The sequence below is a fragment of the Nesoenas mayeri genome, assembly GCF_963082525.1.
Source record: "Nesoenas mayeri genome assembly, chromosome: 6".
NCBI classification, from domain to species: Eukaryota; Metazoa; Chordata; class Aves; order Columbiformes; family Columbidae; genus Nesoenas; species Nesoenas mayeri.
Window position 1 is genome coordinate 26,450,373 of NC_137545.1, and position 144,179 is coordinate 26,594,551.

Here is a 144,179-nt window from a genome sequence, read left to right on the forward strand (position 1 = left end):
TCTCCTCCAGCTCTTAAAAAATATCTTAGCAAACATTTCAATCAGTCATTAAAAACCTTGTTAAAATATGCAATGTGTCATCAAATATGCATAGTGTACTTGTGCAAAATCTGCGGAGTGTAAATCACTGTATTACATTTGATATAGTATTAATGTAAAACATTGTAGAAAGTATTACCAATAAGAATTTTCAATTACTCTCTATGGATCGCCTCTTTCAGAGCTTGATTTTGTGTTATATCAAATACAGCAAATAAAAAAGGCAATTGAATAGCTTATTTTACACAATAGTTAAATTAAAAGCATGCCTAGAATAATAATACAGATTATATTTCAAGCAAAATTCATGCAGTTAGTAGCTGGTCTAACAAATTCATACAAGGCATTCTGCTCCAGCTAAACTGAGCGCACCCCAAGTACATTATCATTTACATACACCGGGTCAAAACCAGCAGGTACGATCCTAGGTAAACGCAAACATTTTAACGTGTCAGTAAACATTTGTTTAACAAATACACAGGTGCACCTCTAATAATAATAATCTAAATATATATATAATAGCAATAATGTGACCTACCGACAGGAAATAGCCTTTCTTATTTCTGCAGTCCCTATCTCTTCCAATCTCTCGCAGAAATAGTTATGGAATTGTAACATCCTGTCGAAATAGTTATGGACTAACATTAACCACTCACGCACAGGAGAGGATTTTGTTCAGACCTGTCACACGTTACGTATTTATTCCAGACCCGCTGGATACTCCCTCACTACATAAAATCTAGCGAAAGCCTTTTGACCAGTGGTCTGTCCGAGGGGGCTGGTGGTCCCGCAGGGGTCCCCTGGCCCCGCAGCGGAGAGACCAGAGGCAGCGGGCTCCCTGGGCGCTGCCGCCCGAGCTCCCCGCCGGGGAACGCCGCTGCGGCAGGCTCTGTTCTCTCTGGCCTTTCGGGGGGCAACGCAGCGGGACGGGCCGCGGCAGGAGGGCGGCAAGGGCCGCTTTTGCTGGCCGAGGGGGCGAGAGCTCGGAAAACATTTAATGTTTCAGACCCTTGTTCCCCCGGGTATGGGAAGCCCTGGGGTGGGCGCCGGGACAGTCCCTCACGGCGCCGTTGAGGGGTCAGCCGTGGCCCGCGGGGGGCGGAGAGGCGTGGGCGATGCGTGGAGGTACGCAGACGGCCCCGCGGCCTCCGCCGCCCGGTACAAGGCGCAGGGGAGGGCGCGCAACCCCGCCGCCCCGGCTGCCCGTTCTCCCCTGAAGGGGCCTCTCCCACCTGTAGGCCTGGGTCGCCCGCCCCTTCCAGAGGACACTGCCCTCTGCGGCCCCGCTCCGGGCAGACGGTCCCTCCACATGAGGGCCGAGGGCGCCCGCGCAGCGCGAACCGCCGCCCCGGGGGCAGCACCGTGAGCCCGACGGCAGCCGCGGGGCGGGCGCCGCTTCCCTCTGCCCCGCGAGGCCGCCGCCACGGCTTCGCGGCTCGCGCTCCCCTCCGCGCCGCCTCGCGCACCCCGCGCGAGGCGCTGCCGCCGGTGAAGGCGCTGGGCGCACAGGGGCCCCGCTCAGGTGGAGTCCCGCACCTGGACGGGGAAAGAAGGTGAGGGGCTGAATGCAGCTGAGCTGCTCAGCTGCCCCGTCAGTACCGCACAGGACGAAATCCCCGCAGCGGCTTCGCACCCACACTTCCCCCACCGAAGAATCAAGAATAAAAGTTGCCATTTACCCCAAGCACCTGCGCAGCCCGGCCCACGCAGGTGCCGTGGTTGACGCCTTTCCCACGGCCTATCGGTAAGTATGTTTTAAAGAGGGGGCAGCATCACTAGAAGGTCGGCAGGGGTGGTGCTGCCACTGTGGGGGCTTCCCTGCCGCTTCCCCGCTCCCGTGGCAACCCGCGCAGCAGGGAAGGCTGCTCCTCCGAAAGGGCATCCGCCCAGGACGCTCGGCTGTGCACCTTGCTGAACGCCGTGGAGACTTCGCCAGCGCAGCCCCCGCCCCGGGGAAGCGAGGGGAGGCTGCGGGCGGCCAGCGCTGCGCTCTTCGGCTCTGCTCCGTCAGCGAAGACGGGACCCCCACCACCGCCAGGCACCACTCCCGCCTGCAAAATGCTTTCAGGGTTTGTAAGTGTCAAAGACAGGGATAATTATAAACCTCTCAAACCCCACGGGATTTCGTGTCCCTCTTTCTCCGACTGCAAACCTCCACGCTCGGCCAGGCGTTGTGTTCACTCTCCCCTGTGCTCACCTCCCCAGAAACTGGGCGGCAGGGCCGGGTGCGGCAGGAGGGGGAGGCGGCAGGTCGCCCGGCAGCGGGGGGAGCTCCCGCCAGCCTTTCCCCTTGGCCTCACCTGATTTCCGCAAAGTGCGTTCCAACACGACGTTAATGTTTTGCCAGGTTTATTTTACCTTTTATACACAGACGATACAAACGGGCAAAAACCGAAACATTTCTCAATGGAGCATGTACTGGTATAAATTATTCAGTTCCACAGACGTAACAGAACAAATATAAAAATCACAACATTCGATTTACAGAAGAGTCAAAAATATACACACGTTTATGACCCTGAATTTCTATTAGGAAACTTCCCCGTCGAGTGTAATCTAGACTGAATATTTAGCCTGATGCATATTTCAGTTTATAATTGTTCTTTTTTCCCCATATAAAAATGCGTTAATTGTATAGATTTGCTACTCAAAATTCGAAGACTTACTATTCTGCTTCGCCGAGGGGGAATGCCTGGAGGGATATTAGTTCTCCTTCATTAATATAATAAGAGATTTACAGGAAAGATCGCTCTTATTTTCGATGTGCATTTGATTCCCCAGGAAGTCAGATCTCGGATAGCTACTTTATGAAAAAGTCAATTCCAAAACTAAATGCAGTAAAATATACAACTCACAATTCATCTTCACTGGACTACACTATGGTTACCAACAATTCAGTCGTCTATATCTTTTTTTTTTTTTTTTTTTTTAGATTATTCATTACAAAGATTTACAGCAATATAAAGAAGAGGGGAAAACTGCAAAGAAATTTGAACAGAGTTTGTCAGCATATTTGGCACCTGCAGGGACCAGTAATGGATTTGGCACTTGGGGGCTGGGGAGGGGGGGAGGAATACCACAAAAATAATAATATTGCTGATGTCGAGCTATTCCTTTTAAAGAAAAATACAGAGGCAGTTAATTTCGCTTTTGGAAGGCGTCATGCTACTTTAATCGACTTTCCTACGAGACGTATTTCTGTTCTTTTGAAGGGAAAGCTCAGCTACTCCTTAGCTGTGTTAGCCCAGGGCACAGCGTAATTATTTCATGCGAAGAATTGCAGAGAAAGTGAGAAACCCATTACTCGCTGCTACAGCTATGGACCACTCTACATTTCCAGAGGCATTTAGGAAAAGTGTTTACCTGGGGAGGGGCAGGGGGGAGAGGGAGCAAAAGGGGCAGTGGGGTGTAAAGAAATTTAAACAGGATCTAACTTTTGTGACTTAACAATGAAAACAAAATAAATTCAAACAAATAAGAAAGAGAACCAAAGAAAAGTAATCGGTTACAATAAATTAAATACTATGTACAGGCATTTCACAGGCTCTTTTCCCCCACTATTACTGTTATCCCCTAGTATCCATCCGTGGTAAGAGGAAGGAAGCGCTGTATGGTTTGAGAGAGTCTAAGCATCCTACTTATCAGTGGGTTTCGGAGCGGCGGCGCCCCCGCGCCCCCGGGGCGCCGCTGTGCCGGCCGGGGAGCGGGGCGGGGGCGCGGCGGCAGGCGCAGCTCTGCCTCCCTGCCTGCCGGGCCGGGGGTACGGATGGGGTAGCTAGGGGCGGGGGTCAGTGCGCTAACGCGGAGGAGTTATTGTGCAAAAGGACGGCGGGCCCGGGCGGGCCGCGCCTAGCTGTGCGAGTAGAAGCCGTAGTAGCCGATGTCCTTGGCGCAGGTCTTTTCGCAGTCCCGCTGAGTGAGCACCTCGCTCTTGAGGGGCGAGGAGCTTTCGGACACCGGGGTGTCCGAGGGGGAGATCCGCCTCCTTTTGGCCTGCTCGTAAATCCCAGAATCGGTGGAGTCGATGGACTTAATGGACGACGGCGTCTCGATCCAGCTGGAGTCGGACAAATCTTTGGGCTTGGAGTCCTCGGCGCCCGGCAAGGGGGACCGCTCGGGGGCCAGGCTCTCCGCCTCCTCCCCGAGGTAGGGGTTGCCGGCGGCCATGCGCGCCGCCGCCGCGCTGTTGGGCCAGCAGGAGAGCACGGAGCCCGACTTGCTGCAGTACTGCGGGGGGCTGCGGGCCCCCCAGCCCGAGGGGTCGGCGTAGTAGCCCAGGGGCCGCCCGGCGCAGCCAGCAGCCTGCAGAGGCAGCGCCTTGACGCCGGCGGCCGCGTAGGAAAGCAGCGTGGCCGCGTTGCCGGCGAAGTCGGTGGCCGTGTCGTAGGCGGAGGCGGCGAAGTCGAGGCGGTTGTTGGCGGGGGCGACGAACCAGCGCTGCGGCGAGGGGGCCCCCGGGTCCTCGGCTTGCTGTGGGGAGAGCAGCCCGTTGGTGTGGGGCACGCTGCGGTCGGCGCCGGGCCCCGGGCCGGCTCCTGCCCCGGGGTGGAAGCGGGACTTGGCGTAGTTACTCACGAACTGGTCCTGGAGGAAGGAGCCGGCCATGGCGTAACGGGCCCCGGGCACAATCTGCGAGCGGGGCGAGTCGTTGGGGGAAGGCGTCAGCCGGTCCATGTCGCAGCCCGTATAGATCCTGCCCAAGAGAAAGAGAGAAAGCTGGGTGTCCGCTACGGCCTCTTCAGCGCGGCACCCGGCCGGCCACAGCCCTTGGGAGAGACAGGACAGCGGGACCGCTCCTGCCCTGTCCGGGAGGCTGCGCTCCCTCTCTGGGCTCGGCCTCCGGCGCCAGGAGGGCTGAGGGCCTTAACAAGGGAAAGGGAGGATGGGGTAAGACATGGAGAGCAAATTTTTCGGAACCGCTGGGCTGATCATTGACAGGGCCAAGATTTCTTGCTCCCGTCAGAGCCCGGCATCCCAACGGCGTGAAATCCGTGCGATGACACATCGACCGGTCCCGCCATATGCGCAACAGGCAGCCCGGTCATTTGTCGCGAACAGCATGAATGGCAGACTACGGAATTGTATCGGCTGTTTAACACTTATTATTGGGAGTCACAGACGAACCATCAACATTTTACCGAGTTTAAATTAAGCTAATGTTTAAACACCTACTGTAGGAAATGTAAAGCCAGACACATCCAGTGTTCCCTGCGTGGCCTATATATAATTCTCTCATGCTGGGCTGCAATTTGCGATTATAAAAACTTTAATGGATGAATAACTACTATATGTATTTAATTCAGGCTAAAACTGTGCTTTAATTAACCCTCCACGCCTCCTGGAATTTCTTATCCAAAATAAACTTGGCCCTTAAACAAATTCAACGTGCTAGACAACATTGAAGCTTCCCCCTCCCCCCCATCTCCTTCCAAGTGACGCCCTATAAAGTTTTTTTCCTATTAAAAAGAGAACAAGCACTAGTGGCTGGGGGCAAAGGCCACGCAGTCCTTCTAAAGGCCGCGCATCTTCCTCGCAGAGCTCCCAGAAGCGCGGGTAACCACCGCAGCCGCCCTTTGGGGAACCGGCGACCTCCGTTCCTCCCGTTTGGGCCCGGCTCCCCTAGCACAGCCACCGCGACCCGCGCACGACGGGGAGAGCGGCCACACCACTGGCCTGTTTCCCCGAAGACAGCCGCTGCTCGGCTCCGGGCCGCCTCTCACTAGTTCAGGCCTCGGCGTCGTTTCCACCCTTGGACTGAAATCCTGCCGCTGGGGGATTCTGAACCTCTGTGAGAGCTGAGGGAGGTTTAAGCAGGTGCTGAAGCTACGCACGGGCTTAGGCGCCCTAAGTAACGCCGCTCCCTGCCTATCTGTAGAGAGGAAAAAATTTTCCCCTCTCAAAGCCGGAACCGCGTCCCGCAGACCCGGAGCTTGCAGGAGGCAGGTGAGCTCCAAGGCCGCCCGCCCCCCCGGGGCATGTGGGCCGCCCTGCGCCCGCCACCTCCCTCTGGTCCGGCCCGGGCTGGGCAGGAGGATGCCGGGCGGGCCGTTACCCTGGCAGAGGGAAGCCGTTGCCGTCAGCGCCTGGCGGGACAGGATGTCCCCATTTGAATCCCGAGGGCCAGGAAAAGTGGCGGGCAAGGGGGAACACACGGGTTGGCGCCCCCCGGGATGGCACCAGCCGCAGCCCTCGCAGGGAGCACGGCAGGACCGGTCAAACTGCTGTGCCTGAGAACAGGCGGACTCGAGGCGAATGGGCAGAGGCAGCACGGGGACAAACCGCAATTAAAACTTCGGAGGTTTTAGCTCCACCCCGAAGCAAGAGGAAAAATATTCCAACTCCAGAGAAGCACAAAACGAAACGGAGAAATTTTCCTCCGGACACTGGCTTTGCGGAGCCCGGGATTATTCAAAGCCGGCAGGTTGCTCGGGTGCTTCTTTGGGAGCCCTTGCGCGCAAGTAAAACGGGAACTTGGAAAGGGGCGCAAAGATACGTGCCAGGAAAAAACACCAACAAAACCACCGCAAGTGCCAAAGCAAAGTGTGGGCTCAGCTGCGGACAGCGCGGCCCCCGGGCGCGGAAAAGGCCGCAGGCTGCGCGGAGCCCCACAGCAGGTACAGCCCTCCGAACCCGCGGCGCTGCCAGGGGAGCTTAAGGGTGCCTCACCCCACAGGACTCTGGAAGAGCCCGGCGTCACACATTTCGGTGTGAAATAAAGCTAACCCGCGCCCCAAAGCTTCCCCCAATGACATGTGTGTGCAGACGGCAGAAGGTTAATAAAAATCCGATTTACTTACGTGTCATAATTGTCTCGGAAGCCTTTTGCGAAAGGGTTGTGGTCTATTTTCAGCTGTGTGATCTAGAGAAAGAGAGGATCAGAGCCCACATTATGAAAGCCTGAAAAATAAACCCTACTGCAACCAACACATTTTTTAAAGGATCAAGCTTTACTCTAGTCGAATTGCCATTTAAAACGTGAAAAATAAAGCTTTGGCATGCTTACAGATATCACAGTCTAATATTTAGATTTATTTTATTGTAAAAAGTACGATAAAAAAGAATATTTAACACCGTGTCTGGAGACCTGTCAGTATTCCTACTGCATGGGTATGAATATTTTTAAATTCAAAAATTAGGCAAAACATACCGCAGAACCGTAGCTAAGAGTTTACATTTGCATCGAGCAAAATAATTAAAGCAAGAATGTGGACTGAACATATGTCATTTGAAAAAGGGGGCACCAGTCTGTAGCAAAGCCAGACCACTCCGAAACGTAGCCAGGCGTTAACGAGCTTTTAATTTGAGGAAGTTGCTCCGTCACCCCCGGCGCAATCAATGAGGTTGTTAATTGATCTTTGCAGACTTAAAGCTTACGCTAACAGCTTAACAGCTAACTGAGCTGTTTCCGACTGGAACATAAGCGCCGCGGATGAACGCCCGGCTGCGGCCGGAGCGGCAGGGCCGCCGGCGGGGGTTCCGCCTGGCCCGGCGGGGAGGGCAGCGCGGCGGTGGACGCGGGGCTCCCGGGGCAAACGCAGAGCGCACTCGGGGCTCACAGTTCAGCAGCCTCGGCCCGGGCACAGGTAGAGAGATAAGGAGCCTCATCCCCTGGCGCCGGAGAAACGGGGCGGGAAGGGAGGGCAGGGGCCGGGCCGGTTAAGCCTCAGCGGGGTGCCCTGCAGGGAGCGCGGGCGACCGCGAACGAGATAAACCAGGTAGCTCTTTACATCGGTGTTTTGGTAGGCGGTGACTGCTATGAACTGGGTCTCGGGGAAGGTGAAGGTCTGCACTCTGCCCGGCTGGTTGGTGTCCTCCGTCCCGTCTTCGTTCACCTCCACAACATGCAAGCGGGGCTGGTACTTGTGGAGGGACTGCAAAACCACCATCTGTCAGGCAGAGGAAAAGGAGGGAGGGGGCCGCGGGAAGAGGAGGAAATTAGAGCGAGAAGGACGGGGAAGAGCGATGCCCGCGGGCAGCGAGGCATGGCGCGCCTTCCCGGGACCCCGCCGCCACCTCCCCAGGACGTCTAACGGGCTCTCCCGGCCACACTGGGCAGCGGTGTGAGCCTCGGCAATATGCTCGAGATCGACGAGGCCCACGGTAAAATAAATGGGAGGGTTTTCCCCCATCACCACTTTCTTATATTCACCTAACGACACGGTCTGAAAAAATATTTCCGGTCGGAAATATGAAGATTTTGTCTGAAGCAGGAAAAGTCTGAGAGAGCGACTGCGTTTCTCCAACTGACCTGCCCGTTGTTGTTTGATGCTCCTTTATTGTTTGTAAGTTTTAGTTTCCCAAATGAGATTTCCTGGCGCATCCAGTGGGCTCCCGTGTTGGGGGAGTCGGGGTGCATATACACCCGGTTTCCTAAGCAAAACAACAAAAATAAACCACAACCACATCACAGTTCTCGCATACACCCCGGTTCTGCCACTGCAGCAGCACACGACATGAAAGGAACCCTTTAAAGTTACCAATATTTTACTGCCGAAACTACCTTCATTTTAACCGAGGATTAAAACAGCGTTTTCTGAACACCTTTTCTTATCCTCTCCCCTCTTTCTTTTTTTTAAGCATCATTGGCCCATTCTCGTTTAAGAAGTCGCCAGAGCCAGTCTACAAAAGCTTTAATTAATCATTCTCACCTACATATGTGTCAGGAAAAGTGTTAATTGGAGGAACTTGCCTTGTACATTGGTGTCCGCCTTGCCGCAAGGAACCCACTTGCCTCCCTGAAATCTCCAGTGATTGGGATCCGCCAAAATTACATCCACAAAAATATTGTAGTGAGCCGTGGGGTCGAGACCAGAAATATTAAAACTTAGGAAAGGGAACATGCGCCTATAAAAAATAAAAATAAAAAAAAAAAAAGAAGGAAGGAAAGCAAGCCACAGGCAGCGAGAGACATACGCGGAGGAACCAGCCCGTTGTGCTTTATCCTCACGGCTCCCGGTAGCGACTGGGAAATAAAAATCAAAAGAAACTCCCTCCCCGAAGCGTCGAGCTTTCCGCGGGGAAGGGATGCGGACAGCGGGCGCGGGGATGTGCGGGGAGGCAGGAGCGCTGCCCCGGCGGGGACCGGCACGGCGCGGGCAGGCACCGGCGCAGGGGCCCCGGCGGCGGGCGGGCGGGCGGCTCCCCCGGGGTGGCGGAGGCTCCGGGCGGCTCCGCCGGCGGCTCAGCCCCGGCGAGGGTCCGCGCGGTGGCTTACCTCCCCTGCTTCGTGATGATCATCTCCGTCTGGTGCCGGTGAAATTTCAGCCAGAGTGGCCTGTTGCACAGGTAGACCTGAGCCTTGCCGGGAACGAGCCCCGGCTGGGTGGAGGAGAACTGGTAGAAAGGTGCCCCTTGGTAGGAATGGCCATACTGTTGGGGGTAAGGGTAGCCCGCCGTGGGGTAGCCTTGTGGAGAAGAGTTGGACAGGAGGCTGTTATAAGCTCCGTTGGTGATCACAGGATGGTGAGCCATGTAGCGGCTGGGGCTGGCGATGGAGAAGGCTGGATGAGCAGGTCCATGCTGGCTGGGGTACGGGAACATGGTACTAGGAGCAGAAGCAGCAGACTGGGGCTGGCTGGACTGAGAGAGCAGATAGCGATCTGCAGCAGATCCATCGAAACTGTGACGAAGCTCAGAGACCCCGTCCAAGACGGGAGAGAGTTTATTTCTCTGGACGTCCCCTGGTGTGTCCTTGGAGTCAGGAAAATTGTCTGTATCTGACTGATTCGTCATCCCCCTGGTAATTTTTTTCAAAGGTGAACTTCTCTCCAGGTTGTCAGTGGTCGAGATAATGGGATGATCATGCAAGGCAAGCTCAGATCCGCCTGCATGTGGGTAACTGCTGCTCACATTGAGAAATTTCTTGGAGAGCATGATAGAGGGAGAAAGACAATGCTCCAGCTGCATAGCTCTAGCACCACAGTAATAACCCTTCAGTCCCTGGATCTGAAAGGGCTCCTTCGTATCAGAAGCTAGACATCCTGGGACCCTCACTAGACAGAAAGCACTTCATCCACCAAATGCTTCCCAAACGTTTGATTTACTTTTTTTTTTTTTTTTTTTTCTTTCCTCCCCTTCCCTGGGAGAAGAGATTGGCCAATTGACACTATGCAGCAATCAGGAAAGACTCACTTTTGATCTTGCTGCTTGTGGAGAGGATGAAACGGCTTCTGCCATTGGTTAACCGCTGACAGTAATTTAATTAGATAGACATTAATTAGGATAATCACCTGGCTCCTGGTCGCGACGATCATGGCAAATTGAAGGAGATGATTTTATTGTGAGATAGAAGGGGGAGGGGAAGGGAAGAGTGTGTTTGCTGTAAGAGCTCATTATTATATGACCTTTCCAGAGATTGGTTTTTTTTACTATGGCTGGGAAACAAATCAAAACCCCTGCGATTCCCCAAATATTGCACGGTGTGCCCCGGTTTTGTGTGTTAGGGAGGAGACCGTGTGCTGTGCTGGGGGCCTCGGGGACGGGCGGCGAGGGGCAGCGCTGGGCTGAGCGCCCGCTGCCCCGGGCTCACCTCTGCGACGAGCGTCCTCTTGTGCAGCGCGCAGCCCCTCGCCCCAGCTCCCGTGAGCGACCCCCCTTCCCAGCCGGGCCTGCTTCGCGGGGGAAAATACACTCTCCGTCTCCCTGACAGCGGCCGCGTATCATTTCTTTTAAGTTCTGAAATAATCATAAGCCGCGCAGCCCAAGTGCCCTAATGTATTTGCCGCGATGTTTACGGATTCTTTAGTAAATAAATATTTTATCTGGAAGCCGTAGTGCAGGAGATTATCAGCAGAACAGCGTGGAAGGCATCCATCCACCCAGCCGGCTCTGGATTACTTTCCACCCGATGCCTGCTTTCCCTCAGTGACTCAGTCCCCTCGGCACCGCCAGTAGGGGAGAGAGCTTTTGTGATAGATTTGTCATGAGCCGCGGCTCGGGCGGCAGCTTTCGGACAGGAGCGGAGGAGCCCAAACCACTACGGCGCTGCAGCAGGAGCCGCCGATACCCTCTGCCCGGGGCGTCTCCGCAAGAACCGGAGCCCCGGCCGTGGCGGGAGCGGCGGCCCCACGGGGACTGAGCGCGGGTGGCCGGGGCGGCGCGGCGAGGTGGGGGCCCGTGCACCTCCGGGGAGGGGCTGTGCCCGCTGGGGAGCCCCCTTGGCGGGAGGGACCGGCCGCCGGGTCCCGCAGCGTGTCCACGAGAGCCTCGGGCTAATTGGAAGCGGGACCCTCCAAGGCGTGAAGATGCGCCCGGAGAGCTCGGAGGACTCGCTTGCCACAGCATCAGCCCCAATTTCCCTTCCTAGGCAAGCCCGTGAGTTTTTAAAAGCACCGTGGGATTTTTTTGCCTTTTTAAAGTTTTTTTTAATTTTTTTAAAAATTTTTTTTCCCCGAGGACGAGCTCGCTCCCTTCTCTTTTTCTTAGTGTTTTCCCCTTAGCGGTTTGGAACTTCAGGTATTTTACTGATCGTGTCTCTTTCCAGGTGATACCAGCAGCCAGCTTCAAAGTCCACTATTAATGCAGCCTGGACCACTACATAACAAAACCAAGACCAGCATGTAATCGACTAAAGCCAGACTGAAACTTTGAAAACTAAAAACCAGGGATGACTAGAACCAGGATGACGTATCAGAACGCATATTTCTATGTTTTCCAATCCCACTGCCATTTATCTTTCTGTTACTTAACCGTGAGTTAGTCTGGTTATTTGGTCTTTCCTAGAAGCCAACATCCACACACTCTCTGCAAGGAAATTATTCTAAGGAAATAATTTATGAAGGAAAAAGCAAGCAGTTCACTGTTTTACACAGTTGGGTGGTACAGCGCATACAACTTTCCATACTACGCCTTCTCCTTTCAGTGCTAAGAAAACAGTTTTATTAGTATCAGTTCTAACTACTTTCTGACACTTTTTTTTGCCAGCGTGCTTATCCTCCCCTTTCCCTGCTTGAAACGACAGAAAGGTAATGGACTTATATAGGCAGGAGATGGTTCAAAACGCAGATAAACCCTGGGAAATGCTGCCCTGAGTTACAGAGCTACACCCATCTATCTAGATGCAGAGCCGCAATGAATTCAGTGGTACACTGCCAATCACATGGAAGTGCTAATATATGCCAAAAATCCTCAGTGCACAACTCCTAAACTGGTATAACAGGGGAATATGCAATGGCAGGTGGTGTTATAGAACCATTACAGAAAGAAGGAGAGACGTTTGCTAATACAATGTGCCCATCCTTCATGGTGACAGGTGACGAGGGGTCAAGCTGCTAATGAAGGTCTGCTCCATTGCGGCTGAAGGCTCAGAGGTGGCTGCTTGAAAACCTCTTTCTTCCTCCAAGATGGTGCACAGGCTGCTGCTATTCAGGTTACTGCATGCAAATATTCTCCTTAATCCTCTGTGTAGCTCCTAAAGCACTGGACAAAAATGAGGAAAGATGCTCCAAAAAATAGCCTTTTGATTATGCATTTATTAACGAAACATCATAGTAAATTAAAATTGTGCCTCCAAGTCAAACTGAGGAGTGGATAGAAAGCAGGATACCTTAGCACAAGTTTATACTCCAGGAGATCTGCATCTCCAACAGATTCTCTTCAGCTACCCTCTGCAATATGTACATTTGTCAAAATTCATTTAGAATATGCAAGACTTGCTGGTTTGCCTCCCTGCTTACATCGTCCCTTCCCGCTTGCATACTCTGCAGCACTGCAATAGCTTCTCTCCTGTTCTGCAGTGCCATGTTACCCACGACCTGCCAAACTGTGCCTCTCTCATGGTGTCACACGTGTGTGGGAGCAGAGAGCGGTGGGATGCAGAGCCCTGCTGGCAGACAAGCCCTGGGCCAGGTCCGCACATCTCCTCCTGTCCCATCTCACCCCAGGCTGCAGCCGTGTGTGCAAACATCAGGCAAGGCCCACAGCCAGCCTTCCTCAGCAACACACAGGTTTTCAGTGCAAATCGCCAGAACGCACTTCCATTTAACTATACGCAGGCAAATGTGGTTTGGTATCTCTCCATTTTCCCAGTTTGATATTCTACTGCCTACTGTGGGGGCAGAGGGAAGGCCATAAGGAGGGCAGCTGCAAAAATCTGCATGTTTCCCTCTGAAGTAAGTGCATGCTAAATATACTTTGAGAGTTATTCTATAACAGTAAATTAGAAGGCCTAAATAAGAAATTCCAAACAAAAGACAAACCTTTGAACGGTAATGAATAAGTAAATAGAAAATTACTGGGCATGAAGTGTAAAATAAGACAATTTTATCGGCTGTTTCTTTACTATGCAAGTGAGAAGTCAAATCACTTTAAAAAATAACCTTCAGCACAAAAAGATTTATCTAGTTTCAAAATGTTTGCCTGCTACAATTGTTTCTACTGAAAAAAAAATCCATTAAACAACATACTCTGAGTGACACCGAGAGAGAATAGTTCTGCCCAGACAAAAGAATTGAATAAGACCAAGTACCATACTTAAAAAAATCACAACCCAACCAGCCCCCTGCCCAAAGCCACTCCCCAAACTCAGTTATTTGGCTTTGCCTGCTTAAAACCAAGCAGCAAACCCACCTGCCCTCCTGTGACTGTTTCCCTCTCTAGTCAGTGGAAACAGTTTTCAATGTCATATTTCGGTTGGGACTTTTTCCATATACTCATATATGTGGACATGCATGTACATTCGCTTTTGCAGGAGGGAGGGTTCATGTAACCTAAACCAGCCTCCATCACTTTAATGTTTATTCTCAGAATACTGCTATTTATGACACCACTTGTGAGAGTTGTGTCATTCAGCTATCAGCATAACTGAATTCATTTTCTTAAGGTCAATTGTCTTCCATGGATATTAGGATTTGAATAACATCAAAAGGAAGCTGGCAGGGGAATTGTCAGCATTTTGGTTTTTGTGCATCCCCAGAATTCAGTGATTTTTTTTTAGTCTCAATGAGAGTATCTGGTAATCAATGGAAGCCAAATCTCATAAGATAATTTTTGCTGTCCTGGCAATTAATATCTCAGCAGTTTTACAGTGGGTAGAAATAAACCTTCCCAACACTTTTGCTACACTGTTAATTCTTGCTGTCCTTTCTCAAGAAAGGTTTTCCAGAACTTGAATGGTTTGTAAATGTATTTTTATTATGTTGCAACAATCAAAATATATATGTACTACTGATTATCCCCCCAATATTAAATGAAAATGTAATACATTTTTTCCCACATTGTGTTCTTGAATGCTTTGGAATCTGTGAAGACCCTGACATAAAGAAAATTAAGCAACTGCACAATTAGAGACTGAAAGGTGTTATAGTGCTGCACTTACATTGCAAATGAAGTCAGATGTCTCTGCTTAATCAAATATAGCCTCAACAGTCTCTGTTTTGTGAGTATTAGAAACAATAAACAAATATACACAGAAAGCACCACAAACAGTAAATCAGTTATTTAAATACAACTGTATCCAACATAGCAGCTAAACACTGGACAATGTTTGAGGTCATCAGCACATCCACATGCTCTTCTAAATGACGCTTGGGATCCTGAAATACAAAGGATGCCATGAGAGAAATGATGGAAACACATCTCTGAAGGATTTCATTTACTTCAGGTCTATTTAAGACAATTGTGAGTTAAGGAACACAGGCCAGTAATGCTCCTAAATTTTCCATTCTAACAAGACCTAGCAAATGATTGCATTTCTATGAATAAGATTTTACTAGTCTATACTATCACTCAGATAAGCTGATAGGTTTAAGAAGCAAATTTCTATCCAGCATCTGAAGAGTAACCATGACAGTTGTGAATTCTAAGGACAACACACAATGTGTGGAATTTACCATGCATCTCACTAAGCCTAATATTTTAATCTTAGTTCTGGTACATTACAATTTGTTTGCAGATCTTTGTACAAATGTCTGTTCTAATCCTGTAAAGACTCAAGCATCATCTAAAAAAGTCTTTGAATAGTTGTGCTGGCTGCAAGAAAATTAGCATATTTACACCCATTAAAAATGAATAAAAGCACAACGATACGTTCACATGTTCTGAAAAACTGAATGTTAAGCCTGAGCAGTGCTCTGAAAATATACATTCCCACACACTATTACAAAATTGATGTGGGCATTTGTGGGCATCTGGATAGAACAATAACACTATTTCTGGTTCAAAACCATACTCATGCACTTCAGAATTGAGATTAGGTAATTAATCTCCAAATACTGCAAAATTATCAGGCACCTTTAAAAAAACATCTCAAACTTTACTGTAGTATTATTGTAGCATTCTTGTGTGTAAAGAAATTAAAATATGGAGGACAATAATGTGTGGGAATCATAACTTTTTTAGAAAAGAACTATTGTCAAAAACTAATGCACCCATCTAAGTTTATATAAAAGTGTACTAGAAAATCTGTGCAAGCTGTTCTTCCTAAATACTTCATTTCCAAAGGTCATACAGTTCTCCAATATTCTCTCTGTTCCTAGCAAATTATGCAATCTAATAACATAATATCCCTATTGTGATCACCTGTTTGTTTATAAAGCTTTTTTTAAAGTTGCATAAAAAACCACATGGAAATTACTTAACTGAACCATTTTGTAATGTAAAGAAAACGTAATAATTTTATCAGGATTTTTTTTTCTAAAGAACTGTATCAATTTTTTTTTCATGTATGCATAACAATTTAAACAACTAGTGAAGCTTAAGTTCTTTGAGATGACATCATAACCCTTAAAACACAACCCTTCTTACAACTGTTATTTTCTATATGTATTTATGTATGTGTAGGTGTGCATAAACTCCATTGTTCTGAATGCTACAGAAATACACGAGTGACTGAACAATAGTGCAGATGTGTTATGACATAGCTGCTAGAAGCTGACACATAAGAGCAATCCAGAATCCTTTAAATTCTTCTACTGCTACTAGCAATACAATAAATACTGGTTCTTTAAGGACACACTGAATATTTCTAAATCTATTTCTTGTTTCCATTGCCCTTCTTGAATTTGAATACAACCTTTTACAAACCTGTTTTGCTCTCCTCTCCCTCATCAAAGCACATTTCCTCCACCTTTATGTTGAAATCAAATAGTTTTCTGTCATGTCTTCTATAAAGACATTATATCCTGACATTGCAAAGGGACAGAATGAACTGAGTGGGTGTTTTCAGTTTCAGCTGTGGTCCTAGACAGTTTTCCTTCAACAAAAATACAAAGCAAAGCAGCTCACTTGCATCCGTGTATACTAGAGCTAAGCGCTGGCAGTGTGTGTTCAAGAACTGAGGACAGGGCTGAGCTGGCTCTTTAGCTATGATAATGTATCAAAAACCCACTCCCATCTTTTTTCAGTTGTTGTTTTTTAAAATCTCCAGAGTTTGGCCTTTCTGACACAGACTTGTATATCTTTATGCCTCTTACTGGAAATAAGTTTAAAAAAAACCCAACCAAACAAAACTATCAAATCTCAGCGCTGCTCCTCAGCATGCAATACAAATATTGTAAAACACAAGTTGTAGACACTCTGTCCATTACCTGAAGTCAAAAGCCTCATTCCTTACACAACAATCCTCAACAAAAATAATTTCATTGTTTGGAGTGTTGAGAATATCTTGCACATAGAACTAAAATCACCTACGCACATGTAAAAACCTTAATATTTAGAATGAACGATGCATATCATTCCACCTCACTCTAATTCATCACACCTCACCTGCTTGCCAACATTTTTTATTGCCAGCTGTTCAGGTGTCATCTTATCTTCTTCTTCAACAGCCTGTGAGAGAAACACAGAAAAGGTCAGTGTTTCAGATTCCATTTACTTTTTCCCCAAGCCACAAGATTCTCAAAATATCATTCTCTTAAAAAAAGAAAATCAAATGGTGACACATTTCAGAAAGTCCAAAGGAAAGGTACTTCAGTAATTAAAACTATGTCTGCTGAAAAGCTAAGTGTTAGTGCAAAAGATCAGGGCAAATATTCATGAATGGTTTTATTGTCAGATATTCACAAAACTGGGGGTTTTTTTTAGCAAAAATCTTGAGTGGTATCAAAAGATAGTTGAACTAGTTCAAAAAAACCCTAGTTAAACTAGTAAAGCAGAACCAAAAATAATGTTACCTACAGTGTTTCAACTGCTGGAGGTTTGATCTCAGTACATTTTTATAATGTTTAAAGTCACTTATTTTAATATATTTTTATAATGTTCTGTTGCCTTGAAACACAGTTTCTTTATAAAGTAAATCCACTAACTTAACTAGTGAATGAAATATTGAATTTTGGTTTTAAGGATTTCTAAGAAGCTAAAAAATAGCGCTTACTGAGAATGACTGACATGCTTACTACTCATAGAGTGCTTGTTGAGATCTAGTATTTATAAAAAATATTTCTAAGTGTAAGTGCCAGTATTAAAACAGTATAAGTAACTGTGATTCTTTCTTCTTACAACACCAATAATTTATTTATCTAAAAAAACCCACTGAATTGGGCTCTAAAATGTGTTCTAAATCCTATCTATCTACTGAAATGATACAAGTAAATAACCTCTATTCTGCTATTAATACACTGGTCAGGTAATTCTTGGCTGCAGGAATGAATAATACAATAAACTGTTTATTTCGATCTACAGGAATTTTATAATCTCTTCACTAAGTAAAAAATAAAAAATTGATGTGATTGCTCACAAAACACGTAATTAAATGCTTTTCTAGTTTAGGGCAAAAAGTCAGATGGCAAACCTGAAGATCCAACATGCAACTTCACAGAGAAATGATCCATAGTTGATTAATAAGAAACGAAGTCTCCACAAGGCCATTATAAGCACACTTGTGCCTAATTTAACCAAATCCTAAGAAACTCAATGCTGAAAACAGATTATACAAATCAAATAACCACCAAAGTTCAAAAGAATTCCTGCAACAATTGTTTTTTCTTACAGTCTAGTCCTTTACAAGTCATCCTGAATAAGCCTTCTTACTTCTGAAATTAAGTAAGAAACTTATTTCCTTCATAAATACAAGTAAAGTTATACTATCATTATGTGATACAAATACCTTGTTATAATTCTTAGCTAACTCTAACATCTCCTTCACTACTGTTTCATTGAGTTTGCAATGTTCACTGTAGTCCTGAAGTGTCAAACCTTCCATCCAACTCTTCTTATGCAAATTTAGCAACATCTGCAAAAAAAAACCAACCTCTTTAGAACATTCATTGCAAAATACATTAATAATACTATGAAGATCTCTTTGACAGAAAAACAATTTATACTAGTAAGAATGTAATAAAAATTACTGATCTTACAATGCTTAAACACAGGTAATACAATAATCAACTATTCTGCTAGAGCAAATGATAGATTTTGCCTAAGTTTCTAAAGATCAAAACTCTTGAACCCTAAATATGAAAATCGGGCATGGAAACCAGAGTCACATTTACTTTAACAGGAATATTTATGTTTTTCTTCTGTAATTTTTTATTTTTGCTGTAGGTTGAGAATGCACAAGTGTATTGTATTGTAGGAGAGCTAAGAAAATAACACGATAAAGTGATACAGAGTTTTGATGGTAATAAACACAGGGACCGTTAGAAATATCTGAAATGTTTTACTTGACACCTTGATGTCATGCTTGAAACACTGAAGGAATAGCTATGAAGGCAATTTCTGGATTTTAATGAATAAAGAAAACATATTTCATGGATCTTCTGCACACTTGAGTACTGTAGGGAGGACCTGAATTCAGCAAACAGTTTTAGCTTGCCTTCAATTTGCAAACATTTACGACAGACATCTTTGAGAACCCATATGCCCTGTAATTGCCATCACCTGAGCAAGAGTGCTTGTTTCACCCTGTGTACAGCTTCCAAAGAAACCCAGCTTTGGAACATATGAACTGAGTTGAAAGTTTGTGTCATAATTTGTATTAGCAAGATCTTAGTTACCGACAGAAGGAGTTGTAGGCAAACTGCATATGGACAGTTTAGCTAGGCTATCTGGATTTTAAAAATATGGTTTGGTGTGATGGGCTCCTTATCTAATACAAGAAGCGTGTACTGTTCTTAGTACAGATGGAGATAACAGATCACCACCATCACCACACAAGGGGGGTTTGAGATATGTACAAACCTGCCTTATGAAAGATGTGTGGAGATAGTTGCTGCCTCATAGATTACAGTTTCTCTAACTCAGTCAAGATTATTCTCTTACTTGCAAAGGTAATAACTTATATATGTAAAGCCATTAAAGAGAATACACACGTAAAACTTCAGAAAAAAATGGATTGGTCAAACTGTTGTATTTGAATGGAAACAACCACCTCTGGAAGCTTCTCAGACATTTCCTGAGAGAGACGGTTTTGTTGAATTAGTAGTTCTTCTCAGAAACAGTGGGGTCTTGAAACTGATAGTGTCCTAAAACAGGTTATACATTCCACAGATTCTTTTAAACTCCCTGATTTGCATGTATATTCTTCCATTATTCAAAATTGTGTGTGTTTTTAATTTTGTTTTTTTAATTACTTCTAGCCCTCTAAAAGTCAAAATTAAGTGACAAAACTATTCTAACCATTGCATCGAACTCCAACTCTGAGATTCTGAGATCAATTCATAACCCTAACGAGGCCATGAACATACTTAGCCATAGGACAGAATCTGGCCTTTTGAGAATTAACTTCTGGCGATGATAAATAAGTTTTTTTTATTGTTTTTGTTTTTCCCTTGTTTTCCTGATGGAGACTGTCAAGCTGATTTCACTTGTAACTGAGGATACTTGATACAAAAGTAACTGACAAGATTTGTTGTCGGTAAATGAAAAATATTTTTTCTGTAAATGCGTGAAGTTAAGCAGGACATCACCACTTCCTGATACTCAGTGAAGTCTTGGGGACATCCCTTCACACCAACTGGACGCACCTTCTGTCAAAGTGACTACAGCCAACAAAAACCTGAGATTCCCTGGTTATACAATCCTGCTTTGGAAAATATGGTCTTTTATCTTCAGGAATTCCAGCCTGTGTAAACGTAAGGCAGCTAGTATGTGTTTCACCTTCATCACTGAAAACTTTAAACTTTGCACAAACCTGTTAAGTGCAGAGAACAGCATGAGGACTTTACACAAAATATGTGGACAAAAATGCTGTCAAACTACTTATATGAATATTAAAATGTGATTTGGGAAGGTTTCATCATCACAATTACACACCTAAGTGCTTTCTGGAAGAGAAGACATCTACTCCAGGAGAGTTAAAATAACTGCTGAAAGTATCAGCAGTTGCAATCAGAATATAGCCACAAATCTTCTACAGTTTGTATAGCGCCCTTTGTCCTCTGAGAAAAGGCTAAAACAATTACCTTCTGTTCTAGTTCATTCTTCCTGTAGTTGATGGTGATGGAATAGTAATGTCTGTTTAGTCCATGAATTAGTGCCTGCAAAATTCAGGAAAAAGTTTGTATTAAAATTAACCACTATTGAAATGAAGAAATATTAGAAGGGAAGAGTTCATTTAAATACAGTCATCTTCAACCACCACTTAAATAAAAGAAAAAACACAAAGAAACAAATAAACAGACTATAAGTAGGTATCAAGTAAATATACCTGTTCCTATTTCTCTTTCAGTGTTTGTTAACTGACAGTTAGACTACTTCTAAACCACGGATTTTTTCACACAGTAACAACTATCATCGGAAAAAGTGGTAACTGCCTGCAAACATTTGACCGATACATATGCACAAACATATTTCTCTCAAATCCTTCCTCTCTTTATAAATTCAGTTATCACTTCTTTTAAAATATAAGGTTCTTTCTGTTACAAACAAAAGAATGTTGGCTGTTCATTTACAACCACTGCCAACATTCCCAAGTTCATTCTCTAAGGTTAAATACAGAGAGTAGCTGAAGCAGTGATTAAACACATCAGGTATGGATTAGACCACATGTATCACACCAATCTTGGATATTAAAGCTCATTTTCTAACTCTAAATGAAAAAAACTTCTCTCATTATAATTATGTCCTTTGCAAGTTTGTCCTTAAACTTGTATGTCACAATCTGAGCGACTTAGATTAGGTTAAGTGACACCTTTATGCATCTTCTATCTTGTTCATGTGCACTACATATATATATATATATATTATTTTTTTTTTTTTTTAACATTTATGATGTAAGAGTGAGTTGGATTAATATTTGGGGGGATGGTGGTATAAGAAAATTCTGTGATAAAACCTCATAATGACTAAAATTGTCTATTTTTCAAATAAAATATTACATATTAATTATACATTTAGAAATGATATATGATAAATCATACATAAAATATGCAGAATTAGTGGTAAATATTTCTTATGTTTCAGTCATTCCACCTATTTATGTTTATATATATTCTTTAGAGCTATACAGAATGAATGTGCATTTGTATCTTACACAACTTAATATCTCAGCATTCCAAAATTATCTGTATGAAAGCAGAAAATGTTCTCATACACACATTTTAAACAGATTTCTTTGCAAACACTTCTAAAAAGACACAAAACTACTTGAATGGTTACATTGATGAGAACCAGCAGCTACACATAGCCATTAATTGTGCCACCTACTATAATTTTCATTGTAAAATACAGGTTTTATAATCAAAATAATTTATAGTTGAAACTGTTAGCAATAAGTAGTTTCCACTGCCATTTTCTTATCCCACTCAAAATGATTCCATGTGAGGTTTGGGGCTTTGTGTTTAAACTCAATTGTAGATACATAGGAGTTTTCTAAAGCTCCTAAAATCTGACAAATATCTTTGCCTTCCCCCACTATCCTCTCTCTTTTCTCTCCCCTGCTGAAAGCACTCTTTTGAAAAGTGGACAAATGTAAAAAGTAAACAACTGTTCCACTTCAAACCTTAGCAGTAGTTGTAGTTTAGCCACAGCAACAGTTTAAATCAAAACCCTTAAGACACTTTTGGAGAAGAGCTTGTTCTTTGTGTGTTTTATTTCAAATGGAAACCATCATTCCAACAAGCCTTACAAATTAGATGCACAAAGAGCAAGTAAAAAAGCTGTTGATAAGGGAACACAAAAGAAACCACACACACACACAAAAAGAGAGGAGTGAAGTCAAGCCGCATCCTATTTTTATTCCTGAGATTTTAAGGGATGTCTTAAAATCCCTGCTTCTAGCCCACCCAAAACCAATATTGAATTTGCTGCTGACCTCGCCTGGCTCAGAGTTTAGAATAAAAGCAAAACACCACTGCAAGAGCTCTTGCAGTTTTATGAAGAGTATCATTTTAAACAACGATTTTTAGCTTAACAGTGACATTTGCAACAGCTCACTGTCAACTTGCAGAAAACCAACACAAACAAAAAATACCCACTCAAACAACAGAAACCCCAAACTCCCATGGCCAAAATATGCCATATTGCATGACAGTGACCTTAAAATAACGAAGCTGAACAATACTATGGGGCTTTACAGGGGAGGTCACTACAGGTGGTCCAGAAAGGCCCAGTTTGAATCAGAGTATTAGGTGCTTATCTCATATTCACCACAGTTCGCAGTTTCTACCAATTCAAAAATCACAAGTAAAACACAACAACCTCCTGAAGCAGCCACTCTTCTACTTGTCTGATTTTTTGGCTACTATTTTTATAAATAGTAAAAGGTTTCAATGCATTAGTAATGATAACCAACTGATCTCTTCAAAGATGAGGGCATGGTGATCTAGTAACTCCCATAGGACTCTTTCTTATAGCCGAAGTTCAGCCCTTATTTCGGTTCCACTATGAGTAGTGTACAGTCTTTTCCTTGGATGTTTATTTAGCAAATATTATTTCTACTGTTCAAGTAACAGCTCAAAAGAGCAGAACTTAGGCTTAATGGTTGCAAGCACACATGCCTTTTAGAATGCATAGTAAGGGGAAAAGGGCTTCTGAAGACAAAAAAGGAAAAAACACTGAGGCAGAAGAATGACACAGATAAAAGCATTAATGACTCCAGAGGATACTTGTTTCAGGACAGAAGCTATGTCTTACTAGTGAAAGTCAGCTTCAGAAATCAAACTTCAAATATTTAAGTTTGACAAATGCTTGCAAAGAAGTATAAGACAACAGGCTCAAACATTACAGTTGAAACCGATCAAACATCCTATTTATCCATTGAATCTCCCACTCCACCATTTTTCAGCAAATTGCTATATTATACAAAAATCAGACATTAATTAAGACGCAATACAAGATTAGATCTAGATTACATAATAAGCAAGAACCTATACAAGCATATAGTAGAAAGACAAGGTTATTAATGAAGAAGGAACTTTTTCCATTATTTGCTTCATAATAATTTGTCTTTAGGAAGCTGAGATTATTAACAAGCAGCAGTTTTAAAACTGCAGTACTGAAAACAGTGCCTGTCTTACATCACATGGTATGACATCAATTGTCATTTTTAAAAGTTTGCATTTCCATAAATCTGTACTTGAACCTTTGCAGTATCTACTTACACATGCATTCACATTTAGGTAGCTAATTTAAGTCTCAAATTTAAACCCTTCACATATATAACTCCATTGATGAATTATAAATGCATGCAGAAAAATGCAATAGAAAGAACAATAAACAATTCGTAGTGCACTGGCTCTAGGTACCTTTCCCTAACTTGCTGAATAAATGGTACAATTTATATGACTATCAACACTGGGTTTACCTGGATAGATGGCTTGTTTAAGTGACCCAGATTTGAAGTTGTTTGTCTTGGTTCATGTCCCAAGACCATCATATTAGCATTGATCAATCTGAAGGCATCAATAACAACCTGTAAAAACAAGATGTCAAGTCAATTCTTTTTAGAAAATGCAACTAATAGTGCCAAGCAACAGTGGACAAGGCACAATCAACTCTCATCTGTTTTTGGCCTTTATCCAGAAAATCATTTAATTATAATATTAATAAAAAAGAGTCTCCTGCTGGTTATGCTATCAGCACACTACACTACCTTGTATTGTAAGGTGACACCAATTATTACCTTTTCCATGGAGCTGTGAGTTTTATATATATGACACGACCATATAACATTGAATTTTTATGTACACGTACTCTAAGCTTCAAAGGTATGCATATGTTTGTCACCTAAATCTTATCCAATCAAAATGAATGACAGAGAGAGACTAAAACTGAAAGTGAGCACAAGCTAAGGGACTGAGTCTAAAGCCCAGTCCTGTCACATCAATTATACTATCACAATACTTGAAATGACAACAAAATTATAGCCAGCAAGAAACTTGCCCCATGTATTCCCTTCTAGTCAGATGCTTTTTGCTTCTTGTGACTACGAAAGGGTCTATAAACTGTCTGATGGATTAAAAAGTCCTTGTCAGTGTCATGCTCAGGAGTAAAAAATAGAGTAAAAGAAAACCAAGGTCATTTATGATTTAAAGGTACATGGTAGGTAGTATTCAGTGCTATTTCATTGCAAACAAAGTAAAACCATCACTGATTTTTATTCTGCTCTATGCTGAATTTGTCTATGAAAATCTTTGGAAAGAGGATTTCATGGCCCCATGCAATAAAACCCACAGCCCTATCCAACACCTATGTGAGATGAAACAGAACAGAGAACGTGCCGACAATCCTCACAAACCCACTCTTACTGGGTACTCGCTGCTACAGACTTGTATTTGCAAGATCAGATTTCCCATTTAGGCCCCAGTCTTTTAACTGGATCAGTGCATGTACAGCCTTGTACATCCACACAAATAGTCCCAGGCATCCTTTGCAGACATTTTGTCTGCATATGTTTGAGTATTCTAGTATTCTAGTTTATTAAACTAAATAGTTTAATTTTCCTTTTAACAGTTTTTCTACAAAAATTTTTAATCTCTTCCTCCTTATACTCTTGGTTGGACAAAACCAGATGCATTTATATGTCTGGTTTGACATTTTGAGAAATTAGACCAGAACCAAAATCTTTAATGCTGAGCAAACAAGAAATTAACCACTGTCACTGAAAGTCTGCAGAGAAAGCAACATCAAGTCCCCCAACTTGTTCTAACATTTTCCTCTCCATTTACACAAATATTAATAACTAAGTATATATGGAATTTATTAGGAACACTACATAAATATTTAGCTCATGTGGAAATAAAATTAATTTGCAAGTATTTTTTAACGAAATATCAAAGTGTAAACTGAAAAAAATCATATATTATCACCTGTTGTATTTACTTTTGAGACCAAACTATTTAAGTTGTGTTGAGTGACTCAGTGTCACTAAGGGCTACTTTGCCTGGACTTTCAGCTGAATGGCCAGATCCATCTGCATACATCATGCCTTAAAACTGCACGTGGAAAATGTAAAAAGAAAAAAAAAAAAATCTTCTTTATCAAAAATGTTACGTTGTGACCCAATTAAAGCCACTTAATAGTGACTTTTTTTTATTGAACAATAATAAAAACAAACCACAATTGAGATTTAATATGCAACAGAAGCATGCCATCCGATACTAATGCTACCAAAAAAAAGAATTACATTTAAAAAAACTTAATTGTCAAAAAACACCCAAAACAGCTTATATGTGTCTATACATTTTTTTGTGGCTACACAGAAACCAATAGTATTTTTCCCTTTCTATCACTATCAGATTTTTCTCCATCTCAAAACACTTGTGACAAGCTTTTGCATCCATCTCTGTGTTCTCCTTTAACCAGATGCTCTAATTGATGAACACCTGGAAATGCCCAACAATAACGAAGTGGCAATATAAATTAAAAAGTCAAGCAAAGTAAAAAATTCCACACAATTTCTCCAGAGACGAGCTACATAAGGGGGGGAAAAACCCCAAGCAAATAAAAATGTACCTTGAGAAGCAAGAACCACAAACTTGGCAATACACTGTAATCACTGCTTTATAATTTGATAATGGCCATGCTTCTACATCTAACCAAGACTGTCACTGGACAATGTTGAACTTATCCAAGAATGAAAGGCATTGCCCAGCATGGACTTGTCAGGGGACTTGAGTCATGCGAAATAAAAAGAAAACGCAAAATAAGAAACTGATTTAACTTCCTTTTGATAATAAATTCAACATTTCAGTTGGTGTTCTCAAGGTTATGTTTGGATACATTTCACATTAAAATATGAGAACTAGCTGCTAAAATATTTCGGAGTGATACTGAATAGTGCTCCAGCATCTCCATTATGACCAGAAGTAATTTTCATCATGTTTCAGGTATTACCCGCATGGGAAAGGACTGCCCGCTCTGCCTTCCTGAAGGAATGAAATGCAAGTATTTCCTAAGCAGAATGAATATCAGTCTAACCAAAAGTGCTATGAAATATTAAAATCACAAATATTAAGCATTAAAAAGGGATAAAATAGCAATTTCTACAATCTCGGAAGGTTATAAAAAGTATGTGTGTGAATGATATTCCTTGTCTCAGTTGCACTGTGACGACCAATGGTAACTAAATACTTTAACTACACTAAGATTAAAGGAATTTGCTGCTATCACTATAGCAACCAGCTTAAAGAAACTAACATGCTCAACAACCTGGAGGCTAAATTTAGACCTAATACGCAATACAAACATAAACACAACAATAAATCCTGCATATTCATTTTGGCAAAATGTAATTGCTTTTTTTCCACAGTGAGCACAAATCAGTCCCTCCTTTAGAGGATTATATCAAAATAAATTGACTCATTAATGTCCAGTGTACTAATGAGCAATGGGTGAAGTAGGTGTTAATTATGCCACAGTAAGATCCAAGAAAAAAGCCCCGGTGAGCACTTGGAGGTGCCTACAAGCTGAAGTCTGCTCTCTGCGTTTGTGTATTTTGAAGTACAGCGTGATGCAATCAGATGACAGCAACGTGGTCACCACACATCCTACGATGGAAACTTTAGACACAGTATTTTGAACAAAGAACCTCTAAGGATTAATTAAAAGCAGCACACACCCCCATTTAGTTGCTTCGATTTGTCTTGTAAGAAATCAGCATTTCTCATCCAAAAATGTTAAGCTTTCATTCTACTTAAATTTCCAAATGCAGTGTATGCTGGTTAAGTAAAAACTACAGTTTCCAAGCTTCATACTAAATTCCCTTTCTGTAAAGACTTTAAAAAAGTTAAACAAAAGTCTATTTTCCAGAAATATGAAGGTAGATTTGTCTCTAAGTGCACTTCCATGCTGCAACTCTTCCACCACTCTGACCATTTAATTTTTCCTAGTACCAGTGTCTCCAGACTTTTCAGAGGTCATTTCAACAGCAGACAGCTTATAACAAAACCATTAGCAGTTTGGCTAGCTTAGGGAAACCTCTTACTTTCCTTTTTTGTTTATTATCACTGCATGAATCTGCAGCATATGAGAGTTTATAATTTCTCAGGCTTGTTAAATGCATGTTAAAGGTCTGTTTTCTTGTTGAATAAATTTTGTTCATATAATGCTGCCTATTTCATATACTGAGTCTTTAATAGCACCTTTGGTCTATGCGCAACTCACAGATCAAAACAGAGGACTAAAATAGGGGTTGATGATGCTATTTACATGTGTGATTCCTGCTGTCTTCTTGTTAGTAGCTTTAATATAATAGAAGACCTTGTCTGTTTTGTAATTAACACATCTTTACTGGAGAGATATTTGGAAGTGATTGCTGTGAATATACTGGTTAGTAAAATAAACACAATCACACACCACTTTCTGTTATCAGACAAATTTGTGAATTGTACACATTATACTCCAGATCAACAAACTGTGATATAACAGCCAAGTAGAAGACACATTTATATAACCCTTTATTTTTCTGAAAATATGTATTCAATCTGACCTTGCAAATATAATTAGCTTGTGGGATGTGTGGATTTCAGTACCATGGATGCTTTACTAATTGCAGCTCTTGGAAATAGATACTAAATATTTGGAAGCTGCCAATACAAAATAAAAACTGCATCTTTTTGTACATCTGTCTTAGCTTCAAAAAGCATAATCATCTCAAAAACAATAACTATACGGCATTTTTAAGCATTTCCCTGGGGTCAACAACCCACAGTAGAGCCCGCACAATATATTTTTAGAAACAAATTTTACAATTATCTTCAGTGTACTTAATACATTTCAGGATAGCTATAATTAATATTAATAGCTATTCACAATCTGTGACGAGCACTGGACTCTTCAGCTGCTAACGAGATAAAAATCTGGTCCTTTATAGTCTGAACGTAGTTAGTAAAAATAACGTCTTGGTTAAAATTTAGGATGCTTAGTAGCCAGACACATTTTAGCTTCCTCTGAGTGTGTGAATGCCATATAGAATATTATCACTTTTTCTAAAACAGTCTTCATAACTTTGTAATTTCAGGAATACTTAACATACCTCATTCTGTGAAATCCCTCCAATATCAAACCTACAAACAATACTGAAATAAATAGCCCTGTTTTGCAAGACCCAATACATTTTAATGGTAAACTTCACTTTAAAATGTCAACCTATTTTAAATTAAAAAAAAAAAAAAAATAACATCAGTATTTTTTCCAGTGAAGAATCTATGACATATGGTGACTATCTTTAAAAATGTATTGTGCCCTTGAAATTCAAATAGCTATGTATTGTTTATGCCATATGTTTATGAACAAACATACCAGTGCTTAAAGACAACTCTGCAAAGGATATAATGTGGTTGTGCCAGGTGTGGAAAAAGAAGTAATGTCCCATCTAAAATCTCTTTTATCACCTGCAACTGACCTGTTATCAACTGCTTAGTTTGTTGCTAGATTCTTTAAAAATGAAGTGGAACATGTGACCTGAGAAGTGCAGCTCGGGTTTATGACCATTTCGTTATTTATGCTGCCATGCACTGTTAGACAACTACAAGTGAAGAACATCTTCTGTCCCCTGTAAGCCCACAACATAAAAAATTCAACGAAATTTTACTTTTTATGCCATTTCCAATGAAAAGCACTAAGAACTGAAACTGACTCATGCCAAATGCATATCACTGAATTGCTGTGATTGTGAGTTTGAAGTTTGCAACGTGGAAATTATTTATAAAATGTCAATTTTAGCTCTGGAAAATATATTCCTAGGAGTACGTGCATTTTCCTTCTCTATCCTTAAGAGAATTGCTTACTTGTGGTCAAATACACAGTACAACTTGAATATCCATACTAGGAGGGGAGAGAACTACAGTATAATACATTTATCTTGACAAGCGAGGGCATGCATCCATAACTTTCAAGTAGCAAAGCCACAAGTTTTAAAGCTATATGCCTTAATGATGATAAAAGGACTATTCTACATCCACCACAGCAAAAGGAAATTAAACATTTAATACTTTTCAACAAAAAAAGTCTTCTTGGAACTTTTTTGTTTTAAGGGCATGAACTGAAGTAACCTATGTAAATGGTTTAGGAGGTAAACACATGCCACTTAATTAAATCACAGCAAGTCCAAAGGATGTCACATAATAAATTTTAGAGCTCTAGCATTGATATTAACAGTTTTGGCATCCTATTAAAAAAAATTAGGAATACATGAAATATGTTAGGCTGCATATGTGCAACTACTATTAAAAAAATGCTGTTTTTCAAACAAAACAGTGACAAACCAGTGGTATACTGGCAGTAATAAAACAGTTGAATACTTTGGAGTTTACGTCTACTTTAGAAAAACACATCCTGAACTGAAAACACCAAGTGGCATACACTGCAGTGCAGATGCAATTCATCTCCTACAAATGTGATTCTTCAGGAAAAAGAACATCAATCTTTACCAGATCAACGGTAATCAAACCTAGCACAACATACATACTTCCTTATTCTCCGGATCAGGCTCCTATCAAAACTCAGTTCTTGCCTGGATCAAATTAGGATGTTTCTGTCTCTGATACGCAGGTTACTGCACCAAATGTCAGTCAACGTTCAGTCAATGTTAAGAAATACCACAGTGCTGTAAGAACATCTAAATGTATGAGACATTGTACAAAATGTACAGAAGTGTACCCTTGAAATTTCAACCAAAATTATACACTGTAAAGTTATCCTCTTCATTTTAGAATCTTTCCCTTTACAATAGAGTGTTAGTAAGTCCAGTTGTAATAATGAAAGTTGTTCCAGGTATAAAAGATTCTGATGTAAAATTGTAGGTATCACTTGTTTTAAAATACATTATATTGTAAAATATTATCTGAGCAATAATTCACCATAAATAGACATGTCTCCAAAGCAGTAGTGACCATATAGTCAATTTAATGTTTTGTGTAGTGGTTTTCAATTAATACTTTCAAGCTGTACCCTAACAAGTATTGAATTCACTTGTGTTTAGGGAAGATATATTGAGGTAAAGGTTATTTAGATAAATGCATGAAGTGGTTAGGGGCAGTTGAGTATATAAAGAATCTTGTTAAGTGGCTCAAATCTATTAATCATTCTCACAAACTTAATTCTTAATGGAATAATTTAAACTTCAATTTCAGGCATTACACCAGTCTCTCCACACATCTCATTTTAAGGAATGTTTTTCTCCTGCCTTCTTAAAAAAGTCACCATCTCCTCCAATCCTGTGGTTAATTCAAAGAAACAAGGGAAAAGGACAAGTTCAAAGGAAAAATAATTGCGCTCTGAAAAACGAGTGGAGGTCTGAAGATATGCAGTCTTCCAGAAAACTAATTTAAGATTTATGTTCAGCTGAAGAAAATTCTTGAGGCTACATGGTAATTCCAACATTCAGAAGATTAATTGTTAAATCTCTGTCCACTTTCCGTTTCACTCTTTTAGACTATCAAGTAACTACCAAGTTATGAAACCATTCATGTACGTATTTTGTCTTGATAAATTGGGAGGATTTGCACCACGAAAACTGTCTCAGAAAAGCAGTTCAGCTGCCGTTCTCCACATATGTCACCGAGTTGAGATAATGTAGCATATAAAAAATTTAAACTGGAACATAGAAGTAGCAGAACAGATCAAAACTATTTGCTAATAGTTATTCTTGGGGTCAGCACTCAACAAAATGACCATCTATTATTGTAGAGAGTTACAAACTGAAATCAGGCATTAACAAAACCATATTGCTCGCATACATAACTAATTATACACAGGTCATCACCTAGATATAGGAGTACCAATGGGCAAAAAAAGAGCCATGTTTTATTGAAGAGGTCACCAGAACAGGTCATCCAGCAAATTAAAAATATAGCTCTTTTCAACCATATGATCTACTGGGTTTGTGGTGGCATTTTATCATATGCCCACATACATTTTCTCCATTTTGAAAAAAGCACAAAAATCTCATAAGCACAATAAGAAGGAAAAACATGCTGGAATACTACAACATTTCCAAGTACTGTACTTGAGCCACCACACTTTTGCAATAGTCATAGAATGCTTTATTTTTCTAATTAGAAATCTGAATATTTAAAGATATTGCTTTACCTTGTTAACAGCTCAAAATAAGGTGACCTTGGCTTTGGACAGACACAACTTCGCTATGGACTTCCAGCAGCAACTCAGTTAAAGTGTCTCCTCCTTAGCTCTTCATTTGTATAGGGAGGATAAAACCAGCATCTTTGTCTCTCTCTCTTTCTCCAGATAATAACTATTATAGGACAAACACTTTTTTCTTAAAACATACAGTTTAACTGTCCCTCTTTTGGACTTCTAGGAATATATTCTAGGAAAAATATTTTTTTTTTTTTCCACACATTAAAATGAGTAAAAGAACAAATGATGAAGTTCATATAAGTGTAACACAGTAAGTTAATGCTTGTGGAATTAAAGATACTATGTTACAGTGGGTTTAGTGTAGTTATATTTTCCTTAAGAGGTGAGGAACAGCTGCTAAGTTAAGGTCCAAAAAAAAATTTATTTTAAACATTTGGCAAAGGTATATAGTTCTCCATACAGACATTTCAAAATGTATGTTGGAAATAAATACATAATGTCAATATTTAGCTTTATTCTAGATCTTTAATGAAATTACTGCTTCTGTGGAGTATTCTAAATATATATTACAACTTTCTTTGCACAGACGGGAAAACTGGAGGGGGTAAAAGAAATGTGTACTGGTAAGTACAAGACGAAGCAACAGCTGGCCAGGTTGCTCACTGGCCATATTTTCGCACATTTGCTTTGACTTCATTCATAGAAATAATTTTTTTTAAAAGCCGAAACAAAGCTTTTTCTCTCTGGGTTCAAATAACACTGACCTTCAGTTAAAATTCACTAATCTGTTGTAAGTTTATTTTACAGATAGCTAGAATGTTATTAGCTTAAAAATGGCAATATATGGGTACACAGTCATGAAAAAGCATACTGTGTGTGTAAGAACAGGTATGTAAAGTAATAACAATTACGTGTCCTTCATGTGTCCTAATACATTTATGTAATAATATCCCAGTCCTAAAATGGTCATCAAAGCAGCTGGCATTTAATCCACAGATCTAGATGATGGTTTTATTTTTACATAAAGTTTTTCTATGCCTTTTTATTTTTGCTCATTGGTTTAAGATGAGAATTATATGTATTCTTATCTTTAAATTGCAATCATACACCCCTGACCCACTCAGTGTTTGGAACATGTGCATCCAGACGAGGACAGCTAACAAAGAAGTTAACAAGTTTTTGGTTTCTCCCAGTGACAGGGCAAACTGCCTTTTAATGCTTTAGCTAGTCAAGGTGAACTTGAGGCTCCTCATCAGAATTCATTTCAACTTCCTGACACATGAAAATAACCTCTGCCCTGGTTACTCTTCACTAGCACAACCATGACTGCTTCACTGGCTATAAGCCATAGCAATTTATATGGGCATGGACCTGCCCTGAGGCAGGTTTAAAATTAGCTAATGTGTTATTTAGGACTTTGTTTTTAAATACATCTAATCTCAGTCAAAACACACCATATTAAAATCTTCTATGCCACATGTTCACTGTAATTTTTTGCCAGACAGTTATGCTAGTGAAAGGTATAATGAGTAATGATCTTGGACTCACATAGCTACACACACGAGCAAATCCCATCAGTATAGTGGCTACTACACCAGCAGAATTACCTCTGCAAGCAGTTGTTCTTTTGCTGGTGCTGAGAAAAAGCAGCTATATCCCTGAAATAGGCTTAGCTCAAGTTGTCGAACATAGGAAGAGGCACGAGACACAATACCCAAGGCAGTCACGCACAGAAAGCAGCCAAACCTGTCCTGAGAAACCCCCCTGAGCTCTAATATATTTGTTCTTCTCTCAGTTAATCTAAAAGTCAAAATACATTTTGATGTAAGTAATCTTGCCAATCAGGATCATAAAAGCCATATGCATTCCATAGCCCAATCTTTCCCCCCAAATCAATAAATTAATTAGTGCTATTCATAATTTGGGGGATTCTTTCTATTTCTAAGCTTCTAAGGATGCACTTGCCAGAAACACGACAGATGTAAACTTTTTTTAATGTGAAACCTGAGAATGTAATTTAATCTGACTGTAGCAGCCAGACACATATGAAAAACAAACCTTACAAGACTTCCAGTGATCTCAAGTACTGGCAGCAACGCCATAGGAAGAGCTGTATTTGAGAAATGTTCAGATGGACAAAAATTCCAGAAAGGTTTAGATGGACAAAAATCTACCCACATCCAAAATAAATATGCCAAAGATTATTTTCTTGAAGAGAACAAAGACCCTCAAACACGACATCTGTGTCAAACACCAGTGGCAATTTTTTTTTCTTTTTTTTAAAGCACTTAGTGAGCAAATGTGATATAACAGTAGTGTGACTTACTGGGAGGATTTCTCCTTAATGGGTTTAATAGCTAGTGAGGCCTAAATTAATTTCAAATATAGTCCCCCAAATTATATTTTGACAAAATAAAAAGAACTCCATTTCACTATTTCTGTTGAAGTGGGAAAATAAGAAAAAGCAAAAGAAAAAAGTTCTAGAAAAAATAAATCAAGATTAATTAAATATTCCACTGCATTATTTTTCCACAAACACTACCTACATTTTCTTCTACTCTTTATGCAATTTAAAAGGGAGCAAAATTGATTCAGATGTTTAATAGCTGCCAAATAACCAGAAGTTATTAATTTTTCAATTGCCTGTTACATAAACAATTTTGCTATAAAAATCAGAATTAAAATAACCCTAAAAAACAAACAAACTGAAAATGCAACTGTAACTTCAGAATATTCTATTATAAAATTAAGGGAACCCTCAGCGGAATTCTTTGGTAGCTTTAATATCATCTGTCTTACAGGAAATATGATACTACAGCTTTACAGAAGATGAACACTTTTAAAATATTTATAAATTTACATTAATATCATCCATATATACCATGACGCGTTTCAATAATTATTCTACAATACAATAGGAGTGCATGCTCAAACAAAACACCTCAGCAGTATTTTAAAGCAGTAAACCACCTAGCCAATTTCTGTATGTTCTGTAGTTTTTCTAATCCACTCTCCCTGTGGTTGAGCAAAATCGAATTGCCTCTCACATTTGCAGACAGCTCTGTGAAGGTGATAATAGAGCTGCTCCCTGCTGTCATGAGGCAGGAAATAGGAAAATGGCATATGGGGCTAGAAAGAAATAAAAAGAGAACTAAACAAGAACAAAAGAGATTTCAACAAAGGACAAGTATAACCCAATATGCTTTGCAAGTTAATCTCTTTTCATAATCATTTAACATATGTAATCATTTATGTGCACACTTCTCAAAAACTCAAATTCTTGATACCAGGTCATCTGTAAAGTTCTATTGCCCAAAACATTTGGAATAGAAATTATATTAAAAGCTGTCATATGCAATGCCTATAAATCAATGCCTTCTTAGTACTCACGTTAAGGGGCTGAAGCTATTGTGATCTGTTAGTAATTGATCTTAGATTTTGTGGCTAAAATGTAATATCTGAAACAATGTATACTTGGATTATTAGTTGTAAACAGGTTGAGTGGCACCTGAATAGCAAAATAGTAAGGGAGGATTACGATTGGTTATGTGTAATGACAATATCAAAGACTTCCAGTCTGTTTAACGACTACTGATGCAAGATGCAGAATAAACTAAAAGTGATCTTTTCATTTACAATGATACATTTTTTTTTTTAATTTTATTTTTTAAGGCAAAATGGGCCTCCAAAGAATCAAGAACTTACACATATTTACAGTGCTTTTATATTTTATCTTGCTGAAGTACTTTAAGGAAAAAAAAGGGTGAGCCTACTATACCTTTCCTTTTACACTCTGAATGGGATCCACCACCACAGCAACAGCTCTTTCTGATAAGGCTTCAAAGCTCTGCTGAGTATTGATATCTACACCAGACAACCAACAGCCAAAGCCAGGGTGACTGTGATACCAACCAACTACCATCTCAGGTCTGAAACAAAGAGGACATTTTGATTCTTAACAATAAACAGACATAACACAGGAAGAAATAGTAATGTATCAGGGCATAAATTAGGATGAGCTGTGAAAAAAACACCATTAGAAATATTTAAATTGCTCACCATGGTATGGTGAAAACATGGACATGAATAAATGTGACAAAAGAGGGCTATCATTAAGGGATGCACATTAGCAGTGGTAGATCACGCTTTCGGTTTTTCACCCTGTTACCACACCTTCCCTGAACCAGTTTTTACCCTTTCAGCACTTGAGTAAATATCTACTCTTTAACTCCTTGGCGTCGAGGGTTGAATTTTCACGGCAGAAAGTCCATTTCAGACATGGACAACGGGAACCAACGGTGGGAAAGGATTAAATATCAATTAAACCAGCAGTAGAACTAGGAACTCAGTCAAAAAGCAATTTGCACTGTTCTGTTCAGCTGCTGAGCCTTTTGCTAACATTAATTTTGAAGTTTTTCCTACACTAAAAGAATTTGAGCAAGCAGACGACAACTGTTGAGAGGTAGGAGTGAAAGAAAAATTTGTTTAAATACTAGGATCTTTTACAAAACTATTTTCCCTTTCCTTTCATCAAAATTGCTCACAAATGAGCTACAACTTCGCAAATTTTTTATCTTAATTAAAATAAATATATTTATATATATATTTTTAAGAATCAATCTTTTAATCAGGTACTGTCTAGTAACTGCCTATACTAAATTGAGCAGCATTCTAATCTTTCTGTGCAATACAGAAAGCCATAGGTTTAACATGAGTAACAACCTCCTGACAACTGAAACGCGTGAGGTGGACTGAATTACATGCTATGCTACTCACCTGATTTCTGAGACAATGCTTGCTTTTTAAACAGTATTAATAGCCCCAGATCACTAGCTTTGCAGAAAGCCAGCTGTTTCTTCTAAGCAATGTGCAGAGCACTTGTTCTTGCCAGCCCTCTTTACGATGACATACCTTCCTGTCTGTTTCAGCATATCCAACATTTTTGCTTGAAATACAGGATCAACTGCCTCCACACTGACACCCTGATATAGAAGACAAACAAAAATCATAGTAGCTGTACATAATACAATATTATCTTTTAACTTGTTACTTTCCACAAACAAAAATTTAAACACTACTCATAAGCCTCTGTTTAAAAGGGCAACTTGACTACTTTAGATCTACTTGCTTGAATACTCTAACATGTAAAATACAATTTTTATAAATGTATTTCAATGTGATTTTTAAAATGCTGAAAGAAGACTTTAAATTGCTATTTAAGTCATCTTTACTATGAGTAAACATGATTAAATGGGCATAGGAATTTATTGTTTCCTCCTCTTTCTGTTCTGCCAACTCTGGCCTGTTGTTTCTCACAAGTGTACTTGTACAGGTTTTATTTAAGATAAATATCACATGCTGGCTGGCTACTTAAACTATGCACATGCAGAGAATAAACTCAGGACAAAAGAACTGGAAAAATTCACTGATGTATAGCTCCAAGTTACAAAGGGATCTGTGCTTCTTTTAAGAACAATATTTCATTCAAGTTACATAATAAAAGTACCATAAATGCCAATTATATATAATTTGGTTATTCCATTGGTTCATCATCTCTTTAAAATACCTCTTCATAACATGAATATTCTTACTCAAAATTAAACCACATTTTTTTTCACATCACAAAAATATTATTTAACAGACATGCCACTATAAGATGTGTCAGAGAGAGCAAGCTTGAATTTTGTCTATAGCACCATCACAACTAAGGGTATAATATACTTCTAATCAAACCTTTTACATTTTGTATCTTTTCCCTGGCTCACAGTTTATGAGTTCTTAAATTTACCAATTTATAAATCTTATAAGTGATGTTATATCAATATATTTATACATATGTAAAGATGTAACACCTCCACATACTGATACACACACTTATGTACTAGTCTTCGCTAGGAAAAAAAATCTGCTTTAGCTAATTTTTTTTTTACTGAAACCGTAAAATCCACGTTCGAATTCTACCTAGTAGGTTACACCTTAAGATTGCATAAATGAACCAGGAAAAGCTTTTAAAAATATTTACCATATGGAAAACAAACAAACAAACAAAATTATCAAGGTGTGGCTGCAAAGAACTCACCGTTCCCGACTGCGGCATCGCAAAAACATCAATCACCCTCACAGTGTAATCATCAACAAATTCCCCGAGCATCAAACCCATAACTTCCATAGGGACACCAGCACGACCATGCTTCAACATCTGGAATTCAGACCAAATGACACCGTATGTTTAACAGGAGGTTCGAATTTGACTTGGGACAGTTCTTTCAGACATTGTTGATCTACAGATAATTTGCAACTTTTAGCACTTTTGGAAACTGTAAGGAACTACAAAATAGTAAAAATGAAGCCAACAAAAGAGAAGGAAGTTTATTCCTTTGACTGTTCCAAAGAGAATTAATTTATTTTAAAAATCAGTCTGACCAGCACCTAAGGAGCGTAAGTCTATAAATTCTGGAAAGGTGCCAGGTGCTCGATCACCAGCACTATACACAGAGGCAGCACACACAGAACACTTACTTTCAGCAGTGCAAGGGAAGAGATATAAACCTGTTCCGCTGTATCGACCGCTGGAGCATCTGTTGGTGGCCCCTATGAAAAGAACAAATAATTTTCTCCAGTTGTTATTCCGCAGTTTCTAAACATTTTCTTTTGTATTCTGTGTTACAAAACTTCCAGTAAAATGCATATATCATTGTGACTTTGTATGTTAGGTGCAGCTCTTGCAAACAACAAAAAAAGCACAGCCAAATGCTGCTTTAAAGCACCTTCCTTCGCTAACCTATTTGGTAATACAAGTCACCGAGCCATTATCCCATCTGCCCCCAGCCCAAAACACCACCAATCTACAGAGCAATCTTATCAGAATCAGCCAACTAAAAAACTGGCACGTATTGTACTGGGTACAAACCTGTTATAAGACACAGAGGCTAAGAGTCAGAGAAGTTTCCATTAGACAGCCTTGCCACAATGCTAACCTTCGTCAGCTGTAAAATACGGCCAGTTCTCCAATTAACTATGTGTTTCTTACAGTGGTGTGAATGTAAATGCTGCTGGGCTAGCATGATTAACTGGCACCAACACAAACAGCAATTTCCCTTTGCTTCATCAGCTTTCAGCTAAAGAGGACTTGCAGATAAAGGCTATGGGAGCACTTTGCAGATACACCGGTATAGTGAGAGAAAAAACGGACCTCCGATCCCTAGGTGGAAAAGCTGTGAACAAAATACTTTGCTCTTTGCCTTATGAGTAGTTATTCAAAAATTAGCACAACTGTCCCAGGTGTGAATGATTGGTTGAAACAGGTTTGTGTACTGTTGAAAATGAAAAGCACAGGAGGCAGCAGTTTAAATGTCCCTTTCTCAAGGAGCAAGAGACATACTGCTCTATATACAGAACTCCATATCAGCACACCTCATTACAGCCAATTAACAGTACATTCATTACGTTATTACCAAATAGTGTACAACAAATTTCCACTGAAAAGACAAAAGGTTACTCCTGCACTAAGTGATATAGACTTAGAAGGCCAACAAAGCAACTATGGAGCATGGTAAAAAAAAAAACAAAAACAAAACGCCACATTTAAGTTAATGGAGGGAGGGAAATGGTGCCTTTACACAAATATTTTGTAGATTTAGAACCTTGATTCCACAGTTATAAGAAAAATTAGGAAAAAGAAAATTTGTAGTAAATTCTTGATTTTTCATATAAGTAGGAAAATTCAGTACAACACGCCTCCACATGACATAAAACAGAAGACATAGTGATCAACGCAAGCCATCACCTCCTGAAGATAAGACTAGGAACTTAAGTAATCACCAGTTTTGTATAGTGATTGTCCTTTCTGCATACTTTCACACTGGAAAACATAATCTAGTCTTCAGAATGCTTTAAAGACAGTAAGAAAATTCAGTTGTGGTTTTTTTTTTTCGCCCCATGTCGATGAATTTCTTCTCTATCAACTCCAGAGCCAATCTTTATATTTTTAAATTCACATACACGCATGGATCTGTGTCAACCATAACCGCTTCATAACACCTTCTAAACTGTATTTCCAGCTTTGACCATCACCTCTTGATATTTGCTCTCCCTCACTTCTTACTACTCACTGCTAATTCTTCTGTCACTTTGGCTTTTCCATGAGCAATCTTCCAGCAGGTTTAACTTTTCACCTCCTATAATATTCTCACCAAAAGTTCATTTTTAAGCTATTCCACCTCTTCATCAAGTATTTCCCTGATTAGCCATAGCCCAACAGTGAGATGCTCCAGTGGAGCAGTATTCCTCTAATACTTAGGATGAAAACCCTCTATGAGCAGTTCTTCAGAACATTTCACAGAAGCATATGCACAGGTCACCTGAATCACTTATTCCAAATTTACTACAACTTAATTGTATGTCTCATTAAGTTTCAAATGTCCAATCATTTTCTGATACTATGTTTTTCTCCGTAAGTATGTAAGTTTACTTTCTTGACTGTATTTCTCCTGCTTTAAATCTGTTCTAAACTACCTTATTTTTATTTAGAAGTCTCAATACTTTAGAAGGCACAAAGACTCATATTTCCATTTAGTCACTGAGTCTTTGTGAGTGGGTTTTAATTAAAAAAAATAAAATAGTATTAGTTTGGTAACGACCCCTTTCTTCATCCAATTTTCTACCAGTTCTAGACCAGAGAGGGTCTGAAGTGAAGGCAAAAGTACAAACACATGAACCTACTGCTTTGGGAAGAACCATAACATCCTTGCTGTGATCACCATACATATTCTACATTTGTCCCACGTTTTAGCACTGTGCTGTAAGCAAGCATCCCATTACATCATTCAGTACTTTTTAAAAAATAAAGAATAGCATAAGAAGTTCTGTGATGTCTAGAAGGCAAATGTTGACATTTGATTGAGACCAGCTTCTCAAAAATCAGAAGCTTGAACTGAAGTTTACTCCACAGACTATGGGTCTTAAATAGGCTCTTCCATATGGAATCTCGCGTGTCTGCCTGCAGCCGAGTCTTTGTCCCCTGTGTAGACACCTGTGTTTGCAACTTGTGAGAGTTTAAATATTTTGATAACTTTTCCCATTTTAAAAATCTTCTTAGCATCAGTCAGGTGTTACCCTACTGTACTCATTCCTAAACTTTCCTTCTTTGATTATTTCTGTACTTCCTGGAGCTTTCAAATGCTTCTTTACCTTGGTGATGGTCCAGAAGAGGGGATATTTAATATTACACTTTATCAATCCATTAGGCATTCTATGAGATAAAGTAATTTCTGTTTTCAAAACTTATGTTAAAGTTCTCCTCCCAGCTGCCAGCACCCAGAGCCAACAAATTGTGTTCAGCGTAGGAAACATTGCTAATTCATAAAGATGTAAATTCATTGATGTAAATTGACTTGCTTAGAATATTTTTTTCTTGGATTTTGTTGTTGTTTTAAGCCATAGTATTCACTGTGAATGACATGCACACTAAATGCGAGTTTAAATATACATTAAAAATAACTACACTAAGCGTTAGGAAATATTAACTGCAAAATTCACTGTTTCAGTTTAAGCACATGCCTGAGATACAATTTACCTGAACCCTTAAAAATTAGCTAACAGCAGTATACAATACAAATATAATGTACATTTTTTAATTCTCAGCTGTCTTACAAAATACAGCACATACAAAGTATAATATTTCCTTGGTCACAGCCACATCTTCTGTGAAGACTTAGCTACTGCCTTTCAGTCTACTCTGTTCTCCTTACAGATGATAATTAATAGCTAGATTATGACAAAAGGAAATAATTCATTGCACTGTTCCAATTATGTGAATTAATTTTCATGTTAATATTATTTTGTTTTGAATATAGATGAGAAAGAACATAAGAAAAACAGTTCTGAAATTATTCTGATGCACCAATTCAGGAATTTTGAGGAGGAAAGGATCCATAGGTCAAAACCTGACCAGAATCTACCTCCGTAACAGGTTTAGTTGCAGATGATCTTCATGCCAAAGATAAATCTGCACATTAAATACGATAGGCACATACTTGTCATTCTACAAAAAATTATAAACCCAAAGTTGAAATTCTTAACCTAAAACTTTTAAAGATCTAACAGAGACAACCAACAGACTAAGTCTTGGGCCTTTCAAGTAGTTTACTTGGCTTTAGGTGATGCCATTTGAAAAAATAGACATTTGGAAACTGAAACTAATTTATTTCCATCTCTGACCACTTCCTTCACTGTAGACAGTTGACAACACAACACAGCCTTGCAGTGACAGTTGCAGCTTTGGGGTGCTGGTCACACAGTATGTGGGGTAGCCATGGGTTACCTGTTTGGAGATTTCTTTGGCCTGTTTCTGCAAGTCTTCTACAGAATTTCATGCATTTCTTTCATGGAGCAATGGGGAAGAAAGACTTTATTAGCTAATCTCTACATGGAAGTAAAGTATTTTACACCGACCCTCCACGGCATGTGCTATTATCACTGTTCATAAACTTCACTGCCTGCTGACTTTAACAAAAGAGCACCAGCCTCATGAAGCAGCATACCAAATTAAATCGTGTCAGAAACCCAAAGAAGAAAGCATTTGTATCTGCAATGCAAAAGATCTGCTGGTATTTTTGGTTCCATTATGGCATCTAAAGGTCAGACAGTTCTCCCACTGCGCAGTTTTCTAGGACTGTCCATCTCACTGCAGAACAGCAAACACTATCTCCATTCTGCCTCCCCAGAGCTTTATCAGATAAGTTCTTGTGGAACTGGAGAAAAATGACATTTGGAATATTGAACATTGTTTTTCCTAAGCATTCCTGCATAAGCTGGATACAGTAATTACTAAAATTCAAAAACTGTTCTAAAAAAACCTGTTATTGTGCTACTTACTGAAAATTGATGTTTCTTCTGAATCAACTATACACACTGTCAGTCAGTGAAATGACAGCCAGCTATCTCATAAAACCCAACCAAATTCTGGTTTTGTTTTTACTTAGAATCCCCATTTCAGTAATAATGGATAAAATTAATTTACCACTATAGAACCCATTTCCTTTTTGTTTAATTCTTTTTTCAACAAGACCTGTAGTGGAAAAAACGTATCATGTTCAAGTTATGAATGGAAGATTACATTGTAATATTAAATTATGCTTGACAGTATTTTTGTTTCAAACAGCTAAAGAGATGATACAATCCCAAAAGTAGCCCTTTACTTGGGCAGCTCTTGTCGACTAAGTGTTAAAGGCATTTGCCATTCTAACGGGATAAAAACTAACACCTGGAAGTGTTATCTACTCAGGCCTTTTAGCAAATTTGTTAACACTTTTAGGTCTATTACTCCACCTTTCTCTTGGTGTGAACTGGTATCAATTATTTAGCCAATTTTATTATGTTATTAAAATACCTGCTGATTAAATGTGAACTAAAGTGTCATTTTAGAGCACAGCTCTTTATTTATACTATTTTACATTTATTCAAACAGGTATAGAAAGTGGACCTGATTAATTACACGAGCAACTGAGAAATATTCCACCAACAGAGACACTCGCTGTTGTTTAAAGGGATCTTTAACACCGCTCTGGTGTCACACTAATAGCACAAAAGATGATTTTGAAATACAGCATAGCCGTTTCAAAGAACATTCAGTTTTGCGGGGCCAACTGTAATAAAGGCAGTGAACTAAAGTGCTGTAGAACAAGCCTCAGCTTTATTCCACCAACCAACATATTTCTGTGTAAAATATGAGACCTGCTATAATAGTTACAACTTTTCTTTTTTGCAATTGGAACAATTTAAATGTGAACATGGGACACACAAGTGGACACTGACCGCTACAGTGTTTATTTCTTTCCCAGTAAGGTAAGAAAGAACCTTTTAATAGTTTAATTTTGTGAGTATTAAACAACTAGTGTGAAAAACAAGCTGCATGTAAACTATTTCTACTGCCTCTGCTTCAATGACTAGCTGAGGCAACCTGTTATAGGAGGTGTTAATTGGCAATAGGAGTACAAGTCAGAAGCATGTTCCCCATCGTCCTAACCCAGCAAGGCTAGGTCATTAAAGTGGAAATGAATTCTTTCATGCTGACTTAACCCTTTCAGTACGTGTTTTCATCTGTTATGTCTAAAGACAATTGAGAAATATTAACTAAAAAACCCCACATAACAGAAAAAAAAATTGCACTAGTTTTGAATTTAAACAAGTATTTATCCCCACTTTTTTTTTCCACTTCCCTTCTTTACCTCCTCCAAAACACATGTTTAATTTAATCATGGCATTTATTATGTAGTTGGGGGGAGAGAAGGGCAACTGGGGTATAAATACAATGACAACCATTGTAAAATAATAATTCGTCCTATTACAGGATGTGTGGAAAGATTAGGCATTTAAAGTCAGCTTAAAGCTACGATTTTGTGGAAATGTGGGCATATGGCTTGGTCTGAGGGAAAAAACATTACACAATACTACCTGCAGGGAGGGCACAAACTCGAGCAAGCGTGCAGAGGAGGCAGAGCTATTAGTGATAATAAAAAGACCTTAGAAGTTCACCAGAATACCACTGCTCTTCTCTACTTACCCTCTGTCAGTAAACAATATAACCTGACGATATATTGACAGAAAAGAATAGAAGTTTTCTTCAATCAGCATAGTGCGTTTGTTTGTTTTTTTACACACTGCTAAGCCTAAAAAATATGAACAAAAATGTGATTGGGGAACAATTTTTCCTGTATTGAGACGATACCTTCACAGAAAATACCAACTCGTATTCCATGAGTGGAAGTGGCAAAGGGACTAAGCCGTATTCTCAGACCTCAATGGTTCTAGCAAGATTGCCATGAAAACCAGAGGCCACGTATTATATTGCATTTTCTGCAGTACAGGAAGTCAACACCATCAGTTGTGACAAAGAAAATGATCCAGTTCATAAAAAAATTGAAAAAAATAGAGTTCATAGGAAGAGAAAAATACATTACTTTGCACTGTGAATCACACACTAATTAGTAGCAATTTGAAATTTTATTGCAGTTTTCAAACTAGTACACACACAATTTTACAGTTAGTTCCACATCGACAGGATTATATTTTGAAGAGAGCATTATGTCTAAACAGTTTGTATGTTTAGGCCCATTTTTATACCAATTATAATCAAGCTCACATAACAGAACACAAAATACCATAAGCCTCAACAAACAGCCTAGATTTCTGAAAGGATCACATTGTCTTGTTACACCATATGTCAGATGAAATAAAAATTGTGGTAATATGTTTAGTCTCATAGACAGTCTCATAGACTCAAAAATGGCGTAGGGATACTACAGAAGTACTATGGGACTAATTGCTACTTTAAATTAAAAATATCTGCAAAAAACAACCCCACCTCACTATGTTTTACAAAATCCTGTCTCCTAAGAAAAAGCTTATCCAGGTTCACATTTACAACAGAACTTAAATTACATTACTCATTTACAGCAGATCCATAAACAGCACTATAGATGGACTTGAAATCTATAATGTTTCCCAACTCCCCTCCTCTTCAAAAACAAAAATTACAGAACACTGTACAGCTTTGAACAGTTGGTTAAATGAGTTAGGATCACCAGTTGTAAACACCTCCTCAGTGCACAGCCAAAACTTTACTGCTTACCCTTTCTGTTTGGTTGGTTTTTTAAATAAGCAGAACTTCAAACAAAAATAATCTCTAGTTCACTGGGACACTCCAGAGAACTTGGCCAGAATTTTAGTTAAAGAAAAAAAGCAAGCAAGGAAGCTACCAACAAAATCTGGCTTATGTTTCTATCCTATCCATCTATCTTCTATGACTGTTTCATGGAAGAGGTATAGTAATCCACCAACATGGGCATGCAGGGTCTCCCATATACCTGTAGAAAGTAATGTGTTTTGTTCATCTAATTGCCTCAGATGATTAAAATTTTAAAGGGTCTTCTACAAAAACAGCACTCCTGTTTCCCAATACTACCATTGCAAATATTTTTTAAGACTGAGGCTTAAATCTTACTGAGGAAAAAAAAAAATTAACAGGATCTGGTATCAAATGATACTAGCTGAAGTTACTTTGAGGTCAGATAAGCTTAATTTTACTACAATGTACTTTACAGAAAGTCATTCTACTTAGTCTAATTTTTATTAGAAATAAATATTACCCAATATTAACATGCATTCGTGATATAGTTATTTACACATAGCACCTTGATGCAATTTGCAATAGGCAGACTTCCTGCAATGTTCTGAACACAGCTGTTGCATGAAATAGCTGCTTAACTGTAAACCTTCCTTGTTCTAGTGTTTCCACTCCCTTTAGCCCATATGATCTACAAATACACACAAAAAAGCAAGGGGAAGTATGCTGCACCTCTGCAGTTAATATTCCTTATTACTAAGCATAAGGACAATTTGGACTAGATGAACTTTAAAGGTCTCTTCCAACCCAAACAATTCTACGATTCTATGACAACATTATGATCAGTGAAAAGCCATAAGATGAGGGACAGAAAATAAATCCTCAGTAACATCATATGTGGTTTTGGAAAGAACTACTATTTTTCACAACCTCAAGCTACTGGGAAAACAGAAAAATCAAAAAAATACAAAGGTCACTTTTACTCCAGAATAAACCAGGACTAACCTGTTACATGTCCCTATCACCATTACAGAAGGTACTGAGATTTAGAAATGAGAACCTCATGGCAGATAACGAGCCAGCATTTGTAGATTTTGTCTGCCTCCAGAAGTCTTGCTCTGATGTAGATTTCTAATTACCTTATTCTAGACACAGTTCTGCCAAGGGAGCAGGGCAGCCCTCAGCGGGTGCTGGCTGAGCTCACCCTACAGGACACTCCATGCAGAAGAGCAGTTTAAAGGGATTTACTCAATGCGTAAAAGAACACATTGGGTTCTCTACAACTACAGGCTGCCTGTTGTGAAGAGCTGGTCCTCTGAACACAGGCAGGTCAACTGGGAGACTCAGTAGCAACATGTAGGAAGGCTAGTTGTTTGTAACACTTGGAAAAAAAACAAACCGAACACAAACAAACAAACAAAACCACCAAAACAAACCAACCCCACCACCATTAATACAAGAATACTTCAAGCTTCCAGGAAAAAAACAGAAACAAATAACAAAAGAAAACACACAAATGCCACAAAGAGGACTCTTCTACACCACAGCAAGAAAAAGAAGGCCTTGTTCAGAAGTGCTGCATAGTATTATAATATTGCAACTTAATATTCAATAGCATGGGATTTCAGCAAGAAGAAACCATTTCTAAGATAAATAAACCGATCACTGTAAAGGGTTTGTTTCCTGCTTACAGAAAGGAAACATTACAAGTGAACAGCTGCAATGCAAAAGCACAAAGATGTCTGCTCCCGTTGAGTCTTTTTTTCCTGTTCTCTCTCATTATGGCTAGACTCATTCCTTGCCCAAGCTCCTTCGTCTCTTCTAAGGAAAGTCGACTGGACTACACTAGCAATTAAATTCAGGAAAGAGAAGCTAATTGCCTAATTATTAGAAATAAGGAAGTTTAAGATCTGAGGTCAAGAAGAGGCAGCTAAAAACAGTCTCCAGAGTTTATAGGAAAATAGCAGATCAGAAGACACTGATAATGCTCAGGCACAACCCACTGGTGTTATTTTTAGTTTTATGTTTATTTGTGATTAATATGTGAGGTATGACTTTAGTGCAGTCCATCACACTTTAAGGCAGCTTTTATACCACAAAGTACACACTGTGTTGTAGCTACAATCATATGACTGTTCCTAAATCAATTCCAGCGTGTTTCTACTTCTCCCATGAGCACTTTTGGATATATGTCACATTACAACCATTCAACCTTGTTTCAAATGTGGGGAAACTACAGCCAGCCTTTAGCAATCCCCAACAACTGTCAAATAAACCCAGACTACCCACAAAATTCTCACCTTCCCCAGGGTAACCAGACCCAAGCCACACCAGTACCCTAAATTTGATATGAAGCTTTTGGTTGAACAGCCCTGTATTAAAACACTAACCAAGGCACTAAAACACTCACTCCAGTCAATGAAAGAAAACCAGCACAGTTTACTATATGGGAGGTGCTTTTTTTCCTCCTTAAAACAAAATAATATATTTTGGATACATAAACTGACACTGAGACTTCCTACAGGTGATAATATAGGCAATGAAGTCTTTTGAACTTTTTATGGGAGTTGATGTTGGATATTTTTAATGGACGAAAAAAAGTTTGTCACAGAGAAAATTTTTCCACTCTTTAAATGAATTTATAGCTTCGGGGCGGGGGGGAAGTAGAGCGGGAGTAACCCACCCAAATGGTACACCATCTCTATTTATTGGGCAGGATATTGGAATTCTAGACATACTAGCACTCTTAGTACTTGATAAATTTGCTGGAAAATGTCTTAGAAGCAATAGTACAGAAAGAATGCACAATTTTAGGAGCTATAATTCAGATTTATTCCCCTGGCAGAATATTCTCAAAAGGAGTACCTGAAGTTTCAAATACATGTGAGAAGCAAACAATAGTGTATCACCACAATTCAAACCACATAAAGCACATGCACCCATGAGACATAGGAAGGAAAAAGTCACACAGGTGCAACAGCTACCAAAATACCCAGACACTCTACAACTTTCCAAACGAAAATGCACTTCATTAAAGACAGCATATTTGCATCATTCAAACTAAAAACCAAGCTGTTTCAAGAATCAATTAACCAAAACAATTTTCAATAAGATATTAAATTTCTGGGCTTTTTCTTTTAAGGGGGAAGGGATTGGTGTGTTTGTTTACGTGTTGTGGTTTTGTTTTTTGCTTGTTAGGGAATCTTAGCATGCAGATCAGCCAGCTAGAATGTGTAATTTACTTCAAGAGACAAATCAGCTTAATGAAGTAACTCAAGGAAATTTGTATTTGATTGTTAATGTCAAATTATCTACACCGAGCATGATCCCTCCTTTGCCCGACAGATCATCAACTCTTATTCTCAAGCCCTGCAGAATCCTGAGTCAGTAGTGTTCTTTTCTAATAACCATCCTGGCTAGATCAGCAGATGAAACAGAACTTTAGATCAGCAGCAGGTCTCTCAAGTTCCCACAGTGCCATAGATTTACTAAATGGGATCAGCATGTTCTAAAAAACCATGATAATATGAGGGGAAAAAGGTTCCACAGCATCAAGCAGTGCAATGCTTGAAACCTTATAATCAAAGTGACAGTTTTCAAGTGCCATTTACAATGCCCTAATCTGGAAAAATCCCAGCTAACCCATCTGATCAACTATTTCACAGATGGAAGCACTTGATGGCTAATTGGCAAGTCCATTATTCCAATAAAATAGCTAGCTGCATTTCTATTTCTATATTCCAAGTCAAGGTGTAAACACTCCTTATAAGACACAGGTCACTTTTCTGTCTCTCCCTCCCCTCCCATTTGGGTTTTCTCCCTTCCCCTCTGCCATCAAATATGTTAATTCAGAAATACAGAATCAGTTTTATTCTCCATTTATTGTACTACAATAGTTGTCTGCACCAACAGAGCAATGTAAATTAATATTTTTTTTAATTCATCAAGTAATGAAAATTTCAACAGTATTTTTGAAAAGTGTCATTATTTCACTGCTTCCTGTCACATCTGGATTTGGAAAAATAGACAGGGTACGTTATCATGGACAAAACTTGTATAGCTTGGATTATTGTTCTGAAGTGTTGGGAGAAGGAGAACTTGCCTAAAAATGCAGTTAATCTGCTCACACTCCCAAAACAGTATCCAGTAGGATTGTCTAGTAGAGGCATATGTGGAACTGATTTCACTAGCAAACCATGGTTCAGCATACAAAATGAAGAGGAGTGTTGCTCCAAATTCCTGCCCGCTACATAAGTAGAACGCTTTTACATACCCCACAAAGCCTGTTAGTCTGTCTGCAGCAAATATGCAATGCAAAGTGAAGTATTAAATCACTAGCAAAATTCTGTGGTAGGCAGCATTCCAGGGGGTGAATGGGGAGAGACAGAGAATGAACCAGGAAAGCAAAGATAACTAAAAAAACCTCAACACGACAAATGGCAGCAGGAAGAGAGAGGAGACCATACCAGAGAAGGGAAACAAGGGCATTGCCAAAATCTGAATTCCCATGAACTACAGAAGGGAAATTTGTTTGGGATATCACAACACTTAAAAATTTAACTATGCCCTCACAACTTGTTTAAAAACTCCAACAACTCATTCTTCTTATGCTTGTATCACGTGAGCAGAAATTCAAATGCCTACAATACCAGGCTGGTAAGATATGAACAATTTCTGCATGAAGAGATGTTGCAAAGGTGGTCTTATTTATGGTATCAAGTTCAAAAATAAACACAGGTACCTTCCAATACAAAGAACACAAAATTAATGATCAAATTCACTGCCAGAAAGTACTGTAGATGGCTTATGTGATGCCAAAAGCTACCAGATTCTCTTCCCTCCTCTCTTATCCACCTGCTGCCACATGAAGACAGTCCATCTAAGACTAAGAAAGCACAAATGGCTCAAAATTTCTAAGCCACCAGACACTGGAGGGAAAGTTTATTGTTGAAATATCACTTTAAGATGACTTCCTTAAAGATTGGTTTATTAGTTATCTGAAGAAAGGCTTAAGGTTGATGGAATTCAGCAGTGACCACATCTGCACAATTCAACACTGAAGGCAAATCAGACACTTGGTTAACAGGCTGGTAGAGCAAACAGTAAAAGAATCATGAATTTACTGAAAGCAGTTTTCAAGTGGAATACAAGACACTAAAAGACTTTAAGGCATAAAAACATGAGTCCAAATAGCACTTGGGACAAAATATTTGAATTTGGAAATGAAGAAAAACAATCAAAAACCTCAAAGAAGGTAACAATCAGAGGAGGTGGTTTTACTGAGGGGGAAAGAGCTGAGTAACTACTGTTGAAGAAGCTAAGGCAAGCCAATGAGAAAGAATTCCTTGGCAGAGATCAAACAGGAACTATGTTGACCAAGCATTTGCTGTTACTTGAACATTAGTTATAAAGTAAATCAAACAGACTGTTAGCAAACCTCATGCCATGCAGCCATCTTGCTAAACACACCCTTAGCTAAAAGAAAAAAAAAATAATCTCTGAATTGCGTTAAAAAATTACTTTGAAAATGCTTCTCTTTTTCTACAAGACTATACATAGATGACTCTTAAGTCAGCGTGAATGACTCACTCAGATGTTTTTACTATGTTCAACCTTAAAAGCAAAACCTCCACAGACAGAGCAACTGTGATACAGCAATAGGAAAACCAAAAAGCTTTGTACTGTTGTTCAAAACACTCTAGTGCAAACAAATAGTAATCACTTTGTTCACTTTCTAGCAGGACACAAAATGTCCAACGAATACCTGACTTATCTCGTCCATCTCAAAGCCATCTGATTCACTCTGGATTATGTCTCAATCTCAATTATCAACCAAGCAATATTCAAAACAGAAGTGATCTTTGAAGGTCAATTGAAACATTGTATTTTAAGGAAAAAACTATTATTTTTGAAGAGACTTCCTGATGATTCAATAAACCAAAAGACTATAAAAGTAGTCAAGATATCTAGTGCAAGCAGAAACTTGCATAAAGAGCAATTTAGTTTTCTGCCTTTTTTTTAATCCAACACATACTCATCAATTCATTTAATAGACAATTTCATATTTACACAAACACAGAGCAGCTTTGCAGGCCAAAGCTGCCAGAGGAGTTCAGCGAGCTTCTTCTGAATGTTATATTCTATTGTCTGCCACAATTTTTTAGTACGCTTTAAGTTAAAGCTGAGAAATTACGAAAGCAGCAGAGAGAGTTAACTGTAAATTTGAAAAACAGCTTTGATATGCGTCAAGTTCAGAGAGGACTAAGAAGCGAAAGCTTGAGTGATCAGACTGCGCAGATGTTAAAAAAAAAAATGAAGAGTCATGAAGCAGGCTGGCAGCTCGGAGGAACAAGAGAAAGAACTGTTTAAGAAAGTGAAACTAAAAATAACTGAGGGCTGCTTCAAGATTCACTAAGAGAGCGTGAATAGAATTTTAGCTATAAAAAGGAAAAAAATTATGCACCAAAAGTTACAGCTTATTTGGCAAAATAGAGGCTGTAAATCAGCTTAGAATATTTCACCAAATGCTTCCGGATTAAACCACTCCTTCCCTAGTTATACCGGACACAAACACACTACACACAACCAAAAGAAGCTGTGGGTTTAACAAAATCAATAACTCTAGAAGCAAACTTACACACATATCATGAAGCCTAAGACAAACAGAACCAATTCCCTTAGAAAGTCTGGATTCTCGATTTAGAACAAGCCCCAGAGGCAGACAAGGAAGGCAGAAGGCAGCCAGCTGCTGTGGCCAGCCAGGACTGTGAAGGAAACTACATTGGAGCCCTTTTCTTAAGGAAACAATCTTACAAGCCTCAAAGAAGTTCCTAATCATTTTTTTTTCCTGTGTCCACAGAGGTCAGCACAATGTAATAAGATCACCCTGGTTTTATTTTTGAAGACTGCTGGCCACACCAGCTGGCCAAGAGAAAACAGCACGAGGACTTGCTCTGGTGGTAGGAGAAGCCCCACAAGGTGTGCAAGTCTCCCGCTGGAACAGGACACCTGCCAGGGAGGCCTTTTTGCTGTGACTAGAGTTACAGAAGTAAGGACAAGAGCAAACAAGATAAAACACAATAAAATACACATAGAGGTGGCTACAGCAACCTGCAAGTGATAAATTCAACTTGAGTTACTTCCTGAAATGTACACAAACCTCAGTATCTTATGATGCCCATCACAATGTGATCTAAGGACTGAAATATATCATTTATGAGGGGGCAAGTGGGTATGCTCAGCTGTTTTTAACAATCTTCATATTCTGAAGACACATATTATTGGAAATGAATTTTTAAATTTTATTCTGGGTTTCCAAAGCTTTTTGATCAAAACTTTAAAATGTTTGGGCACCAAAGGAAAGGTTTATAAACATTCTGTAAATTCAGTGCCAACCCAAGAGTTCATACTGACAAAAAAAAAACCACAGTCAGGTGGTAACAATGATTTGTACACACTTATCTAGCATCTGTAGAGCCAGAGATTATGACTATCAACTGTTTTTTTATATTGTTTATAAATACAATAAAAGGAATATTCCAGAATTTATTAATATTAAAGAGAAGATATTGTCAAGCTATATACTAACCTGTCCCAGCCCAGGCATACCTCCTCCAAGTCGCAGAAGTCTATCCATATCTCTAGAAAAAAAGAAATAAAGGAAAAACGTTCCCAAGCTCTGAAGTGTTTACTAAATTGCTATCTATATAATTCACCTTCAGTCACTCAGTATGTCAAAAATATTGGTGGTAATTACAACACAACATCAGACTTCCTGTTAATTAACACCACATATTAATTCAAGAAGCTGTCTTCCATGCTAATTAACAGACCTTGTTCTAGTGCTTTGGTTTTGGGTTATCCCCGTACCTGAAGACGGGCATTCTTGTCAAACTTTTCAAAACTTTCCAATCATTCAATTAATTGGGGGATTTTTGTTGCTCAAGAACCACACATACATCCAGGAAGTGCCTAAAACTTATTACATGTACAATCAAGTTTACTCCAATTTGTTCAGAAAGCATCAAGAAAAACGTGAAAGTACGGATTTTAGCATCCTCATTAGTCAGTTCTGTGCTAATTAACTTACAGCTTGTCAGTTATCATCAAAACTACATGTGAAAGACACTGAGCAGATTATGGATCTCTGAATTAGCATCAAAAGCTTTTTGGTTTAGTGAACTCATTATACTAAAAGAAATACTGTAAGGTAAACATTTAATGTGTATATAGGCAGAACACCAGTGACAGTGCAGTCATCTAGAGTCCTATGTGGCATTGCTTTAGTGCAAGATTATTCCAATCAATGCAACTAACTTGTTACTTTAAAACAAACCAAACTTTTCTACCTTGCAACTTTCAAAGGAGCCATCTCCAGGAATAAGAACACTTATGGTGCCCAACTAAAAGAACTAAACTGATGTTTATTTCAACAGTAGAAAGTGAATAAATTGAAGAGAAAAGCAATCTACTGTTTCACTGTAGATATATCTAAGTAAGGGTTCTGTCCCAGCTGCTACAGCTCTTTATCTTGCTTACTTGGCTTTTTTTAACTTTTTGGCTTTATTCAACAAAAATCAGTGATAAAATAAAGAAAAACTACTAAATATTACTTTTTAAACAGCTGTTTTTAGCAAATCAAGCCATTTCCAAAGCTTAGAGAAATCAGTAAATTTTACTAGCTTACTATATTTGAGAAGCAGAATGTAGAAAGTAAAGCATCGGAAACTACGATCACAATTGTTTTCATACAAAAGAACAAAGTCTGTTCAGGTGATAAAAGAGCAGTTGCAAACAGCAAGTAATGGTATTTCCAAAATACATTCATCCTCCAAATGGATGGTACATTACATATAAGAGAATTATATACAGAACTTCAACACTGTATTAGCAATACTAATTCAAGAACCTTCTTTTAAAATTAATTACGCAAAAGACCTTTGAACGAATCATGACAAATAAATCTGCTTTGTATATTAAAAACAAAAAGGTCTTTATGTTGAAGATGAATGCCACCTCATTATTCTTTCTGAAACTTGCTAATATTTTTAATGCCTAGATATTAATAGCTTTTATTTCAGTTTAAGTTGAAAACAAGTATTTTAAGCTTCTTGTTAACACACCAAGAGGCAGCATCTGAACCTACCAGCAGACAAGATTATCTAACTCCCACTTTAATCATGCATGGAATTTCACCCATTTCAAACAACATCTGAGACAGGTGGATCAACATCACCTGCTGTATTTGCCAATTTCACTTTCCTAGTTCAATGCAGTAGTGAGTGATCAACTCCATTTGATTCACTCCCTTGATTTTGTAGAACCTAACTCATAAATACTTTCTTAAAGCCACCTTGGCACTATATGAATTAAGAAGGTGTTCAAAGAGTCAATGATCATGCTTCTCTTTTCAGTCATGGAAACCAAGCTTCTTTACTACAGGTAAAACCTGCATACAAATTGTATATGCTTTTCTATCCTGACCTACAATAAACTCCAAATCTAGTAGTAGGATTTCCACTGAAAGGTTAAGTTGCTGTTTAAAGCTATTATGTAAGCACGTGGTAAATGGCTTCAATAAAACAGTCACGAGTATAAATTAATGCCAACTACATTTCACTTTACCCCTCTTGTGGTAGATACTCCTCCATTGAAACCTACAATGATTCATCTTTTATGACACTAACAAGGGCTGAAAAGTAGCTGAGAATCAGACTTGAGCTACTAAAATTATTATTTAAATCAATCATGATTGTATGTTTATTTTAAGAAACTCTTAGTATCTATAACTGGTAACCATAAAACTGCTTTTTCCTACAATCACAGCAACTTCCATAAGCTGATGAGGTGTATTATGTACATTTAATATTGAATAACACATCTTATATCTATATATTTCACTTTAGCAAGTGAAATGCAATAGCTATTTCTAGTTCATTCATATTTTATTTACATGATTTATTCCAGTTTCTAACCCAATAGAAAAGTACATCATTTATCGAAGCAGATTTTGCTGCATTGAATTTGGATTAGACTAATTAGTTTTACAAACTGATTATTTATCAGCATAACTCTGCAGGTTTTGGAACAACAGAATCTCATTGTCTTACAGAACTGAAGGGATGTAATGTTTCCAACTTAACTATTACAGACCAGTTGCTGAACTGAAGATGTTCAGATTCTCAATACAGTGAGTGGTGTAGAGAGAAAATCTCCACAAACCAGTTTTAGATGCAAATTATTTTGCTAGCTCTGTGGCTTGACTTTGGTTAGAGTTTTGGCAACTGATACTTTACTTTCTTATTTGTAACTGAGTCGTTTTAGCAAGTTATAGTATATTTAGACCTACACATGTTTGTTTACTCTGTATAAACATCTGAAGAATTTAGGTTAGCAATTCAAATTGAAACAAATTTTCATTTCTATTAATCTACTGTGCTCAAATATTGTTACAGCCATAAATCCCATTTATGAAATAATGCTTTTGTAAACCTTAAACCAGCTTGAGCAAAATTTTTAGACCTTAATAAAGATAACTTTAGCATTTACAAATAAAGTAAATATGCATTTCTAACCTGGTACTCAGCAAGAGGTGATTGCAGACCAAAGTCAAGAGCAGCTCCCACTTTATGACTGTAAAGATGATGCCAGCAGGTTTCTTTCCTACAGAAGGAAACAGAAATGAGAAGAGCAGAAAAATCAGTAAAATTTAGAAACAGCAGTACACTTAAAAAATATATATAATCCCTAAAAACAGTATATGCTGTATCTCACCCAAGTATCTGTAACACTGAAAGGAGTTTCCAAGTTTCTCAAAATTACTTGGAAAAGTATTTTAATGTCCCATTTAAGCAACTTACAGCTAATCAATAATTTAAAATGCTGTTAGAAACTGAAATGGTCCTTTATTAGTATTTTAGAAGAATTTTGTGGTAGCTGGGATGACTGAAGCACAAAGGTAAAGAGGAGCCTACAGGTACAGAGAGCTTTCTCATTTATTTCTGGAAGAGCAGTCAGTATGACTGGAGTGGACACAGGGCCTCTAGGTTTGCTTGAATTCAGGTTGAGAAAAGCTACTCCACATTCAGTTTAGGAGTTAAAAGTCATGTCTTCCTCTTCCCCCCAGAGAACACTGCCCACTAGCTGCATCTACTCAGTCATTTGTCATGCAGTGTTTTAAAACAGATCCGTGGCCATTATTTGACAGACTTTTTTTTTAATGTCAAGTGTTAACATAAGGAACAGTGGGGAAGCTGCTGCTGCTGACCAGCTTGACATGGCTTTCTCAGTACTGCCAGGACAGCCATTTCTGCAGCCATGTAGCAAACTGATAGACTAACAAAAGTGTCAGGTTTAATGCTCTTGACTTCTCTGAGAGGATTCACACTGAACCCCAGAAACAGTTGTCTTGGCATAACAGAAAAAGAGGTCTTGAAGAGCTGATTGTTTCTAAAGCTAACACAGACTACAGAAGAAATTCATGCCAAATCATTTTTTCAGCTAAAACTGACCAAAGAATGTCTTGTTTTGTCTGTTTGAAATTTTGGTTGGTTAGGATTTGGTTTTTTTTTTAGTAACTGAGGTCACTTAGAGACCGCTCTGAACCTCATCTCAAGGAAGTACAAAAGCAGAGGAAGATGTGTTAATCCTCCTGGAAAGCTAAAGGAGAAAGAACAAGTCAAGAATTTCTCAGTGTTGGCAGGCTGGGGTGGAACTCCACTAACAAACTGAAAGAAAAGTTGTTACGTTTCTGCCAGCTTTGCACAAGGAAGTGATCCAGGAGAGATCAGATGAGACGGGACCACAACAGCCAGCAGTTATACAGCACAGGCTGCAACAGAACTGCAAGAAGTTCAGAAGAAGCTTGAGACTTTCAACCCAATTCACTTTTAGCCAGCTGGCCCCCACAGGGGTGCTACATTCCATTCCCCACATCCTACACAGATATTAAAGAAACAGATCTCTGTGAGCTTGGTTGGTTCCCTGGGGGAGGTACGCAACATAGTAACCTATAGTTGAAATGTTTTTTCTCCTCTCTGCTGCAAAGTACAAAAGGCTAGTTTTGATTACACACCTGTTTCCCCCCTGCCCCCTATACACACACATATATATGCTTATATATTAAAAAATCACAGAGAAGTAAACAAACAGTTCACAGTAAATCTCACCTCCACTTCTTCCAAAGTCAGTAAAAGTTATTTTGATAAGTTATTTCCTCCTGCCTGCAAGCATTAGCAGTCTCTGTTTAAAGAGAAGCTTTAAGAAAGTGAGTACATGTATCAAATAATACCATATCAGAAAACGGCAGAAGGCCAGTTTTAATCACAATAAACTTGCATTTTGGTGCACTGCAGGATTTGGATAAAATGCACTTATCTTTGTGATCAATGTGGTCATTGATGGCTTAAAAAAAAAAAAAAAGTTAAGTAGCTTCTCTGCTTGTGTATGTCCATGATCAAAACACCTCAAGTAAAAAACCTTGGCCATCAGATGGTATTTTTAAAAAATAAACCTTCATTATTGCAATTTTCTTTTAACTGTCATGACCTCAAAAGGGAAAAGTCTATGAGTTATTAATAATGCCATGGAAGTATACACAGAGCATTTCAAAACTGATCTGAAAACAGAAATGTTTTAAAACCCCATGTCTAGAATTTGCTTATAATACCACTGTTAGATAATTGTAAGAATTGGCAAGAGTTGTCCATCCAGAAAGCCCTGGTTCAACATTCAGTTATTGGTTACTACTTTCAAGTCACTTAAATATTGACTTAAATGCTGACTTTTAATAATGAAAACATTTTTCCTTCAGTAACATAAGGATGGAACTATATAAATGCATTATGCACAAATGTATATATACAAACAGGTATGAACCAAGAGTTACTGTGCTTACAGGTAGCGTGTTTCAGCATGTATTTAGAAATTGACTTGAAACATATTCTTAACTTACTGTATCTCTTTGCATGAGACACAGGAATTTCACACTACAGTGCACTACTTTTATCTCGCATTAACGCTCCACGATGTGATCCCTCAACACAAGAGCGTTCTCCTGGCCTGACAACTTCTGAGTTGGTTAAAAAAAACCAAAACAACAAAAAACCCTCAACATTAGCTTCAACATATATGGGAGAAAAAACACTGGCTATTAGATATTAGACTGCCCTGTTAGTGGAGAGAGTGTCAGGCTAGACTCGGGTGACATTAATTTACGCCACACTTTGTACACTGACTGACTTCATACAAATCTTTGGTAACTCAGTTTCTCCACTTGAGACTACTCATTAAGCTTTGCACAACCACTTCCAGATCTCCTGTTAAGTTCCGCATAGCAGATGGATTAACAATTTTACTAACAGCAACTTAAAAAAAAAAAAGTGGTTTAAGGTTTTTGATGCAACTGTAACAATTTCAGCTTCACTAGAGATGATAAATGGCTACAAAGGTAAATGAGTTGAGGAACTGCATCTTGCAGAGAAACATTATTTCACAGAGAAAAGAACAAAAACTCACTGCAGGTAAAGTCACCAAACACTGAATTAAATGAACTTGACCAGAACAGAGAATTCATATGTAACAATATGTGTGTGTGGGACGTCTAACTTCCTATAGATTTTGTATAAAAGGAGAGGAAAAAAAAAGGTACCATCAATTCTCAGTAATCTGTTCATTAAAGATAAAGATTAACCATGCCACAAACCAGTGCAGTCTCAGTAGTGCAAGTCCAGAGCTACATTACTACTACAACGCTGTACTATTTTGATTCCATAATGTGGCCAGGTCTGTAAACCAGATGTTTCTGGACTGTATAGACCTGAATCTCAACACACCTGAGCTGGCCTAGAAGGCAGGCAGGTGAGCTTCTTAGACTCTGCTTTGTGATTTCCAGAAGCACAGAAAACCTAATTCTACTACATTCGTTGCTGAGCTGGAGTTACTGAAGTAATCCAGACCCAAGCAGACTACTCTAAAGCTACTCTAGTACACCCACACTGAACTTAAAGGTAAGGGAAGATTCATTAACAAATCACACCACCACAGAAATCCACAAAATTAATTTTGATTTTATTCTATAAAGTAATGAGCTTCTCTGGAATCTGCAGAAGGCAGGGGTGGGGGGCAGACACACAATCATTGCAAAACAGTCCCCTACCACCAACTCAAGTAAGCAGTCAACACACAAATTTTCTATTATTCAAGGTATCCTACCTACCTGTCCTTTCCCATCATTCTAGATGTTTGGAGATAGTTGTAGTTACTATTGGTATACACCCCATAATGCCCATCAAGACTGAATAGCTTCTAAGTAAGTTTACAAACCAATTTCTATTTAGGTATTATTTAATGTTAATTTTGAAGTATGCCCTAACTTCTCTGTTTTTTAGCCAAAGATATCAAATTAATATCCTTGATACAGCATGTTTCAACAGTGAATGGAACACAATTTTTCCATTAAGCCACAAGCAAACCTAGCCGCTCAAAGTCACACTATATGAGTCAGAAGCAATTCACTGCAAGACAATTTCTGGATTTCTTCACAAACACAGATCTTTTCCTAACACCCTAACAGATCTTTTCATAACATAAACTCACAAACATTGCTCTTCTCATCAGAATCTTCCAAGTGTATTCCCTATATCTGAGGCATAGAGTATATACCTTGGACTCACAGAGGCTGAAGGCTTTTAAGATTTACACAAACCTGTCAGACGTTTCAGCTTGCCTAGTACCTTACCAGTGACATACAGCTTTCAAATATGTTTGCATAAAAATTTCTGAAGAAAGTCAATCTCGATCCTTGTTGTTTTTCTGGTTTCCTACAGTGCACTGGAAACAAGTACAACTTTAGGAGATTACATCAGCACACACTGAGATTTGTCAACAAGTCTGCAAGTATCTAACTACGTCACTTAAGTATCGTTTTCAGAACAAAGTTAAGTTCGCTGCATACTAGAAACAGCACTGTTAATGCTGATTATAGTTCCTTTTCTACTTAATTTTTATTTATCTTTCCTGGCACGGATTTTATATTTCTTTTCCTTCATGCATCCCAGCCAGTAATTCACCCTTGCTTCCCTCTCGCTCTGAAAGTCCGGCCGGACACCGCTGGGGACTGGCACAACGCTGTGCAACAGAGTTTCAATCCGTGCAGTCCCGACTACGGCTGCTGCTGCCGCAGAACAAACTCGCACTCGAGGCACCACCGGCGAGACTCGGCGTTCCGAGACCCCAGCCAGCGGCTGCAGCGGCGGCTGCTCTCGGCCAGAGAGTAGCCAGGCCCGGCGCGGGTGTGTGGGGCGCCGAGGCTCAGCGGCCCACTCCAGCGGCGGGGCCACCCGCGCCGCTCCCCAGGGCCCCGCTGCCTCCCGCCGCTCGTTTACAGCCGCCCCGGCACCGCCGTTGCCTCAAAGCGCCCAAATTTCCTTTGCGTGCAACCAGCACAAACGCAGGCACCGCCGACCCCAAGGAGCCCACCGTGCTCTCCGTCCGGGCCGGTGCCCCACGGGCAGAAAACCGCCCCCAGGGCCAATGGGGAGAGGAAGGCGCCGCTCCCGTCCCAACCGCCCGCCTCCCTGCCCAACGCTCAGGCCCGTTCCCGTGGGCCCCGGTCCCGCCGTCACGCAGAGGCCGCCCCGCGCCGCAGCGAGTCCCCCAGGGGCCGCGCCAGGCCCCCGGGGATCCCTGCGACGAGGGTGCCGGTCCCGCTGGGCCCTCACCTCCGCGCAAACCCTCCCCGGCCGCGCCACCTCCGCCCGGGCCACCGTGAATCAGCCGGATTTCATTCAAACCGAGTCCGCCCAGGCCTCCGCAAGGACTTCCCGGTTCAAAGGGCACGCGTCTGGGGCTTCCGGTCTCGTAGCCGAGGAAGGGAGGGGGGGGCGAGACCTGGGAGCTATGGCAACGCGGCCCGCCTGGTAACGGCGCGTGCCGCCGGCGGGCCCCGCGCTTGGCGCTCGCGGCCGGCAGCAGCTGCGGCCGTTAAACCATCCTCGTGCGCCGGCCGTTAAACCGTCCTCCTGACCCGGCCGCTGCCTCCGCTGCAGCCGTCGGCCTTCCTCTGAGAGGCGGGGCAAGCAAGGACGCCGCGGCTGTGCCGGCGCTCCCGAGACAGCCAGCCGTAGGAACGGCGCGGTTGAAGGGAGGGTTGTGGCCGACCGAAGCCTCAAGCTACAGAGAGTCTGACGGCCGTAGCGAGAAGGGGCCTGAGAAAGCCCTGAGGCAACGGGATGTTGTGGTGGCACCCGCGTTGTCCGTTGTGCTTGCTGGATTGTACACTAACATCCACAGCTGTCAGTTACTTGGAGCTTTGGAGAGCAGAGACCTCCAGAGGGGCATGGTCTCTGAGTGAAAGTGGCACATGCTGAACCGAAGTGTTTAAACTGCTTTCCTGTGAGGTGCTGTGAGTTAACTTTGCCTGTAGCGCAGAATCAAATAGCAGCCAAATGGCACCTGTGCACAAACAACAATAGCACGGCAGATCCAACGAACATGTCATCAAATCAATAAAGGCCAATCCCTAACATTCTGTGATTCTGTGAATGATTACTGTAATAGGAACAGTACCACATGTACTCCACTCAAAAACAGTATTACAGAAAATAAGAGGATTTAGAGTAATAAGAATGGTCATATATACAAAACCAGCATAAGCAGAAATGGAAAAGAGTGAGGATTTTTGCCATACAAAAAAAGCAATTAGGAGAGAATCAGATAGAATCATGCATGCTGATGAATAATACAAAGAAGCAAACAGGAATTTCTATTATGGTAACACAGGATCAAAAACTTTTAAAATACTACAGGAAAATACGAGGCTGAGGAAATACTTTTTTGGATAGTATGTGAACATGTGGTGGAACTCAGTGCCTCAGGAACGAGTTTTAGCTAAAGCAATACAATTTTTTAAAAGTTCATTTATATTCAGTTGCTGAAATATTCAAAATACTTTAGATAGTATTGGACAAATTAAGCATCTATAAAAGCAATTTATTAGGACTGTGTATGAAGTTTCTGCCATGAATGACTAAGAAGAGGATTATGATTTATTTTTGAAGGCTCCTTTAAGGACTGAGAATGTAGTAGTAGAAGATGGTCAGCATTTCCTACTCACAGACAACTACATGGAAGCAGGTGAAAAGGTACTGTGTTATAAATTATGCTGAAATAACTTCAGATGGATATAGTCACCCCTTCCGTGATACTTCAGCAGACTCAGAAGTCTTAGGTTTTTATAACATGTTGTGTAAAATGAATCAAAATTAATTACTATGATACCTACTATTGTGCCTTTTAAGAAAGGCAGTCTTTTTGAAAAACATCATTATTCCTATAATCATTTCTTCTGTACCTTTTCAGATCCTTACTAGGCTGAGGGAATCACAAAAGTTAAAATTTCCAAATGATTCTTAGAAAGATAAAGGCTTAAAATGTAGTTTATATTGTGGATCAGTCATTTCTTGTTCATGTTGCACATGCAAAACCTATTAGTGCAGTTTATTGCTGCACCCACAGCCAAATTATTCAGAAAAAAAAAAGAGTAAAGATGTATGTGTGTCTGTGCATGTGTGTTTACTATGTATTTTGCCTCATACAAATGAAAATTTGCACCCAGCTTCCAACGGAGTGTTATGGTTTTTCCTGGTTTAACCTGGCAAAACTTGACTCCTACAGTCTTGAGACCATATTTTCAGAGTTTTGCATGTTTTACTACTCTCAAAAGTCATTAAAATAATTATGGAGTCAAAAGGGGTATTTTTTGAGATTACATTAATGAGCTGAAGTATTAATTTGGTGAACTGAAATGCATTATGTATTTTCCTGATTTGTACCATGTTTTTGAGAGCAATCCTTTCATTCCTCCATGTTCACTGAAGTTCTGACACCTTAATGAGAAATACTCCTTGTATTATGATTCTCACTCCACAGTCATGTGTTTTTAAGGAATTCTGCACTTTTTTCAAAAAAACAAAACAAAAAATATTTATGAAAAGTGTGTCTTCCTCTGGGATAATGTGTGTAGTAAGGAAAGCAACACAGTTAGATCTTTGTAATTTACCTATACCTGCTGACTTAAATGAGCTATGTCATTTCAAACCACATGAAGACTTGGCCCTTCTCCTTTGAAATACAAAGTGAAACAGACTTTCATTGTTATTCCTAATTACATTTCAAGTCACAGTATTGACTTTTTAAATATATACATTTATTGAAATTTTATAAATAAATGTAGCTACAGAAGAAGAAAAAAGGAGAAAACAGGAGAAATATTTACATTAGAAAGTATAGTGAATTAATTGGATATATAAAGGCAGTATCATAGTTGGTACTTACGACAGATGGTATTTTATATTTTGATATAAAAAAGATATATTCTTAATCATATATGTCAAAGAAAAGAGACCATATGTTGTTAAACACTTCCAAATTGTCATTTAATCTGAAGGGCACTCTCTTGCATGCTACTGAATCCCTCATTGTTTTGGTCTAATCAGCACTAATCCATAGAAGATTTTTATTTATTGTTTTGCTGTAATGCAGTGCTGAACAAAACTGTTCAAGATTTGCTCCCTTTTTATTACTTGGGTGGGTGTGATAAGTCATAAAATCTTATTTTGATTGGATTCTTACATTCTTCCAGTTTTCCCCATACTGACCTATCCTTGCTTGTAGTAAAGCAACTGACTGGGATCAGACTTGCTAAGAGATCACAGCTTTTTTCCTTACTCCTGGCTTATCTGTGTATGATTTTCCCCAAGTTTGTTGTGATTTGGTTAAAGCAGCAATATTTCTGCAGCCCTGTAATGAATGAATTCAGTTTTACAGAGCTGAGTGACAAAATTGAAGAGTTGTATGTAGAACATGAGGAGTACACAGAGATTGACCACAATTTTCTTGCAAATCATATATATAGACAAACAGAATACTGTTTTTGCTAGGACAGGAGGAAGTCTCCAGGACTTTGTTATAATATTAAAAAAAAAAAAAAAAAAAAAGAGGGAAAAAAAGAAAAATAAGATAGAATTTTGGAAAGCCTGGGGTTACAATACATGATGCACTGTGGATTGGACAAAACATTGGTTGTGAATGGTTGTATTTTCTATGTTTAAGAATATAGAACAGAGCATAGGGAATGAATATACATTGGGGAGTACAAGAGTTGATGTCATCCTTGTGAGGGGCTGACAGAGTCAGAAGAAGCACACTATTGAGTTGTTGTTTTTTTTTTTTTTTCTTAAAACTATGTTTGGTAGTCAAACACTGAAAAAGTAATAGATGAATGGTGGTTTCTTAAACTGCAGCCTTTCACCCTGGGAGTGGACTGGAGCTCTGTCTTGGCAAACCTGTATACGGGAAAATGGTTTCTTCTGTCATATTTGGCAAGCACTCAAAACAGTTAGAAGTGCTTACGATGACCTCTGTGACATCCCCAACAGCTTGTAAAATGCCTGATCAACTCTTTACTGCATGCAGACTAATAACAGGTCTTGTCACAGAAAATGAATAAAATTTTGCAAGATTAGTTAAAGATAGTATATGAGAGTGAGATTACTTTTTTTAGTCTTCTTAACAATTCTACAGTCAGCTGCAGAAGGCTGTTAGAGGTTTGAAAGAAGCTTCATTAATCATGAAGCATATGATTATTGAAAACCTGCAAACAAAACTATTTTCATCTCTTCCAGAACATAGACCTGCCCATTAAAGTATGGCAAGTATAAACCCAGATTAATTTGGGTGAGAAGAATGATAACAATATATTTGGATATAATCCATCCCAGTTTAGAAGGGAGAGCAAACATTCCCTACAGTGAGCCATAATAACCTCCTCCCCACCAAGTGGAGCCAAAAGATCTTGTTTATATTGAAATTTTAAATATTCAGCAGCCAGTACAAGTTTCATATATAGTCCTAAAGGAAACTGGACTTTTGTCTTGTTATGTCTATTTAAAGTGATGGCTGAGTTGTGAGAACTATCTACAAACCATCTGGAGAAGACAAGGCCAAGAAAAAATGAGTCTTACTGGAAATGCTTGTGTTGGGGGTGTCTGTGGAAAATTTTTCTGAGGAAACAGAGAAGTGGGTTTGTGTCCCTGGCAATTGCAAAGGTGCTACTCCGTGAGAGACAGATTATTTAAATAACTTAGTAGAAGACTGTACATTGAGAGAAAGGTGGTATGTGAAGTGGACATACTGTAGGGGTTTTTTTTCTGGATTCCTGTGGGATGGAATGATGTTCCACCTAATTATTTTGCTTTCTTTATTCAGTGGGAGTTTTCCCTCTTATTTGTGATGCAATAAACTTTACACTTCTTTTAGTACTTAAGGTATTTCTGCTGTTGGACTGAAATATTCCTTTACAAAAGTGCTGTGTAACTGGTATAGTGCTTTTCACCAATGTCAGGTAGCGAGAGCCAAGAGATAAAGACAATTTCAGTCACTTCTGTGGCTATGTCTATGTTAGGCAGTAGTACAGACTGGTAGGAAGAAATCTGTAGGGATAAATAGACAACCACACTATATTCCTTTTAGCATTTTTTACTTTGGGTAGGTCTGAGACCAGTTAAGTGAGTGCCCATTTGCAGTGAACTGTATTAAGCATGTTCCTGGTCTGCGGTTTTTCATATGAAAGAATCCACTTCCAGCACTCCCAGAGAGCTTCACAGGACAAAGCAAAGCACCGAAGTGCACCAAAACAGAGAGTTTTGCTTTAAAGACACTCTGGATCCAAACTTAAACATCTTTGTAGATGCATATATGTCATCATTTTTTTGGTGGCAAGAACTAAACCACGGCATGTAAAGAAAACATGGCAGAAAGCTGGAGAAGAATGAAATAAAATTGAAGAAGGTGAAGTCCTCCACATTGCTACACATGGCATCCCAAAGCACTGGGTATATACAATATGTTCCATGGAGAGCCTGAGGGACCTGTAAACTGCTAGATAAAACCCATTCAGTGAATATTTTGATCCTCACAAGAATGTCACTTGGGAAAGGCACATTTTTTACAAGAAACCAGCTGCCAGATGAGACCATTGACCATTGTTAAGATCTTTAAAATAAAGCCAAGTAATGTGAATTGGAGCAGTTAACAGATGGATGAATTACTTGTGATATAAGTGATAACCAAGTCAAAGCAAGGTGAGAAAAGGACTTGACATTGCAAAGAACAGCGGATATTTGCAGGGCTAGTAAAGACTGCTTCCCAAATAAAAGTGTTAGCTAGTGGTGAAAGAACTGGAGTGTATCTAATTAAAAATGCATGCCAAAGCATAAAAAGAGAATACAAGGATAAACAAATGGCAGAGACCAGACTTGTTTTCAATAGATGTAAAATCAATCACAACATGGTGAAAAGGTCCCGCACAAGAGGTTCAGTGTCCTGTATACAATGAAAGCAGCCATTTTGCAAAAAATAGATTGCTTTCAACTCAGCTTGTAAAGATGTGCTAGAGAAAAGCTATCCACAGCTATACTACTGGAGGACATAACGATGGTGACAGCAACAAAAGTAATTATAGTGATTTATTAAAGGGATCATAGGGTTGATACTGTTCTGTAAAAACAGATTTTCTGCTCAACCAGAGCTTTTTCATCTGAAATTGTCTCACAAACAGGGATATGATTTGTAGATTTTGGAAATTCTCTGATGACACAAAAGCAATGAAGAATTGCTACACAGCTTCATTCCACAGTGCTCTCCATAAATTAAATCTGTAGAGATTACATTACTTTAGTAATCACAGTGAGATACCAAAGAATAAGATATTTGCGGTCTTGGCACCTCTACAGAATAAAGTTCGGTTCATCATTTGTGATTTACACTATTACTTTGGAGATGAAAGAACCTGTACTTCCTGTTTAAATAGAAATTGGAGCTGAATACAAAATAATGTATCTAACTTACACATGAAATTTGTGACTTCCGCAAAGTCTTTCTCTGCAGAGTTATGCAAGCTATTGATCAGATCATGTTGACTCTTCTCTTTAGAGTGGTTTCAGTTCTTGTAGTCCACCAAGATACACCTCATGGCATTTTTCACCTTCATTCCTGACTCTTTCTTCCATGTCCTCCTTCGCAGATTTTCTGCTATGCTTATAAACATTAAGACCTGATGGATCCTTATTGTGTTTGGAAATTTTCTAAGATAATAAAAATTATAAACAGCTAGCTAGATAGATATTGCTCCTTCTCAGAAACTAGCTATTTTATTGGTTAAACATATACCTCACACTTCAGTCAGTCCAGCTTTTTGTAACCTGAGGCACTGGTAGAAGGAAAAGGAAAATAAAATATAGCATAATTGTTTCTTGACTATGCACAATTTGTACAGTTGTGATCATGTCTTGTTCTCTGCGTTGATAGCAGTAAAAATACTAGAAGTATGTAGAAAAGGTTTGTTTCCTTCCTATAGTGCCTGAGTTGTCAGAAATTATGAATTTTCAGGATTTTATTTTACTGAATAAGCAACTTCCTTAAAAACACTTATAGAAATGTAATTTGGATAGGCAGAGTGCATGCAATTGTCAATAAACTCCTCAGGTAAGGCAGGATCCTTATTTTAGTTATAATGGCTGAGTGCCATAAATAAATAAATACAGTAGCAAATTACCTCATCTCAGTAGCTATCTTGATTCAGTTGATTAAAGGCTATAAACTGATTTTAATTATGTGTTGTAACAGTTGGTATTTGGAGACTTAAATATTTGGGACCATGTGGTGGTGGTTTCAATCTCCATTGTAGAAATGATCTGAAGAAACTCTTAATGCTGGCCAGATTTCTAATTTCAGCTGCCTTTTTCCTTTTTTTTTTTTTTTTTTTTTTTTTTAATTCATATGCCTTCAGATTTTTTTCTCCACTTAGGCAGTGATGATTTGGCTTGAACTACTAAACTTTTCTTATTTTTCTATTTTTATTCCAGGTCCACACTTCTGTCCAAGGTCCAGGTTGCACCTAAGCCTTTTCTCTGCAAAGGTAGGATGTGGAAAATGTGATCCACTTCAGATATTTTTGCTAAGATAATCGAACAGTAAGACATTTTTTCCCTGACAGAGAAGGTAGATGCAAACATTATGTTTGCACATACTAATTTTTTATTTAAATGTTTCCATATTTGTCTTTTGAGTTCCTGAGGACTGATGTGGTGACTCTCATTGTTAGTACTTAAGGCATCACTGATCTGTTCTGTGAAAAGTTTAATTTAATTTTAAATTAAATTTAATTTAAACTTTATTTTATTATTTTATTTCAGATTTACTCTGCTAAAAAGTGTAAATAGGACTTCCTTGTTTATTCTTGCTGTTAAAGTGTTAATTGTCACAGCACTGTCTGAATTATTATATTTTGTTTCACTGATAAAAATGAGTCTAAATCCAGAAAAGCAGAATATCACACAGATAAACAGAATATTTGAGGCAAAATAAATGCAAAAACTTGTTGTAATTAAATGAAAATATTGAAACCAGATAATGAAAAATGGATATTCATTAAGTTTTTAAAAGTATTGTGTTGCTGGTATCTAAGTTGTTGGGTTGTTAAAATGTGATACAATGCAGTCTCTAATTGTAGTTTGGAGCCTTTTTAAGATAATGGATTTGAATTAATATAGTAGAGAAACATCTAAACTTTTGTTGAGACTACAGATTTTTCTATCCACCTGATTAAACCAATGTAACTGGTTTAATAGCCCAGAGAATGTCACACACAGATGTAAATGACCAGTTATTGAAGCACAAGACTTCAGTACCTGCTACTTAGTTTTGTTAATATTCAAATTTTGTTGATACTAGCCCAAACCTTAAAGTTTGCTTTGGCTCTTGCTTTATTTCAACAAACTATTTATGTCTGTATATAGCAGTAGTTTTCAATCTCTTTTGACTTGTGAAGTCATTAAAATGTCATTGGACCCCTTTAGATTTTGTGTCATACATGTCAATTATACTGACACATATAAACTTATTTTTAATTACCTTTCACAGACTGCTTCAGAAGCAGAGTTTGAAGACTAGGAATTAGTCCAGAGACACTTTTTTCCATAGTTCACAGATGACAAAGTTAACATCAGTGCTTTAAAAATGCTTTGGAGTCTTTGAGTTGTTTTCATATATAGGTAATTAAATTACAATGTTTGAAATATCTGAAATATAGTATGATGATTTATATGGTATGTATGCAATAGGGAATTTGGGTGGAATAAATGCAATTGTTAGTCTCAATAATATTTTTCTTACAGTAATTGTACTACTCCCTAAAAACTACCTCATGGCATCAGAGCGTTATAATAGTAATGCTGTTTTAGGAACCTGAGGTTTTTGACTAGTCACAGAATCACAGAATCACAAAATGTTAGGGGTTGGAAGTGACCGCAAAAGATCATCTAGTCCAATCCAGGAGCACTTAGATGAGGCTACACAGGAATGTGTCCAGGCGGGATTTGAATGTCTCCAGAGTAGGAGACTCCACAACCCCCCTGGACAGCCCGTTCCAGTGTTCTGTTACCCTCACTGAGAAGAAGTTTCTTCTCAAATTTAAGTGGAACCTCTTGTGTTCCAGTTTGAACCCATTACCCCTTGTCCTATCATTGGTCGTCACCGAGAAGAGCCTGGTTTCATCCTCATGACACTCACCCTTTATATATTTGTAAACATTAACAAGGTCACCCCTCAGTCTCCTCCAAACTAAAGAGACCCAGCTCCCTCAGCCTTTCCTCATAAGGGAGATGCTCCACTCCCTTAATCATCTTCATTGCCATGCACTGGACTCTCTCCAGCAGTTCCCTGTCCTTCTGGAACTGAGGGGCCCAGAACTGGACACAATATTCCAGATGTGGTCTCACCAGGGCAGAGTAGAGGGGCAGGAGAACCTTTCTCGACCTACTAACCACCCCCGTTCTAATACACTCCAGGATGCCATTGGCCTTCCTGGCCACAAGGGCACAGTGCTGGCTCATAGTCATCCTGCTGTCCACCAGGACCCCCAGGTCCCTTTCCACTACGCTGCCCTCTAATAGGTCATTCTCCAACTTATACGGGAACCTGGAGTTGTTCCTACCCAGATGCAATACTCTAGACTTTCCCTTGTTATATTTCATTAATTTTTTCCCTGCCCAACTGTCCAGCCTGTCCAGGTCTCGCTGGATGGCAGCACAGCCTTCTGGCATGTCAGCCACTCCTCCCAGCTTGGTGTCATCAGCAAACTTGCTGATAGTACACTCTATTCCCTCATCCAAATCCTTGATGAATATATTGGATAATACAAGCCCCAGTACTGACCCCTGAGGCACTCCACCAGATACAGGCCTCCAACTAGACTCTGCCCCATTGACCATGACTCTCTGGCTTCCTCCCTTCAGCCAGTTCGCAGTCCACCTCACTACCCAGTCATCCAGACCGCACTCCCTCAGTTTAGCTGTAAGGATGCTGTGGGAGACTGTGTCAAATGCCTTACTGAAGTCAAGGTAGACCACATCCACTGCTCTGCCATCATTCATCCATCTCGTTATGTCCTCTATAAAAGTCAATGAGGTTGGTCAAGGATGACTTCTCCTTGATGAAGCCATGTTGACTACCCCTAATGACCCTATTATCCTTTATATGCCTTGAGATGGCACCAAGGATAAGTCATTCCATCAGTTTCCCAGGGATGGAGGTGAGAGTGACCAGTCTATAGTTACATGGGTCCTCCTTGCCCTTTTTGAAGACTGGAGTGACATTTGTTTTCCTCCAGTCCTCAGGCACCTCTCCCGTTTCCTAAGACTTGGCAAAGATAATGGAGGGTGTTCCAGCAATGACCTCAGCCAGCTCCCTCAGCACCTGCAGGTGCATCCCATCCAGACCCATGGATTTATGGATGTCCAGATTGCCTAATTGCTCCCTAACTCAGTCCTCATCAACCGAGGCAAACTCCTCCACTTTCTTGACTTCCTCTGGGGCCTCAGCGGTACGGGCCTCCTCAGGACAGCCTCTGGCAGAGTAGACAGAGACAAAGAAGGCATTCAGTAACTCTGCTTTCTTTGTATCTTCTGTCACCAGGGCACCCACCTCATTCATCAGTGGGCCTACATTGCCTCTGGTGTTAGTTTTATCAGCCACATGTTTGAAAAAGCTCTTTCTGCTGTCCTTGACCTCTCTCGCCAGGTTTAATTCTAAGGAGGCCTTAGCTTTCCTAGTTGCCTCCCTACACCCCCTGACAACAGCCTTATATTCTTCCCAAGTGGCCAGCCCCTCCTTCCATGATCTATAAACTCTCCTCTTTGTATACTTAAAACTCCCACTGTGTTAGTCTTTCTGTACTACGCTTCTCAGCATTTGTCCAACAAGCTAATATAATTATTTGCTCATTTCAGCTTAGTTTTCTGCTCAGTATTGGAAATAAGTTTCCTTTCTCCACAAAGCTGGACTATAGAAATTAGTTAAATGACATATTTCCAAGTTACCTGAAAAACAAGTTTAAGCAAGAGCAATAATCTCATCTAGCTAACAATTACCCTTTGTATTCAACATCCTTCACTTGCCGTTTTCAGCTACTGTGAATAGCCTCTAAAAATCATAAATCCTTTGTTGCATATTTCTTTATGAGCACAGATGCTTACATCTTCTATTGAGTGACTGTAAATAACATCATTTTTAATTAGAAATGCGCTGATTTAAAACTGCCTGCTCATCTTAGTTCCATCTTTCAGGTAACTGAAGCTGCTAATTACTTTCAAAAACCCAGGTCAAATGGTCACTATCTGAATTCATTAACCGCTCAGCAAAATATGTTTCTCTCTCTAAAAACTAGGAAAACTTTATGAATATTTTTAAAGGTCAAGATTTGTGCTCTACTTTACCTAGATGTAGAATTTTGTAATAGCAGTAATACATGAATAGTTAATATTATTTGAATGAGTGGTAGGTACAATAGCTCTGTTCTTTTGTAATGGAAGATAGCAAAATGTATTCTTAATTATATACATAAGCAATAACCTTATGGATCTCCATCCCACTGAAAAACTTGAAAAACTAGTTCATTCAGATTTTCTCCATAGAATCTTTTATGGTTTTGTTTCTCAAATAAGTAAGAGAAAAATAAGCCCAAGTAGTGATCATCAACGTAGACTACCAAATAATCTGTTCAAATAATAATCAAAATTGGGTATAGAGCTCAGCTATTTTAAGCCGTGTCTTCTAATCCTCTGCACAGGACACGATTATGAAATAAGTGTTTTCTAATTTTTAATCTTTGAGAAAACAATTTTAAGCTACTGTGCTTTTTTTGTCTTGCTGACAGTATGGATGTTGTCCAGTCTAGGTCTGTACTTTTATGTGACTAATATTGTTGTACACACAAATATTTAAGTAAGAAAGAATTTTGTAAATGCAAACCACCCTTACTGTCTTGCAGTATAAGAATAGCTGCCTACTGTGTGAAAAGAAATAATGCTTCTAATTTTTTGAAAATTCCTTTGATTTGCAGTTAGTTTTTGAACAACCATTAAACTTAAAGTTGCTGAGCTATTTACAATATTAAAATGGTAGGCCTTTTAATTTTATGGTATTTCTTTCAGTTCTTCTTCCATTCCTAAACATTTGTTAATTTTTATTCACTGTTTACCAGTAACATTCTAGCTAGTTTTGATACTTCTTTTGTAATTTGAAATTGGCTTCAGATATACTTGACTGGTTTGGATTATATTCATGTCATGAATGAAGCAGAGTAAGATTTTTCTTACTCTACTTATATGTTGTAATGATTATGTGCTGTTACAATGTAGGTAAGTTTTGTTCCTTGTTGCTTCTAGTATTATGTTTTACTATATAAATAGAAAAAACTCTTAAAAATATCTATTCTTTCTCATGAGAGACAAAGCAGCTATCCCTTACATATTTAGAATGAAGTCGTATTTTTGAGGAAGAATCCACTCTGCCTAAATTTGGACATACAGATCTATTGCATCTTGAGGTCTTTGTCATTTTGCCAGTTGAATAAGCAGGATGCTTTTTTTGTAGAAGCTGAGTGCTAAATATGCTATTTCCTAAAGCTTACTAAAGAACGGTGGTTTTATTTTGCGTTTACTGATGCCAGTAGGAGGGGAAGGCATGTATTATGTAGTGTTGCACACAAATTTATTTCATGTTTGCATGCAGTATATATTTATATTTCTTTAGAGAAAATAGTTAAGATAGATCTTCAAACACAAGGAAATACTGTGAATAATGATGTCTTTCCCTTTTAAGAGTTACAAGCATGTTCTGTATGACACAGGCCATGCTGGCATAAACCATTCTACAATGCCAAAGGAATAAGAGCAGTATTTAGTCTTACTGGTCTGTATTGGGTCAACATTGTTCTTTAAAGCTCAGAAATTCCCTAGTGGTCTTATCACCTCAGTTGGCAGTTCTCTTATTTTAGACCAGAACTGTCACTGCCTTTAAGAACACCATATAGTAAAGGTCCTGACTACAGATGGTCATCAAAATTATATGGTATTTTATGTAACAGCTGAATGCTAAATTCTCTTTAATTAATTCTTCATCTAATTCATTGTATTGCAGTCAATGGGAATGCTATTACTTGTAGCAACTAAGAGCAAGAAAATATTTTTTGATACATTTTCCTTTTCATCCATTAAACTGTTGCAGATAATGGCTATTGAATAGGTGTGCCTCAGTATAGACAAAACCATTCCTCTGTAGTGCAGTATGTAAAAAAATGAAGTGATGAACTTTATCTTTGATTTGGATGAAAAAAAAAAAAAGTTAGGTTGCAAATCATTAGTTTTTGTTACCATTGATATTAAATCTATGCTAGCTGCATGTGGGTTTTTTTTCTGCAATATTGGTGGAAAATAAGGCCATGCATATTCCTACAACAAAGCTGTTCATTGTATAATTTAGTTTTCAGCTGAGTCTGAACTTACTGCAGGTGAAAATAAGATGATCCAGATCTGTCAGCACTGATATACATGTAGGTGGTTCCATTATTATAATTTGTGAAATGCTCACAAGCTGTCTTTGTGAGGGTGCTTATATAGAGTAATGCATTAAAAAGAAGCAAGATGTTCTACCTTATGATGGCATTGCAGTTGTGCAGTTTGTGTAAAGTGATCAAATGTTTCTAAAATACACATGAAAAGTTTTTGAAGAGGAAAACTGAGAGTTATTATTGTATGATTTTGTATGCAAGGTAATGCTACGTATTTTAAGAAGGAATTTTCTGCTTTTTATATGACAGATATGTTTCAATCAGATGGAACTGATAATTGTTTGTAAACCAGATGCTCTTTTCATGAGCTGTGAGTTAATACAAGAATAACACTGTTGTTCTCGTATAGAACACTGGGTTTAGTTGCAGAACTGTCCCTCTTTCTTCGATAAAGAGTTCTTGCACTAATACCAATAGAATGTCTGGACTTTTTTCACTGTTTTGAAAAGACCTCTCTGCTTTTTTCAGTCTTTTCTTAAATTGTACTTTCAGCTGTTGTTTAAATTCACAGTGATGGGCATGTGTAGTATATGTAATAGGCGTTAGAACCAGTCTGGAACTGTGATTAAAATAAATGTTTGGAAAAAATAAAATACCTTACTTCAAATATATATATTTTAATAAGGTTATTAAAAGCTATACTATCATACTATAATTTAATATAATCCAGTACTCTCCCCTTCTCCCATCATGTTCAGAACATCAGCAAAACTGGCTGATATACTTAGAAACAAAAAACAGATACAGTTTTGGATTCGTGGTCTTTTAATAGAATCATTCTGCTTCATTTACTTCCAGTGAAGCAAGAAGGAAATAATTATTTCTGAAATGACACCTATTTAAGCTTGCACTCTTGTAACTGTATGGATATGCTATTTTGGAGTTCAGCTTGGGATGTTTGTTCTGCATATGAATCCATCTTTGAGCTCAAATAAGGAAACGGGCAGCTCCATGATCCATTACATTCTTTATGAAAACAGAATGAGCTGTAGTGACCTAAAATGAGCTAATCGTATGAATGCTTAACCATATTCCCTACTTCAGTCACAGGATTATGGACACCTTTGGTTGAATAGAGCATTCCTAATCTGTGAAAAATTGCTCAGTGGGCACCTAGATAAGCAGAGGGTTTATTCCTCATTATGTGAGATTAAGGGCAATGTAAATTTTAATCTATCCCTGAAAACAAAATTCCTGCACTGAAGTGTAGTCGACTATATAAAAAATGAAGTATTGAAAAATAGCTTCCAATTGTACAGCCCATATTATCTACCTGAAATGTGAATATTGGAACCATCAAATTTTCGTATAAATAGTAGCTCTGCTTTTCTCCTCTTAAGTTCTGGCCAGTGTGCCATTTTTGAAATATTCGAACAAAGAAACCATAAACCGCTAGTCACACCACAATACCAGCTTGTGTTTACATTTTCAGCTCTCCAGATCATGATCCTATTGAGTGCACATAGAGCGAGTGCGTGTACACGCGCCCATCCACCATCAGGAGAAACGAAACTGTAAACACAAGCTGGTATTTTGGTGGGGGCACACTAATATGGCGGTTGGTGGGGTCGGAAGGTGGAGGGTGAATTATGGATCCAGAATTTCCTTGTATTTTTCTCTTTAAGTCAGGCTGCTTGCACAGTAGCTGCTTTGCAAACTGAAGTGTTTAGCTGCTTTTAAAGAGTAGGGCCTAGTTTCATTAATTTAAATATATGTATTCAGACTTGGACAAAGATGGATGAAAGCACTAATACTTGACATACTTAAACTAGACAATGAATAATAAACTATATAAGAGGGAGTTCTGCTTGCATGAGTGGAGGGTGGGCAAGAATGGTCTTACAGTTTTTACCTTTTATGGAATTCTTTGCTGAACTATCTAGCAAATCATTTTGCTTAATATTAAACACTCCAGAAATCATTAAAAATAACATGGTGAGAGAAAAGTTATTATCTTTGAATTTAGAGAGTTTAAGATGTATATTTGAATATAAACTCTTTAAGTTACAGAGCACTTGATGGTTAGACTGAAGAAATGAAATGTATTTTATTAGATATCTCTCAGAACTTCATGTTATCTGTTGCTTAATTGAAATGTGTCTGCAGGTCTATTTTTCAAACCTATTTTTAAAAATCAATTAAATAATATTATGTAACTAAAGCTAGAGTGCCTAAACAAAGCTTTTAGCTGGAGAATACTTGATTTTGCTGTTTACAGATCAGCTGTTGCCATTAATCTTTATAGAAATCTCGTATTTGCAGGTATCTGAAGTTGATAAGTCTTTCTACTGGCCGTTTGTAGAAATTTTATCCTGCCTTCTCAAAGAAGGAGGAGTATTATTGCTGAAATAAGAGATATATTGCTGTTTTGAGAGAACAGGACACTGGAATACATGACCAAGTAATGGTTTTAAGGAACAGAACAGAGGCATGAACAAAAGGGAGGTGGTTGTCTTCAGAAGGAAAATTGTCTCCCTCTAAAATCTAACTAGCTTGGTAGCTTATCCTAGGGTGGTAGCAGCATGTCCTAATTTTCAGTCCTGCTATCATATTAGCATGGTGTGTTAACAACAACATTTCTTAACTCACTCCTTTAAACACTCTATGTTGTTCTTAGTTCCATAATAGATGTTTTAAAGCACTGTGAAATAAATCAGGTTACAGACACTAAAATAGCTGCTTTATGACTTTAAAAAAAAAAAAAAAAAAATAATAAAAGGCAGACATTGTTTTTCTCAAAAACTGTAAATGAATTTTATTAGTTGCAAGTTTGATTACTTAGCACACAATGCCTGTATTTATCTGATATTTTTTAATATGTTAGAGGAAGCATAGGACACAAAAATGAAAACAATATTGCCCTTATTGTGAACTGTCTACACTTGACAGAAATTACATAATATCTTAATTCTTAGTACATATCTGGTTAAATAGAGTGAAGAAGGCTGTTCTGCTGCACTTAAAGGACTTGTGAAATTTGATATGTATATATTTTGAGCATTTGGGATTATTAACTGGAAGAGACTAAATACAATACTTGCTTATTCTTATAAATATTGTGATCGTTTTGGAACAACAATATTCAGAAGACTGTAATTCAGCCACAAGTTCTTAAAGATACCATAAAACTTAAAAAAGATCAGGCTGCTTAATATAATTAAGCAAGTCTGAAACAAAGATATTTTCGTCTACACCTTTGGATAGCTCATAGAATATCAGAGAGAGATTAGAGAAAGTGCCAAAAAGGGATACACTTTCCTTCTTACTGCTGTCACATTTGTACTATTAAATTACTGATATTTTTTACAGGGAAGATTTAGGTTATTTGTGTGAAATATCATGTTTTGATTTGATTTAATGGAAGCTGAGAGTCTCAGTGTACTCCATCATACAATATTGGGAAATTTGCCGTAAAGTCATGCGAGTTAGCAAACTGCTGAAAGCTTAGTGAGCTAAAGCTGTAGTAGAATGAGTTGGTAGTTGGTGGGAGATCTCATCTCACACTGTCATTTAAATAAATGGCTGACAATCTTCTGTTTTAGCAAGTTTCTTGACTGTCATTTTTTGAAATTTAGTTCCCCTTTCTTTCATGCTGTTAAGCAACAATATGTGCCCTGTTTAAGGGGTGTCTTCCATCCATCTAGACTTGCTACTTATTTCTGTGAAACCTTAATTTCACTCTGATCTCTACTCATGGCCAACGAACCCATCCAACAGCAAGAAAGAACTAACCTTTTGAAAATTTACCTAGCCTTAAGGTAAAGTTTCTTCTCTGGTAGGGCAGAGCAATAGAGATCCACCAGGCAGCCCATCAGTACTGCAAAGAGATGTAGTTATGAGAGATTTGCTCAGTGTTTTTCCCAGACCATAAGAGAAAACTAGTTAGCAAGAAGTGATGAATGTGAATCTTGCCAATGGTGTTTCTCCCATATGCATGTTTTCTACTTGTAGCTTTTTTCGCTACATTTTGCTCTAAAATGTTTTGTGTCTATGAAATCTCCTCCATCCAATCCATAATCTGATTTATGGCTTTATATTTTTTTTTCTTACAGAATTGTTATGGTGTCATACAAATTAACATTAGAGTAACAAGTAAAGATAGTATAGCTGCAGTAGCAACTGTAGCTGTATAGCTATTAGTAATACAAAGGTACAGCCTTGTTTTTTAATACAAATTCCTTCTTTAATACAGGGTAGAAAAAAAAGAAAATTGGGAAGATTGTATTTCTGAATGCCACAGCTGAGGGAATTGGCACAGATCAATCACTCTTTAATTCCAGTTTAAAATGCACCAAAGATAAAAAAACTAACACTATGCTAATAAGAAGAAAGTTCCTAGAGCTGGTATGCAATTGAATGCTTGGTGTGAATAGGAACGATGTAGCCAAATCCACCTGTACAAGCTTTTGTCTTCTGCCAACACGCTGCTATGACAATTTAGCTTAATTTATTGATAGAAATAATTATTATCATAATTTCTAACTGTCAAACTGTGGATTGTCTTTAATTTTTACTACTTTAATTTTTACTACGTTTTAATGCAGTAGATAGAAGAAAACTGTTTTGAAGTTACATCTCTTTACAGAATTTCAGATTTTATTTTCAAATTTAGGAGTATTAATAGTACTGAAAATATTCACAAAAGCAGATAGTTTCATAAAGTATAAACTGATTTGAACAGCATAGCACCTGATAGAGGATTACTTTCAGAATTATTTAACCGGAAAATCTCTTCTCTGAGAACTAATATTTTAAAAGGCTTTTACGGACATTTCAAAATAATGTGATGTATATTTGCATATAGTAAACAATAAAATAAAAATAAAATGCATTGCATTACATTTAAAATTAAATGTTTCTTAAAATATTCTTTGAAGGGTCAGATTAAATCTTGCTTAGGTGAAAACTCAGTTCACCATCAAGTATAGTCAATGGGTAGACTCACATGTGGTATGCCAAGTGGCTGAAAATACCATAGATAAAGTATGTTACTATTACTATCACTGTAATTGATGTGCTGCTTTTTTTTTTTTTCCTTTTTTTTTCTTGAGGGAGGAGTATGGAATGATTTGCCTTACATTTGTTTTGAGGAAGTTCCTTCAGAATTAGCTCTTATTTACTGTAAATCCCAGGCTGTGGTTCCACTGAAGCTGAAGCCAATCTAAATGTTGATTGCTGCAAACCCTACTTTTGGCCATATGTTACCACTGTTTTCCCCTGAGCTCTCTTTGCTGTGCTCTTCTCCAGCATTTTCACTGGCACCTTAATTCATCTGACTTTAAACTGAATCTACCATAGTTCAATGACCTGCTACTAACCCAGGGAAGTGTATAAGTCTGGTGTTCTGTCTCTTTGGCTTCCCTATGGGGTCAGATCAATACCTGTGCCATGGAGTCATGCAACCAGGTTTGGGAACAAAAACGAAACAGGACAGTCTCTTTTGATAGAGTCTTGTTTTTAGACCAGCCTATTTGTATTGTCAGGCTGCAGTCTAAATAGTATTCTACCATGAAACAACTTACTTCCATGGGAAGCAGGGGGACAGTGTCATCCAAATACTACTGCTGATGCAAGAGAGTAGGCAGAAAAGCTTGGCAGAAAGCATGTTAGCAGCTTTGGTGTAGAGCAGTTCAAAGTGTCAGGAAACTGCAGCTTTAGCTAATGAAATTGGGTAGTTGGCTATGTGTTGCTTAAGAATTGTCAGAATATGTTAGCTTTTAATTTAAAATAATGTCATGTTTATATTTAAATAGAAATGGTGTAGTAATGGGTTAAATGTGTTGTTTCTCAGTGCAGGATTAGACATACTCTAGAATTCCCTAAATCTTGTGAGTTGCAGCATCTTACTACAAAATTGGTCACTCAGCTGTGTATTAAAGCAGTAGACCTCAGCAGATTTTAAATGTTTAGATCTGTCTGCCATCAAGGCTTTCTTCTTTTGTAAGAATGTCCTGTTATTGCATTAATTGTTCCAAGACTACCAGTACTTCTAAAGTGATACACAGAGCCTTTAAAAAATATAATAAAGAAATACTTATTTCCAAAGTATTTACAAAAAGAAACTCACTAGCTTAAATTCTGTCAAATTAGATGTGCAATATTTCATCATTTTAATTATCATGAAGCGTTATATCTAAATAGTATTAATGAGGTTAATATCCATAAGAAGACAGATTTAGAATCTCATTGCTAAAACTGGTCATATAATTCATAATGAATTATTCACCTTGTTTTTTCCATGAACTCTTGGTGAACAGATTGTGATTTTCTCAGAAGGATTAATTATTCAAAGTTATTCACCAAAAAACTTAATTCTTGTGCTCAGTTTCTTGGTGAGCAATATATTGTGAACATCTGACCAACCCCAGTTTTGCAGATCATACAAAAGTGGGTTTTTTTTTTCCTATTGTGACTTTTTCTAATTAGTTCAGGTCTCCCTGAGATTAAATGTTTATATAACTATTTTTTCTTATACCATCTAGGGAATTGCCCCTTTAAATCTGACAGATACATACAGTAGCAGTCCTAAAACTAATAAATTATTGTCTCTGCCTTTCAGTTACTAAATATTGTATGCCATATTATGCCTTACCTAGTTTTCCATTTCTTACTCTTCAAGAGATGATTCATTGCCAGTTAGGTATGGATGATGTGGGTTTATATATTGAATTATACATTCAAAATTTTCTTAGAATTATTGCTGAAAACGTTCTATATAAATTAATAATATTTTTAAATTGCTTATCTAAACCAAGTTAATTAATTTTAATACTATCTAATTTGTGTACTATTCAGAACAAGACCTTTTTTTTTTCTCTGTAGTAGTTTATAACCATAGACACATTGCTTTTTCCAACTCTCAAATATGGGAGTTGTCCATTTCCACGGTGATGTCTTAACTTTCTGCAAAAATGTCTCCAGTGAAATGGCTACAGTTGCTGGAATAGCCATGGATTAGCCAGGGTTATTAAGGCTTTGCAAATATTATCTAGAAACGCTGGTTCAGTCCCAAGTGATACTACTTTCCTGCATAGTTCTTTCTTTCTCAAGAAAAAAACAATTCTGAAGTTGGCTCTCTCTCTTACTGAGAAGCAACTCTGTCTTCCAAGGAGGCAATATTCTTGTGGCTCTTCTTTTTCAGAATTCTCTCTTCTTTGTATTTTTAACTTTTATAATTTGATCTACAATGTTCAAATCACATCCTTCAAATGCAACAATTTAGCATCACCTTTTAATGTTGGAAGACTCCATATCACTAAAATGCTTAAACACTGTAAGAAAAAGGAAAGCAAGAAAACAAAGCCTTTTTTGTTGTTCTCATGAATCAAATGGAAATAACTAACATAAGTAGCCTACTGGCACTGAGATTCTTCTATTACAGTGACATTTAACCAACTTGTTTTCTTCTTCACCCTTTGCTGTTCACAGCTTCTCTTTAGCAATGTCAGGATAATGTACTTGTAAAAGTACATCTGATTATCTTCTGCACCAACATTACTGCTGTAAATGTTGAAAGATTACTTGCTACAACACAAAAATTGGTACTGAATTGGTGGACAAAGTTCTGAAATTCACTGTGAGTGATTTGACATTCTTATCTGTTGTCTCAGGACCATGGAGAATAGTCCAATAATGAAATATTAGAATTCTCAAAGTGTAAAGCTGTTCAATTAACATTAAAATAGATTAATTATAGCTCTATTTCCCATGTCCCCTATATCCTTTAGTTGTCTCTACTCCCATCCCTTTAATATCCCAACTAATCCTTAGATTACCTCTGTATCTTAAAACCTTCAAGACATTCTCTGTTCCTTTAATGGGACACCGTCAGAATATTTCTGGGTTTTCCCATAACCCCTAGTTTTGTTTTCTGGCATGCCAGCTAGGTTAGAAACATCACATGATGAGACTGGGCCAGGAGCTCATGTAGGTTTTTTGGTCACCCAACTTCCGACAGAGCAAATAGTTGTTGGCTTCTTTGTGCCCTTGCACTAGTATTAGCAGGCTTAGTCTTATTCGTAACTTTTTTTTTTTTTTTTTAAACAGTATCTTAATATATATTTCTCAGTCAAACTTGGTTGAACTTTGCCAACTGATTTAAAAATTATTAGGAGATAGGCCAGAAACCCCTAAACCTCCCTTTTCCCTTGTTTTCTCTGGAGACCAGAATTTTAAAAACACCACCACATTATCTCTTAAAGCTGGATAAATGAACACATAAACATGTGTGTGTAGCACAGTACTCAGAAAAACAGAAAGAGAGAGAGAATATTTATACTGTTTGCACAATTGTATGTATACCTATATCTGATACAAAGGTTCCTAGATAACAATTATATGGAAACCATACCCGAAGTTGAGAGACAGATTATGTTCTATGGCTCCAGATGTCACAGAACTCTCCAAGCACTGCGTGCAGTTATATAGCACATGTTTTAATTAAGTGAACTGAGGATGAAGGCCCAAACCTCCTTAATCATGAAAATAATTGCATTATTTGTGTTCTAGATTTCCTGCATACAGTTGATTTTCATAAAAGTGTAAACATCTGAATTATTTTTATTAGGTTGTGCCTTACATTGTCTGAGATTATATATATTTTCTAAGACTGTTATTTAAACTTACCTGATTAAGGAGATTTATGTCATCATTAGAATAGAAGAAGGAAAGGAGTTGTGTAAACGAAAAATATTTTTAAATATTTATAAGCATATATTCACAAGAAGGCTTGAAGACCATTCTTTATCCAAATTAAAACTTGAAAAGCTACTTCTTTAATGGGAGAAATTATTAGTTCCTATGATATTTTATTTAAACATTGGGATACTGATGTGGGTAAATAATATGAAACTTTGGAACACTCTGAAAACACTCTTTCAACTGCAGCACTTCTAAAGAATTAATATGTTCTCTGTGTTTCTGACACACTGGAAAAAATAGGAGTGGATGAAAAAGGTGTTGAAGAAGTGTTTGCAATCTGGAAAAAAGGCATCACAAATGATAATCCAGACAAGCACGGAGATGGGAAACTCATATAACGTAAATACTGCTTATTGAATGTCCTACAAACAGATTTTCCTGTTTGTGTCTAGTCGAATTAGTGTTTTAGTGAAGCTAGTCTTCCTTTTGCTGTAGTCGACTTTAGGTGAGGATTCTTGTCTAGGTAACATTCTTGTCTTTGGGATCCTAGTATTTCAATAAAAATTGTCCCTCTCAAAGATATGATTTTTTTAAAGGATCTGTGAAGACAAATGTGTACGTATTCCGGTTCCAGCTGAAAACCGGATCGTATGGATCTGTTTATATGCTCACTTTCCTCTAGCTTGCGTGCGATATTGGTGTGATGATGGAATAGAATCGTGAAGAATTGTATTCTATATCTGAATAGAATTTCTTTGTCTGTCTGAATTATCGGGTGCTATTTAGAAAGCTGCCGTGGGACTCGGGTAGGAAAAGCCTGTTTTGAAGATAGAGGGGATAAGGCAGTCAGATTTCAGGCTATTGTGTGGCTGAGGAAGCAGCGGTGCAGAAAATTCCCCGGCCCGTGTGGCCGCGGCGTTGCCCGGGAGCGCGGGGCCGTTCGCCGGCCGTGCCCGCCCGCCTGGCGGCGGAGGCCGCTGGGCGTGGAGCCGCTGCACTCTGGCAGCAGGCTCGGGAGGCGCTTGAGTAACACCTCGCTGCTCGTCTGCATCGCGTTCCGAAACAGCCTCTGTTCGTAACCGAAATGCAGCTGAAGTCTAGAACGCCAGGGTGTTTCAGATAAAAATGCAATTACTGAGTAAAAAAGTGGAAAAGGATTAGTACGAGAGTGTAAGTGACAGCGGGAAAAGGCGTAAGAAGTGACGCGGTCCGAGGCCGGCTCCCGCCGCGCGGCGGGCTCGGCACAGGCAACGCTGAGGCACCTGCCCCTGCGGAGTAGCAAACTTCCTGGCCTGCCTTCCTGGAGAATCCGCTCTTTCTTCGTAATCCTAAACATGCTGAGAGCTTTATTCCTGAAAATGAGACTATTAATAATTCACAGATTCTCGAAAACATTAGCTAATCACCCCACGCCTGTCCTAGAAGAGATAGACAGACGTTGGGGAAAGCGCTGGGGACGGGCTGGTGTGAAATGCAGCAGCCTTGCAAAGCCCTTCCAGCTCCAGCCTGCTATTACAAGAAAAGGATCATGTGAGGATCCTTTGAAAGGCAATGTTCTGACTAAAGCAGGCAACCGCATTAATTGGGAGTATTGTATTCATACATGCTGAGCTAAATAAAGCAAGCTAGTTTGCTGCAGCATGCTAGGGAAAATATTTAAAACTAATCCCTTCAGTGACTTTGTCGTAAATTAGAGTATCCATAACAAATGCACAGTCCTACGAGTTCCACATAGCAAGGAACATATTTTCAGGGAACAGGGTAAGCATCCTAAACTAAACGAAAATGACCAAACTTTTTTTCTTTTTTCTTTCTTTTTTTTTTTTCGGGGGGGGGGGGGCGCGGGGAGGGGGCCGCAAAGGCGGAGGAAAGCGCGAATTGCCACGATTCTCTACTTTCGCGAGCTGAAGCTACAAAGTATCCCCCTTTTTATCACCTGAAGTTAACTTTTATGATGGAGGCAAGCTCGGCAGGACAACAAAGCTTTGATCTTTGTGTGAAGGAAGAAAGTAATAGAGTGAAAGTCTCTCCAGAGGGTAATTATTCTTTGCCCGCTCAGACAGGAAGTTCCCTGTCACTGTTAAGGTTAATATTAAGGTAGCTTAGCTATACTTTCCTATATTAAAAAAAAAAAAAAATCCTCCCCAGAATGTTATACTATTAATTGCCAATTTGCATATGTGTGCAGCTGCTGTTTTGGCTCCGATCTTCCATCCGATAAGCTTGCTGGAGGTATCACAGAGCACTTGGCAGCTTTCCTATTTGAAAAGAAAGCCTTCCTAACTACAGAACAGCTGATAGTCTATCAGTGATAGACCCTGATGGCGTGAATTACAATTACACTACTTTTCACACTAAATCTGGGTGATAGCTACTTGGAAAGAAGTTTCATCATTTTTTACCACAAACTGGAAAAAGAATTACATGGTCATGCTGTGCTTTTAAAGGCAGTTTGGTTCACTTTTGTCTATTTAACACCTAATTCCGAGGAGTCCATAGGCATCTGGAGATCTGAACGTCGCGTAATGAATTCACTGTTTAGATGGGAGATTTTTTAAATCTACCTCAAATTACATTTATTAACAAGGCGAGCAGGAAGTGTTAGAGTTGTTAGACGCTTCATTTATTAAATAATTTGTGGGTATTTTCAGTTGTCATATCCAGAGTCATGGGGGTTTACTTATTTTTTAATTAGCAATTCCAAAACAATGCTACTGCAATTTAACAATTCATCACGTAATCTGGGGCTGTTCAGTTCAGCCACTAATGCCAGATAATTCAGATTGTTATTTTGATCTGTTTATAACTCATTTTGTTGTGATAAGAGAACTGCTACCTTGAAATTAAATGGCACGATTTCCTATGGGCTTTGTTGCGACATAGAAGCTAATTATATCGTCTTTGTCTACCTATTTCTTAACATTATACCTGATATAGCAAAGCAATAGTAATTTAAGAATTTCACTTATCTGTTCTCTCACTTCATGCTTGGTCCCTATTTTGCCTTAATGTGTTTTCATATACCACTGCGGAGGAGGAGGTGGGGAGAAATGCAAGTGTCAAAGTAAATTTAATTGTAAGAGTAAGTCACCCACATTGCTGCCGAGGTCACGATGTCTAAACTTTTTCCTTTATATGCCAGCAAGTTAATTTAACAAGGTGCCGCCCTGATAGCTAAATCTAGCTGTTTAAGTATTATAAAGGCATGGTGGAAAGCCTGACTCCTGACGTAGCTAACCTAACAGAAAATACACTTTGTTTTCCTTTTTTAGTTGCTTGCTTTATTAGATTTCTCACTCTCGCAGATTATCCAAAAACTACCCATTGATTGATCGCCCGTAGAGCTGCATTTGGTGTAAAGAAAAACTTCACAGCTTTATTGGCTCCCAAGAGACAAAACAAACATAACAAGATATTCTTATTAATACAAACAATGCAACAAATGAGAAAATCACCACATTTAAATAAGACAGTTAAGTCAGTCCACTGTACATCCAGCCTCTGCTATCCTAGATATGGCAGCTCAACTCGCCACCAGCGCTCGCAGGCACTGGTCCCTGCGGGAGCTGCGTTATTGCTCACAGCATCTCATCATCGCGAACACGGTTAACCTAAGAAAATGCCACCGAAGAAAACTTTGAGAACCCAGCTTAACGGTATTTTACTGCACCTTTGTGACTCGAAAGATAAAGGTTGAGATTAGTCTGTTTCTTCAAAATTAGTTTTGTATGTTTTTTTGTGCATGCTTGGACCTGGAAGCTGTTGCTCATTTTTAGGGCACCACACATCTAATCATAACAAGGCATTTATTTTAGGAAGAGGGGGCGAGAAGATTCGATCTTTCTATCATTACTTCTGAAAATAAAGAAGGGGACATGTCCCTTTAGCCTTGGGGAAAAAAAAAAAAAAAATGAAAAAAAAAAAAGTCCAAGGAACAGTTTTATTTTTAGAGAAGGAAACTTCCCCTCCTAACACAAACACACCCACACACGCCACGAACTTTTTTGTTTAAAAGAAAGCTAATTCCCTCTTAGCTTAGTCTCGGAAGCATCACAAATGGAAAGGGATCTTTTATGAGGACAGCAAGCCAGTAAGCCCACTCTCTATGTTATTTCCTACAAACTTTTAATCAAAACACGCAACCAGGCTGTTATATAGTAACATTTTCTTCACTGGCATTTCCTTATAATAGCCATTTTCTTCATTCTTCAATGGAAAACTCGCTTAGGCCCAGTGGGAAATATGGACCTTCTGAAATGCTGTGGGAGTCTTACCATCCTTATCATCACGTTACCCTCACGCAAAAGGCTAGCTAATTGCTGTTCTGCCATTCTGGTAATCTTTTCTCTTTAGTAGACTGATTAAAATCAAAGTGAAACTGGATTTGTTTGCCACACGATTCCCTTGTGAAGCCCATAAGAGGTTTGAAAGTTATGAGAATCACATCTCGTTCCAGGTCTCGCATCCATTTTCCACCGAATGGTGAGGTCGAAAAAAGGGTGAAGGGACTGTGTTTGTAGCGTCTTCGGGCCAGACGGACATTTGTGGGCATTCCTGGTCTTCTACATAAAATAAAAAGCAAGGCTATCTTATAAACACTTAACACAGGTACGCCCATTACGTTTTAATGGACTTGTGAGCTGGGATGCATGACTACAGGCTCTATGCTAATTCCATCTGCACTGGTATTTTTCACGGTTGATCGTCGATTCCCGTACACGCACAGCATGACGGAGCTTTGCGTAGTTTGGGGAGCACAAGGTGTCCTCTATGCGGGTATCGCTTATATTGCCTCATTTGTGCGTAGGCTGGTGAGACTTACATGAAGGAGGGACACGCAGGCATTTAAATAATAATAAATATAAAACTAAATTAACTTTAAAAGAATTTGTAAGGCATATAGCATTTTGTTCTCTTAGCAGAGGCATTCACAGATTACTACACGTCTTCAAATAGTTGCAATTGCAAACATAGTATATAATGCCAAGTTATCATTAAACAAAGTAAATTTTAAAATGACGACTCTTAAAACCGTGCTAAGGTATAGGAAGCTATTTCATGACCAACTGAATATTTCGTACTACTTTCCAGCTACAGATTATTGTCACATTCATTTTGCCTGAAATCAGTGTGTGTGTGTATACATACACAAAACTATATTCAATAAAAATTTCTGAGAAATGCGGGGAGTAGTATGCTGAAGGAGTTTTCAGAAGTGATACAAAAGAATGAAAGCAAGTTTTAATGGTAGAAGAAAACCTGCTGTTCCTGTTTCTCGGGCAGAAGGAGGGCTAAACCTAGCGGCTTTATGCTGGGAGACTTTAATAATTCTTTGAATACTTAGGGACACTAAATTCCCCGAATAAAGAAATCTGATAAATCTGTTCTAATTAAGGATATTCCTGTAGCTACTGTCTTGTATCACTTGAGGCAACTGGGAATCTGTAAGTAACAAGCTTATTTGATCTGTATCAACTGCATTTAAATGGACACATGGATGAGAACTCTATTAAAAAATCCGTGTATGCGATTTTGGCTGCTGAGTCTCCGTGGGCTTTCACATCTCGGATGGCATGGAGCCCGAGGTTTCTCTCCCGTGCTCCTATTGAGCTTGGACGTGGCTTTTTTACACCCCCACCCTTATGTCCAGAGTTCTGTACATGTTTCCGCATATTAAAAATGCAGTCTACACTGCTCGGATTGACAACACGATCAGAGCCTCTCCAGACGTATCCATCAACAGGTCTATGTGCGCTTTGAGCGGTATCACTCAAGTCAGCTAGTTCCGTTAGTCTCATTCTATGCTGGAGGAGAACTTGCAGAAGACTACAATGATATTTTTCTCCTGCTCACTTCACATTCTGTACCTTCTTCTACATATACTGTAATCTCTTTAACCCAACAGAAACCTCCAACGCTCGACTGTTGATAAATTGATAGGTCGAATGGCCTTTCACCTGGTTGTCACCCTTGGAAAAAGTGCTAATGGTCATTTGTAGATAAAATTCTCGCCCGACCGGAGGCTCAGTTTCTGCTGTGCCTTCACGGTCTTGTCACACAAAGGCTCGACCCCACACCCCGTCCGTCCGCCTGTTCTTTTGCACACACACTGACCCCAGGAACAGTTGATGTTTTTTTTCAGGGCACCTGTTGTAAGCAGATGTTCTGACAGTATCACAGTGCGCGATCTCAACGACTTGTTTCACTCCGTTATCCCGTGTAGGCGAGTAACCCTTGTGGTGGCGAGAAAGGCAGTTAATCAGGAATAAATAAGTAAGTAAGTAAGTAAATAAATAAATAAATACAAATAATAATAATAGAAGCAAAAAAATCCAGTCATTATTTGTAACTCCTTTGCTGGCGGTCAATTAAAAGAAAAAACCTTTCAATGGCAGCATATCGCTAATGTCAGGAGAGGTGGCCGTGCAGCTGGACGGGGTGCCTCGGTCCATCCATCATTACCTAGCAAATGAGCCGATGAGCTTGTGGGCAGGTACAGAAGCCCTGGCAGGCAGGCAAGAGAAGAGATTATTTTTGTATATCTTCTGTGAATCTTCAGGGAATTCAGTGGCGTTCCTGATCTCAAATGCTTGTAATTAAGAGGATGGCATCTTTGGGCTGGAGAATTCCGTAGAAAATCATTTTCACAGCACCTAGAGGGCTTGATGTCGCGCTTGATGACAGATGGGAAACCTTTATGAAGTCTCCATAACCTTTTGCCCTGAGAGACTATACTTTTTGACACTGCAGGTTTGGGAGGATTTGGATGTTTTTACTCAGGTAATGGGGTGGTGATTTTTTTTTAAAACAACGAGTCATTTATTAAAGTATTTTAATGAACTATGTAAACAGAGAAAACCTGACAAAGCTTGTGTTACTGCTGAGAGCAAAACCGCAACTATTAACCATAGAGTGTTTTCCTTATGGAGAATTTGCACAGAAATAAGATAAAGGAAAAGACTAGCAGATAAGATTTCATGTTTCATCTTTTCAGATCATGATCTCAGGAATGCCATGACACTTCCATTAATCCTTTTCTCGACTTGAAGATGCCTCTGAATATGGGTAAAGTTGTATTTTAAAAACGAAAGAAAGAAAGAGAAAACGAGACTCATTCACATTCCGAGTCTGCTTTCTGTCTCACACGTATTACATTTCACAAAACAGATAGAAACAATAGAGCTTATTAAGAAAAACTTGTTTTGAATGGCAAATTAAGCATAATGAAAATACACACGTTTTTACAAGTAGCTATTTTTTCACCAATTGAATATTTAAAACCATTTAAAGTATACATTTATCTCTTCAAATTGTTTTTCTTTTAGCTCATTTTCACCGAGTCACCCTGCTATATATATCTATTTAAAATTTGTAATTCGGTCAGCTCAGAGACCTGGTCTGCGACCATACATTAACCAACAGGGGTGCCCTACCCCAGCTATTTATGAGTGGTGTTGCTTTCCAGGCTGAACAGGCTCATGCACAGTTCAGTCCACACTATGGCTTCTTCAACAGGAAAAAAGTGATTATTATATTAGAGAAGATGTTTCAGCATTTGTCTTCGATGGAAATACCTTTTTCAGAACAGTTTAATTCATCAACATAGATATAATAATTTATTACTAGTTTGGAAAACTATGTGAAATCAAGAAAAAATCCAAGAATTTTTTAATGAAAAGTAAGCTTGACCTAATGAAAAGTCAATTCCCCCTTTCATCCTTATGTACAGTTTAGAAAAATTATTACAGATAATAGCAAAAAAGGCAAGTTTTTATCATCATCCCCATATATCTGAATTCAGAAGCCCAGAAAAAAAAAAAATTCCTTAAAAAAGGGCAGAGTGGTTATCTTGAATGTTGTTATATGTTGTAAATCCATTAAATCAGTGTTCCCGGTTTGCACAAACTTGTATATCTAGCATTATAAAATCTCTTAAAAAGTAAAGCACTCCAATGTTGAATATTAAGGTGGACTGGATTTTTCTCCTTAGGTATTGCAGCGATCTGGGAATTTATTTTTACAGCCTGAGATGTCAGTATGCCACAGAAGCATGAAAATCTCACCATCTGTATGCTCATGGACAATCTCATCAAGTACACACAATGACAGACTTAGAATTACAAAATTTAAACGCTATGACTCCTGCTTAGCCATACATGCTCTCAAGCCTATTTTAAATAGCATTCAACCTGAGTTATTATGCTGCTTACCTCAGGCCTAAAACAGTTTAATCCCTTTCTGTGTTTACTTACCCGCATGGATCTTGTCGTAAAACAGGCACATGCTATTTGAAATAACACTTGTTAAATTAAATAGGAGGTTACACAGAGATGCATATTATTTAATTTTGCTGAGTGCTGATCCATAACACAGTGAAGGTTCAGGAGCTGAGCAATGGCTTCACCTGGCAGCTTACCTAATGTGCGGGGCAGTGTCCTTCTGGATATGTGTTACTTGTCAGTGCCAGGAAACAAGGATATGTTTTAGTTGGAACTCTGTTATAGCAGACACTACATAGTTTAGATTAACTCCTTTCAGTAGTACAGCATCAATGTGTTATTCCCTTAACATAAAACATACAGATTATGTAAATCTGTAATAAATACTATTTTGAAGTGTATAGTAATCAGAAATCTTTCAGGGCAGGATGGAATGGAAACTGAGAAATATTGAAGAGTAAACATTCCAACGCTCATTCCTCTGCTTCTCCTGGCAGAGCAGAGCACTTGCTGTAGCTGGGCTGCTAATACTCCAGCACCAGGGTGTGCCCAGGAGTCCCACAGAGCCTGGGTGTCCTGGGAGAGCTGGGGCCAAAGCGAGCCCGCACAATGCATTCCTTCTCTCTCTGCAGACCCTGTCGCACAGTTTGTAAATGGGACTGGTTGTTCCTGGTCCGAGGGAAGGCCAGCGATTTTTGTACCTCCTCACAGGGCGCAAACTGGGTATGTGTGGTCACTCAGGCTTACAAGGCCAAGCAATCCGAGGGGCAAAAGGCATCGGCAGAAGAGAGGCTGTACAACTTGCTTACAACATGTTTAGCATTCCGGACTCTAGTTACTGTGCAGAGCTCAGAGAGCAACGTAGCCTCCGGAGTCCATCAGTAATTGGCACAGCTCCGCATTTCCCTCACCTTTGCGGGCCTGGTCTGGGGCTTTGGCGGTAGGTTGGCTCTTACGAGGCAACATCGCCGCGCTGTCGGTTATGGTCTGTCCTCTGGTGGAGAACAGGGAGCCGGGATGTCAGCATAAGGCACTCACAGGACTTGTACGAGGAGCTCCTCGCCTCTGCCCCTTGTGGGGATGCATATTGACGGGCTCCTGGAAGCCTGGGCACCAAGGGCGAGGTCTGAAATCTAGCACTGATAGCCACCAGCTTGCCAGATCCCCCCGAGCGCTCCCTACCCCGCGGCGCGGTCCCACCGGGACTCTCTCCGGGTTACCACCTAGGCGAGTGTGGTGCTGTCTGTTGCGGAGGGCCCTGATTGTGTTGAGCTTGCCAGCGAGAAGGAGGGATCGCGGCAGGCAGGCAGGCGGAGAGAGGGAGGGAGGGGAGGAAGGGAGAAAGGAAGGAGGCCGGGCTGATTAGCATGCAGCAGCACTCGCAAGCCCGGCTCCATTGTTTTAACACCTCCCCTCTCCTCCGCGCCAATCTGTCACCGTTCAGCAGGCGAACGCTGCTGCCTCGAATGCTGCTCTTCTCAAATGAGACGGATAATTAGCTGCCCCGCACGAATGGCGCACTCTTCTCACCCCTGATTGCTATCACCTTCTTGCTCCTGGCAGTTTTGACACCTCGTAATCAGCCTGCTGCTTTTTCTCTTTTCTTTCCCTATTTCTGATTTTTTTCTCCCCCTCCCTCTTTTTTTTTTTTTTTTAATGCAATCCCAGTTGCCATTTGGATTGAGACTCCTCTGTTGAGTTAACCTTGTATGATTGCGGGGGAAAGGGGAATGTGCGGTAGGGAGGAAAAGAAATCGCCTCCTCTGAGTTTCATCTGCTGAGTGAACCATGGGTGGGGGTAGGAGCATCTAGGCTTGATCCTCCAGTGCTTTTGTTCGTAAGGAGGAATAGCCTCTCCTGAGCATTCTTTGAATTAACATTATCTTAGATGGAGAAGGATAGTGTGTGGAGCGACTCCTCCGCTCAAGTTTATGGAGAAAAGTCTGCATTTCTGTTAAGTTGTATGTTTAGTTAAATTAAGCAATATGAGGCGTAGATTTTAAAATTCACACGGCCAGGAAGCTCTCTGTTCCTCCCGGGTAGGCAGGGAAGGAAGATAACTTCTGAGCCTCTTAGAGTGAATTCACTGTGTTTCATGGGAGTCGGAAGAGAGCTGTGATTGGAGTGCGAGATGACAGAGGGAACTTCTTCCCTTCCGATTACAGAGAAATAAGAGATCTCAGTTAATGCTCTGGTGATTTCTGTGAGATCTCAAAAAACAGAGGACTCGTGGAATCTGTCATAGGAGCGTTTTCCTGTCCTCTAACAAGCACTGACAGTCTAATTACTGCAGCTACGAGCAGCTGTCGAGTGAACCAGAGAGACAGAGGAGCTACGTGTCTTCTACCCGGCCGCCGGCACTGAGCCTTTGCATCAGGCTGAGACAGCCACAGAATGCCCCTTAAAAACCTCCCGAATAGGAAAGGGGGGCGGTTGCTTCCTTGCTTTCAAGTCAGAACTAAGAGTTCCCGGGAATAGTGGCTGTAAGCATGAGGGTTCACCCGTCGCGTACTGTCAGCGCGGTGCGGCGGGACGAGAGAACCCGAACGGGAGCCTTGAAAACAGCTTCAGCCCCGGGGCTACCCCGGGAGAAACTCTGCCAGCTCTGGGAGAGAAAGAATTCGATAGTACACCTTGGCACGAGTCTGCTGCAATTTCTCTCCTTTGAAATTCAACTTCCATCCCTCAGATTTATTATTATTTTTAATGATATCCCACTTCTCATTTCGATTCAACCTTCTCTGCTGAGTTGAGCTTGTATGGAAAGGGGAGCAGAGGGGGGGAACACTGAGGCTCCTCTGGTGAGCGCAATAAAGCAGATGTCCCTGCTGGCAGCAGCAGCTTCCTCCAGGAAAGCTGTGCGAGTGGGGCCCGCTCAGGGACCACACTCACCTCCCACTTCAAGTCGCTTGCAAATGCTTAGCGTGATATTTATCTATTTATTTATTTATTTTTAAACCAGACTGGTGCCCCTCGCAGTGGTCTGAACGGTGAGCCTATCTGGACACCCTCAGGCAGCAGTAGTTTCGAGCGCACTGAATTAAACAGCTTCCTAAGACGCGGCACTAGGCAGGAGCTCTCATAGCGGGAGATGGATGTGTTCTGCTGGTCGACGATGCTTCGGATGACCGTGCCGCCGCCACATTCTCGCCCCCGCCTACCCCTCTCTGCCCTGGCTGCAGGGGGGGGCGGGCCGCCTCCAGCAACAGGGAACCGTGGCCCAGCGGGGGAACTCGGGCTCGGTGCGGGGCTCCCCTGCTCTGCCCCCAGGAGAGCTCACGGGGAAAAGCCATCCATGCATGGCGCGAGGAACAGATGACTTTATTTTCTTTAAAGGTGATTCGCAGTTTGTCAAGCTCTTAATAACGTGAGCTCCTGAGCTCGAATTTCACGGTTGAGAGGACAAGTCGGTTTTTTTGCCGGGCTGGCTGGAGATGTGCAAATCCCCTTTTCTCCTCCCAATCCTGGAACTGCTGCCTCTCCCAGGAACCACCCCCAGCCGTGCTCTGTGGGGAGGTACTTCACATGCCGTGTCCAGGGATGAACGTGTCCTCCTCAGCGCTGCGTACTGGCGGGGGCTTAGGGCTGTTAACAGTAACAAACGCTTTCTCCAGGTCCTGTAGCAGACATGCACTGCACACTGCGTTTATTACAGTACACTCTGTTGACAGCCAGTCACAAACATGAGATGTTTAAAATAGAGAAAATAATTGCAGAAAAAAATTTTAAAAATTATGCAGGTGTTAATTCTTCCAGAAATTGGTCACCTGTGAACGAATCTTTAAAAAGAGAAACTGTTGTGCTTTGCTGCTATGAAAATATTAATGCTAATTATCAAGTACTAGGACTAAAACCTGTTCAAATGTAAAAAGCTCTAAGCCACCCTTTATTGTTAATTTAAACTACTCAGTAAAACCCTCCACTTTTTAATTTGAGCCCAATAAATCCAGAAAACGTGCAAACTTTATCAGAATGCAATGTTTCAACTAAACATAAATTTATATTGTATTGAGAAAGCCACTAAGCATATTCAGGCTAAAAATGAAGTCACTGAGATTTGTGTGATTAGGTTTTCCCCTTTCCTTTCTAAGCTGTAACAGATTTAAGCAATCCTTCATAGCAGACCAGAAGGAAAGGGAAATAATCTTCTGTACTCTTAGTTTTAGGGAAAGTTTAACCTTTTCTCACTCTATGCTTCATATTAATTTAAGCTTTTCTATGAAACTATTTTTACTAATTATTAATGCTAGAAAGGTACATGAACAAAATAGCTATTTTTTAATAGCATGTAACATATCCATAAAACTGCTCCTGTTACATTTTGGCAAAAGAGTCATTTATGTGCTGTGTTTGATTACTCTCTCTAGTAAACAATTCATCTGGGAAAGTCAACCATCCATTTATGTTACTAGTGAACAAGTCTCTCCTAATTTTGGCAAATTGGCATTCAGTTACTGTGACAATTTTACAAGAATCTGAATTAAGAGGTTCACTATTGTAAGTTAAATGTGGACATTTTATAATAGAAATGAAAAATGAGGGCACACGTCTTCCTATTTACTTCAAGAAAAACATAATAACGTAAGTGGATATTGAGAAAAAAATCCTAGCATTACACCAATTTCCCCAGCCAGATTAAGGCGTTAATCCCGCAAGTCTACACTCATAAATATAATCATGACTTTGGGCCTACTCAGGCAACAATTAATTGGGGAAAAAAAAAAAAAAGGTGTTTAAAATCACTCTCAAAGGTAATATTGAAGCATAACAAGCAATAATGTGAGTTACAGTACTGAGTGACTTAGAGTTTCATTTTACCTCGCCAAAGGACAATTAAAAATGTGCTTATCTGACAAACACTTTCAGTCATGAATTCTCGTTACAATGTCTTAATTCTTAAATTCTTAGCATATCTATTGAACAAAATAAACCAAGTGTATGCAAAACCAGGGATCCATTGAATTCTCATGCATTAAGACTGTACTTTAAAGTGGGAATACAGATGCCGAAGAAAATCTTCCTTAGATGTTATAGATGGTGGTAGAACTTCTCGACAGAATTCACATATTCCACACTGATTCAGTTCAGAGTCTGTATAAGGTTGTGCCAGCAAATCATTGTCTCGAGGCTGCCAAACAAGCTAAAGGAAACAGAAAATGATTACTGCTGTGGTTTACATTATGCTGTGGTTTATATTTATATAACAAAATATCTGCCTCTTTAAAGTAGGTGTCTTTTGCACCTGTCTGGCCAGAGACATTAACTAGAGAGTTCTCATTTAAGAAAAGCAAGACAGGACTTTTATGCCTTGGTATTTATTAATGATAAATACCGCTATGAGCAAAAGTCTGTACTATCTGATCTGTGTCCGATCACATTTAGGCTTTTCTCTAACTTTGCCTTTCAGTATTTTACCGTAGGAGCCCCAGTTCATAATAGCCACCTAACAGAAATGAGAAAACACATTTTTACCTTTGAATAAAATGTTTCTTGTAAAGAGTTAATAAACATATTTGTATTGTTATTGACACATAACTAGTTTTCAGTTTACTTACAAAATGAGTAGAACCATGTCATATGGCTAAAGTTACTTATTTGCTCTGACTGCCTTTTAGTGTAAATGTGTTTCTAATAATCTGCTTTGGAATTCCTTCTGCCATGACAGCATCAAACTGAAAGGCAACATCTGAATATCTATCCCTGAATTCAGGCAATTCTGTGAACTACGCTAAATTTGGTTCAGTAGCTACACTGCTTTTGGTGCCTGAGCTAGTTAGTTTAAAGCCAGCAAGTCTGTGTACATGACACAGGAGTTCAAGGGACTTCAGCCTGATACATACTTTAAGTCAGAGTGTACACTATTTAGCGTCATGCCAACTAGGAATCAAAAAGTCTATCAGTTTTCAAAGTAAAGTTAAAAAATAAGTTTAATTACTTTAGTATTAGCATCATAAGATAAAATACATCTTTATGTTATATGGCCGGGACGTTTAGGTTTTGAGTAAACTGAAAACTAAATGCATAGTGCTGTGACTTCAAAGTAGACAGAACATCAGCAAGCTGGCATGAGCTCTATGTGGGGATGGAACCTATAAGAGGAGAACGCCCTACAGGTTTTTTTTTGCTCAGTTTTCTTCTCTCGTGCTTCGCTCACACATGGAAAGACAAGCAAGAATACTTTAGAAAGTAGTTTATTCAGAAGTTTTAATTTTTGTTTTCTATCGATATCCAAGTAAGTTTTAATTTTCAGCTCTAATTCAAATTTCATCATGCCAAACCATTAGAATCTGTTGTTTATTCCTCCCATGGTAACTCACAGTATAACTAACCTGGCTTTCATGGTGGTTAATCCTTCTTTTTAAACCAGCTAAACTTTGGGAGTCAATTTCCTGTCCATTCCCTATTTAAACAGTGTTTAGCTTATCAGACAGCAATAGCAGATTTACTGTCTTTCATTATGGTCAGCAATCCATATAATTAAATTGACTAATTAGTAATTAAGCGCAATCACACCACTTTTTTTGAGCTCAAAGAGTTTACTTATTGTATGTTGCTGGTGTAAATTGCATATTAAATCTATCTAGACACTGACACACTTAAACATCCCTACAAAATGTCTTTAGAATTACTTGTTTCTCATATCTTGTTATGAGAAGCACCATTAAAATAAAAAAAAAAAAAAAAAAAAGAAAAGATAAAATAGTACTGTAAAAACGCCACAAAGGACATAGTAAGATTTCTAACCTTGGAAGCACAAGGGGAACCCTTCTTTGAGTGTTAAGTGTCCCTTTCTTTCTTTGAGTGTTAAGCATGTACCTAATGTGCTTTTCAGAATAGGGATATATTTGAGCAGATGTTCCATTTCAAAAACATTAACATTCAGATTAAGATCAATAGACTATCAATTTGCTTTTAAAATCATGAACATTCTTAGACATATTTTGGTGGAAACAACCCCCTCAAACTGTAAATACTGATAAACACACACATCTACATGCAAGTCTTACTTAAATGTAGTCTGTAAAATCCTAGGTCCACTAATATCCATGTTTATTTTAATCTGCTGCTCTTTTCAGTCACTTTTTTTTTTTTTAAGTTACATCCTAAGAAAACACTACTGAGTTTTCACATTTAGTATCCACATAGAAGGAAAGATCTAAATTTATTACAGCAACTGAGAACAGTTCCAAGAACTTACTGTTGCCAAATCTATTGCATTTATGGGGTTTTCCATTTTATAAGTTAACATATGTAGTAAATACTTGAAAGTTTTATCTACATTAGGAAAAAAAATCAGGTATATAATTCCTCCCTACTGGAGGTTCAGCAGTGGCAGGGATGATGGAAGTCATAAGCACTGTAACTACCTCTTAGGAAGGTAGTAAAAAAACGAAGAAGTTTATACATAAATTTTGCTAAGCTTAATATAGTCAAAATGGCATGTATGCATGTAACTATTTAAAAACATTAGTATTTTAATATACATATATATTATCTGCAAATCAACAGTCAGGAAAAAACTCTCCATCTGAGTCCAATCCACCAGGAAAAATACTTAGAAACCTCTTTTGTAGGCAACTGAATAAAGGTGACTGATGTTTAAATGTATTGATATACACAGATGTATATTTAATGGATTCTAAATTAATACTGTCTTGTTTCAAACAAGCTTCTGGATAAAATATAATACTTTAATCAATGTCCTCTATGTTCTACAGTGCTATTGTAGGTATGACTTAGAAATACTGAAACAGTTCACCATTGCCTTTCTTTTCTTCAAGTGTTAGCATTAGCATTATTACATTTTCTCTATAAAGTAGATGTTTATATTTTAAATAATAGCTCAAAATTAATCTCATTTTGCAGAAATACCAAGGATCAAAACAAAGGCTTATTGCTATTTAACTGCTATTCTTCTCTACTTTTTGAGCTGCATACTCCTCTATCAATTTATCATCAACATACCAGCTGTTTCACTTGCTGTAATATGCAATGCAGGGTGCCATCTATTGAAAAATGAATACACAGACTAACTAGTAAGAGAACAAGCTGAAGAGGCAATACAGAAAAAGAGGATGGAGTGAATGCTTCACAGCTCCACAGGAATTCTACCAGTGATAAAATAATTGGTTTAATTTGTTTAACTCAGCTACAACTTTAACTGAGAATCCAATGAAAATAAAAACACAACAAAAAACTGTGATTAGTAGGTTGATGAAGAATTGAGATCTCCTACATTACAAATACATATTTAAAATACATTTTGAAAGATCAGGCTTATAGTTTCAATTATGAAGAACAACAAATTTAACATGCTTTAAACTCTTCATCCAAAACTGGTCTGCACTAGAAAATTAAACTAGACTGGGTATGTTTTAGGAGAAAACATCAAAATGATCATGTCCTAAAAACACTTTGCAAATGCTAGTTCTGCATGTCATGCAGTGGCCAAATTGAGAGGTAAAGCTCTTCTGCTGCATGTACCTTGTCATTTGCAAAGAAAAGAAAATGACATCAATGTAAATAGTAAAAGTATGCCAAATCCACCCTCACAGAATTCCTAAATATCACTATTTGCTTATTCTTGATAAGGTGTCCTCTTACAAGGTGTAAGAAAAGCCATAGAAATGTAAAGGTCCATAATAATTTTGCCAGCAACTTCGGTTGAGACAGTGTGTTACAGAAAAGCAGCAAAGTATTCAGAGCTGTGATTGTCAGAACCTGTTGAAATGTTTTTCTGCTTTAAAGCAACTGGGCCTTGCTTTCAGAAGCTCCTATGGACTTCAAGTAGCTATAACCAAAATTCAAGCTGAAAGTACCTACATAAACATAAAAGTCAGTATTTTAGTGAACTTCCCTTTGTTTGAAAAAATGAAATTGCTTTCCACTTTGACTGCTTAAACCGAGAGGAAAAAAAATAAAGTTTTCTTAGAGAGGAGGAATAGGGTGCTTTTTATATATCAGATCAAGATAAAAAGTAGATATTTTTTCCACAGGGTTTATTTGTTCAGCTTTTTACTCAGTCCATTTCTCATATTCTCTGTTGTACATTAACAACAATTAAAAGAATTATGTGCCCTCTTCAACTGAGATCAAGGGTAGAAATAAAGCAATCGAGGGGGCAACTTCTGATTAATGACAGCTTTGAAATAGATATAGAAGCAATTAATATATAAATGAACTTAAATTAATGCAAACATATCCAGTGCTTACACCTGCTTTAATTTCTGCCCTTTAACTGGAAAAGTAACTTGTACACATCCTTCAGTATCAGGAAGAACTGACAAGAGATATTGTCTTAAAAAAAACAGACTGATGAGATACCTGACAGAATATATTAATCCTGTCTCAAATATATATGCAAAGTGGTTGTCTGAATCATTACAATTTTTTGAAATGTATTTATAAAAAGATACCTGATGAGGACCTCTGACGGTTGTCCCAGCAGCTTCTAAAGAATTAAAAATTACTTCAGGTGTACCCGGGTTTGTGTGCTTAGGTACAAATGTGAAACTCGTGTCTGTTGTTTTGAAACATGTTTTGTCATGGGTATTTTCTACGGGCATGTTTGCATGATTTGGGGGGTTTGTTTTGTCAACAGTAGTTAAGCTTTGTAAAGCTGAGGTCATGAGATCAACTCCATGAGCTTCAAATGAGTTAGGTTCCAATTTACTGAGGTTAACAGCACAGTCTCTGTGCTCCAGGTTAAAATGACAATCTTGAAGCATGTTTTCAGCTATACTGGTACAAGGAACTGTTGGTTTTTCCTGAGTGCTCTGCAAGAAAGCAGAGTCATTGTCTGTAGGTGGAAGCTTGACATTAAATTTAGAAAGTGATTCTACAGAGTTGTTGTCCTCATCTTGGCCCACTCCTCTTGGTGTGATAGATGTGATGCATGATGCACCTCTATTTATATCCTTTATAACCCGAGTCTTAAAAAGCTCTTCTGCTTGTTCATCAGTTTTATCAGTGCACTGTATTGGCATGGAAAACTGTATTTCTGTGAAAAAAAAAATGAAGAAGTCATTAAACTGAAGTATAGTTATTAAAGGTGGTGGTTTTTTTTTTTTTTTTTCTTTCCTTGAGAGATTTTTCGTCTTCCTTCTTGGCTTTTTAACTTTTATTTTTTCTCTCTGAAATCGGTTTGAGGCATAGTTCTTTCTGTCCTAATAATTCCATTTGTCTTTGATTTATAGCTATAAACATTTTCATTTTATTGAAAAGCATGTTGTCCGATACTCTTAAAACATGCTTGCACATATTTACTGAAGTGTTCCGGCAGAAACAGAAGCTGGAACCAAAACCATTTCACACAGTGCCAAGAACATGCTAGGCACCATGAGCATGATTTTAGAAGGTATTCAGGTACCAAATTCCTGTTGGTTTCCAAATTAGGTAAATATTTAAACTGAGTAAGTAGTCATAAGCAGGACCATATTTTCCCTTTGTTTTGAGAATTCCCCTTTAAGTTTTGGCACTTTATTAGAAAAAAAAGTAGTAATACTCATGGTTACTCCTAATCAGGGGAGAGAATAACTTCAGGACATACTAATTGTACAGCAGCCTTCTGACATAACTCAGATATTGTAGTAATGTGGGCCACAGAAGTAACAGAAAACAAGCAGATTAAATCTATATCATGTATAGCTTTTCACACAGTTGAGTTAGGCACTTATTTATGGAAAACAAATCAATTCTGAAATAAGTTGCTACACACTCATACCCCAAAATTCCTACCCCCAAATAATACAGTTTAGTTGTGTACAATCAGAACAGAACAATACAGTTCAGACACAGCAATTTGAAGCAACAAGCTATATATCAGCACTTAATGTAACTAACGTCAGTAACGGTATAACCTCAATTAGAAGCAAGTGCTGAAATCAGCGTCTTTTGATTCATGTAAGTTTGGCAGGTGTTTTTTGAAATCAGTTAAGAGTCTGATTCTATTAAGAAAAGCTAGCAGGGAAAACCCATAGTAGCTGACATTATATTAAACGTAAGCATTAGCAGAACTGGACATTCAGGACCTCCAGTTGCAGCAAAAATCAAACCTTTCTTTTGTTTTCAAGAAGTATTGGATTAAGGTCTTGTCCCATATGATGGAACAGTATTCACGAATCTGCACAAGGGAGTCTAGAAAATAAGTCCTCTGACTCTCCTCAGTCCAGCAATTTTCCTCTAACAGATACAGGGCTGGAGACATTCATAACAGACATCTTTTGAACTGACAGCTAAATTAAAAGCAAGCAAATGCTGTCATTCACACAGTGTGATGGGATATCACATGTAGTAAGTGCCTGCCTCTCACTCCAAGGGACAAAACAATTACAAGAGCCATTGATGTGATGACTATCTTTTATAGCATGTGGTTTGGAGCATTCATCATAGAATGCCAAAACTGGCGGTGTGTTTTCTTGGTGAAATACTGAGCACCATGTGAACAGACTTGAAAAAGGCAGATGGTAAACAGTGGAAATACTTCTATGTATGTGTAATTTACAGTATTTTCAAATATAAAGCAAAGCTTTCAAACAGTTGAATCACAATAAGAGCTTAAGTATGATATTACCAGTTTCAGGTTCTGGCTTTATCTTAAATGCACTCAGTTGGTCTGTTTGTTCTCTGGCTAGCATACATATTCGATGACACTCTTCTTTCATGTGCTGGAAAACAGTCTCCAGATTATCCCTGGAAGACCAAAATCGTAAATTAAACAGTCAACCAATCCAGCTTGTTGTGACCTTTAATCCAGTCACACCCACGAACCAGAGAAAAACAATAGTGTAAGCTACTTGGATACCTTGCTTCTCAACATATGTATATGTATTTTTGTTCTCTTCAGTAAAAGCAAGCAGAAGAGGGAAAAGAAAATGTTGTCAAAGAGCTGCTTAGTCATATTATACACACATATATTTGAGCTTAGGGTCTGACCCTTCAAGAAGCACTCCCCTCCCCCCCAAAAAAATCTAGCTTTTATATTTCTTTCAGTTCTCTCACGTATTTTGTGGAATAGCTTCTCTTTCACAAGGGTCGTGTTACCATCTCATTCTCGGAAAAATAATATGCTGCTGCTGTGAACGTTAATTTTCTGTGTTTCATACTTTGCAGGAGAAGGAAGACACAAGCATTTGTTACTGCTCCTTCCTTCCCTGTCTACCTGATGTTTTGGAGAGGGGTTTGTGAATCCATTCCTTCTCTTTTTGAGAGTCACATGACTTTTCCTTCTATTTTTGACAGATATTTTTATTTATATCTTTTCCAGAGTATCATATGGACATCCGATATTTAGTTATCTGCACTGAGAATGGTAAAAATATTTCTTCATACTGGCGTGAGCTTGATTTGCCCAAAGGCACTATGTTATTCAGTTACTGATGCATCAATAAAATTCCATTGTGAAATTTTAATAAACTTGCTGAGCAATTTATATTTCTAAGCACAATATAATGGATTTTATGAAATGAACTTCAGAGATGAAAAAGTGAAGTTGGTGGCAAGCTGGATTTGTGTTCTCTTTTGCATCTTTCTATCAAAAGAGCTCAAAAGGGATTTTTCTTTAATCCAGTGAATTGTTTTCCTTTTTATTGCTTATTCATATAGCAATCAGGAGTGTCACGAGCTGTGTTCCTATTTCTGCTGTGCTGTGTCTATTTGTATCTTATTTGAAAACGAATCTACAGAAGGAGTTAACATTGCTACTGTTAACACATTCTGACCATTTTTCAGGGTTTTTTATAAACAACAAAGTAAAAATGACTCTTAACACAAGTTTCTAATTGGAGCCTTAAAATATACATATGATTAGATGAATCAATCTTAATTTGCTAGACATTTGTGATACTATAATCTTACTAGTGTAAGATTACCAGTAATCTTACCAGTCACATACCTCTTTCCAAGAAAACAGTAAAGTAAGGGAGCTATTTGAAAGGAGGGAGACAGAAGACAGATGAAGGTTTTTCATTTTTCAGATATAAATCAGTAAAGACAAGAAAGTCTTTATCACACTACGGTATTATTTCCTATCATAAAGGAGTAGTAAGTCAGACTAAAGATCCACATAGTTCACCTAGCCTATGTCTGAGAGTGGCCAAAAGCTGATGCCTAGGCAAGACTATAAGATGACAGCAAGAGTTTATGATATTTTTCCCTAATATTCTCCTAGCCTCACCTTAGAGAGAATCTTCTACTTTACCTCAGTAAATTTGTTGAAAGTGTTATTACTGCCCTATCCTGTGAAAAATGCAAGCCTAACACTGTGGTCAATGTTATTCCCAAAACACTGGCAGAAGAGGGAATACTTGCTTACAAAATATACTGCTTTTGGTCCCTTGGTCATAGCAAGGGCTGGCTGACTTCAGCTTACAGATAACTTGGTTTCAAACTCTCTCATTTAGGATGGATCAGGCCAAGAATTACTTCTTTGTGCTGACTATCAGACCTCCTCCTGACAGCACAGCAGGCTCCTCTGCTGTGCTGCCATCAGTTAATCCATTACGGTTGTACATTCCTGCTCTGAAGAGAGTTAATGCAACAGAGTTAATGCTTATCCTAAACCTAGCATTAACATCCACTGCTGTTTCCCACAGAGTTTAACCTCCTGCTGAACCAAGTGGCTATTTTGCTTCCTCCCAACTTATCCCAAAATACTTGCAAAGCCTCAGCCACGATTCCACATAGTTGCTGGCTTTATTACCTTCCCACACCAGCTCTGTGACCTATGCTGCCATTTTTAAAGGTACTGTGTAGAAAAGAGGGAAATAGCTGGTCTTATTTAATAGCAGAAAAGACAAAAGCAAATTAAACAAATGCTGCAAAAGCATTTACCTTTCAAGCATAGGTGAAATATCAGACATTCCTAGAGATAATTCATACTTATCTGGAACAACTTTCTTACTTTTCACCTTGAAGTAAAATATGAAAATATTTATCACACGTTAGTATATTAATTTTGCTCTTCAGGTTAACATGAATACAAACATAATGGGATCCTTCATTTAGTCCTTCTGGAAGCTCTCAGAACATTCAGAAAATGACCAAACCACTTTTTTACTGTTTGTGTGAAATTCCTGTTTTCAGTTTAACTTAGCAACTCATTGTGGATTCCTCTGCTTGTACTCCCTTGAAAGGAAACTGGTTCTAAGAATATTGCTTGACTGTAATTCTATTTCAGTCCTGTATAAGGTAAGATTATGTGTTGTATATAAGGTTGTCAGTGAGGTGTCCAGCTATTTTAGCTCTAAAAAATAAATTTATTCACTGAAATTTCAATGAACACATCACAAGCTAATATGTAAAGAGTTCTAGCTGGTTTTTAAAGAAGTTATTAACTTTGACTACCACCTTGTGGTTCACTCTAGTATTACATAATTTTAAATCTGCCAAACATGAAAAGTTTTTTGTTTTGTTTTGTTTTTTTTATAATAACCAGTCATTAAGCTGCACTTCTACTAGCTCTACATTACCAGATGGCCTGGGTAGTTCATGTGCTCCAAATCAGACACAGAGTTTGATCATATCTCTGCCAAATCAGATTACTTTAATGATACATTGTTTATAATCACAGACCAATAGCCTACATTTTACCTCACACTGAAGTGTAACTGCAGCTCCTATAGACACATTTGAGCTGCCTTATACCTTGCAACATGGGTTACAAACGCTTGCCATTTTAAGTTAAGCAATGCTTGGGAAATCTAATAGCAACAAGTTACGTGTTGCTGTTCTCCTACTCTTACGTCCATTCACTTTAAATTAGCTAGCTAAAATGTGTTGATGTGGTTAGGTTCACACTGGTGGCTGCACTCTAGCTATCCCACAAGGACGGAATAGCACTCTGGATGCTATTCAATAACAAAAATAGAGTGGCGTGAAAGTGGAAAAAGTGAACTCAATTTTGGTAAAAACTTCCAACTGAAAATTATAAAACAGAAATGATAATCTAGAGTTTTCACAAATATGAAAATTGTAATGACATAATTAACACAAAAAGCAAACAATAAGTACTTAATAGTTTGGTGTTCCCCATGCGGTTCGTATACTTTAACGATTTCCTAGTAATCACATAACGCTGACATTTAAAACCAGTTTCTTAGAATAATTAGTATAAACATATTTGAAAGAACTAATAATTTATAAAAGTTTTTTTCTTTATTTTACCTATATTTCGTTTCTTATCTTACCTCCCTTTTATACGTTGGGATCTCTGTACCCTTCTGTGCTTCACTTAATTCTTTCAATTTGCTTTTCAGAGTTCTTATTTTATCTTCTTGGTTGGAAATAATAGATATAAGCTTCCTTTCCTTTTGATTGTTTTTGTCCTCAAGTTGCTTCAACTTCATGCTCTCACTTTCTAACTGTTCCTAAAAAATAATTTTAGAAACACCAGTACAATTAATACAACTGAGGCTTGTGGAATATCACAATTCAGCAGTCTGGAATATGCTAAATTAAGCTTTTTTAACATAAGTAAGGGCCAGTCTTATTTATTGCATTATTAATTTTAAACTGGTAGTAAGGATCTTCTACCATTTACATAGATGTAACTCATCACAGTTGATTAGTCAAAACAACTGTATGTTCTGAATTTATGAAAGTCATATTGCTGTTTATAAAAAATAAAGATGCTTTCTTGGTTCACTTACTATATAAGTCACATTACCTTTTTATGTATTTTAACAAAATAGTATTTAATGAATCTCAATCCATCTTAAACAATTTGAAGAAGCTGATATTCTGCAGCTAACTTAATTTTCAAGCAGACCCAAGAAGAGAATTATAGAATCACAGAATATCTCAAATTGGAAGGGACCCATAAGGATCACCAAGTCCAACTCTCTGCTCCTCACAAGACTACCTAAAACTAAACCACATAACTAAGAACGTCATCCAGATGCTCCTTAAACTCTGGCAGGCTTGGTGCTCTAACCACTTCCCTGGGGAGCCTGTTCCAGCGCCCGACCCACCCTTCAGTGAAGAACCTTTTCCTAATGTCCAGTCTGAACTTCCCCAATGCAGCTTCACTGCATTTCCTCATGTCCTACTGCTGCTCATCAGAGAGGGGAGATTAGCATCTGTTCCTCTGCTGCCTCCCTTGAGGAAGTTGTAGACTGTGATGAGGTCACCCCTCAGCCTTCTCTTCTTCATAAGTCTTGCCCTGAGACATTTCACCATCTTGGTTGCCCTTCTCTGGACACACTCTAATAGTTCATTGTCCTTATATTGAGGTGCCCAGAACCGCACACATTACTCGAGGTGGGGCCACACCACTGCAGTGTAGAGTGAGATAATCGCCTCCCTTGCCTGCTGGCAATGCAGTGCTTGATGCACCCTAGGACACAGTTGGCCCTTTTGGCTGTCAGGCCACACTGTTGACTCATATTTGGCTTGCCGTCAGCCCAAATTCCCAGATCTCCTTTCCTGGGGCTCCTCACCAGCCTCTCGTGCCCCAATTCATATGTATAAACAGGATTACAATGCAAATATTGCAATGCTATAAAGATTTGTGAAACAAAAAGCAGTAGCTGACCCCACTTTAACTATCCATCTGGTAATTCATGGAATTTTTATGTATGTGGGCTTTTTGGTGGAATTAAGAAGAATACAGCAAACATTTTTTTTTTTAATATGGACAAAGATAGTCCTTGGATAACTTCCAAGAAACAACCCATGGTTAAAAACTGTGGCTATGAAAACCTTACACTTGTCAGCTTACAAAATCTATACAAACATTGATCTTAAACTGTACCAAGTGTCACAAAAAGTGGTCTGAGGCTCCATGTCTGTCTGTATAAGAGAAATAAGCCCAAAGGGTTAAGTCAATAAAAAGTAATGTAAGTGAAATGCAGAAACGTAGTTTGTAGACAGGTAGGGCAAAGTTAAGAGGAAAGAAGCAAATAAGTGCTTTTTCAAGAAGATTTTATTTACAAATGGGACCTACATAGAGTGAGGTTGTGCATTTGGAGATTAGGTAGGTAGGGGCTACTCTACTTGACAGTGACAGCCATGTAGGGATTGGTCCACAGCGGTCCACAGACACACCGGATGGTTAAGGAATGAAGATCCATCAGTACATACTTGTCATTCTTGTGCACCATCAGGATATCACACCAGGATAAACACTGGAGAGACGATTACACTCTTCGGGATCTTTCAATAATATAGCCCTTCATAGCTTACAGTTTCTAATACTGACTAAATTAGGGTGTTTGCAATAATGTGGCAACATTTATAAACTGGCTGAAGTTTTTAAAGCTAATGCCATGACAAGTAAGTATGTCACATAGGTCATACCTGCTCAGTTAAGTTCTTGGCCACACAATGGATCTTTTAAGCGTGCTGGTATTAAGAGCCAACAAAGAGGTTACACCTATATTATGAAAAGATCAATATATTTTGTTTTGGAGAGGCTTTGTAAGATCAGAGGATAATTCAAGTTGGAAGGGGCCTCAAGCACTCTCTAGCTCCTAATCAAAGTATGTCTGATCAGCTTACTCAGTTTAGCCTTGAATTCTGCAAGGATGGAGACTGCACAAACTCTCTGGGCAACTTTTTCCAATGCCTGGGAGCCCTCATGGCGAAAAGTTTTCCCTGATGTCCAGTCTGAACCTTTCATGTTTCAACTGCCCATTGTCTCTCATCCTCTTGCCATGTACCACCGTTAAGGGGCTGGCTCCATCTGCCCGGTAACCTCAACATAGGTATTGAGGAGCTATTAACTTGCCTTGAAGCCATCTCCATGCTGGACAAGTCCAGAACTCACTCTAGTTTACCAATGTCTTTCCTGTACTGGAGATCCCCAAACTGGCTGTGGTATTCTGGATGCAGTCCAATGAACACCGAATAGAGGGAGATCCTTGCTACCCTGAGCGTGCTAGCTGTGCTCCTGTTAATACACTCCAGGAAACTGTTTCCCTTCTTTTCTGCCAGGACACAGAGCTGGCTCATGTTCAGCTTGCTGTCTAACAAGACCCCATTTCCTTTCCAGCAGAGCTACTCCACAGCCCATCAGCCCCCAGACTGTACTGCTGCAAAGGCAGGTCCTTTTATTTTTCCCTGAAGTGTGCTATAATGCCCTGACTCAGTGACTTCCTAGGATAAGCAAACGGTCAGATGGTTTCAAGGAAAAATACTATGATGAACTACTATAACTGGTCTCAGGAAATGTTAACTGTAACTTATAACAGTTTAACCACAAACTCTTCTTTGTTATTGGGTAAAGTTAGCTTAGACAGATGAAACAATAAGAAGAAAGGCTATCAATACCAGAATTTATTTTATCAGGTAGCAAGTCCTAATTAATCGTACTGCATACATCATACCAGCAGCAAAGAACAGCTAAATGCATAAAATTGTTAGCTAGCATAAAATCATGAGGTACAGCTTTCTTTGCATCAAAGACAGGGAACAAAGTGACACTAAAGAAGTGGTATTGACTGGAACACACAACTCTACAAGACTGCTGCAGCAGCTGCTCTTAATACTTAAGTCATTTTAGCACCATAATTTTGAGCATAAAGATGACTACCAGACATCTGCCATCCCTCTGCTTATGTCCTGCATGAAAAAAGACCTAAACATTTATTGCAGGATGAACAGTCCTGTATGCCATATGCATCATTCATTCCCGACACACAGTGTCCTCCCCTTTTTCATGGCACAAGAAATTCTGATCAAAACTCACATGGTGTTTAATACTGAGGTTCTTGACCCAGGAAAATATGAACATGAGCATGTTTTCTTGTCACAGGTATTAACTTTAGCATCATGATTTATGGAGTTTACAAGGATTCTGACTCTATACTAAAAATAGCATGCAGAAGACTTTACTTGACATTGTCTAATCTTGCTTACTAAGGTTTTCTGTTTGCTGGGCAGCTTTGGCTCTGAAACAGTAACTGGATCCACATTCTTCCTAGTTAATAAAGTTTAGTCAGGCTATATTAAAAAACAGGCAGTAATTTAGGTCCATTTTGTCTCCTCAAGCAGGGGACTTAAAAAATCTGGTAATCTTGTGTATAGCTTGATACTGACCATCAACCCAATGTGGTCCTCTCATCTCTTTCAGTGAAGATGAATGTGAACAAAAAAAAAAATAACACACTGGCAACAGAATTTGACAACAGTGGGTAAAACACACAAGTATGGCCACATTCTAGAAAACAGAGAAAAGCTAACCCCTCCCTCACTTTAAACCTCTGAAATTTAAGCTCTGACCATGCACCTATTACAATCAATCCAGAATTTCTATAACTTTACTGCAGGACAGGATATAGTCCACTCAGAAATCCCACTTGACTTAGCAAAAGATAGTTTCAATAGGTACTGATAAATCCAGGCACCTCCAGCCAATGGAGAGATTGAGTTTCAAGGAAGGACAGGAAGAAACAGCAACATTTAACTTAAAGATCATAATGATAATTTATTATCTGGAACTGTACATTTTGCAAGCCTGAAATTTTTGGTCACGAAGTAGAATAAAGCAGTTAATGCAATAGACAACAATGGATGTAGACAGAATTTATTTGGTTTAGAGCAGAATATGGATAGAGTATGATTAGAAAACTACAGGCTTTGAAACAGAATAATTGAGCTTCCAAATTTGAATAGCTGAAAAGCCAATACTTTATTGAATTAGATGCAAGACAACTATACGGGGTCAGTGACGGGATGATAGATTTTTGGTCTAACAGATGTCAAAATAGGACATCTATGGAAGAGAACAAGAAAACAGGAGGCACTCATGATACATATTTTAATAAATTCCCAGACCTTCTTAGTAATAGTTTCTATTTACCACAACAGATTTCTCTTCTGTGAAGTTGTCCAGTTTTTCCTTGAAGCAGGACATTCTACTAGCTGATTACCTACAGGCGAAGAATCAGCTCTTTTTGGTTTTAACATGGCATCCATTTTTTTACTTTGTTTTAGTTTTACTTCGTTTATTCAGAAAGACAGAGAAATGGGAACTCTTAGGTTAACTTGATGTGGTCCGGGTGATTTGCTACTGTTCAATTTCCTCAGCTTTTTCCATACGTTCATTCCATGTAGTTTACCTTTTTATCTGTCCTAATTTGTTCCCAAAGCTTATAACCCCTATGAAATCAGAAGGATGGTGCAGAGATATCCACACACCTCTGCAGAAACCAGCCTTGGTCCAGTGAAACATATTCTCCTCAAGCTCCATGCTCTCAACACCTAGAGAGCTATTACATTTGCAATAACAGGAACACAGAGTAGGCTGAGTCAACCTGACCTTGGATGGGTTTATATCTCTACTGATCCCCTCTGAAAAGACCTTATTTGTATAGCACTATGCCTAGGTTTAAATGCAGACTGTATAGTTGATAGCTGATTGTTCACAGAGTCTATATATATATATGCGCACAGATGAAGCAAAATCCAGATGAACTACCTACTGCCGAGAGGTAATTGCAAGAAGAGACTACAAAAAAAAATGCAGATGAAGACAACTTGCATTCCATTAAGAAAATAGCCCCTGCAATAATGACTCCAGCTTCTCATGCATTGACTGTAATCATGATTCCAGCTTCTCATGCATTGCCTGTAATCTTCTGTATAGATCACATAATTTCTCAGTGTTTCCCCATATGAAAAAAATAGATAGCATACCTTCCTTTCTCCTACTCATTACATGACTAAGTTACTTAAAACAGTTGTCCTTGAGCAAGCATTTGGAAACAAGAGTATGAAATACTAGACTTGGTCAGGTGTCCGTGTGCAACCATGAGACATAATTTTTATCCAACTCAAGACAGAGAAATGCAAAAATATGCAAAGATGTTTCATCAAAGAATTAACCCTTCAGCTGGGTTGTACTCCAAACAAATGCAAATATTAGGAAAGAAATGACATCTTGTGTTTACAGATTCTAATGTAGAAAAATTATATAAAGACTTTTTAAAAAATAAAATAAGAGTGTATGAAAATCTTCGGAACAATATGTTTAAAATGTCTGCAAAAGCTTAGTCTCAAATGAGATTTCTTCCAAATAATTAAGCGAGCATCAGTAATCCAATGAAATTATTTTTAAATTAACACTTTTGATAAAAAATGCATTTCTGTGAATTTAGCATAATTAGTTTATAGCTCAGATTTAGGAAACAAATCCTAAGATTAATTATTTTAATTATGCCTGATTCCTTTTAAGTGTCTTTTTACAACACCTACGGGGTCCCTGATAAGAAGATTCATATTAAAAAATAAGAGATTTTATGTTACAAGACAGTTCTCAAAAAACACGGTAGGATGACTTAGGATAAGAACAATGCAACTTCATGCACCTCTGTCACTGTTTTTGGTCAATATGCAAAATCTATCCAATGTATTCCGCATCTATTCTGCACTATTGCTTTACTGTTATTCCTGAATGGCCTGTAGTGAAAATCTTTGTTACTTCAGTGAGGAGAGGCAGAAGAGACATTGTATTGAAACTGGATATTTTAAAAAACAAATCACCCGTGTCTCCAGAGAAATGTATATTTCACTTTCCACTCCATCACTTTCTGAGTGCACATTCTCCATTTGTTGCAAAAATATGTGAACGGGTTGCAATGTGAAAAGCTCTTGTGAGAGCAAGTCCTTTTCTGACCACTGGTTTTGGCAGGCTAAGAAATAAATACGCAAGTAGCTTCCTACTTTGCAATCTCAACTATTCTAGGGAGCTGGATGGCCAAACTGGGAAAGATCAAAGATATATGCCTAGTTCACCTAAGCAGACCGCAGCAGCACAATACTTGTGTGCTTCAGGTGAGGATCGTGTAATTAGAAGTGCAGTTCAAAGGCACCGGTAAAAATTTCACCTCTTTAGATTCTCATTGTATAATCACAGCACAAATGCGATCTTATTTTAAGTATACTGCAGGCAACCATACCTTTAAGAGTTTTTCTCTTTGCTTTGCTACATTCAGTTTTTCAGAAAGCTGGCCGAAAGATAAGTTGGAAGTTTCAATGTCTTCATGCATCAGAATGTAGGGATGTGCATTACCTTAAAAAAAAAGCAGCTGATTGTCACTGTTGCCAGTCAGCTTCTAAGTGCAAGCAAAATTAAAAAGCAGCTAGGTTCACATGAACTTCTTTATTTTCTTTGAGCAAGCCTTCATATTAAACAAGCAAGAGAAGCCCCATTCTGTGCTTAGAGACAATACAAGACTAAACCAGCAATAAAGAATGTACATGTGCTCTTAAAAATAAAAGCCAACCACTTTGCTAGTATTTATGAAAACCAGGAGTGTTAGGCTAGTGTGAATAAATATTTAATGAGCATGGCAGATTAACACATGGTTACTTTGACTCTTTTCTCTTATTTGTGCAATACAGCCAAACAGTGGAAAATTATCCATCAATGACTGTTTGATCTGAAAGAGAATTACCTGCTTATAAAGCTTAGCATCACAAGCCTCATCTAACATGACCATAGCACAACCTATAAGCTAAACTTATTAACAGATAATTGTAAAATTAGCATGTAACATTTTTGGTTTTAATTCTAGTGAACAACTTGAACCCATATTTTCATAACTTTTATTGGCTTCAGTGTAAGCAGGTTCTACATGTAAAGAAAATCTCACCATTTCCTGCAGATGATAAAGAGAAACCTCAGAAGTGCTGCATTTTAAAAATAGATTTTGAAACTGCACATTTGTGTTAAGCCTCACATTCACAGAAAAGTATGATCCTGCTCTGAGAGATGTATATTGTAAAAACTGAAGCAACAAAGTCAAAACTATTCTTCAGTGCAACACAGCATAAAATGAAATAACGTGCAAACTGGAGTACATACCTCTATTAGCATTCAGAGCAGCTAACTGTGATTTCAGTTCTGCAATAATGCTGTTTTGAAGCTCTATCTTTTCCTGCTGTTCACGTATTTTCTGTGTGTAGTTTTCTGTCTGCAAATATAATTTAATTAGCATTAATCTTATTCTGTTTTGACTAGGGGTCTCCTATTTGGCATATAAAAAGCAGCTCTGATTTTTAAAGATAATTGTAGTTGTGGACCTTTGTGTGAAAAATCAACTACAGTAACCTTTGCAAGTCCATATTTTTGAGACAGCATTGATTAGAAAAAGCATTGTAGGAAATAAATCCCAATTTTCAGTAACTGTTTCAACTGTGGCAGTTGTGAAGGACAGGATAACTTTTAAGTTAGGATTATTCATTCATAGCCATAGAAAACATCAGGTTTAAAATTACAATTTTAGTATTCTTCACAATGCCGGTCAGTTAGTTAATCTATAAAAAGATGTAATTTTATTTCCCTGTATCTTCTAACAAAGAAATTATATTAAAATGGGCTTTCCAAAGATAGATTTTAAATGGAAAACAGCAACATTGCTTGTTTCATACAAGAGGTATTTTGTAAATAACTTTAATTGCCTATGAATAGACTTTTGCCTGTTCCTTTGAATGTAGTAGACTTGTTTTTCTAACCTAGAAAGCCCAGGGGAAAAGCAAGCAATCAGCCCATTCTTCATCTAGCTATATTCCATCTCATGCTATAAACAGGCCATACAGAGCCTAATAAAACTGCTCACGTTTCACCAAAGTGTATGAACATTGTTATATAGCCAGTTAACTGAAGAAATGGTCAGGTGGCAGAGAGATGCTAATAATCCAAAACCTATTATTTCATTAGCACATGCCTAGTGTTGCAGTTACAGTGGTGCTAAAAGCAAGCAAGAAAACTTGTGAAGTCCTAACAAGGAAAATTACAGAAATGCACTTAATTTTTCTGAAATTAAGAATATTTTCTGAAATTAAGAATATTACCAAACAGGTCACAACCTGGGACAAGACTAGGTGTTGTTTTCATGTCTATTCATAGTTTATCCACAGTGCTATCTAATTCTCAAATCTTGGTCACATTTAAATTCCACACATCCCTACTGGCCAATGTGTTTGTCTGTAAAGTAGGCAGGAAAAAAAAAAATCTACATGGAAAATTTATTTTAAAAGGCCAAGTAGTAGTTGTACTATGAGAGTTTATTTAAAAAAAGAAAAAAAAAAAAGTGATCAAAGAGCAGTAAACTCCAGCAGCTATAAGAGACCTCATGAAGCGGAAAAATCACTGAGAACCAAATTGAAAATGTACAACAGCAATGTCTTGTCAACACTTCTGTACAGAGCACAGACATGACAGCTAAAACAGACAGAAGAGAAGATGCTTTTGACAGCCAGTGTGCACAAATTATTCCTTGAGTCAGATGGCAGCAACAAGTTACCAACTAGAAGATCTGCATGACAACCAACCATCCATCTGTATCAAACACCATCTGGCCGAGATGACTCTGGCTTCTGTGTGCCTGACATGGCTCCCAGCTCTAAAGACTGGCAAAACAAGTGGCCTATCGGTAACTTAAGTAGTAAACTGTTAACAACAGAGTGGTGGACAATCCAACCATGTATGAAGGCCACACAATGAATAGAGGAAGTTACCAGAGTAAAGCACTGTGCAAAGGTCGTTCAAAACCCATGAGTTGGGTTAAAAAAAAAAAAAACCCAACACCCCTAAAAACAACACAAACAAAAACCCCCCAACTAATTATAGTATAAAATCTTCTTGAAAAAATACTTTTGTTCTCTTTTGATGTGATGAAATCCAACTACTGAAAGATTAGCACAAAGATTTGAACTGGCAGTTATCCTTTATGAAAGGCTTTAGTTTTAAATTTCGGAACCAGCAAAAATGCAGATAGAAATCTTGCAAGCATTTAGTTCGCTTAACACCGATGATTTCACATACTTTTCTGGTTTTCTTCCATAGACTTTAGAAGGGTGATCTGACCTTACACTTGATGTCTTGTTTCTTGGGCAGAAATATCTTTCATGTACTGTTAGATGACCCAGGAATATTAACTTGACTGTTTTTTCTTCAAACACTCTAAGATGTTTTGCCTTTTGTTAAGTTAGTTGCAATTTCAGCACAAAATGTACTGATTTGTGCTTGTTAAGTACAGAAAACTCTATAGAGTTGCACCAGCAGTGCTGCAACAGACTATGAACAGAGACAGGCTGCACAGTGGATGACTGCACACATGATTGACTAGATACCTGTTCTGCAGTGCCTCGGCTAGTTTATTTTGCCAAGTAAGCAGATGGCATGATTGTTCCCAGATATAAGAATATTCTCTAGCAGACCTTTCCCTGCTCCCAGTTCTGTTTCCGTAACTTGACACTGAGTATGGCTCTTCTGTTCCAGCCTACCAGTTCCATGGAAGTTTCAGAAAGGCCTGTAGCATCAAAAACATTCAATCCTTCCTATAACAAAGGTTCCATTGTTAGGTAGAATATGAACAAGAAAAATAGTATTACAAAGCCCAAAACTGATAGCTTTGCAATAGACTGGCCTACATGATGAGAAGTCCTAAAATACTTTTGGCTGAAGTAATGTTTTCAACAATAGATGAGGTAAAAATTCAAAGGTGCTCCTTCTTGTTCAGAATGCCTCCTGAATCTTTCTGTTACTTCATAATTAAAGAATAATTATACAGATTATTATTTTAAAAAAATGAATACTTATTGTAATAAGTTCAAGGTAAGTTTGCTGCAAACGTTTAAACACACAAACTCTGTTGTCCTAATAGTTTGCACAGCACTTAACATATTAGTCTTTGACCTTGACATAAAATAAACTAGTAATTCATATGGCATATCTTCCTACTAACACAAAAAATATTTATTTTAAGCTATTTAGATTAATAATTTTAAAAGTAATTTTTAATAAAGCAAATTAAATTTCAATAAGTACTTCATTAAAGCTAGGCAAATTTTATATACATCTTTGCTGTTTCATTAATCCTTCAAACCACACAACTCTTTTCTCACCTTTAAAAACTACAAAAAACCTAAAGGTTGAAAACCTGAAAACCACCTACTAGATTCACAGCCTAATGCATTATTTGGCAGTGTACTGGCCTGGTTTCATAATGGCAACTTCCATCTTTAACAGATGCACTGAAGTGCCTATAGCTAAAGTGAAACTGAAATCCACGGGTACCGCAATCCTCCGTGGGAAGGATGGCTTTAAAGATACAATTCGGAACCTAACACATACTTTTTGCTGTAGTTCTTTCACAGCATGGTCCCTATCCATGCATGCTTGTCGATAGGCTTCATAAGCTTTGTTAAGCTGCTCTCCAATGTTTTTATCCATAATTCCCAATGTTGTTTCATCACTCAAAAGATGATCAAGTTAACAGACCTGAAAAGTAATAAGAAGGAAAAAGAGAGAGTTCTAAGAGACAGAAGTATGTAACTAAAACCATATACAATATTATTTGTACTAATATCAAGTTCAAGTAATATGTGCAGTATATCTGAGCAATAACTCACATAATAGTTTGAACTATAGCTCTGCTCACCTCAACATTTAATTTTCTGTCCAGGGATAGATTTAAACAAAAGCCAAATAAAAGCAGGTTAACTCTGAATAAAATTCTGGATGCACAGAATGTGTAAATGTATATGTAGTTACAGTGTTTGAGGACTGAGACTTAAAATTTGTGCAGATCACCGGTTATCTGATTTGATGACATTTCTAACAGTTTAATGTTTAGTCAATTGTGAAATAACAGCATTAAAAACCAAAATAAAACTCAGCTTTTGGCATTAGCAATAAAAAGATAAAAGTTCAACAACATTAGGTCACATGGACCTATCCTATTCTGTGCCATATTTGAAAATGGCAACACAAGCAACACTGCAAGGTGAATTAAAACATCTTTTATCTAAAAATCAGTGATACCAACCAGAAAGAATTAGCAAAACTCAGATCTTTTCACACAATACTATCAACTTTTTACACTTCGTGAACAACTCCAATAACAATCACTGAAACTACAGCTCATGAACTTTGACACATAAGACTACAACACTATTAATTGTCACATACTTCAATTTCAAGACAGAGTGAACTTTGCAAACACAGGTACTTTGCTTCTGTAGTAATATGACACGAATTTTAATGTCTAGATTTATCATAATGTAAGTACAGTAGAGGATAGGTTAGTGAAATCTCAAAAACACTCCAAACAGTACCAGAATTAGGTAAAAACAAAACAAACAGTAATTCCTATCTCCTCTCCTGATATTTAAAGCGTGGTTACTGCACAGTATGCAGCATGGACAGCCACTATCATCTCTCACTATCTGCTGGGATTATGCATAAACCACAGCTACTCTTAAGGAAAGTGGTGCAGTCAGAGAAGAATAAGCTAGGCAAGAAGGGTATGAGGATAACTTGTCTTGGACCCTGGTCAAAATTCTAAGGATTGCAGCTTGAATCACAGGATGTTAGGGATTGGAAGGGACCTCAAAAGATCATCTAGTCCAATCCTCCTGTCGGAGCAGGAACACCTAGATGAGGGTACACAGGAATGTGTCCAGGTGTGTTTTGAATGTCTCCAGAGTAGGAGACTCCACAACCCCCCTGGACAGCCTGTTCCAGTGCTCTGTCACCCTCACTGAGAAGAAGTTTCTTCTCAAATTTAAGTGGAATCTCTTGTGTTCCAGTTTGAACCCATTACCCCTTGTCCTATCATTGGTTGTCACCGAGAAGAGCCTGATTTCATCCTCATGACACTCACCCTTTATATATTTGTAAACATTAATAAGGTCACCCCTCAGTCTCCTCCAAACTAAAGAGACTCAGCTCCCTCAGCCTTTCCTCATAAGGGAGGAAATAATCTTCATTGCCCTGCGCTGGACTCTCTCCAGCAGTTCCCTGTCCTTCTGGAACTGAGGGGCTCAGAACTGGACACAATATTCCAGGTGTGGTCTCACCAGGGCAGAGTAAAGGGGCAGGAGAACCTTTCTCGACCTACTAACCACTCCCCTTCTAATACACCCCAGGATGCCATTGGCCTTCCTGGCCACAAGGGCACAGTGCTGGCTCATGGTCATCCTGCTGTCCACCAGGACCCCCAGGCCCGTTTCCCCTACACTGCTCTCTAATAGGTCATTCCCCAACTTGAAGATTTTGTTCATGTTTTTTTGCTCTTGAATATTTTCCATATCATAGAGCCTGAACACAGAAATGTGCTTTGACTTTCGTAGAAGGTGCAACAGACTGTTCAATTGATATTGCAATTCTTGTCCTGCAAAATTTATTTTAATGATGTGTGTGTATGTGAAAAGCAATTGTATGTCAACTCTGGCATGGCTGTACTTCATTAGTGGTGAAATGAATTCTTTAGCAGCTTGGAATCATTTAGGGATCCTTTGATACAACAAATATTATTGAAATCCAAGTTTATGAGTTTTGTGTGAAATGCCTAAATTGTTTCATATGAATGAAGGGTTCTGCTGGTACCAAAAGTAATTGATCCAACAGGCAGAATTGTAGCAGTGCATCTGATTTTCTACTTCATAGGGAAAAATAAGGAGAATAGTAGCTAATGTACTGGTAGCTCCCTAAAATCCAGACTCCATGCAATAAGAAAGGCACAATAAGAGTCACTTTAAGATGGAACTGTAACTACAAGAATTGGTGTTACATTCCCCCACTAATTTCTGCTTCCACCTCACCCTTCCCTTTCTTCCAGCACAAGCAGCCTTACTGTAATCTGTATCAACAAACCAGTTCAGTTTAAAACTAAATGCTAAAGGTATTTTTGCTGTGCTAGTTTTAATGCAGATCAGTTCCACAGAGCACTTCAAATGGCATGAGAACACAAGGAAGCCAGCATAGGAGAAGAATGCAAATGTCAGCAAAATGCAGACAGAACTCCTGTGTTCAATGGCAGCATTAGTTCAAAAGTGTAACATGAAATCACAGTTATGTAGCAGTGATGCAAGTTCCACTGCCACAGAAAAGGATACTCCTGCCTTCCCCTATCTCTGGCCATGTATTTTTCCTACCTACTTGTATCAATATTAGCATTTCTATCATACACAGTGGAGTATACCAAAGTAGATTCTTACTTCCTCAAAAAAGCAATAACAAACCCCCTAAAACCAACCCCAACATTTAAACTGCAGCTAGCTCATTGTGAGGCTGCTGCAGCACTACTGCAAACACAAGGAGGCAGTGGGAACATGAGACTAGCCGTGGGCAGGACTGCAGCAGTCTAGATTTAGATTGGATTAAACTACTCTGTAGTTACACCCTGAACTGCCAGCTGCTGGAATATATAACTGCTTCTTATGTTATCCATCTCGCATCCAGAACTCCCTGCAGTTAGAAAAACTGGCTCCTTTTCCAGCTTCTCCTCCATAGGCATCAATATTTATCGGGGAATTTGCCAACTGTTCTTGTCATTTATTCTTCTCGCAACATTAAGAGCAAAAAACCCTACACACCTCAGCAGCCCTAAAATAATAAAAAAACCCCAACCACCAAAACAAATATCCTCACTATTATAATCAGGCTTAGTTATGCTGTATCTGTACAGCAACTGGAACACATTCAGCCCAAAGTTGACAATCCTGATCTTTAGCAACCAACATTCTAGATGTTCATTAGATCCTAAAGACTCTCCCAATTATTAACAGTAATATGTAGTCAGAACAGAAGCAGCAATACAAAATGTTGCATTTATTCTAACAGGGACAGAGCCAGAGAGAGATTAGCTCCAGAATTTGTCTGATGAGGGGGTCCTGCAAATGTGAGTACCTGTGAGTGTTGTGCTCCTGAAGCTTTGGCAAGGAGAACTAAAATTTCATCTTTGAGTAAAGACCTGAACACTGGCAAACAACTGAGTATAGCAAAAGTTGTAAGACAAACCTTTAAGGAAACAAACCAAATGAAACCTCTAGATCAGGCGTGTCAAACTAATTTTCATCAGGTGCCACATCAGCCCCGCGGTTGCCTTCAAAGGGCTGAATGTAATTTTAGCACTATAAATGTAGGAATAATTACATTTATACAGTCCTAAAATTACATTTGGCCCTTTGAGGGCAAGTGTGAGTCTGATGTGGCCCCTGGTGAAAATGAGTTCGACACCCCTGCTCTTAAAATACTTGCTTCAAATGAGTAACATTTTGCCGCTATAGGTGGGAAAAAAACAGCAGCAGTAATATGAACTTCCTGTGAGACAAATGCCAAAAAAGCCCCAGCGCAAAGACTTGCAGCATACTGCTGTGTTTATCCTGAATTCCCAGCTCTGCAGATCAATAAAGAGGCACCTTTTGAATATTAATAGCGCCTCAGAAAACACCTTAAATTCTGAAAAACTTTTAGCTAATCATGTGTATATACACATTCATCCATAATAAACATGCCTACCTCTCATGGGTTCATATAAGGACATAGATGCCATCCAGAAGCAAGTACTTTACACATTTCTGCTTTCAAAATAGCTTCATGGAAATATTTTCTAAGTTATGCTGCCATCATCTTGGGAACTGGAAACCTGTTGAGGTAATAATTTGTGAGAGACTGAAAGCTCACTGCACTTGCGTTTTTTCCGTTTTTCCTTTTTTCTAATGGACAAAGTTCCTCCTTTTGCCCGACTACGGGAAGAGTCGGAAACGCAGCAGGAGTCCCTGAAGCCACAGCAGCGCTACAGCCCTGCGCTCAGGGAAAAGACGGCGATTACGGGAGAGCTGGGGATTCACACCCGCGCAGTTTCTGTCCCACACACAGCGCACCTCTTGCTGCTCCTCCGCTCGCCGCCGCCGGCGATCGTCATCCGCGAGCAACCCCGCCGCCCTGGCTGCCGCGGCCCTCCCGGAGCGGCAAGGGGGGTGGCGCCCTGCCCGGCCCTTCCGCAGGCACCGACAGCACCTCTGCGCGCAAACTATGCGCCCCTTGCCCTGCTCCGAACGTCAGGCAAAGCGGCACCGGAGGGGGAAGCGGCGGACCTGGAGCGGATGGCGGAAGTGTGGAGAGGCCGAGGGCACGAGCGAGCGGGAAGCCAGCCGCCAGGCACCACGGCCCGCACCCCAGCCCCCCCGGGCCGAGCGCCCACCACTCCCCGCGGAAGGGAGCGGAGCAGTCTTAAAAGCGACTCAGACTTACGAGCGCCTCACAGAGCCCGCAGCCGTTCCCAGCACAGGGCACTCGCTCTTGCCTCAGCACCTTAACCCAGGAACCAGAACTGACTTCCTGTTGGGTTCTCCCCGCCCTGTGACGGGCCGCCCTGGCGCTGCCCGCGGCGGTGGTCGGGTCGGGGTAGCGTCCGTTGGAGCCGCCGGGCGACGCGACCAGGCAGGGCAGCGCCGGGCTGGCAGCCCGGGCACGGCGCCTTGGCCGCCGCCGCTCGCTTTCGAGGCAGCACGGAGCTGGCCCCTCCGGCCCCGCGCAGGGCTGAGCGTCTTTGGGCTGTGCTGCGTCTGCCTTGCAGTGCCTTTTCAACCACCCGTCTCGAGCAAGGGCTATGTGGTCCTTACTGCCTCACGTCCCTTCCTATTTCAGTCTTTCCATGATTCTGCCTCAGCTGTAAATAGCAGTACTTAAATTTGTAGCATAACAATACTTTTCATGCCCAGAGCATCTCACTCCTCCCACCGGGCACTTTAATTCACACAGGCAATTAATTTTATAGATAAGAATATAATAGGGACACATAGTTTAATTTGTCTGCTGCTACAAGTCCTTATCTCGTAGGTCGCATGTGCGAGAACAAATTTTTCCTGAAGGTGTCTAAGAGGGTGGGAGTTGATGGGAGGAAATGAGGCATTTCTCTTATAACTTGCACAGGGCACAGTCACAGAGCTAGTGGCAGGGAAGCATTAGAGATTTTGAGTTGGCCTTGGCCATCTATGAACCCTGGTGAACACATCCACACAGCCAGGCTGTGGCATTTCTTCTCTTAGAGCAGAACATTTCCCTTTGCCTGCTGACAGATCAGAACCTGCATTTCAACTAAGGCAACCTTACCTACCCTGGGTGTGTGCACTTGGAAGCCCAAGGACTGAGTTCAAGCAAGACCACAGAAAGAGTAGCCTGCTATTGTTGGCTGTACTCTTTCGAAGAGTACTTCTATTATGGTTTGCCTTTCCTGCTGAGTCTTTAATAACTCTTTTGATCTGTTTTGGCCTTACTAAGACTAAAGAGACTTACAGACAATTTAGTGAGCAAATAAATATACTTATTGGTTAGCCATTTTGAAGAACTTCACATGAGGTTCTAATGAAGTGTTAAAAGGTTCAGAGAGGGTTTTCTCTGTTAGCATTTTCAAGAAAGGGGAATTCAATTTCCACTTTCAGACACAGTGTTTGAGACATCCAAGCTAAGGTTTCATTCAACCAAGTTGTGCATTTTGTTTTGGTTTTTGTTTGTTTGTTTGTTAAGGACAAAAGGGGCTGTTGTTTCTTTTTTAATTTTTTACTTGATAAACACATTTCAACTAAGATTATGGCTACCTGAATTTCAATAGAGCCATAACTTATATACCATCTCTGAAACACTATCCTTCCACCCTAGTTGTTACAGGAAACAGAAATTTGTTTATTAAATTATCAAAATGTACTTACTGTAAATTTGCTGTGAAGGTCTCAAACCCAACAAAGCAAAACTGACAACCATGTACAAATATGACTTTTCAAATCCCATGCATTATTATCTGAATAATTTATAAGTAATATTCTTCCACAATAAAGCACAAGAGAAGCTGGCCATTCCTCTATCTTCATTATTTAGCGTTTTTTTTTCTTTACTACGTTTCTTCCCCAAAACAAATAAGATGTACGTCACAAGCTTTACTGTAACCAGTCTTGACATTCTTAGAGACTTCTAACCCTTTGAATAAATTGTTAAATAGGAGAAAAAAAACAACTGAAAATAAAACCTATATTTCGTAGCTAACTTGATCTCTAACTTTGATATTTTAGAGTGGTTTTTGCTTTACAGTAAAATATTTTTTGTCCTTTTCTTCCTTATCTTGCTTTCTTTTTCTGTTTTTCTGCTTCCTCCTCCTCAGTCTCTGTATTTCCTTCCCTATAGCTGTTCCAGTAATGGCTTTCTGTATTTCTGTCCCACATCAATATTTCACATTTTTATGTCATTGTTAAGGCAGAATTGCTTTCCTATATGTAGTCTTCACAAGATAACTGTGAAGAACAAGCACAGTACAGTTAAAAAGGATTTAAGATTTTAAGACTCTACTAATCTTTAAACCAGTTGCAAAACACTTACATAGAATTTGTGACTGATGAAGTGGTTCATGTGTGTATCATTTTATTTAACTTTGTTTTCATACCCAGAGTCCTATTTTGACGAATTATACTTAGAAATAGGGCTTTTTGTGGGGGAATTAGTAAGTTGATACTTTTTTAGAGTAAAAATTTGCAAGTTTTGTCTGTGTGGGTCAAGCATATGTACAATATATATACATACAATATACAATACCTCACATCATCTGTACACAGTTTGCTGTTTGAAATTACTTCTAACATTGTATTTTAACAGGGATTATACTTAGTCTTTACTGATGTGTTAACAGTGTGCTTGTGGGTAAACTGTGCTGAAGTCTTGAGAGGAACTGGTTGCTCTTAAGGTAGCCTTGTGGTGCAACAGTCGCCAAAAGGCTGTATTTCAGTAAAGGTTTAAATCTGATAATTTTCTACATTTTTAAGCTTATAAATACAAATTGGCTTCTACCAGCTGTCAGAAAGAGGGTGTTTCTTGCAACTCCTTAGTGTAGACAGTCGTTCAGACACTAGGTGGCTCACGTCAGATGTTTAAACCTTTTCCAGAACTTTTAAACTCTTGTCCCAAGGGAACATGTGGTGCGGTGCTGGGTGCTGGAAGAGTTTGTGCTGCTCTATGACGTTTCTCTGTCCTTTCAGTAGCCCGTTGTCGTTGTTGTTTTAACAAAATAAAAAGTGTATTTTGCTTTTGAAATGCCTTTCCTGGTCAGAAAAGGAGAATTGTGGATTAATTTGGACTGAATGTTGTCATTCCATTGTCAGAAGGAAGGTGGGGCTGAATTTTTTCCCCCAGCAGCAAGAGCAGTTAGTTGATGAGCCTGTGGAAATCTTAGTATATGCAGTGTTAAAAAGGTATATATTTTGCCTATAGGTTGTAATGGACAGAACCTGGCTTCCAGAAGCTAACTAAAGAAAATTAAATCAAAGTGTAGACATACAGACTTGCTGCACTGTAAGCAACATGAAAGTGGTGTTAGTACAATTATAAAGTTTGTATCTCATCTTGTACTTTTTCTATACATCTGAATGCTGAAGTTGATAAGTATAATTTACTATTTGTCTTTACAAAGTGTGGAAAACAAAGGTTTGGGTTTTATTTTCTCATCTCTTTAGTAACAGCATTGGCAATTTTTAAGTTGCCTGGGAGGAGTATCAACAGGATTGTGAAATTCAGTTCTGTACTTCGGTACTGCTTATGACTAATATTAGCTGGGGACTTCCACTGAGAAATACCCGACTGAAGGACTTCCTTAAATGTAACTGCAAGCAGACAGTCATTCTCTGAGGCAGAGACTGTGGCAGAAACAGTCTGCAAACTGGCTTTGGACTCAGTGCAACGTTCCTTATTACCATAAGTGGTGTCAATGATTTCTGGAGGCTTGCTACCCTGGGCAAAGGTTACCTGCATGAAAAGGGAGTAGCACCTGAACAGTCAACCCCGCGTGCTTGGGAACAGTCAACATCCATAGCAACTACTCTACCAAAATAATACATACTTTTAAACATGTTGTGAAGAAAAAAACAGTGATAATAATGACATCAATAGGAAGCAGCAACAGCTTTGTATATAGAATGTAATCTGTGTTACATTAAGAGAGCATGCAACAAGATGGGGGGTGAAACACAGGGTGTTTCGAAAAGATGGACCAAATTTTAAATTACTACTGCTTTGAAATTGGGTCCATCTTTCTGAAACACCCTGTACTTCTTAGAGAAGAATAACTAATCCACTGCTTCTTATTTAAGCTCCAAAGGAACTCAGTTGTGCAAACCCTTGAATTCTGTTTTTTATCCTTATTGTGTCTTCTCCCTTTCCCCTCCTCCCCCCACCAACTACTGTGTAGTGAAACTGAGTTTCTGTAAAACAATGTAGGGAAAACACTCACATTGGAAAATTCATTTTCCCTAGCATCAGTGCCTTTTTGCCACAGAGGCAAGTATTCAGGGAATTTTACACATAAGCTTTAATTCCTTAGACCTGTCAATGTGAAGAAGTAAGATATTTTGATATCAACTACATTACGTAGGCTTTCTCCCTCTGTTCCTTGTCACTAAGTCTTGGTAGCTGCTTTAGATAGAGCTACATTATATTCAATATTTAATTTCAGAAAAAGTGATTGATACAAGGAGCCTTTGCACTATTTGTTGAATGTTGTTTGATCCCAAGTCCTTTTCAAGTTCCCAGTGTGGAGTGGAAGAAGTCAAAGAAGAGATGTATTTGAAATAAGACAATTCACTTCTGGGATCTTATGACCTCTTTTCCTCTTATGCAAAAAGGGGAGCTATGTAGAGCAGCAAGATCACAGATTCCGTAGTATTATTTTTGTATCTAGTCTCATAAAATTCTGAAGTTTAGGGAAAAGGAAGAGACAGGTCTTGATGCAAAGTCATTAAGTTAATGGACCTGTCTTGCTGTACCTATGGAACTTCCCGTCAAAACTGTTCTGGATGTGTTCAAGGGGAGTTTGGACAAGTAAATACTTGAGAGATTCACTGAGGGAAACTAGAGACAGGCAGCATCAATCACAGGAAGTTCTCTGACCTGAAAATAGCTGGCAGCTGGGAGAAGACTCTGAGGAAGTATTACATATGCTTGCCCTGTTCTTATTCTTCCCAGGGCATTGATTTCTATCCACTGCTGAAGAGAAGATGGGCCTGAACCAATATGGCATATGTTCTTATGTTAATGATTTCATTCTGGTACAAATGTGTAGGAATTTCTCCACATTAAACAATGTCTTGTAAAAGACAGGTTACTGCAGAAGGACAGGGAACATTACTATTGCAGAAGCTCTAAAAGATCTTGGAATATCCATTCAGAATTATTTCTTATTATTTTAGAATATCCATTTGAACAGTAAAATATTTGAACATGTTTATTAAAGATGATTCGTGAATTTTATCTGATTTCTGAGAAGACGCTGTATATAGTTTGATTATGTTCACAGTTAAATTGTGATGACCAACAGATCAGCTGCATAATACCATGGCTTCATTGTTAGTAATAATTCTAACTGCACTCAAAGCTTACCAGAATGTATGTCTATGTGAATACACAGCAAGGCAACCTTCTTGACTAGTGGATTGTAAAGGGATCTTAAGAACAAGGCCTCACAAAGCATGGTGGTTAGAGAATTTTTCCATTCTTTGGCTGGTGACAGGACTTAACTACTTAATGCAGTTTATTTAGTGCAGGAGTTTTGAACTGGGTCTCCATATACACCGGTTAATGTCCTAGTTAAAAACTGTACAATGGAATGAACTTCCCAGGCTTCCATCTAAAGTAAAATTCATAGAGAAAACTAGTAAAATGCTTTGATCATATTTCTTTTTTTTTAAGGAAAACACAAATCTCCTTTAATTATTTTTGTGAGATGATAGAACAATTGAAAATACGCCTGTAACACACAAATCTCCTTTAATTATTTTTGTGAGATGATACAGCAATTGAAAATATGCCTGTAACTTCCTTGAGACACGAAGTTGGTATACTTACGTTCAACATTATTTGATTGTATATTATAGTGGAATTTGAATATAAATAATTCTGTTTCTCTGCACAGTGAAAAAAAATATTTTGGAATGATTAATCTCTTCAGTCTTTTTCTTGTTGATATAGTTGTTCCAGCTCCTCATGTTAATTTTTAAATTGTTTTATAAATGAAAATATATCTTTGTGACTTTAACAGAGTGCTTTTCTTGATTCTGACTCATAGTCCTCCTATGAGAGTTTGGTGGGTCTATGCTTGACAAATTAGAGTGTATAAGACAAAATAAGATGCTCAGATGAGTGTTTCTGTAAATCTAACAATGTACCATTTCAGTGGAGTTCTATAAGCAAGAAAACCCAAAAGTGTCGAACAGTCATTGACCCGTCAGGCTGCTCAAGTTTAAACCAAAATTTCTTGATATCTACATGTACCAAAGATAAATCAGCAGCTGTGCTTGCTGAATTTTATGGTAAATCTTTCCCAACTCTAAGGAAAAAAGGCTTGAAGCTTTGTACTGGGAAGTGGCTTACAGCATGTTGATGCTGTGCTTGGTTGAATACAGCCTCATTGCTGAAGCTAAGAGGACAAAATGATAAGCAAGAATGCAGACCAGCTTCTTGCAGGTGATATTTGTTTTTACCGTGCTGTAAACAGGATTATGTGTACAAAAAGATAAGAAACAATAAGAATAATTCATTGTGTGTTCTCAGTTCTAATACAGAGAATACATCACTGGTAATAGCTCTGACTTTCTGAAAGAGCTGTCATACGTCAAGATTTATTCCTGGTGAAGTAGGGAGAGAAACACATGATCAATGGGTTTGGGGCTTTTTGCATAATTAGTGGCAAAATGCGTGCGCGCACACACACACACATACACACACACGCTCACTTACTTTGTCTGGCACAGCTTCAGCCGCCTTATTCGCCAGCTGCTAAATCATTTTCATATCCATAGCTGCTGCTTCTGAGTGAAAACACACCTGCTCTTCTAGCATTGTATCCAGTTATTGTTGGCTTCCTGGAAGCAAAAGATGTAAGAGAATTTTGGCTTGTATCAGAGATCTGAATAAGCATGGGATAACTCAAACCTGCCACACTCTTGTAAAGCTGTTATATGTTAATGTGGCTGTATTAATTACCAGTTCCCTTCAGTAGTTATACGTCGAGGCCCTAAAATTAAATGCTCTAAGTGGCATTTTGCTTACATTATTATCTGTCTGGACTGTTTGGAGATACACTTATTTGACTAGGTTTTGACCATTGCTTTAGTGTTACCACATACCTGCCAGTGTTCTTAAATTGTGCTGCAATCAGTTTATTGTATATTAAAGCAAATGGGAGAATTCCACACAGAACTGAAAAATCATTCCCTGCAACAGGGAGTAACAACTGCATTTTAGATTGCAAAAGGGACATCAGGCAAAAAGAACATCAAAGAAAGACAACTCTTAATATGGGGAATAAAACCAGGAGAGATAAAGTGGTAGATGTCAGGTTAGTTGGGAGTAAGAAAATGGAGCACTTTCCCTGGTTATGGTACCAGCAGCTTCATGGAATTTGTGTACAGCCTCTGATACACAACTTCTTTCCTACCGAGTATTGGGCTTGCTGAAAAGCAATGCTTTAAGTAGAGCTGCTGTCTCTGGGTAGTACTCTGTAGTCCTGAATTCTTTCCAGTCATGTCTCTTGAAGATGAAAATTCAATTTTACATGGACTAATTAGGGCAGATCACAGATATTATACTTCTCCAATCTCATGACTACAGCAATCTTTAGGTTCCATCCACCATTCTAACAATGTTTGCAGGCTTTATGACACGGGATGCATTAGGTCATTGCTGCTTTGCTGCTCTTGACAATCAGCTTTGCTGACTGATTTTCTATTGTACTGCTGCCTAGAACCAACCCTCTGAAGATACCATCCTTGCCAAAGGCAGTATCAGCTTTACCTAAACCATTTCTAACATATGTTTGCCTGTTTTGAAGATCTATATTGGTGATAAAGATTTCACAGCCTCCCAAGGGACCTTCTGTTCTTCCTTACAGGGTTTTTTTTTTCTAAATCTCTAATTATTCTTCAGTTGAACCACACTTTCCACAAGGTACCATGAACAAACCGGACAAAAAGCTCCAACTGAGACTTTCCACCATAGTTTTCAACAACTACATGCTGACTGTTTTATACCCTTAAACCGGGACAAAACCTTAAGCTTTTAAACAAATTTGTTCAATTATTTGCTCCAGTATTTTTCTCAGAATTAAAGTTAAGCAGAACAGTGTGTAATTCCCTAGTTTCTTCTGTTCTCTCCTCTTAAAGATAAACATGATGTCTGTCCTTTTTCATTCTTTTAGAAGCTCATCTGTTCTCCACTAGTTCTCGAAGATAATTGCTAATGGCTCCAAAATGTCTTTATTCTCTTCTCTAAGTATTCTCAGAGGAATTTCTTCAAGCCCAGCTGGTTTGAAAATATTTTATCTGTTATTGTTCTAGTCTCTATTCTCTTCCCTTGTGTCTGGTATTAATTATTTTAGCCAGCTGATTGAGGTTGGTCCTTCTAGTGAAGAAAAAATGGTTTCAGCCTTTTCAATAATCTCTAATCGTCCCTTTTTTCCACGGGATAGCACATCTCTCCTTTGTTCTGTCTTGCTACAAATGTATTGCTAGAATACATGTTTTGTTCTGCCTTGCTTTTTATCCCATTTTGTGCCTCGACTTTTCTGATTTTGCCAACTTTTTTTACATTGTTGCGTTATTCTTTTACACTACTCAGTAATTTAACCTAGAACATAGAAAGTAGAAACTTTATTGAGCTTAAGGTAGTAAAAAAAATTCTCACTGTTATTTAGCATATTGGGATTTTTTAAAGCACGTTTCTTATTTTGTCCCTAGCATTGGGGTGGTTTGTGTTATCTCTTCTTTTTCTAAAGGATACGAAAAATCTCTTGAACTCTATGATTTTTTTTGTTTTCAAGGGTCATAATAATGTCTACACACTGCATTTAGGCACTTAAAATGTCTATGTAGACTAGTCCTGACTGCTTGCCAGAATTCACGCTGTACATTTATGTTAGAGATGGGTCTGAAGCACAGAAGTGTCTTGCTTACATCAGTGGCTTCTGATTCCTGCCTAATTTTTGATCTGATTAAAGCATGATTATTTGGTTATTATCTGATTTGTCTAACTTTGTTTTATTCTAGCAAATTGTCTTGCCAGAATTTCTTTGCATGCCCTTCATTGTCCTTGTTTATTTCTACATTGTCTTGGGGAAAAAAAAAAAAAAAAAAGAATGAAAAAAGAAAAAAGTTTCAGTATGTATTTTTCCCATCTGGTTAGTCCAGCACTCTTCTTAATTAGTAAAATGCCATCCTGTCAGATTCTCTCCTGCCAGGAAGTCATTCAGCTACCAAATCACTTCTTCACCTCCATCATATATTTTAACATTTGAAAACAGCAAAACTGTAAGATATCATATTTTTCCTTACAACAGAAAAAACAAAATCAACTACAGCAATGCTAATTAAGTGTAGTTTAGGATTAATTTGAATTTAAACCAGGCCTCATGGGATTTCAGAGCGTGTACCCAGAGTGTCATAAAATATGTAACAATACTTCTCAATTAACGTTCGTTTATTTGAGAACAATAAAAAGCAGCACAAATAGGCACAACCTGTTCCTTACTCTTTCCCCAGTAGTTTATGCTCTTCCCAGACTGTTTTCCCTACTCTTCATTCCAAAGCCCAGCTCCTTCATATCTCTGGGGAATAAAAGACTGGATCTAGTATCACTGTATTCCCTTTCTCAAGTCTTGAACCTCTTTTTCCATTACAAAGCCACTAAATGCTATGTATTGTCTATTAAATCATAAGCCTTATATTTGAATACATCAATTGTGTTTCAAAAACATAATTACAGTGTTTCTTTTCCATTGTGCCAAATGGAATGCCGGCATTTTGAGATTACTGTATGGTTTAATTTATTTTAAAAATTCTTGTCATATCGATACAAATATTGAAAATAGTCAATACCATCACATTGTTTATAAATAACAAGGTTATTAAGTGCTAAAATTAAGTGTTCTTTCAGAAAGAAAAACAACAATCTCAAGGAGAAACCTAAACTACATCTGTATTTGGAATATACAAATGTATTTGAATAACAGAATCACAGCATGGTTGGGGTTGGAAGGGACCTCTGGAGATCATCTAGTCCAACCCACCTGCTAAAGCAGGTTCACCAGAGTAGATTGCAGAGCAATGTGTCCAGGTGGGTTTTGAATGTCTCCAGAGATGGAGACTCCACAACCTCTCTGGGCAGCCTGTTCCAGTGCTGTGGCACCCTCAAAGTGAAGTTTTTCCTCATATTCAGATGGAACCTCCTGTGCTTCGGTTTGTGCCTGCCCCTGCAATGACCAGAGACATCTTCAACTAGATCAGGTTTCTCAGGCTGCTGTTGGAGTCTCTGAATCAATAAGGACATTATTATGCAGGAATTTCTACTTATGTGGAAGTAAGCAACGAAAGACTAGGTGATTGTGGCTTAGCACTGGGTACCATGGGTTCTGTAGATGTGACTTGCAAGGCCTGAGAAAGCTGAGCAAGCTCATTGTACAGACATATGAGGTTTTAGCTTTTACTGTGAGCAGCTCAGCAGAGGATGAAAGCAATTATGTTTTTTCTTCCATAGTGTAGCTTGTAAAAAGTGTTTTGTGCTAATTGAATGATACTGATTATCTTCGAGTAAAGGCTGTGTTCATAGTATGCAGGCAGGCTAAAATGTTATGCAAATGTAACGCAAAATGTAGTGCTAGTTCACCGTAATACTTACCTGTGCATCAACCCCAGCTAAAGGAAATGAAGATGCCCAGGCATCACTTTAGTAACTGAGCAAATCTTCCTTGTTTCCAGCAACAGAGCCATACTGGTATGGGCATTTCAGCCAGGAGACAGAGACCTTGTGAATATTTCTCAGTTCCCCGGAGCTGTCTCAAGCACACTTACTCTGTACTCTCAGACGGAATTCACTCCAAGAAATAAGTATAGCAAAGCCAGTATTTTAGAACATGGAAACAATCTCCTCCCAACTGGTCTTTATTAATCACTGTCTCTTTGGACAGCATTTTACTTCCCTAAGTGTTTGTCAGATTTGTGCCCCAGGCATGCATATTTGAGAAATACAGTTTTATTTGGGTATTGAACACATAATAAATCTCATTAGTAATAAGCTGATTTTTCTAACAGAACATAAGACTCATTAAACATGACTGTTGGGTTCATGCAATGTTTAAACAGGACCTTGCTGCAAATCTCAATCTACTTGAGCAGACGGACAGTAAAATGCCATAGGTATTACCTTATTAAATCATTAGGAATTAGGATAATAAACAGCAATAATGCATCTCTTGCACTCTTTTATATTAAAAGGAATGAGGGCGTAATGTCTCACACTACAGGAAAAAAACATGGTTGACAAGAGGTTAAGTATACAGTATAATAAAAAAAGTTAATTATGGAGTGATGTCAGACACCAACTATTTCATTGATAACAGTAGTATTCTGTTAGACTATAAATACAACTTTCACTCCTATTCCTGCCTTTGGTGACCAACTAATGTGCAAAGCATCTTAGGAATGGTCCTGTATATTGGGAATTTTTTGCCACCAAAAGTGAGAAATGCTAGATAAAACTTCCTTTCTTTCAGCCAGACATTGTCTTTCAGCATGTATTGGTCTTTCTGTTTGTTCTTTCTTGCCTAGAATAATTTCCATTCCTTCTGGATTCTCCTGTCTTCATCGTCTGCTGCTTCTGCATGGCTTGTAAGAGTTTCTCAGTTTTTGCTCTACTCTTGCTCAGACTCCACCAACTGTCTCTAACTCAGCTACTCCTTCCTATTCTTCTTCTTATACCTCTGAAACCTCCCAGCCTTTGAATTCTATGACCACAATGGCTTTTCCCAGTAAGATACTTCTTCACAGTGGCTTGCATATTTTTCTAGCATATGTATTCTGACAAACACCAGCCCTGTAGACTGACAGCATAAAGAAGCTTTCCCAGTGCTTAACATAAGAAACACAATTTTCTTCTTTTCCTGCCTTAATTCTTCGGTAGCAAAACACATGAAGTGGAAAAGTAGTGGAAAAAGTAGTAGTGGAGAGATCATCTGTACATACATGATGAATGTGATTTTTCAACTAGTACACTGGAAAGAGCCATGATTGTTGTCAGCTTGGAGTTATTTCTAAAAACTGGCTGCAGTTGTAAAAAGATAAATCCTATTTGCCAAGATACGAATTGCTCATGACTGTAAGAATAACAAAGGACACTGGATTATGGAAAATAAAAAGAGCCTTGGAGCAAATTCCAGTAGTGATAGAAGGCAGAAGAGAGGACTACTTGGCTTCCAGGCTGCGCAGTGCTAGTTTTGTCTCTAGCTGTCCTTACCTTTTCACTGTCAGGCACATTTTTCACTTTCTGATTTCTGCCCCTTCACACGATTCAGGGTAATGTTCAGACTGAATCTCTGGATCCACTCTGCTTTCAGAGTATATTAGATTGAGTTTTTAACCAAATTGTTGTTTGTGTTGTTTAAATCTGTAAATTTTCAAAACAAATTGACTTGAAAGCAAACATCTGTCTACATTTTTAGATTTTTAGGGCCTTCTGTATTATAATAGTCACTAAGGATGTTTAACAACTACATTTGTGTGTTCTAATGCAGGGAACTCTGACATGTATCAGTATTTCAGAGATTGAATGTCTCATACTGGAAGTTATCCTGCTTCCGTGAACCTTGCTTTGCAGAAGCTTCTGTCCAGCTGTAGTAATATCCATCTTTCAGGTGAAAAAGTATTATTAAAAAAGTACTGTTGAGATTGGAGTTGTCTTTCTATATTATTTTATAACTGGAAATAGGATGAACCATTCACCATACACTGCATCACAATAAACTCTGAATGAAACTTTTAACAGGTATTTTATTGGATTGGTCACAAATCTAAAAGTTCGTTGGAAAGGATAAGGAGAGTTTTCAGATTTGCATGTAGTAAATACGGCCAATAGAGTTTAGCTGTTGAAAATTCCTAACTGAAACTATGAAGAAATATCTAAGCTGTCTTTTAACCTTTTTTTTCTTTCTTTTTTCCTCAGTCTAACACTGTAGTTTAGGGGAAGTGGGTATTTGAAAGAATGTCACTAGCATTGCAAAAGTACTTTTTGTTAGCACAGGTAACAGAGGATGGGTGACTACAGTGAGAAGGCAGATGTGTGGGTATATGCTGGAAGGAACTTCTGCAGGAAGAGGTGTGATAGAAAGAAAACCCATAATCCAAAAGTATTTGCTCAAAGGCAATAATTAATAGAGAAATGTTCCATTATAAACCATGGATTTTCGTAAGAAGGTGTTCTGTTTCTCCAGAAATGGCATGTCTCTAAGTACCTTTGTTTCTATACTTTGAATGGAAAAAAACCCACCCTAACATCTTGAATACCAAACAAGAAAAAAAAAACAAAGGAAAAACCCCAAACCAAACAGAATGCACAAAAAGAACTGAGGTCCTGTAAGATACAAGAAAGAAAATGTCCCATTTCTGACAAAAGGAGTGAAGAGAAAAAAATGATACGTGGTTTGGTCATGGCCAAGTTTCTTATAGTCAGGGTCTCTTTTTTTTCCCAGCGATGTGTTCAGGTCAGGCTAAAATAGCTACATTTCTTGGCATTCCACTTGATGTAATAAAATGCTGCAGGATTTCCACCCATTTCTCCCATAGCACACTTACTAGGTTAGTCCAAACTCCTCTACTCAACTCTGGTAGGTCTGGCATATGGGCTACCAGCTGCCTATAAAACACTGGTTATCTTTGCTTTACAGTGGGAAGAAAGCCTTTTTAGATAAGCATTATATATATATATTCTATCATCACGCCTATTTTTATTCGAGTTTCTCTCTTACCTCTCAACATATTTAGATTTTAGATCATGAGTTTTGAATTGTTTCAAACTAAACAAACAGAAATGTCTTTGCAACACTATGCTGCAGTTTAAGATGTCACGCTCTGAGCTATGAGAGAGACAGGAGGAGAATGTCAAACTATCCCACAGCATTCATTTGAGGCCAACTGACTAAGGAATGTTTCTCAAACACTGGGTGAGGATAGGGTAAGTTCAGGAAATGTTGGCAAAACAGAAGTATTGGCAGAAGCTGAGGAATAATGGTTACTACTACTATGTGCACAGTGCTTTAAAGCTGGGTAGCCATGAGAGATTTAACATTTCAGCAAATTTTTTGCCATTTCTTGCTAATGTGGTTCTTCTCTGACTTCTTCAGTGATGACCATTCATAGAGTCACTTAGAAGCCTGTAACCATTTCTAGAATGTATCTAACTGAATGACTAATACTAGTACATTTGCATTCTTCCAGAACCACAGAAATCTTTGTAGAGCTTACTACAGATATAAACCTGTAGAGCTTTGTGTTCTTTGGTACTGTGATGCTGTCATTTGTGCTATCAGATATAAAATTTTTAGTTACATTTCCTGTTCAGAGACTGTTTAAAGTTTCAGAATGGCAGATGAGTGCTTTCTTAGCCTTAAAATGAGAAGTAATAAGCAGCAGTACAACACTCACTAACAGGTTTCTGCGTTTTTTAACTGAAATAACAGCTATTGAAATATCAGTATCTATTCATTGGATTTGTTCATCTGCATCTCCACAGGCCATAGATGTCCTTGGCCTCTTTATTTTTTTACCAGATGGCAGTCACAACTGCTTTTTTGTCCACTTATTCTGTGTTTATGTATTTCAAACAGATTTTTAAATGGGTCTCTTGTCCTTGTGTGATAATTTGAAGCATTTATATAAAGAATTCCCTCCTCCCCTGTTTTAAACAAATAGAAATATAATATTCTCCCTTAGCTAATACATTCTTATACTTTTTTTCTCTGTAGCTCTATGGGATAGATTTTGTAGGAAGTTATCCTCTGAACATCAGATCTTTAGAGATACATGGGCTGGAAATTAAGAACAGAACTGATCAAGTCAACTCGTAGGTTCATATTTTCTCCTCTAGGAGTGGGAATATTAACCAAGCAGACCCAGCCAAAAAGATGAGATATGATGAAGAAAAATGATGCATCTCCATAGCATTATACTTAGAATCACAGGGTAATTTAGCTTGGAAGAGGCCTCTGAGGATCATTAAGCCCAACTTCATGTTCAGTGCTGGGTCAGCTTCAAAGTAAGATCCAATTCCTGAGAAACTCATCCAGTTGAGTTTCAAAAATCTGAAAAAAAAGGCAATTCCACAACTTCTTTGAACAGCCTGTTCCAGTACTAAATCACTTTGGTAAACCTCCTGGCTATGCCGGTGCTCAGACAGCCTTCATCATCACAGCTGCACAACTGCTGATGCATGTTCAACTTGCTCACTAGGACCCCAGGTCCTTTTCTGCATAGATGCTATCTAGCCAGTTGGTCTCCTGTGCTTTCTCTGCTCCCAACTTCTCCTTTCTTTGCCCCGTAACATTTCACTTCACTCAAGGTGGTGTGTTTTTTTTTTCTTTCTTTCTGGTAAGGGACTGTCTGCTGGATCTGTAAAATTAAACTTATCATGTATGTCCTCTCTCTGCTATAAAACTTCCTGTTAAGCCCATGGGGTTGTGAAGGACTGCAAGCAATACGCATCTTGTTTTTCCTTCATGACTCCTCCAAAAGCTGCTGATCTGAAGGAGCTCAACTCCCTCCCTGAAGATGAAATGGGAGCCTTCATGTCCTCATGAAAAGTATATAAAAGTTCTTCAGGTGTAAATTTTTTTTTTAATTTGAGATGTGATAACTTTTTCTTCAGAATCTAGAAATGGTCCTTGGTCTCTTCTCTCGCAATTCACCCGTGTGTATTTTTATATGTAGCTTCTGAAAGTGTTTAGGAGATTCATCTTAGAAACTACATGGAAAATATTGCCAGCATACCACTAAAACCTTCAAAATAGGTTTATGTATGGATAGTAAAATGGAGACAGTGAAAATATTATAGAAATAAGAGGGTTCCATGTTGCAGTGGTAGAAAAGGAGCAGAAAGGCTATTGAACTAATTGTATAATAAGTTATTAAAAGAACTGCAATAGTGACAGATGGAAATAAACACTGCTGCATGAATAATAATCATGTTTTTCCCTACCCAAAGATCAACTCTAGACATTCTGTCTGAATTAATTTTCCTTTAAATTAAGAGGAAAAAAAATAACTAAACAGAAAACAAAAGAATTAATGGAATCCCTGCATATGTCTCCTCTGTAATACTCTGTATTTACTTTACCTCAAAAATTGAGGCTATCCCTGTGTACAAAACATTTAGAAATGTATATGACGTAAAAAGCAGAGAGAAATAACATACATTGTTACATCAGTAAAAATTCAAATAGCTGCAGCTAAAAAAAAAACCTGCAAAAGATCTCCTGAAAACCTGTCAAAAATTGATTCCTCACAAGAAATTAATTACAAGAAACAGAAGTACATTCTACATAAAAATTATGGTCATACGCATATAGAAGCCAGATAGTGATACCTTTATGTGTGCTAGTACTCCCCCTCTGTTGGTATAAATAAATGACCCTCACTTTTTTATTCTCTTCCTCTCTTCACAGTTTCTTCAAATCAAATTAAGATTTTCATGACAGCCAGTATTGTTTTCTGTGTATTTGTACAGTATGTGGAGTCTCAAAGTCTGAGACCTCTAGTACACTGTCATAATAGAAATTAGAACAGCAGTAGTAATCATGCTAACAAAGTAGGGGGGTAATTCTGTAATTATTACATAAGATTCTCTGTGTCAGCTCTTTTGTTCTCCAGCTGCCAGGTTTATGTGTTTTGAAGTAGGAACTTTTTTACTTTCCTTTTTGTAAAGCACTAAATATATTATTTGGCCTAAGTAAATAATGAGCTCCAGAACAGAAATGTCCCTCAGACTTTGGCTATCAGAGACATGGACTAATCTTGTTTGTATTGTTAGATGGTTCATCTCTGGTTTGTTGTATTGTTATATCTTGAAGCCTGTGAGGTTAAACACCTGAAACTATTTTAGTTTCTGAACTTAGCAAAGCTAGTCTTATTGCAAAAACCAGGTATTTCAGGTACCCAGAGGTATGAAACAATTCTATGTCCTTGCTAAGTAATTAACATGGTTTTCCTAAGTGTAGCATATGGCAGGCATACTTGTAAACATATCCTAAGATGCCCTTTGTATTGCTGAGTTCTGAACTGAGCTGCAATTACATATACATATATTATTTTTATATGATAGCCATTGCAATGACATTCATGTTTTAATATTACCTATGGCAATATCAATGATTTGAATTTGCTCTGAAAATTTTGTAACGTGGATTCAGTTATACCTTGCGTTCAGCTGTAGGTACATACTCAGACAAGTTCAAGTTGGGCAAAAAAGTTTTCTGAAAGCTGTACCTAGACAAAGGCTTCCCCAATCAGTCTGTCCTGGAGTCAAGATTTGCATGGGCTTCACTTTCAGTGTCAGTATAGCAAATAAGTGAGGATCTTTCCAGAGGTATGGCTGAAGAACAGTCATGTATTATTATAGAAATCAAAGTGAAAGTGTCTCTGGGGACAGACCAAAGGAGAACTGAATCCAGCATGTGTAACTGACCCTCAGGAGAAATTCAGCACTGTGCTGAATGCCAGCTGGGACCTGGGCACTAAACTATGAGAATGAGGTATTGAATAGATATAAGTTGCTTATTCATCCTGCACAAGTCTTCATCTCTAATTCAGGTTTCATTCACAAAGCAGCATGGGAGTCTTTCACTGCTTTTGTGCCTTGCAAGGTTCAAATGTTGAATTTGTTACTCAGTACCTCTTACTTCAGTGAGCTTTTCAGAAGAAAAACAGCAAGCTGTCTTCAACAAGATTGGGTTAGGTAGTCCAGCAGAGTTTTGTGGGTAATTTTTATAGATAGTTAGACATGGTAGAGATGTAACTTTGAGAGCCAAGAGCTGAAATAGTCATACTGTCACCACAGGCTGTATATATATATATATATATATATATATATATATGTATATACATATAATTTTTTTTTTTTTTTTTAAATAAGAAATGTGTTCATTGCTATGCAGCACCAGAATTAACTTTCCATGTGACCCTGTAAAAATTATTTTTTCCTCCTCATCTTCCCTTTTGCCTGCTTTTACTTTGGCTGATGTTTCATGCCTAGGCTCCCAGTTTAATTCAGATAGCTAATGCTTCAGTACCAAATAATTCATTCTGTACTGCAATGTTCCTTGAACATTTGCAGCACATACAAATGATGATAATACCATCATCTTTCAGTGAATGGCAGACTTGCAGTTTGTATACACAGTACAAATCAGCATTTATCTAGATCTTATATTAAAATCAAAGGGGAAAAAAATAGATTTTTTTAATAGCTACTCTACAAAGTAAGGGGAGAAACCTCCTGCACCTGCAATAGCTCTAGAACATACAATGTTCCAGCTTGGCTCCAGTTACTGTGAAGAAATCCTTGACTATAACTTTGAATGGTGGGAGATCAGTATACTTCATAAGAATCAACCTTTTTCCCCACATTAGAAAATCCAAAATGACAATGCCCCATCAAAATGTTATTTAAGAAATACATGTATTTCAGAGGTAGTTCAGATGAGCTTCAGACACATGGAACCTCAATATTAGTTTGAACTGCAAGTAATTTATCGATTTCTTTGGGTTGTTTGTTTTATTTTATGTGTGTGTGAGAGGAAACTCCAGAGAGGAAAAAACCCAGCAGATCAGATCATCTTGGTGACCACCATAATGTCTGTTAAAAAATTATAATCGCTTGACATCACACAGACACCCTTGACACTCACGCATTTTAGGATGGCCCCACATTTAGCAATACTCCTAGTTTCTGCAATACATTAAGCATCCCATTGCTGTTTTCTGGACAATATAAAGTCACCTATCTGTTAAGGCACTGTGACTTGAATGATCCATTTGTAATTAAAGTAGAACCATAGTGCATTTTCCCCACCTCACACTTATCTATTTTTACCACTTGCCTTGTTCTGACTCACGGAAGATATGAAGGGAAGTGCTGAGGACTTGTCTAACACACAATGTCCTCAAAAACCGTTGCCCTTCCGCTTGGTTTCCCTCTGCACTGTACTGGGCGAACAAGCCACTGCCATTGCGTGCTGCGTACTGGAGTGTGTCTTTTCCCAGGAATCAACTCCTAATAGCAATATTGAGTCCTCAGGACTTGCTATATTACTACTAATTCTGGTGTTTATGCTAACATATTGCATCTGCTAGGTAGCTCAATTCTCAGAGAGCTCTAAGAAGTGGAAATTACGGGAAACTGTTTTTACCCTAAAAAGATCCCACAATGGCAATCACAATAGCTGGGACACTCTACATTGGGAAAGTAAATTAATGAAGAAGAGGACAGCACATTACATAAGTAAAAATGCCAGAGGAGAAAGGTTGTCTAAAAATCCGTGTGCCTTTACAATGTAGGTGTTTCCCTCCCGCACCATGTTAGAAGCTTAGATACTCAAAGTTCCTAAATTCCGAAGTTCCTCAAAGAGATCTTCCTTTCTCCCACCCCTCACACATCCCCAAGAACTTATGCTCTATTTCTGTGTTTTGTTTTGTGCAAACCCTGGAAAGAGAAGCATTTCTGCAGACTAGAGACCTGAGTGCAGGTCTCCCTTCTCCCAGAAAAGTGCTCTTATCACTACTCTCAAGTCAGGTTCTCACTTCTAAGTTTCTTGACTGGCTCCTAGAAACTTGTAGTCAGCAGGAGTCACACAGTAGCTCAATCCTCTGTGCTCAGACCTCACAGATATTCAGTGAAAATGAAATTGGTCTAAAGAACTACTCCTGGAGGGGAAGACAGACCATCTCGGTCCATTTCTGATTTCTCTTCAGCTCCGATCCTGGAATCTGAGCTCTGACCTTCTTGCATTTTAGCCTTGATTCCCACTGGTGATCATCCTGCTTAGACCTGTTTCATTTCTGCCTGCTCCTCACCTTGGAGTCTTCTGGTTGACTTGACTGACTTCTGCTTATCTTTTTGCTTTTCCAATTTGGATCAATGAATGTGGACTCTCTAGCACCCAAACTGGGCCTTATATTTGTCCTTGACCATTCATTGCTTTGAAATGCTGCTGCTCTTGTTCTCTCCAGTTCTTGGCTTTGATTCACACTGACTGTTGTGTGTGGTTTGTGTCTGCATATCAAATCCAGTCCAGGCCTAACCATGGATGTATTCTGACAGTGCACCACCTGTAACAGCTAAGCAGAAAGGCTGCATAGTGCTAAAGCCATTCTGTGGACCTGAGCTGAGTCTTTTGTATTCACACACTAAAACAGAAAAGGAATATGTTCAGGTATATATTTTTATAAAATTCTTATTGAATCTGACAAATAGATAAGTCATTCTTATCAAGATAATATATATGGACATTACAGCCATTTCAGGCAACTCAAAAAACATATGGGAAAATATTAGCTATTTCAAGCTAACAACACTTTTGGAGACCAACTTTGTGGAAATGGGGTGAACTATATTCCAAAGCATGATTTAAATTGAACCATGAAATAAAAATTGCCATTTCATTCCTCTGAAGACTTGGAAAGTCAATTTTTTTGAAAATGAAGCTGAGGAACTATGTGCGCACTTTTTGGAAGAGGGGAAAAATAGCCTGGAAATAGCTGGTGCAGTAGAGGGCTATGTCAGCTTCTAAGATTTTGAAATATAGGGCTATGATGTTTGACCCTGCTCACTAAAGAAATTGAAGGAATCTTAAAAATGCAGAAAGATTTAAAAGCCAGTTTACATTGTCACAGGGATTTAAAAAGAAACTGTGGTCAAGTTTGCCCATTAAAAGCTCAAGTCTTTTTTTTTCCCCCTTGTTGTCCAAGACCTCATCTATTGGAGTCATATGATTCAGGCCTCAGGAGTTGTACCTGAGCAAGTCATCGAGGGGGAAAAAAGCTATAATACTAAGCTGCTGCTGTGAGATGCACCTTCTTGCATGAATTATTGAGTGCAGGGTCCTGCTAAGTGGCACAAACCCATTTGTAGTTTAGCGAAGTACCAGAGCTTCTCTAGAGAGATCACTTCTACCTGGTACACTTGGTCACAGAGCAGGGGACTTCTACAAAGGAGGCTACACAGGCCAGATGGAGTGGCACGTCACCAACTCTCTGAATCTCTCTCTCTCTGGCAAATCTATAGCTCTCGTTGTTTATTTTGTGAAGCCTCTACACTGGAGAGACCAAAATCATTATTTTCTTCAAATGTACGGAGCTGAGAGTGCTGGCCTAATAATCACTTTCCCTGAAACCTTCCTGTATATGATCTATTTCTAGCTGCTTACAGTTTTTCATCATCTTAACTGTTAGTGATTTAACTATTAGTCTCTTAACTAGTGAGTATCTTCCTCATCCTAGATGTTCACAACTTTAGAAAAAAATTCCAAACAGCAGTCATTTCTTAGAATAGATCAAGAGGAAAAGTATATAATTTTCTTCTTCTAAATTGAATGTGATAACCTTTATCTGAGATGCTGAAATGAACCATGAATTAAGACAAGGACTGAGAATTTGGCTGAAACCATACTTTTTGACATAGGTCTGCTTTTGTCATCCCTATGAAAATCCTCCCAATTCTGCTTTAGTTTTAAGCCCTTGAAGCATTCTATCACATTTAAATCTTTGAATAAATTGCATAAATCTTGATCTAGAAATCAGTTTGTCTAATCTAGAAATCAACTAAGTCTGTGCTGATTCTGATATCGTGTCTCTTTGAGATGAGCACACTCTCTTTGTACTAATTGCAACCAGCTTCCTTTTATGATGTTTATGGTTCAGGTATAACACCTACCATGTTCATGAAAAATAGGGGAGAAAATACTGGATGAAAAATTGAACAAAAAAAGAATAACAGCTGGAGTGAGAGTGAGAATTGCAGAGTGGAAAATGAAATGAAATGAGATTAGAAGAAAGTGAAAGCTGAGAGTAGGAGATGCAGTATAAAGCGGTCCAGAGAAAAGTTGTACATCTAAGTCTGTGTTCTTACTTAATGGATATGATGTTCCGTCAAAGTTTTTAATCACAAATCACATAATTTTTTTCTTTGTGTTTATTCTAGAGGTGAAAGTAACACTGCTTCCCCTTTCTTGATAGGCTGTACATGCTGCACTGGTGGTTGTTAGACCCCAGCTGGGGGCATTCTGTTCAGGTGCAGCCATTTGTCATTTGGGGTATTGGTCAGATTCTGCATGAAGTGTTGAGCTATAAGTTCAGAGTTTACTGATATTAAATGCAAGTTGCTGTCTCGTTATGGTCATTAGTAAAATTTGTTCCTTGAAATTTTTGAGATTGCTGAGGTTAGAGTAAACACTTTGCTTCTCTGGCATATCAAAGAAGTTGGACTGAAATACTGTTCCAGCATACAGGATTTAAATCCTAATTATTAGTGGACATTTAACTCGTATAAATTACAATGTACACTTAAAAATGAAATATTTAAAAGAATGTAATTTGCTTATATCTGCCAGGACTTTGTATCCCATGTGCTTCTCCCTGGAATAAAAGATACAAGAGCTTTCCATACAGTAAGCTGTGAAGGAAAATGTAATCAAGCTTGCCT

The 144,179-nt window shown here is 38.8% G+C and overlaps 3 protein-coding genes across 3 annotated transcripts; all 3 read right to left on the bottom strand.

Moving 5' to 3' along the window:
• Positions 1-3,888: 3,888 nt before the first annotated feature.
• Positions 3,889-10,299, bottom strand: TBR1 (T-box brain transcription factor 1; the record flags this gene model as incomplete). Its single annotated transcript, XM_080346930.1, has 6 exons — positions 9,254-10,299; positions 8,729-8,883; positions 8,288-8,409; positions 7,767-7,925; positions 6,837-6,898; positions 3,889-4,732 (listed from the first exon to the last, which is right to left on the bottom strand). Exons 1-6 carry the CDS (start codon positions 9,943-9,945, stop codon positions 3,889-3,891), a joined length of 2,034 nt encoding a protein of 677 aa, XP_080203056.1. The 5' UTR covers positions 9,946-10,299.
• Positions 10,300-14,121: 3,822 nt separating this feature from the next.
• On the bottom strand, positions 14,122-61,012 carry PSMD14 (proteasome 26S subunit, non-ATPase 14). Its single transcript, XM_080346842.1, has 12 exons — positions 60,796-61,012; positions 55,651-55,738; positions 52,665-52,716; positions 37,972-38,043; positions 37,532-37,651; positions 36,364-36,434; positions 35,231-35,381; positions 23,717-23,824; positions 20,376-20,450; positions 18,080-18,205; positions 16,741-16,803; positions 14,122-14,570 (listed from the first exon to the last, which is right to left on the bottom strand). Exons 3-12 carry the CDS (start codon positions 52,710-52,712, stop codon positions 14,472-14,474), a joined length of 933 nt encoding a protein of 310 aa, XP_080202968.1. The 5' UTR covers positions 52,713-52,716; positions 55,651-55,738; positions 60,796-61,012; the 3' UTR covers positions 14,122-14,471.
• Positions 61,013-94,716: 33,704 nt separating this feature from the next.
• TANK (TRAF family member associated NFKB activator) lies at positions 94,717-121,589 on the bottom strand. Its single transcript, XM_080346307.1, has 10 exons — positions 121,514-121,589; positions 121,149-121,275; positions 116,979-117,125; positions 113,706-113,814; positions 112,798-112,910; positions 106,087-106,266; positions 104,732-104,808; positions 102,474-102,592; positions 100,318-100,901; positions 94,717-96,041 (listed from the first exon to the last, which is right to left on the bottom strand). Exons 3-10 carry the CDS (start codon positions 117,075-117,077, stop codon positions 95,874-95,876), a joined length of 1,449 nt encoding a protein of 482 aa, XP_080202433.1. The 5' UTR covers positions 117,078-117,125; positions 121,149-121,275; positions 121,514-121,589; the 3' UTR covers positions 94,717-95,873.
• Between the last annotated feature and the right edge of the window lie 22,590 nt (positions 121,590-144,179).

Coding starts and splice junctions, on each gene's coding strand:
- PSMD14 (XM_080346842.1), bottom strand. CDS start 52,712: ATGGATAGACTTCTGCGACTTGGAGGAGGTATGCCTGGGCTGGGACAG. Junction 23,825..35,230: donor TTCAGAGTGTAAAAGGAAAG/GTATAGTAGGCT, acceptor TTGTTTTTACAG/GTTGTTATTGATGCCTTCAG. Junction 16,804..18,079: donor TAGCTAAGAATTATAACAAG/GTATTTGTATCA, acceptor TTTCTCTCACAG/GCTGTTGAAGAAGAAGATAA.
- TANK (XM_080346307.1), bottom strand. CDS start 117,077: ATGGATAAAAACATTGGAGAGCAGCTTAACAAAGCTTATGAAGCCTAT. Junction 113,815..116,978: donor TGAAAGAACTACAGCAAAAA/GTATGTGTTAGG, acceptor TTATATTTGCAG/ACAGAAAACTACACACAGAA. Junction 102,593..104,731: donor ATTTCACCTATGCTTGAAAG/GTAAATGCTTTT, acceptor TTGGTCTTCCAG/GGATAATCTGGAGACTGTTT.